General features: G+C 46.9%; 2 protein-coding genes across 9 annotated transcripts; both read left to right on the top strand.

Moving 5' to 3' along the window:
* The first annotated feature begins 1320 nt into the window (after positions 1–1320).
* On the top strand, positions 1321–98535 carry DYNC2I1 (dynein 2 intermediate chain 1). Of its 8 annotated transcripts, none has more exons than XM_054560102.2 (26): positions 1321–2273; positions 16629–16682; positions 17900–18320; positions 23408–23490; positions 25563–25871; positions 31109–31164; positions 33579–33633; positions 37826–37894; positions 38368–38568; positions 48300–48377; positions 48937–49156; positions 52544–52646; positions 59370–59499; positions 61508–61619; positions 62753–62841; positions 65750–65879; positions 69441–69613; positions 70632–70794; positions 73225–73338; positions 73440–73501; positions 74025–74076; positions 77572–77632; positions 81452–81551; positions 81742–81873; positions 94266–94489; positions 97927–98535. In XM_054560102.2, the coding sequence occupies exons 3-26, from the start codon at positions 17969–17971 to the stop codon at positions 98123–98125; spliced, it is 3267 nt and encodes a 1088-aa protein (XP_054416077.1). In that variant the 5' UTR covers positions 1321–2273; positions 16629–16682; positions 17900–17968; the 3' UTR covers positions 98126–98535. The 8 variants fall into 8 exon arrangements, with proteins under 8 accessions (XP_054416077.1, XP_024105986.2, XP_054416074.1 ...); XM_054560099.2 differs by lacking the exon at positions 1321–2273 and adding an exon at positions 2586–2773; XM_054560101.2 differs by lacking the exon at positions 1321–2273 and adding an exon at positions 10857–15243.
* A 27921-nt stretch (positions 98536–126456) lies between these two features.
* LOC134761807 (uncharacterized) lies at positions 126457–128010 on the top strand. The gene is made up of 2 exons (XM_063726254.1): positions 126457–126676; positions 126930–128010. The coding sequence occupies exon 2, from the start codon at positions 127085–127087 to the stop codon at positions 127886–127888; it is 804 nt and encodes a 267-aa protein (XP_063582324.1). The 5' UTR covers positions 126457–126676; positions 126930–127084; the 3' UTR covers positions 127889–128010.
* Positions 128011–143096: the final 15086 nt, after the last annotated feature.

Here is a 143096-nt window from a genome sequence, read left to right on the forward strand (position 1 = left end):
GTTTTATTATTGCTCAAATCAGTGTCCCCCAAAATTTGAGGATTGGAGTTTTAAGGATAATTTAGTGGGTAGGGGGTGTTGAGAAGTGGGGAGTGCTGATTGGTAGGATTGGAGATGAAATCAGGGAATCCAAGCTGTCTTCTTGCGCTGAGTCAGTTCCTGAGTGGGGGGCCACAAGACCAGATGAGCCAGTTTATCCATCTGGGTTGCACCAGCCGACCCATTGAGTGAAGGGACTGAAAAATGTCTCAAGCACCAATCTTAGGTTTTACAATAGTGATGTTATCCCTAGGAGTAATTGAGGAGGTTTAGAATCTTGTGGCCTTTAGCTGCATGACTCCTAAACCATAATTTCTAATCTCATGGCTAATTTGTTAGTCCTCCAAAGGCCATCTAGTCCCCAGCAAGAAGAGGGTTTGCATCATTCTCAGCAAACTATCACAAGAACAGAAAACCAAACACCGCATGTTCACACTCATAAGTGGGAGTTGAACAATGAGAACACATGGACACAGGGAGGGGAACATCACACATGGGGGTCTCTCGAGGGGGGCTGGCGGGGATAGCATTAGGAGAAATACCTAATGTAGATGATGGGTGCTGCAAACCACCGTGGCATGTGTATACATATGTAACAAACCTGCACGTTCTGCACATATACCCCAGAACTTAAAGTATAATAATAATAAAAAAAGAGAAGGGGGTTTGTTTTGGGAAAGGGCTGTTATCTTTCTTTCAAAGTTAAACTATTCTACGACCAGGAATGGACAAGGACAGCTCGGAGGTTAGAAGCAAGATGGAGTCAGTTAGGTTAGATCTCTTTCACTGTCATAATTTTCTCAGTTCTAATTCTTGCAGAGGTGGTTTCAGACTAAAGTTGCAGATCTGAAGTTACAATTGGTGTGTCTTTGTTTAAGTGAGGACACACATCTTGAAAGGTCTCCAGGCTGGCAAAACATTTACACCTGGGAGACTGGTGGGGGCCGAGGTGCACGGCCCTGCCTTCACGGGGGCCTAGCTGGCAGGAGTCTTGCAGCCTGCAAAGCAACAGCTGTGCATTTGGAAGAGGGTGTTGGGCGACTCGGCTTGTAACCACCCAAGGGGTTCACCTTGCCCGCTGCCTAGACAGAGCCGATCAAGATAGGGGAATTGCAATAGAGAAAGAGTAATTTACACAGAGCTGGCTTTGCAGGAGACTAGAGTTTTATTATTACTCAAATCCGTCTCCTCGAGCATTGAAGCATTCAGGGATCAGAGTTTTCAAGGATAACTTGGGTGGGGGGAAGCCAGTGAGCCAGGAGTGCTGATTGGTCAGAGATGAAATCATAGGGAGTCAAAGCGGTCTTCTTGCCCTTATCAGTTCCTGGGTGAGGGGCCACAAGATCAGATGAGCCAGTTGATTGATCTGGGTGGTGCCAGCTGATCCAGCAAGTGCAGGTTCTGCAAAATATCTCAAGCACTGATCTTAGGAGCAGTTTAGGGAGGGTCAGAATATTGTAGCCTCTAGCTGCATGACTCCTAAAACATAATTTCTAATCTTGTGGCTAATATCCGTCCTACAAAGGCAATCAAGTCCCCAGGCAAGAAGAAGGCCTGCTTTGGGAAAGGGCTGTTACCGTCTGTGTTTAAACTATAAACTAAGTTTCTCCCAAAGTTAGTTCAGCCTACTGCCAGGAAGGAACAAGGACGGCTTGGAGGTCAGAAGCAAGATGCTGTGGGTTAAGTTACACCTCTTTTACTGCCTCAGTCATAATTTTGAAAAGGCGGTTTCAGGCTTTCAGCCCTAACTTTCCCTTTGGCTGAAGGAGTTCGGAGGTCCTGAGAGTTTTTGATTTTCCCTTACGTGTTGTGTAAAAACAGTCTCTCAACGTTGATTCCTGCCTACCTTACTGCTTATTTTTATCAAAAGACGACATATGGGAATATAATTTGTTAAGTGCAAAGCCTTATTCAAATGTAAAGCTCTTTTCTTTTTTTTTTTTTGAGACAAGAGACTCGCTCTGTCGCCCAGGCTGGAGTGCAGTGGCGCGATCTCCGCTCACTGCAAGCTCCGCCTCCCGGGTTCACGCCATTCTTCTGCCTCAGCCTCCGGAGTAGCTGGGACTACAGGCGCCTGCCACCGCGCCCAGCTAATTTTTTTTGTATTTTTAGTAGAGACGGGGTTTTACCGTGTTAGCCAGGATGGTCTCGATCTCCTGACCTCCTGATCCACCTGCCTCCGCCTCCCAAAGTGCTGGTATTACAGGCGTGAGCCACCGCGCTCGGCCTCAAACGTAAAGTCTTTTCAATATCTGCTCTCCCTTTCTATCTTCCCCGACTGTCGGTCCGGTCCCGCGGGAACCCGGGGCGGGTTGGGGCGAGTCAAGAGCCCCTGCACCCCAAGTCAGGGTAGTGCACCTACCCCTTGGGGAGACCAACGACCGCTCGGTCCTCTGCTGCTCCTGCCTGGCGGTTGCTAGGAGCCGGGGAAGCGCAGGCGCATTGGGAGGGACCGCGGGCACACCGAGCAGCGACCACTCGGCCTTCCCCTGCTCCTGCCTGCCAGGTGCTAAAAAAATGCCGAGGATGCGCAGGCGCACTGGGAGAGGCCGCAGGGCACGCTGGGTAGTGCCTCTCGGCTCTCTGCTGTTTCTGCCTGTCGGTTGCTAGGCGCTGGGACGCGCCTCCCGAAGGGTGCGGGGCACAGGTGGCCTCTTCGGGGTGGGCCGCGCCTGGCCGGGGCCGAGGACACCGCGGCCGCCCGGGCCTGCGGGAAGCGATGGAGCCCGGGAAGGTCGGTGCGGCGCTGGGTCTTGGCGAGGGGTGGTCGAGCTTCGCGGACTCCTCCGGGCGCCGCTAGCAGCGCCGCCGCCGCCCTCCCTTTGCGCAGCGGTTCTCTCGGCCGGGCCGGGGCTTCCCGGAGGAGCCGCGGTGCCTCCGAGGCAGGAAGGGAAACGGAGGCGCGGCTGGCCGTCGGCGCGAGGGATGGCAGGACGCCGGGCTCCCGGCGGTCGGGAGAGGCGGTCTGTGCAGCCTCAGGCCTGGGGTCGCCGCCGCGGCCTGTCTCCTCGCGCCCGGCCTGGAGGCGGCCTCAGCCCCTGCTGCGGGGCCGGGGTGGCTGAGGAGCCATGTTTAAAATTTTATTAAATTTTAGCTGATTTAAGTTTAAATATGACTTGTCAACAGTTTAAGAGGTTGAGAGAGTGCAGCCTGGGTGCTTGAGTTTGAATTCGGGCTTTTGTATTTACTTGTATGACCTTGGCAAACTCACTTAACATGTCTTGTTTCCTAATTCATTCAATGGGCACAATAATAATAGCAACATTATAGGGTGTTTAAGAAGATTAAGTGAGATATTATGTGTAAAAGTGCATAGACCAGTGCCTGCTTTCATTAACACTCAATAAATGTTAGATATTACTGTATTATTCTTGTTGTCTATTGATTCCCCAGTAAAAGATGAGGAATTTAATTTGCATACATTTTCTTCTACCTTCACTCCTATTATTTTTTCCCCGTCACTTACCTTTATGTGTTGAATAATACTCCTTAATTTGTATTTTATGTTATATCAATTTTAGGTTTTTTTTTTTTTTTTTTTTTTTTGAGATGGAGTCTCACTCTGTCACCAGGCTGGAGTGCAATGGCATGAACTTGGCTTACTGCAACTTCCAACTCCAGGGTTCAAGAGATTCTCCTGCCTCAGTCTCCCGAGTAGGTGGGATTACAGACGTGCGCCACCATGCCCAGCTGATTTTTGTATTTTTAATAGAGATGAGGTTTCACCGTGTTGGCCAGGATGGTCTTGATATCCTGACTTCGTGAGCCACTGCACCCGGCCTTTTTTTTTTTTTTAAAGATAATTCCCCTTGTCGCCCAGGCTGGAGTACAGTGGCACGATCTCTGCTCATCGCAACCTCCAACTCCCGGGTTCCAGCGATTCTCCTGCCTCAGCCTCCCGAGTAGCTGGGATTACAGGCATGCGCCACTATGCCCGGCTAATTTTTGTATTTTTAGTAGGGATGGGGTTTCTCCATGTTGGTCAGGCTGGTCTCGAACTCCCGACCTCAGGTGATCCGCCTGCCTTGGCCTCCCAAAGTGCTGGGATTACAGGCGTAAGCCACCGTGCTAGGCCAACCTTAGATAGTATTTTTTAACTTTCCCCTAGTTAAGATTAGGAAACTACTGCCCTGCACTCCCCGTTTCTCCCTAAACCCACTAATTTCCTGACCCTGTCATCTTCTATGCTATTCTCTTTACATTTAAGTTACTCTGTAACTTAACATTGTCCGTGATTTGTTCATAGGTTGATTTTAAAAATGAAAACCAATAAACACTGTAACATCATGGTTATATAAGTTTTCATTGCAGAACCAAATAGTCAGATTGGACCAATAGATAAAATGGAGTCCTGTATTCTAAGCTCACTCTGCTCAGAGAACAATGTTTCTGGTGTCAGGGTCAAAGGGGTCATCTTTTCTTACATTCAGTTAATGTACCACAATGTAGTTTGCTTCATATTTGGATTATGTCTTTCATAAATGGCACTATTTGGCCTTTTTTTTTCGTTTTGGCAAAAAAGAACATATGCTGTTTTAAATTTTTAAACCTTATGATGTCTTCTAGCTTATTAGTGTCATATTACTTGTTTAATGAAATTCTCTTAAAAATTCTTCCCAGAGCTCACTGACTTTATGTTCTCATCAGGACAAATTGTTTTCTAGACGTGCACAGAGCTATGATCTGGGAATTCTTTCTCATTGTGCTTCTGGGTTAGGCCTACTGTTTCTTGGATCAAGTGTCTCCCTCTTTTTTGAAATCTCCCTGCTTTTTCCAGTGGAGTATCCCCTCCCCTCCCCGTTCCTCTCCCCTCCTCTCCCCTCCCCTCCCCTCCCCGTTCCTCTCCCCTCCCCTCCCCCCTCTCCTCCCCTCCCCTCCCCCTCCCCTCCCCCCTCCCCTCACCCTCCCCTCCCCCCTCCCCTCCCCTCCCCTCCCCCCTCCCCTCCCCTCCCCCCTCCCCTCCCCTCTCCCCTCCCCTCCCTTCCCCCCTCCCCTCCCCCCTCCCTTCCCTTCCCCTTTCCCCTTCCCTCCCCTTTCTCCTCCCTTCTCCTCCTCTCCCCTCCCCTTTCCTTTCCTCACCTCCCCTCCCCTTTCCTTTCCTCCCCCCACTCCCGTTTCCTTTCCTCTTCTTTCCTTTCTTCAGAGTCTTGCTCTTTCACCCAGGCTGGAGTGCAGTGACATGCTCACAGCTCACTGGAGCCTCAACCTCCCAGGCTCAAGCAACGTTCTTGCCTTGGCTTCCCAAAGTGCTGGGACTACAGGTGCGAGCTACCATGCCTGGCCTATCGCATACCTTTTTAGACAAGAGTATATGTGGGAAGAAAACTGTATGCTCTAAGAATATCCTTATTATACTGATAGATTGTTTAAGAGTTTGGCTTAGCATAGAATTCTAGGAGCAAAATAATTTCCCAGAACTTTGAAGATGGTTTACTTTTGTCTTCTAGCAGTGTGTTTGGCTGATGAGATATCTTTGTGAGTAACATTTTCTTTCTCTCCAGAAGATTTAGGATCTTTATCTGTGATGTTCTGAATATGGATGTAGTTTGTTATAGATCTTTTTTCATTTGTTATTTTTGACATTTGACTGTCCTTGGGGTTTTATTCTGATACATATATAATAAATAAAATTCATTTTTTTTGAGACAGAGTCTCGCTCTGTCGTCCAGGCTGGAGTGCAATGGCGTGATCTCAGCTCACTGCAACCTCCACCTCCCAGGTTGAAGCGGTCCTCCTGTCTCAGCCTCCTGAGTAGCTGGGATTACAGATGTGTGTCATCACGCCCAGCTAATTTTTGTATTTTTAGCAGAGACGGGATTTCATCATGTTGTCCAGGCTGGTCTTGATCCGCCCACCTTGGCCTCCCAAAGTGCTGGGATTATAGGCATGAGCCACTGTGCCAGGCCGGTAAATAAGCATTTTTAAAGTAGCAAAAGCAACAGACCTCAGAGCTGGATATTTCCTGGCAACTAATGAATTCCTGTAATAGGTTCTCAATTGCAAGTCGGTCTTTAACTTTTTAGGAAGTTAACCCATGGGTTATTAGAATCTAATTATGTAACTATTATGCTGTGATATAGAATTAATTAGTATAGTCTATTTCATAAGGTAAGGGGAAGGATAAAGTTTTCATGAGATTATTGGAATAAAATTGTATTGGATTATTTTGGTATTAGAGTTTTGTTTTTTTTTTTTTTTGAGACGAAGTCTCACTCTTGTCCCCTAGGCTGCAGTGCAGTGGTGTGATCTCAGCTCACTCCATTCTCTGCCTCCCGGGTTCAAGCAGTTCTCCTGCCTCAGCCTCGCAAGTAGCTGAGATTAGAGGCATGCGCCACTATGCTGGGCTAATTTTTTTTGTATTTTTAGTAGAGACAGGGTTTCACCATGTTGGCCAGGCTGGTCTGGAACTCCTGACCTCAGGTGATTCACCCACCTCAGTCTCCCAAAGTGCTGGGATTACAGGCGTGAGCCATCTCACCCTGCTGGTATTATAGCTTTTAGTATACACCAAGCGTTTCTTTCAGTTTGTTTCATTGTACTTAGTTGCTCACATAATTAATATCACGAATATAAATAGTTTTATGTTATTTATTTGTACTGAGATCATACCAAGTTTCAGTATGTCGTAGCTATTGGAAAAAACTTAATGGTACCTTTGCAGGCTTTACACCTGCCTGCATGATGACAATTTTCTTTAATATTAGCTCTTTCAAAACTCTTTATCTTGTTTACAATGTGTATGACTATTAATTTTTATGGTCAATGAAAATTTTAGAAATATCTAAGTTTTTTTGTTACATATCAAACAATTGATAGGTAATGTGTGAGTTTACTGTTATGAAATTTATTAATCATAGCTTGAAAAATGTAAACATATATGTTTTTTAGGTTATTCTTAGTTTAAAATAAATTTCTACCCTTTTTATTTTCATGTGAGATATGTACTAGTGATGTGAACTGTTTAGGTACAGTGCAATGCCGTTCCTTCTGTTTTTAGAAAGGCTGAATGTTTTAGAGTAGATACAGTGGGGTCTCCAAGGTTGGTCCTCACTAATCCGCTTGTGGGGTTCCTCCAGAGAACTGCAGAAACTCTGGCATGAACTCGCCATTCAAAGCCCTGTGCTGATTCTTGATGAAAGTTTAACACTGCTCCTCGCAGCCTAAGGCCACCTCTGGGACAACCCAGCTCAGGGTTGTCTGAAACAGCTCAGGGCTGTCAGAATAATTTACTGTTTGTTTTAGCCAACACCTGAGGATAGGTCCCTGACATCCTTTCTGAAGAGAGTTTAAAAGGGCTTAAATTATGAATCCTTCTCTGTCCTTTTGAGATGTCTCTAAATCTGCAATTCAGGAGTGTCTTTGAAAAGATATCAGAAAGGACAGGACGGCCTCTGTTCTGGTCTCTCTGGGAAGGTAGAATCCTAACTACTGTAATTATCAGCTAGCAGACACAGTGAGCTTAATCTCAGTTACACTGACCAGCCTTTGTAATTTTTCACTTGAGCTCACCTAGCCCGGGTTCTCCCATAAAACACTCCCTCACCTCAGTGCAAACAGGAATGGAGCTCAGCTGTTTCCCGTCCTGCCTGCAGTTACTGAATGAAATCTGTTTCACCACTTGAACGTCTGGCATCCCCCTCCCCACACTTCTCATCTGTCAGCCAAGTCTAGAAAGGAATCAGCCTGAGGTCAGCTCTGTCTACAAAATAGACTCAGCGCAGTCAGCATTTTAGGCATCTGCCGCTTTGACATAGCAGCTCACAGATAGCACTCTCATCTGCAAATACATGCATACCGAAAACACGGGTGCTCCCTGCAGCCACGTTTGTCACACCGCGTACAGAGTGTTAGAAACAGCCTGTGTGGTCACCAGCCAGGGCCTAGGTGAGTGAATTATGGTGACTGTAGGGAATAACCTTGGATTCAGTGATGGAAACTGATCATCCTAGTTTTCTTAGTTACCGTTTTCTTCGGAGCACTTTTTTTTTTTACCAGGGAGTGTCAGTTACACAGTCAAGTAATAGAATGAAGACCTGGATAGGCTGCATTTCATAATTTGGCCCTAAATAATTTGATAACTTAAAAATTCTAGTGTAAGGAATTTTGAAAAAAAAATGAGGACAGCAAAAGGTAAATTATGTCCCAGTCCTAAAGGCGGGAGCCAGCCTTGCACTCTGGGTCTTTTAGCGTGCGCCCTAATTGGGTGTGTTGCCATACAGGGTTAGTGAAGCACACTGCTCTGGCCGTTAGTGGCCCTGCTCATTCCACTCTGTAATTCTGAGAATTCATGTTGGTGTCGTCAACCTAAAGAAAATCCAGGCAAAATTAATTATAGAGACTATCAGGGCCACAGCCTGGGAAACACTGGGAGGTGCTCCAGAGAACAAAGGAGAGGCTTGAGTGTTTAAAGAGAAAAGGACGAATCAGGAGAGGGGATGATTACAGAATACTTTGTCAAGTACTGGTTTACAGAAATAACATTGATTATTTATTGGTTATACATCACTGAACTGCAGCTTATGAATTCTGGTGTCCAGTGTATGACACTGGTAGGTTAATTTATGGCTATTGGCCAGGTGTGGTGGCTCATGCTTGTAATCCTGGCACTTTGGGAGGCTGAGGTGGGAGGATTGTTTGAGGATGGGAGTTCGAGGCCAGCCTGGGCAACATAGCAAGACCCTATCTCTTAAAAAACAAAAAAAGCCTGGGCATGGTGGTGCATTTCTGTAGCCCCAGCTACTCAGGAGGCTGAGGTGGGAGGATTTCTTGAGCACAGGAGGTCAAGGCTGTAGTGAGCTATGATAGCACTGTGTCTGGAGTTGGTTCCTTCTGGTGGGTTCTTGGTCTCGCTGACTTCAAGAATGAAGCCACAGACCTTCACAGTGAGTGTTACAGCTCTTAAAGGTGGTACATCCGGAGTTGTTTGTTCCTCCCGGTGGGTTCGTGGTCTCGCTGACTTCAGGAGTGAAGCCCCAGACCTTTGCAGTGAGTGTTACAGCTCATAAAGGTAGTGTGGACCCAAAGAGTGAGCAGCAGCAAGATTTATTGTGAAGAACAAAGCACAAAGCTTCCACACTGTGGAAGGAGACCCAAGCAGGTTGCCACTGCTGGCTGGGGGCCGGCAGGGGTGGGGGGGTGGCAGCTTTTATTCCCTTATTTGGCCCTGCCCACATCCTGGTGCATTTACAAACCTTTAGCTAGACACAGAGTGCTGATTGGTGCGTTTTTACAGAGTACCGATTGGTGCGTTTACAAACCTTTAGCTAGACACAGAGCGCTTATTGGTGCGTTTTTATAGAGTGCTGATTGGTGTGTTTACAAACCTTTAGCTAGACAGAGTCCTGAGTGGTGTGTTTGCAGTCCTTTAGCTAGACAGAAAAGTTCTCCAAGTCCCCACCCACCCAGAAGCCAAGGAGGCTTCACTTCTCAGCAGCACTGAACTCCAGCCTGGGTGACAGAATGAGACTCTTTAAATAATAATAATATGGCTGTTGGTGGTGATGCTGAGTCAAGAGGTCTTAAAGCAGGCCGCTTACTTAGCTCTGCGTGTGGGGGGAGCTGGACTTCCTTAGCTCCAGGTGTGTGTGCGGGGAGCGGGATGGCCTTAGCTGGGGGGGGTGGGGGGAGAGCGGGACATCCTTAGCTCCTGGTGTGTGTGTGTGGTGAGCGGGACGTCCTTAGCTCCGCGTGTGTGTAGGGGGGAGCGGGAAGTCCTTAGCTCCGGGTGTGGGGCAGAGAGCGAGACGTCCTTAGCTCTGGGTGGAGGGGGAGCGGGATGTCCTTAGCTCCGGGTGTGTGTAGGGGGGAGCGGGAAGTCTTTAGCTCCGGGTGTGGGGCAGAGAGCGAGACGTCCTTAGCTCTGGGTGGAGGGGGAGCGGGATGTCCTTAGCTCCGGGTGTGGGTGGGAGAGCCGGAAGTCCTTAGCTCCGGGTGTTGGAGGGGGAGCGGGACGTCCTTAGCTCCGGGTGTTGGAGGGGGAGCGGGACGTCCTTAGCTCCGGGTGTTGGAGGGGGAGCGGGACGTCCTTAGCTCCGGGTGTGGGTGGGAGAGCCGGACGTCCTTAGCTCCGGGTGTTGGAGGGGGAGCGGGACGTCCTTAGCTCCGGGTGTTGGAGGGGGAGCGGGACGTCCTTAGCTCCGGGTGTTGGAGGGGGAGCGGGACGTCCTTAGCTCCGGGTGTGGGTGGGAGAGCGGGACGTCCTTAGCTCCGGGTGTTGGAGGGGGAGCGGGACGTCCTTAGCTCCGGGTGTTGGAGGGGGAGCGGGACGTCCTTAGCTCCGGCTGTGGGTGGGAGAGCCGGAAGTCCTTAGCTCCGGGTGTGGGTGGGAGAGCCGGAAGTCCTTAGCTCCGGGTGTGGGTGGGAGAGCCGGACGTCCTTAGCTCCGGGTGTTGGAGGGGGAGCGGGACGTCCTTAGCTCCGGGTGTTGGAGGGGGAGCGGGACGTCCTTAGCTCCGGGTGTTGGAGGGGGAGCGGGACGTCCTTAGCTCCGGGTGTTGGAGGGGGAGCGGGACGTCCTTAGCTCCGGGTGTTGGAGGGGGAGCGGGATGTCCTTAGCTCCTGGTGTGGGGGGGAGCGGGACGTTCTTAGCTCCGGGTCGGAGGGAGCAGAACATCCTTAGCTCCGGGTGTGGCGTGGGGAGCAGATGTCCTTAGCTCTGGGTGTGGCAGGAGGGAACGGGAAGTCCTCAGCTCCGGGTGTGTTGGGCGGGAGCGGAAAGTCCTTAGCTCCCGGTGTGTTGGGGGGGAGCGGGACGTCCTTAGCTCCTGGTGTGGGGTGGGGGGAGCAGATGTTCTTAGCTCTGGGTGTGGCGGGGAGTGAGACGTGACCACTGTCACATTTCAGTGGCTCTGGGCCTAAACATTTAAAGGAGCTCACATTCCTCAGATTAGTTTCTTTTCTTTCTCAGTGTCATGCAGGGAACAGGATGACGATGTGGACGTCAGCGCTATACCACTGGGTCCATGTAGATGAATGTCACAGGGTTGGGCCGCGGTGTCTCTGTCGTGTGGGGACTCAGGCTGGAGGGTGCCTTTGCTGCTTTGCACAGAGCTAGTGGTCATCCTGAAGGTCCAGAATGGATTTATGGCAGTGTCCCTGGAAGGAAGAGTGGATTTAGAAACATGTTAGAAGCAGAAATAGTAGTATCTGGTGACGCTTTCATCTGTTTATTTTTTAATAGAGATGGGGTCTCGCTGTGTCGCCTGGGCTGGAGTGCAGTGGCAGTTATCACAGCTCACTGCAGCCTTGACCTCCTGGGCTTAGTCTCCCATCTTAGTCTCCTGAGTAGCTGGGACTGTGGTTGAACCACCATGCTTGGCTGATTTTTTTTTGGTGGAGATGGGGTCTTGCTGTGTTGCCCTGGCTGATCTTGAACTCCTGAGCTCAAGTAATCTTCCTACCTCAGCCTAGCAAAGTGTTAGGATTACAGGTGTGAGCCACCATGCCTGGCTCAAAATAACTTATTTTAAACATTTCTTAATGTTCAGTTAACTAGTTCAAATCAGTATTTAACTTTAATCTCTGATGAGTGTTTTCTAAAAGAGGAGGCTGGGTTGGAAAGCAAGGGGAGAAGCCCACTACCCGCAGGTGGCTGCAGGTGCCAGTGGCACCTTCTCGCTGGAGTCCGCCCAGCTGTCGGAGGTTATGTGGCAGGAAGAATGAGCGTCAGGTCCAGGGGTTTCTGCTGTTTGGCTTACAGAGCGCGGAAGCCCTCACACCCACTCGGAGTGTGGGTCTGACAAGATGACACAGGGGTGGGGTTTGCTTTCCATCTGGGCTGTGAGTGTCTGCCCTGAAGTGAGGTTTTGGCTTCACCACCTCTGATGGTACACCTTGGAGGTGATACCACCTTGGAGGTGATTTCAGCCCAGGTTTACTTCTCCTTGGATTTCAGGATGAGATGAGGGTGGGGAAAAGAACTCCCTTGAATCCCTGCATTGAGGGGAAGGGGAGTTAAATCAGTTTCATCTGTTTTATTTGGGAGGCAAATCAAAGGGATGTAAACATTGTTCAGGGTTCTTACTGTACAGTTCTCCATAGAATTTTGTTATGAAAAGCTTCTAGATGATTTAGTTGATGTAAATTGAGCGTAAATTGAGGGACAGAGGCCCTGGGGAGCTGGTGCTGGGCAGCCGCTCATCTCCTGTTTGCTTGCCATGTGCGTGAAGGATGCTGGCCCAGGACACGTGCTTGCAGATGCTGAAGACCACAGGCTCCAGTTTTCATCCACTAGTGCGTGGGCTGAACCATGCTGATGGTTTTGCTGCTTAGCTCTCCTGAATCTCCTCGCCCCAGTCCCCAGGTTGGGGTTTGTTCCGCTCATGGGAGTGCTGGGGAACTTTGCCCTTTGGTTCCATACTTGGAGAGTTGATTTTAAGCGTGGATTGCTGGGCTCCTCCATAGGGCAGAGTCTGAGGGCAGGTCAAGTTGGTCTTTAAAAGGCCTTGGCAGAAGCATGTGGTTTACATGTGGCAAGTGGGGACCGACAGCACCGGGGCAGGGAAGCCGTAAATCACTGTTGAACAGTTTGAAACTCTAGAGAGGGAGACAGCATGGATAGAAAACTTGAGGGTAAACAGTCCATATTAGCTGAGTTTTAAGTGCTCCAAAGTAGTCAGTATTGTGTGCATTTAAGAAAATGGCTGTTTTTTTTTCTTACTGAAAACTATAAAGAGGCCGAAGAAAAACCCTGTGATCTCTGTGAGAGGCCGCGTCTTCGGGGTTTTTAGCTTTGTCGGCAGCAGTAATGTTAACAACCATTAAGAAACCCCACTGGATGGGTTTTGTGACTTTTCACATTCTGAGCTAGTGGCCTTGTGCCTTCCCAGTGTCCCCTGAAAGTCCTCAGCGTCCCCTGTGTGCAGCGCCCACGTCTCCTGGTTGAACTGTCCCCTAATGTTCTAGGTGTCCCCTCTCTGTGGTGCCCATGTCTCCTGGTTGGACTGTCCCTGAGTGTCCTGGGCGTCCCCTCTCTGTGGTGCCCACGTCTCCTGGTTGGACTGTCCCTGAGTGTCCTGGGTGTCCCCTCTCTGTGGTGCCCACGTTTCCTGGTTGGACTGTCCCTGAGTGTCCTGGGTGTCCCCTCTCTGTGGTGCCCACGTTTCCTGGTTGGACTGCCCCTTGGTGTCCTGGGCGTCCCCTCTCTGTGGTACCCTGGTCTCCTGGGTCTCCTGGTTGGACTGTCCCCGAGTATCCTGGGCGTCCCCTCTCTGGTCACTCGTGTCCTGGGTTCCATTCAGCCGTTTTGTTTATAGCAGGTCCTATATTAAACCTCTCTGTAGAAGTTAACTTTAAACAAAGAGTTGGCCGGGCGTGGTGGCTCACAACTGCAATCCCAGCACTTTGGGAGGCCGAGGTAGGGGGCTCACCTGAGGTTGGGAGTTCGAGACCAACCTGACCAACATGGGGAAACCCTATCTCTACTAAAATTACGAAACTTAGCCGGGCGTGGTGGCGGGTGCTTGTAATCCCAGCTACTCAGGAGGCTGAGGCACGAGAATTGCTTGAACCTAGGTAGTGGAGGTTGCAGTGAGCTGAGATCGCGCCACTGCACTCCAGCCTGGGCGATAGAGCAAGACTCCGTCTCAAAAAAAAAAAATTATTATTTAATATATTTATGAGGTATTACAGCTTTTTTTGTTTGCCCTAATTTTCACATTCCAGGAAGAGTTTTAGTGGCTTGTCCATGAAAAGTTTCCATTTTTCATTTGGACAAAATCTGTTTTTTTTTTTTTGAAACAAACTCCCAAATGCTTCCTTTATTTATACCTTTAAGGAATTGTTTCTCAAAGGGAAAAATTGAATAGTTATGGTATATTCTCTGCAGGAAATCATCCTTGATTGATTTTGCTTAGCTGAAGTTAGGTTTATCATTAAGCTCTGTTGTACCAGGGTTGTGGGGTTGTGGGGTTGTACCCTGTGTTGTTGGAATGTGTTACTATGGCGTGGTGATATGCGGTTAGGTTTAGCATGAAGCTCTGTTGTACCAGGGTTGTAGGGTTGTACCCTGTGTTGTTGGAGTGTGTTACTATGGCGTGGTGATATGCGGTTAGGTTTAGCATGAAGCTCTGTTGTACCGGGGTTGTAGGGTTGTACCCTGTGTTGTTGGAATGTGTTACTGTGGCGTGGTGATAAGCACCTGCGTGTTCTGCACTGAGGTTCTGCTGAGGCCTCGGTGCAGCTGTGGAGCAGGAGCGGCACAGAAGAAGGAGCTGTGGCTGCACTGGCAAAGCTCATGCTCCCCTCGGGGAGACCATCGCGAGGGTTGCCAGGAGGCAGTGGTGCAGTGTGACAGGAGGCGCCCCAGGTGGCGGCGAGGGTGCAGAAGGGGAGTCCCAACCTTGCCTTAGAGCACAGTCAACCTTTACTGTCCTCATGGTTCCTGTGGGTTAGGGTTTGGGGGTGGCGTGGGGGGACGTTAGGGTGCAGTCCTCACGCTCCCTGAAGGTTGCGTTGGGCTGAGGGGCCCTTCTGAGGTGTGGGCTGGTGCCGGCCTGTGCCTGGGCCTCCCCGGGAGTGCTTGGGCATCCTTGTGCTGTGGCAGCTGCGTCTCCCAGAGTGCGCGGTGAGAGCAAGCGGGCGCCACAGCCAGGTGGAAGCTCTGGAAGGGACCCTGAGCAGGAAGGCGCACAGTGGGGCCTCCACCCCGTCCTCCTCATCATAAGTGTGGCAGGGCGGGCGGCTTGAGCTCAGGAGTTTGGGCAACATGGCGGAACTCCGTCTCTAGAAAATACAAATATTAGCCAGGTGTCATCCCAGCTACTCGGGAGGCTGAGGTGGGAGGATGACTTGAGCCGAGGTTGCGCCACTGCACTCCAGCCTGGGTGACAGAACCAGACCCTGTCAAAAAAACAAAAAGACGACGATGAAGAAGAGTGTGACATAGAATCTGGCCCACGTTCGAGGAAGGGGAATCGGCTTGACTTGTAAAGGAAGGGTTGTTGAAGAGTCGGTGGAAATGTTTTAAGACCACGGCACCTTGTTATTTTAATATTCCCCCTCAGATTCTTAGAACAGTTGGATACCTGGTGAGCCGGCTGTCCTGATGCCTCCTTTCCCGGCACGCACAGTGTGGATTCTCTAACGGCTGGTGGTCATGAGGCGCTGCGACATGCTAAGCAGTGCTGGGTGACACAGAGGACTAAGATAGGCCTTCCTTTCCGGAAGGTGGGGACTTAGCTGGAGAGATGTCATCACACTTGAAAGGTAGATTATCCAACGAGGAGCAAACACTTTCGCAGTAGAAACAACAAACATCAGAGGAGCTGGACGGTGTTTTTGGGCCTGGGGCCTTTCTTGGGTTTTATCTGCGCAGCCACAGCTCTGCAGCAGTGCTCGGTGTGTGCGAGGATCTTGGTGCGTATTTGCTGAACACAAGTACGGGGCCCTGGAGGGCCAGAGACACGGGTGAGCTTGTGGGTCCACCGGTTGACCAGTGTAGCAGACGGGTGTGATAGGGTGTCCTCAGGGACAGGCAGGCTTTCTCTGGCGACCCTTGAGCATTCAGTCCACAGGTGTCGGTTCCGTTCCTGATTTGTTCCTTGGCAGGACTCTAGAGCTGAAAGCTGCTGAACCTTGTGATGCCTCACTGTCCTCATGAGAAAAATTGAGCCGATAGCCTTCTTAGTAGGGTTATGAGATTTAAATATTGTGCTTGACTCAGGATAGCATCTGGTATGCACCAGATGCTAAACTCATTTCTGTCTGTCTGTCATACATCCCAGCTGCTGTTGCTGTGTAAAAGGCCGTGGTGTGAGACAACAGCAGCCTTCTAATTTTCTCACATATTCTGTGGATCAGGAGAGCTCACAGCAGCAGGCTTAGTTCTGTCGCTGATACCTGGGGCCTCGGCTGGGGAGACTTGAGGTTCAGGAGGTGGTGACTCATGAGGGGCCGCGGGAGCCGTGCCTCTCACGCACCTGCCCTGGTGCTGGCTGTGAGGGACCCCTCTGGGCCCGTGGCTGTGGCATCTGCTGTGAGGGACCCTCTGGGCCCGTGGCTGTGGCATCTGCTGTGAGGGACCCTCTGGGCTGTGGCATCTGCAGGGGCCTCTCCCCAGGGCTGCTTCTCTTCCTCACAGGGAAGTATCTGGAGCTGCAGCCCAGGAGGACCAGGCGGAAACCCATTGTCCTGGGAGGCCCACGATGCCTTCTGTCCTGGGTTGAGCCCAGCGGCCGCAGAAGGAGCACAGACTCCCTCTGTGTGCGCAGCATTTGGGACGTGAGTCTGTTGTGGCTGTTTTTGGAAAATACAGTCTGACACAAGATATTTTAAACCCACAGAATATTTGTCCTTCCTCTGTTGTTCAACTGCTGTTATAACTTATTTTCACTTTTATTTTATAATATTTAAATTTTGAAGTAGCCAAAGGAACACATTTTACAATAATGTGTCATTTTAGACTAGTGAATAATTTTTAAAAATCTGTATTTCTGTTACCTTTTATTCCAGGAGGTAGAGAAGTATTTTCTGGCATGTCAAGAATTAACTGCCATTGATTTAAATGGCCTAATGAAAAAGCAGCTCACTAGAACACAGAAAGTTAATTATTTTAAACTTTAAACATTCTAACTTTATACTTTTTTATTTAGAGAAGAACCAAAGATGATACCTGGAAAGCAGATGACCTCAGAAAACATCTCTGGGTAATTATTTTAAAGATTTGGATTGGGATCTGTGCAGGACTCGTGTGGTTTTCTTGGACCCGCTTTACCTGGTACACGACACTGTATAACTTTGGTTACGTGTGCCTCATTTCAGAAGTACTTTGAACTCAGAGGTGAAGGTGTGCAGCTAACAATCCCTCTAGAACGTTGGTTAAGCCAGCTGGACACTCCCACTGCTCGTGGGGCTCTGCCATGGCTCAGGGGCCTCCGCACTGCTTTGGGGCAGGGAGTGCTCACTTCAGGGGCCGCAGCGGTGGGTGGGGAGAGGGGCTTTGGGATCGAGAGAGAGTCCTGAGAGTTTTAGAACGAGGGTCCTTGTTTGTATGGGGCCCAGGCGGTTTGTGTCTTAGCGACTTTAAAACACAGCTTCGGTATCTCTCTTTTAACACATGTAGTATTTTATTTATTTATTTGTTTTTAGTTAATTAATTTTACTCTTTTTTTTAGAGACAGGGTCTCACCGTTTTGCCCAGGCTGGAGTGCAGTGGTGAAATCATAGCTCACTGCAGCCTTGACCTTCTGGGCCTGAGCTGTCCTCCCACCTCAGTCTCTTGAGTAGCTAGGACTACAGGCATGAACCACCAGGCTTGCTAATTTTTTAATTTTTTAATTTTTTGGGGTAGAGATGAGGATCTTGCTATGTTGCTTGGGCTAGTCTTGAACTCCTGGCCTCAGGCGATCCTCCTGCCTTAGCCTCCCAAAGTGCTGGGATAATAGGTGTGAGATACCATGCCTGGTCCTACTTATTTTTTTTGAATTTTACTTTATTTTTCATATTTAGGGGGTACAGGTGCAGGTTTCTTATATGCATATTTTGTAGAGTGGTGAAGTCTGGGCTGTTAGTGCTCCTGACACCCGAATAGTACCTGTCACCCGAATAGTGAACATTGTACCCAATGGGTAATTTTTCACCCTCTTATACACGTAGTATTTTAGATTTGATTTGCCGATCAGTGTGAATGTCCACGATATTAGGGGCACTGGTGGGCAGTTGCAGAAATCTAAGCTTGACTCCATGTCCTTTAGTGTTCTAAGAACATCCATGCAGGCCTTGGCCCGTCTGGGATTAGAAAGCAGCTGAATGCAAATATGTTTTAAGGTCCTTCAGCTGTGTGTGCTTCTCACATTCAGGTATTAAAAGTCTAATGGAAATCTGCCTTCCTGGTCATGGAGGACCCTTTATTCTCTTGTTTCAGGCCATACAGTCAGGTAGTTCCAAGGAAGAAAAAAAGCACAGAGAGAAGAAGCTGCGTAAGGAGTCTGAGATGGACCTTCCTGAACACAAGGAGCCGAGGTGCAGGGATCCCGACCAGGATGCCAGGAGCAGAGACAGGGCAGCCGAAGTCCACACCACTAAGGAGAGTCCTCGTGGGGAGAGGGACAGAGACAGACAGAGGGAGAGGAGAAGAGACGCAAAAGACCGGGAGAAAGAAAAGCTGAAGGAGAAACATCGAGAGGCAGAAAAGTCTCACAGCAGAGGAAAGGACAGGGAAAAAGAAAAAGACAGAAGGGCCCGGAAGGAAGAACTCCGGCAGACCGTGGCCCACCACAACCTGCTGGGCCAGGAGACGCGCGACCGGCAGCTCCTGGAGCGGGTGGAGAGGAAAGGCCGCTCAGGTGGGTCCCCGCTTGCCTTCCTGTGGTTCCACCCGAGGTGCCGCGTCACTGCTGGTGACAGGTTGATAGCTCGCTGCCTCCCCTCCCTCTCTGCCCCCGTCCCTCCTTCCCCTTTCCTTTTTTTTCTGGACAGGGTCTTGCTCTGCCCCCAGGCTAGAGAGCAGTGGTGCCATCACAGCTCACGGCAGCTTCAACTTCCTGGGCTCAAGCGATCCTCCCACTGCACCCTCCCAAAGCACTGGCATTACAGACATGCCACTGTGCCCAGCTGGCTGTATTTCTTTTAAAAGTTCTTGCTGTTTGGGACATTTTCCTCTTTTGAAATGTTTATTTGTTATTTTTGTTTTCTCTCATAGTTTTCACAAATGTTTTATCTTTGAAGTTAGAGGTTTCTGTTCTCTCTGTTGCGGGATGTGTGTGTGTGTGTGTGTGTGTGTGTGTACTTTTTATCATTGTTTTTCTTTTGGTATTTTAAAAACTTGTTCATGCCAGGTGTGGTGGGTCATACCTGTAATCCCAGCTCTTTGGGAGGCTGAGGTGGGAGGATCACTCCAGCCCAGGATTTTGAGACCAGCTTGGGAAACATAGGGAGACTCCATCACTACAAAAAATAAAAAAATTAGCTGTGTGTGGTGGCGCTTGCCTGTAGTTCTAGCTATTTGGTAGGCCAAGGTGGGAGGAGCCCTTGAGCCCAGGAGGTCGAGGCTGCAATAAGCTATGATTGTGCCACTGCACTGCAGCCTGGGCAACAGAGTGAGACCCTGTCTCAAAAGAAAAAACGAAAACTCTAAAAACCATTTAGCCAGCCGGGCGCAGTGGCTCATGCCTGTAATCCCAGCACTTTGGGAGGCCAAGGTGGGTGGATCACCTGAGGTCAGGAGTTCGAAACCAGTCTGGCCAACATGGTGAGACCCTGTCTCTACTAAGAATACAAAAAATTTAGCCAGGTGTGGTGGCATGTGCCTGTAATCCCAGCTACTCAGGAGGCTGAGGCAGGGGAAGTGCTTGAACCAGGGAGGTGGAGGTTATAGTGAGCTGAGATTGTGCCACTGTACTCCAGACAGAGCAAGACTCTGTCTCCAAAAGAAAGAAAAAAAAAAACCATTCAGCCAATGAAAGGAATAACAATTTTCTCATTATTAGCTAGAGTTTTACTATTAAAACATATTTTAGGGCCAGGCACAGTGCCTCATGCCTGTAATCCCAGCACTTTGGGAGGCCGAGGTGGGCAGATCACTTGAGGCCAGGAGTTCAAGACCAGTCTGGCCAACATGGCGAAACCCCATCTCTACTGAAAAAAAAAGAAAAGCAAAAATTAGCTGGATGTGGTGGCACAGCTGCTTGGGAGGCTGAGGCATGAGAATCACTTGAACCCGGGAGGAGGAGGTTGCAATGAGCTGAGATCATGCCACTGTACTCCAGCCTGGATGACAGAGCAAGACTGTCTAAAAAAAAAAAAAAAAAACCCAAAAAACAAAACCATATTTTAGGCTTATTATCTCAATAAGGCTTATTATCTCAGTAAATCTCAATCCTCGTCGTAAATAAACAAAAATAAACCTCTTTGATAAAAAATATTTTCTAAAAGTGTGTTTTATTTTATTTAGCTAAATTCCTAGGAGCCTGTAAGGTAAAGGTACATACTTTTTTTTCCTTCCCAAATGGAAATTTCTTCAGTATTTTTTGGTTATATAGGTAGTATATGCTTCTTATAAAAATGTAAACTAGCGCATATAAATGCAGAAGGAATCTATTAGAAGAATAGGTAGTTACTCTTAGAATCAGCAGAAGGGTTAGAAGGCCTGGCTGTGAAAAGGATGGAAACCAAGGGCCTTTACTCATTGCCGCCGTTTGACGTCTCGTATAGACACACCGTGATCTGTTTATCCACTTCACTGCTGGTGGCCATTTGAGTCGTTTGCAGATTTAGACTATTAGGAATAAGGCTGCTAAGAATGTTAACACGTATATTTTTTGGTGTTCGTATATGTGCGTTTCTGTTGGGGTAGAATATACATGAGGTGGAATGCATGGGTTAGTTGGGTTACCACTAATTTTGTTTTCTTTAAAAATATATTTTATTTGTTGATTTATTACTTAAAGAAATAAAGTAGAGTCAGGGTCTTGCTCTGTTGCCCAGGTTGTAGTGCAGTGGTGTGATCACAGCCCACCACAGCCTTGAACTGAGTAGCAGAGTCTACAGGCTCGCACCACTGCACCTGGGTAATTTATTATTCAGAGTGAGATAGAGTCTCACTCTGTTGCTCAGGCTGGAGTGAAGAGGCGCAATCTCGGCCCACTGCAGCCTCTGCCTCCCTGGTTCAAGTGATTCTCATGCCTCAGCCTCCCGAGTAGCTGGGACTACAAGCACACGCCACCACACCTGGCTAATTTTTTGTATTTTTAGTAGAGACGGGTTTCACCATGTTGGCCAGGCTAGTCTTGAACTCCTGAGCTCAGACAATCCACCCACCTCGACCTCCCAGAGAACTAGGATTATAGGCATCAGCCACAGCGCCCGGCCAGGACCTGGATAATTAAAAAAAATTATTTGTAGAGATGGGGCTCTCACATGTTGCCCAGGCTGGTCTTGAACTGGTCTCTAGCAGTTCATTTATCTTGACCTCCCAAAGTGCTAGGATTATAAGTAGGAGCTACTGCACTTCGCCTAATTAATTTTTTTTTTTTTTTTTTTTTTTGGAGATGGACTCTCACTCTGTTCCCCAGGCTGGAGTGCAGTGGTGTGATCTTGGCTCACTGCAACCTCCGCTTCCCAGGTTCAAGTAATCCTCGTGCCTCAGCCTCCTGAGTAGCTGGGGTTATAGGCACGTGTCACCATGCCCTGCTATTGGCCTAATTAATTTTAACAGTAGCTGTCCTACTATTTAATGCTCTTTTCAAAATTACTGTTTTTGATGTTTTTGGTATTTATTTGCAATCAAATCTTTTGTTCTCAGATCACCCTTTTTTGGCTACCTGTTCATTTTTTCAATGTGGTGTTGAATTGTACTGGAAAGACTTTTGAAAACTGATCGTAGACTAGACTCTCTCTAGTTCTTTCCTCTGTATATCTCTTCTCATCTCCTTTCTTTCCGCACTGCCCGTCTGTGCCGTGTGGCCTTTATCCAGGACTGGGTCCCCAGGCCTCCTCTCCAGCAACCCGTTGCCTTTGCTGGCTGGATCTAGTCTCATGATTTTAAATACTGTTTGTCTGTGTCCTTATTTCCAAGTTTTTACCCCCAGCTGGGCATCGTCCCTGTATTCCAGGCTTGTGTATCCCCTGTGCTTTGATGTCTAATGGGTAACACAAACGCAGTGTACCCCACATGGAGCTTCCAGTAGCCCCTCCACACCGGCTGTCCTGCAGGCTTGACCATCTCAGTTGATAGCACCTGCATCCTCGTGTCCTGAGGTCAGAAGACCTGGGACATATCCTGATGCCCTGCTTTCTCTTCCAGTCTCTCAGAGAGTCCTGGGGTTTCAGCCTTGAAAATCTACCTGTTCTGGGGCCCTTCCTCTGTAACCCAGACTCCTAGAAGAGTGTTCAGTGCTTGGTAAATGCCTTTTTTTTTTTTTTTTTTTTTTCTGAGAAGGAGTCTCACTCTGTTGCCCAGGCTGGAGTGCAGTGTTGCAGTCTTGGCTCACTGCATCCTCTTCTCTGTCTTCTGGGTTCAAGCAATTCTCTTCCTTAGCCTCCCGAGTCGTTGGGATTACAGGCACATGCCACCACGCCCAGCTAATTTTTGTATTTTTAGTAAAGATGGGGTTTCACCATGTTGGCCAGGCTGATCTTGAACTCCTGACCTCGTGATCCACCTGCCTCGGCCTCCCAAAGTGCTGGGATTACAAGTGTGAGCTACCGTGCCCAGCCTGGTAAATGCTTTTTGAATGAATGCACTTTGCCTCAGTGATCTTTGAAAGTTTAACTTTGCCCTGATCTTTTAAAGTGTCCACTCTCTGAATTTTACATCTGATGCCTTTTTTGTGTGCAGATTCAGAAGTGAAAGTCCAGCTTTCCTTGTTGGATGATGCTTTGGTGTCATCGGTACCTGCCTGGCTCTATTTGCCCCCACTCTCTCTTGCAGGTCATACTGGGCCTTGTTGCTTCAGCCTCCCCAGCCCAGGATGGATGCTGTAGTCTGGTGCCCTGGGGAGTCTGCTGCACCTGGCTTCCTTGTTTATTCAGGGGCCTCTGGCTTCCTTGGTCACCTCAGCAGTGGGGGTGCCAGGAGGTATGGGGGCTGCTCTGGGTCCTCAGTGCATCCAGGAGGGCAGGCATTTCCCTGGAGCTCACATTTGGCTAAAGTGTTTGGCTGACTGGGCTGGTTCTCCTGTTCAGACTAAGCTCTGCTTCTGCGTGATACGCAGAAACCCTGAAGGCTGTATGAGTTTGGTCTGGTGCCCTCTTGAATTTCCAAGGGTTACTCAGACATTGCCTGGTTGCTTCAGCAGCAAACTGAGTGAGGCAAGAAGTCTCTCTGTTCCTTAGTGTACGAGTCTGTCCACATACTGCTGTAAAGAAACACCTGAGGCTGGGGAATTTATAAAGAAAAGAGGTTTAATTGACTCACAGTTGTGCAGGCTGTACAGGAAGCATGGCTGGGGAGGCCTCAGGAGACTTACAGTCTTAGGGGAAGGTGAAGGGAAGCAGTCACGTCTTACAGGGCCAGAGCAGGAGGAAGGGAGAGAGTGGGGAGGTGCCATACACTTTGAAACAACCAGATCTTGTGAGAACTCACTCAGTATCACAAGAACAGCACCCGGGGGGATATTCACCCCCATGATCCAGTCACCTCCCACCAGGTCCCACCTTCAGCATTGGGGACTACATTTCAGCATGAGATTTGGGTGGGGACACAGATGCAAACCATATCACTTAGATTGCCATGTTCATCTCCTTCTTCATTTTAAATTTGATACTAGAACTCTTCATTCTTGAGTTGGAGGCATGTGTTTTAGTTGAAGAATATTTTAAAATACATATTAATGAACATAAAATGTGCAATACCATCCATAGCAAGATGTTAAAAGAGTTTTTTGATGTGCTAACATTTAGGAGTATTAAAAATATGTTTTACTTCTTGTAGTAAGTAAAGTAAGAAGTGAAGAGAAAGATGAAGACTCTGAAAGAGGAGATGAAGATAGAGAAAGAAGATACCGAGAAAGAAAGGTATATGAAGCAAGGCCTGGGGAAAGGTTTTCCAAATGTTGCCAAGTAAAGGATGTTTTAAGCATTACTGTTGGAAGCATTTTTAGAAAATGTCCTAAGCCAGGATTTCAGTCCTGGAAAAGGCCTCTAGCACTGTGTGTAGTCAGTTTCTTTCTCCTCATAGTCAAGTGTGTTTTTCTTATTCCAGAGGTAGTATGTGATTATTTTAGAAAATTTAGAAGATACAAATAAGTAATAAGTAAACAAAAACTGTCTAATCCTCACCCACAGGTAAGTATTGATAGCATTTAGGTATGTATTTTTCCAGGTTTATATATTTGTGTATGTATAACATTGTTTTCTTTAGATTTTTACTGTTTTATAAGTTGTTTAAACGGAACATATTTTGAGCCTTTTCCTGAGTGATCCTGTCTCTCCCTGTGTTTCAGTGAGCGTTTAACTTGGTGTTTCACGGTGTGGGTGTGTTGGTGCTCTCGAGGCACCTGCGGTTCTGGATTGGTGTTTCACGTAGCGGGTGTGTTGGTGCTCTAGAGGCACCTGCGGTTCTGGATTGGTGTTTCACATAGCGGGTGTGTTGGTGCTCTAGAGGCACCTGCGGTTCTGGATTGGTGTTTCACAGTGCGGGTGTGTTGGTGCTCTTGAGGCACCTGTGGTTCTGGACACTTAGGTTGTTTCTGTGTGTTTGTGTTTTTTCTTTAAATTATAAAGACATCCAGATGGTATGCTTTTTGGTTCGTTCATAATTATTTCCTTATGATTAATTTCTGAAAATGAACTTGCTGGATCAAAGTAAATGTAAACTTAACCCATTAGCTTTACATAAAAGTTGTAATGATTTATATCATCAGAGCATAATTCCTCATGTCCTAAGCAGGAGCTGGGCATCATCTTCGTTTAAAAGTTTTGCTCATTTGATTCAGAAGAAAGTGGCATTTCTGGGCATTTTTAAAAGCAGGTTTACTGTCTTTTGTTATTTACCACTTGTGTACTTTTGCTTATTTTTTTTCTCTCTTTTTTTTATTTTTTAGAGACAGGGTCTTGCTCTGTCACCCAGGTTGGAGTGTTTTAGTCACAGAGATGGTTGAACTCTGGTCCCATTTTCAAGACTCTCCATCTGCGTGGGACTAATTAGGAGAGAAAGAGTGATGTGACATGTCCATGTGAGAGATTGGCAGCCTTGTGCTGTCATACTCACCGGAGAAGGCATCTCTCAGAGAAGTCAGAGCTTGCTCAGGAGGGACCCCAGGGCTGGCGGAGCTTAGGCTGAGGGCCACCAGCATGAGGGATGAGGCTGTGGAGGCCAGTAGGGCCGACTGTGAGTGCCCGGTGCCATGTGGAGGGGCCAGGAGGGCCGATTGTGAGTGCCCGGTGCCATGTGGAGGGGCCAGGAGGGCCGACTGTGAGTGCCGGGTGCCATGTGGAGAGGCCAGAAGGGCCGACTGTGAGTGCCAGGTGCCATGTGGGGAGGCATTGCTTTCTCTGTGGGAGCGAGGTGGCTGGGCTGCAGTTACTGTGTGGCGTTGGGTTGACAGCAGTGTCTGACCGTGGACCATGACATGAATAGGGTTTTTCCTTACACAAGGGTAACAGATTAAGTTTTCAGGAATGTATCTGACAGTGGAATTGAGGAGTGAAGGGGGCAGTGGTAGTTCTGTAAGTTTTCCTCCTTTTATTGTAACATTTATAAAGACAGCACAGTCTTCCCTTGGTATCCATGGGAGAAGGGCTCCAGGACCCCCTCAGATACCAAAATCCATGAATACTCAAGTCCCCCATATAAAATGGTGTAGTGTCTGCATATAACCTACACCCTTCCACCTAGATGCTTTAAATTATCTCTAGATTACTTAAAATTCCTAATGCAATATAAATGGAGATGTAAATAGTTGTTATTGTTTAGGGTGTGATGACAAGGAAAAAGTCTGTACATGTTTAATATAGACACGATTTTCTTCGAATGTTTTTGATCCGTGGTTGGTTGGATCCATCATTGCAGAACCCACAGAGAGGGAGGGCTGGCTGCACTCCTATTTGATGTGCTCCTGTGTTTCTCAGCTTGTTGTGTTTTACAGCTGCAGTACGGAGACAGCAAGGACAACCCTCTCAAGTACTGGCTTTACAAAGAGGAAGGCGAGAGGAGACACAGGAAGCCCAGAGAGCCAGATCGAGACAAGAAACACCGAGAAAAAAGCAGCACAAGGGAAAAAAGAGAGAAATATTCCAAAGAGAAGAGTAATTCGTTCTCTGACAAAGAAGGGAAAGAAAGACATAAAGAAAAGCGACACAAAGAAGGCCTTTATTTTGATGATGAGAGGCACCGAAGCAACGTGGATAGAGAAGAGAGATCGGCAAAAGACGAGCACAGGAAAAGGGAATCCAAGGTACCCCTTCCGATGCTTCGTTGCCTTAGCAGCCGCCCTGAGGCCAGCGCTTTCAGAGGAGGCTTACCGGGTGGTGTCGCCAGACAAGGTTGGGATTTGTGGCCTAGTAGTAGTAATTTAGGACAAGCGCAACTCAAGTCTTGATTACGTGGTTAGTATAGACAGATTACTGATCTCTTAAGGAATGTGCTGTCACATATTTTGATTATATTGTGAATGTACTTTTAACAGATATTTGGAAATCCATCATAAAACTTTGAAATTTGGCCAGGCGCAGTGGCTCATGCCTGTCATCCCAGCACTTTGGGAGGCCGAGGTGGGTGGATCACCTGAGGTCAGGAGTTCGAGACCAGCCTGACCAACATGGTGAAACCCCGTCTGTATTAAAAATACGAAAATTAGTGGGGCATGGTGGTAGGTGCCTATAGTCCCAGCTACCTGGGAGGCTGAGGTAGGAGAATCGCTGGAATCTGGGAAGGAGAATTGCTGGAACCCAGGAGGCATAGGTTGCAGTGAGCTGAGATCGCACCACTGCGCTCCAACCTGGGTGACGGAGTGAGACTCTGTCTCTCAAAAAAAAAAAAAAAAAAGTTTTGAAATTTAACATTGAAAAGGAAGCTGGTACGTTTTAAAGTGGAAATTAAGTGAATAATTAGCAAACGTTTCAACCAGAATTGGTATAAGTTTGCAAAAAAAGCAAAACAAGACAGAACAAAAATGTAAAAGCATTGATTGCAGAGGGTCTAATTTCCCTCCCAGGTCTGTGGTTTCATCCCTGTACTTAGGATTTTCCTAGAGGTGTTTTAGCACCTTTTGTTCTCATGAGTGTGCTTTTGCTGCCCTGTTTTTACAGAATCCGAAGCTAATATGATTTTATTTACCTACTTCTTGGTGATGCTTCCTTTAAGATGGAAGCAAAATCTTTGCAAGGGTCAGGTGGTATCTGAGGCTAGGGGAGAGTCACACCTTCAGGGATGAGACTGGAGGCCTCAGCAGAAGCGCAGGACCCGGATCTCCCAATCTGAACTGATACAGCTGAGGAAATGGACGTAGAGCTCGTGGCCACTGCAGTGTTTACTGTAAAACGCGAAAGCCAGTGGGTTAGAACTGGGAGCACTTAGGCCGAGAAGCAGTTGTGTTAGGTGCAGAAGCTGCCTGGCTCCCGGCCACCTCAGCCGCTCTTGGCGCGTCCTGCATGGGGTCAGAGTCCTTTAACCTCCCTCGCCTTTGCCCTGGGGCCTTTCCTCACTGAGACCCCACTGTCTTCCACAGCCCACGCCCTCTGTATCAGGACGTTGGCCGTGTTTCTTAGCAGGTTTGAGGCAGTGCCGGTTCTGCTACCTGCGTCTACGGTGTTGAAAGCCTGGACTCCCCTCTAGTCAGCCACACGGAAGGTTAGTTGAGGCGGTCACTGAGAAGCAGCTCCTTGAGGACAGATACTCATTTTTTTTGTTTTTATTTATTTTTATTTATTTATTTATTTTGAGACAGAGTCTTGCTCTGTCGCCCAGGCTGGAGCACAGTGGTGCGATCTTGGCTCACTGCAACCTTGGCCTCCCAGGTTCACGTCATTCTCCTGCCTCAGCCTCCCGAGTAGCTGGGACTACAGGCATGTGCCACCACTCCCGGCTAATTTTTTGTATATTTAGTAGAGACGGGGTTTCACCGTGTTAGCCAGGGTGGCCTCAATCTCCTGACCTCGTGATCCGCCCGCCTCGGCCTCCCAAAGTGCTGGGATTAGAGGCATGAGCCACCGCGCCTGGCCATTTTTTTTGTTTTTAAATCTCTTTCCCTAGATCAAAACTTCATCATTTTCTCCCAACGTTGTGTTACGAACATTTTCAAACATACAGCAAAGTCAACATAATTTTCCAAAGAACACTCTTGTACCCATAACTTAGACTCCACTACTTGCCTTTTATTGAACTTGGCTATTCTCCATTCCCTAGATCACGTTTAATTACTGGAAGTGACTTAGGTTACATGTGCTTAGTTCTACCCAGAAATGCCTTTCTGGACATAGATTTGGCTTTTATTAAAGGTGAATGTGAAAAATGGTCCATGAAGAACATTATCCTGTATCTTTGTAAAACCACTGCCTTCAAATTAGTCCCAGAAGAAAGATTATTCAGACGACTGTCATTTTCTTTTTAAGACAAGTTGTTCCTATCTGAGTGGCTTATGTGCTGGGCACTGTTGTAGGTGCTGAGGATACAGCTGTGAACAAAACAAATTTACTGTTCTTATGGTGCTTATGTTGTGTTGGAGAAGCCATAGGATAAAGAACTACCAAAAAAAAAAAACTATATCTCAGATAGGTGTGGTGGCTTACACCTGGAGTCCTAGCTACTCAGGAGGCTGAGGTGGGAGGATCTGTTGAGCCCAGGAGTTCAAGACCAGCCTGAGAAATACAGTGAGACCCCCATCTCTACCAAAATAAAAAAAATTAGCCAGGCATGGTGGCACACACCTGTAGTCCCAGCTACTGCGGAAGCTGAGGTGGGAGGATCTCTTGAGCCGAGGAGGTCAAGGCTGCAGTGAGCTGTGATCATATCACTGCAGTCCAACCTGGGTGGTACAGTAAGACCTTGTCTTAAAAGAAAAAAGAGACTGGGCATGGTGGCTCACACCTATAATCCTAGCACTTTGGGAGGCTGAGATAGGTGGATAACTTGAGGTCAGGAGTTCGAGACCAGCCTGGCCAACATAGTGAAACCCTGTCTCTACTAAAAAAAATACAAAAATTACCCAGGTATGGTGGCACGTGCCTGTAATCCCAGCTACTTGGGAGGCTGAGGCAGGAGAATTGCTTGAACCTGGGAGGAAGAGGTTACAGTGAACTGAGATCACGCCACTGCACTCCAGACTGGAGGACAGAGTGAGCCTTTGTCTCAAAAAAAAAAAAAAAAAAAAAAGGAAAAGAAATGAACAGATACAAGATACAATGTCAGGAATGGGGATCGAGCATTGTATAATTAAAGTTTTTTTCCTTTGCATTGACTTTTAGAAATTCAAAACTTTTGAGTACTTTTGATCCTCAAAATTAGTATCAACTTTTAGATATTCTTCAACTGAGTACTCTGAACCTACTGCTTGATGTAATTATCCTGTGGTTACCGTAAAGTGCAAGGTGCACTGCTAATAATTACGCCAGGACAACAGATAGAAACTGGGACTGTTCCCGGGGATGGATGTTCTCTGTGATTCTCTCTCACTTTCTCTATATGATATTTTTTCTTCTTCTTCTTCTTTTTTTTTTTTTTTTGAGATTGAGTCTCATTGTATCGCCCAGGCCAGAGTGCAGTGGTGTGAACTTGGCTCACTGCAGCCTCCGCCTCCTGGGTTCAAGTGATTCTCCTGTCTCAGCCTCCCGAGTAGCTAGGATTACAGGTGTGCGTCTGGCTAATTTTTTTTTTTTTTTTTTGTATTTTTAGTAGAGTTTCGCCATGTTGGCCAGGCTGGCCTCGAGCTCCTGACCTCAGGTGATCCGCCTGCCTTGGCCTACCAAAGTGCTAGGATTACTGGTGTGAGTCATGGTGCCTGGCCTCTTTATGATTTTTGATCCATGGTTTTAATTAGAATGATATAACTTTTATTGTAAGCTTCCTCCAGTTATCAATTAGAGATAGAAAGAGTATGAGTAAGTACAATAAATATACAAATGTTCTAAGCTTCCTGACCAATGAATTCTTTAATAGAAGAATCCAGTGGCCTCATCTCATTGTTATCCTATCTGCCACACCTTTATCCTTTAAAAAAACAATTTTTTTTTTTGAGATGGAGTCTTGCTCTGTTGCCCAGGTTGGAGTGCAGTGGGGCAATCTCCGCTCACTGCAAGCTCCGCCTCCCAGGTTCACGCCATTCTCCTGCTTCAGCCTCCCGAGTAGCTGGGACTACAGACGCCCGCCACCACGCCAGGCTAATTTTTGTATTTTTAGTAGAGACGGGATTTCACCATGTTAGCCAGGATGGTCTCGATTTCCTGACCTTGTGATCCGCCCACCTCGGCCTCCCAAAGTGCTGGGATTACAGGTGTGAGCCACCACGCCTGGCAAAAAAAATTTTTTTTTAGAGATGGGTTCTTGCTGTGTTGCCTAGGCTGATCTTGAACTCCTGGCCTCAAGTGGTCCTCCTACCTCAGCCTACCAAACGGATAGGATTAGGATGTGACCCACCATGCCTGCCATACTTTTATCCTTTTGAAGATTGGATCATCTCCTTTCTGCTCCTGGAAGTAGTGGCTTCAAATGATCACTTGTAAATACGTGTTTCCAGCCCAGGACTCTCCTATCCAGAATGTTAGTCCTGAGGGACTGTGTGATGAGGCCACAGGAGTTTGACGACAACGTGCTGAGCTTTGTCTCAGCTCTGCCATTTGCAGGCCATCTGGGTGAGCAGCATTACCTGCCTCCCTGTGTGGTAGGTGCTGAGATAATCACAGGATGCTTCTCCTGGCCCCATGTGCAGTGTGACTGGCCGCCGTCGCCACAGCCAGGGCCCCCCAGTGCTGTGTACTGCTTGCCTCCCACCCGGGTCTAATTCTTAATCATTAACTTGATGACTTTTTTTCTTTTCCGTCTTTATATCTAGTTAGTCAGTAAATCATAATTTTTCCTACCCAGCACTAGTGATTTTAGTTTTTTCCCATTCCAGTTCATTTTATGGACCACAACACATTGTTCTGTTAAACATTGTACTTTGTTCTAATTAATTTTGTAAAGATTTCTTTTTTTTTTTTGAGATGGAGTCTCGCTCTGTTGCCCAGGCTGGGGTGCAGTAGCAGATCTCGGCTCACTGCAACCTCTGCCTCCTGGGTTCAAGTAATTCTCCTGCGTCAGCCTCCTGAGTAGCTGGGACTACAGGTGTGCACCACCACGCCCAGCTAATTTTGTATTTTTAGTAGAGACGGGGTTTCTCCATGTTGGTCAGGCTGGTCTGTAACTCCCGACCTCAGGTGATGCGCCCGCCTCGGCCTCCCAAAGTGCTGGGATCACAGGTGTGAGCTACCTTGCCCAGCATAATCACCCTTTTATATATACTTTTATCCATTTTCTTTACATTTAATTATCTAATTTACTAAAAATAGCTGGTAAAAATATTTATTTTAAAAGATACTTGTGGTGTAGATGCTGTTGTTAAATTTTGAATCCGTGCTTGTTTTATGGGGTTTACTAATTATGCTTACTTCATTCCGATATGCTAATAAATGGTTATGGGATTATATTTTTGTTTGATAGAACGGTGAACACAGAAATCGAGGTGCAAGCTCAAAAAGAGATGGGACCAGCAGCCAGTAAGGATTGCGTGCCCTGTGGTCAACCTTTACGTGTGCCGCTCTCGTGGAATGCTTCAGGGAATTTTCTTATTGGCTCCGGTGACGGCCAGTCCATGGCAATCAGTTATAGATATGCTTCATTTTCTCTAGATTTTACCCCTTAGCCCCTCCAAATGGGTTGGTATGTTTTTGGAATACTGGAGGAGCTTGGAAACTTAATATATTATTAGCTTTCTTTGGCCTTTTAAATTAATTATATTTTAATTTTTTCATTTTAATATTGTTTATATTTATTGCGTCAGGATCTATTTTTGTCCTTTTTAACATTTGCTCATGCAAAATTAGAAAATTGTTACTCACTTTGGGGAGAATAATTCACTTGGGAGTCTCTTAATGTGCAAGAGGGAGTCCTCCCTGCCTGAAGCTAAAGCAAATCCGCAGGTGGGCAGTTTTGCCCCTTTACGCGCCTGAGCAAACCATTCTGGTTCACAGCCACTAAAAACAGGACGTGCCGGCAAGTTCCCCTCTGCCCACTGTTTATCGCTTGTGAACACACAGGAGATAACGTTCCGCCCACAGGCCTTGGCAGAGACCCCCAGAGCTGGGGGTGGGGGTCAGCCTTGGTTGGAATTTCCTGTCTACCTCTTAGTTGCAGTGTTGGGTGGCTTTTCGCTAAAGCAATGATGATAATTCCTGTGTCATGTGGGTTTTGCAAAGATTATAGATAATTGGAGTTTATGTATAAACCCTTTTTTTTTTTTTTTTTGAGACAGTCTCACTTTGTCACCGAGCCTGGAGTGCAGTGGCGCAATCTTGGCTCACTGCAACCTCCGCCTCCCAGGTTCAAGCTATTCTTCTGCCTCAGCCTCCCAAGTAGCTGGAACTACAGGCACACACCACCACACCCAGCTAATTTTTGTATTTTTGGTAGAGATGGAGTTTCACCATGTTGGCCAGGCTGGTCTCGAACTCCTGGCCTCAAGTCATCTGCCTGCCTTGGCCTCCCAAAGTGCTGGGATTACAGGCGTGAGCCACTGCGCCTGGCCTAAACTCTCATATATAAGCCCTAGACTTTAATTTGTTCTGACAATCATATTTTGTAATCGTTTTTCAAAGATTAGAAAACCCAGGTTAAATGTCTTACCCAAATTTTTACAAGTTTGGGCAAAGCTAACACTTAAACCTAGGGTGTCAATTCCTGGGTTTTATACTGCATGTCCACTAGGAGGCACAATAAGACTTTTTTTGCTCAATTCTGTATTTTTGTTAAACCACATGGTATATTGATATGAATGAAAGTTTAAAAATTGAGAATCAGTTTGATATTTTGCAAATCTTTAAGTCCTAACTAACATGAAATGTGATTAAAATATAAAACATATTTCAAGATAAATCTTTCTTTTAGAAAGATTTTATATTTTTATTTTATATTATATATTATATAACATATATTTATATTATATTTTATATATATCTTTTATATTTAATATAAAATAGTATTTAAGATAGACCAATAAAATTATAGAAAATTTCTAGAACTCTTTTTATTTTTTGTTTTGAGATGGAGTCTTGCTTTGTCACCAGGCTGAAGTGCAGTGGCGTGATCTCGGCTCACTGCAACCTCCACCTCCCTGGTTCAAGCAAATTCCCCTGCCTCAGCCTCCTGAGTAGCTGGGATTACAGGCACACGCCACCATGCCTGGCTAATTTTTTTGTATTTTTAGTAGAGATGGGGTTTCTGCATGTTGGCCAGACTGGTCTCGAACTCCTGACCTCAGGCAGTCTGCCCACCTCGGCCTCCCAAAGTGCTGGGATTACAGGTGTGAGTCACTGTGCCCGGCCGAGAACTCGTAAAGGATGTAGATTTGCACTCACACACAAGTTTGTTAAAACACATAATTTCTTCTCTGGAAGATATTTTCTGTCTTGAATTATTGCTAAAATAGTAAGAATGCTAGGAAGGCTTTAACATTTATTGCTCTAATAAAACATGCTTTGCTAACCTGAAACGGTTTTTTTAAAAAAATTATTTTGAGAAGGGGTCTTTCTCTGTCGCCCAGGCTGGAGTGCAGTGGCACAATCATGGCTCACTGCAGCTTCAAACTCCTGGGCTCAAGCAAACCTCCTGCCTCAGCCTCCCAAGTAGCTGAGACTACATGCATGTGCCACCATGCCAGGCTAATTTTTTATTTTTGTAGAGATGGGGTCTACTCTGTTGCCCAGGCTGGTCCCGAACTCCTGGCCTCAGGTGATCCTCCTGCCTCAATCTCCCAAATAACTGGGATTACAGGTGCAAGTCATCGCTCCTGGTTGTAGTAGTTCTTAATCATATCAAAATATTGTTAAGAGCTTTCACTGATATGGAAAATGTTTTATTTTTTAAAAGCTCTCATTTAAAGTAAATTTTGATTTTGATTATGTTTGCTTTTCAGGCATGCTGAGAATTTAGTAAGGAATCACGGAAAAGATAAAGATTCAAGACGAAAGGTAAGGCAGTCTCCACGGAGGATACATTGATTTTATGGTACATTGAGATTAACCACAACCTTAGTTTGGGCTTCCCCTTGAAAGCAGAGGCTGAGACAGAGCTCATTTGCAGATGGTTTATTTGAGTGGTGATCCCAGAAGGCACACTGGAGACTCACCTTAGGTTAGAAGACGCAAATAGATTGAAAGTAAAAAGGTGGACAAAGAGAATCTATCAGACAGCAACTATGAGAGGGCTGGATTGGCTATACTAGTATCAGATAAAACAGATTTTGAGACAGAAAGTGTTACTAGAGAGAGACAATTCAGAATGAGCAAATAATTGGTTCAGCAAAAGGAGATATAATTGTAGATGGATATTTACCTAACAAGAGGGCCCCAAAACATAAGCAGCAAAAACTGACAGAATTGAAGGGGGAGAGAGAGAATTCACAATAATAGTAACTTTAGCACCCCGCTTTCAGTAACAGGTAGGACAATATTTTATGGTAACTAATTAGGTAATTTAGATGAAAGGACAAATTCCTAGAGACTATCAGTTACTAAAACTGCTGGAAGCAATAGCCTGAATAGACCTATAGTGAGTCAAGACATTGCGTTTGTGTTAAGGATCTCCCCACAAAGTAGCTCAGGCTCTGATGGCTTCTCTGGCAAATTCTACCAAGCACATGTTATTAATAGACACTTGTTACTAACACACAATCGTCATCTCTCTCCTTGCATAATTGTTTCCATGTGTTAAGCTACCTTGTGACATGCATTTATGCACAGGGAGAATTGTTCCCTGTGCTGAGCTTGTCACTTAGTACATCAGCATTTCTCCACAGTCTTCATTATCTTCACTGTCTCCATTAGTATCATAAGAGTAGGCTTCATAATGATTACTTAGTAACTCTAAAATAGCACACTGTGGAGTTAGGGTTATTATCAAACCATTGTCCTCTTTTTTTTTTTTTTTTTTGAGATAGGTCTCACTCTGTTGCCCAGGCTGGAGTGCAGTGGCACGATCTTGGCTCACTGCAACCTCCGCCTCCCGGGTTCAAGCGATTCTCCTGCCTCAGCCTCCTGAGTAGCTGGGACTATAGGCACGCACCACCACGCCCAGCTAATTTTTGTATTTATAGTAGAGATGGGGTTTCACCATATTGGACAGGCTGGTCTCGAACTCCTGACCACGTGATCTGCCCACCTCGGCCTCCCAAAGTGCTGGGATTACAGGCGTGAGCCACCGCACCCAGCCTTTTTGTTTTGTTATTACAGATAATGTTGCAAGCATATTTTGGATTCTATGAATTATTTCTGGAGAATAATTTTTTCTTTTTTCATCGTTATCTGAAACCCATGACCTTGAGATAATCATATTTAACAATTTTGTGCCATACATACATATATATATATATATATATATATATATATATATATATGTTGAGATGGAGTCTCACTCTGTTGCCCAGGCTGGAGTGCAGTGGTGCGATCTCAGCTCACCTCAACCTCTGCCTCCTGGGTTCAAGCGATTCGTGCCTCAGCCTCCTGAGTAGCTGGGATCACAGGCATGTGCCACCACACCCAGCTAATTTTTGTATTTTTAGTAGAGACAGGGTTTCACCATGTTGGCCTGGCTGATCTTGAACTCCTGACCTCAGGTAATCCACCTGCTTCAGCCTCCCAAAGTGCTGGGATTACAGGTGTGAGCCACCGTGCTCGGCCTTTGTGCTGTATTTTTATGAATTGCTTTATTCTATATCCGTACACAAACATAATTTTACATAAATTAGGTCATACAGCACCTGTTGTTTTGACGTGGATGTTTTATTTCTTTAATTTTGGTAGTGGTGGTTGGATTGCTTATTATCTGGCTATAGCCACACATTTACCACAGAAAAAAAGACCTACAAATATTTCTTTTCATATAATCTTTTATAATCATATATTGGTATGTATATTTAGGAGTTTGGAAGGCAGTTTTAAACATTTAAACACACACACACACACACACACACACACCCCCCCACACACCCCTCCTGTTTTTCTTTTTTTTTTTTGACTTGGGGTCTCGCTTTATCACCCAGGCTGGAGCGCAGTAGCGCGATCTTGGATCACTGCAAGCTCTGCCTCACGGGTTCATGCCATTCTCCTGCCTCAGCCTTCTGAGTAGCTGGGACTACAGGCACCTGTCACCACACCCGGCTAGTTTTTTGTATTTTTAGTAGAGACAGGGATTCACCATGTTAGCCAGGGTGGTCTCGATCTCCTGACCTCATGATCTGCCTGTCTCGGCTTCCCAAAGTGCTGGGATTACAGGTGTGAGCCACCACGTCTGGCCACCCCTCCTGTTTTTCCTAGTTCATTGTGGAAATCCCTCCAGTTTGGATGATATAGATTTACCGCACTTTTTTTGTGGATACATTTCTTGAAGTGGAATTGTGGAATTACTGGATGAAAACATATAGATTTCTTTTCCTATTTTCTTCATGTTTCCCAATTTTTTCTCTAAGCTCCAGGTTGGCATTGTTAACTAGAATTATAATGTGAGCCACATTTATAATTTTAAATTTTATTTTTTATTTTTATTAAAAAAAATACGCCAGATGTTCGAGACCAGCCTGGGCAACATAGGAAGTCCTCATCTATATAAAAACAACAACAACAAAAAAATTAACAAAAAGGCCAGGCATGGTAGCTCAGGCCTGTAACCCCAGCACTTTGGGAGGCTGAGGCAGGGGGATCATCTGAGGTCAGGAGTTTGAGATCAGCCTGACTAACATGGTGAAACTCCGTCTCTACTCAAAATACAAAAATTAGCCGGGTGTGGTGGTGGACTCCTGTAATCCCAAGCTACTTGGGAGGCTGAGGCAGGAAAATCGCTTGAACCTGGGAGGTGGAGGTTGCAGTGAGCCGAGATCGTGTCACTGCACTCCAGCCTGGGCCACGGAGTGAGACTCCTTCTCAAAAAAAAAATAGAGGTGGGGTCTTGCTGTGTTGCCCAGGCTGGTCTCGAATTTCTGGGCTCAAGTGATCCTCCTGCCTCAGCCTCCTAAAGTACTGGGATTACAGGTGCGAGCCACCACAGCTGGCCTATAATTTTAAGTTTTCTTATAGTCACATTAAAAACATACAAGAGAAACATGAAATTAATTTCATAACATCTTATGTAATCCAATAAATCTAAAATAGTATCCGTGCAACCTGTAATCAGTATAAAAATTATCAGTGAGATAACCAATGGGATATTTTACATTCTTTTTTTTTTCTTTTCCAGAGGAGTAAAATATATGATGTGTTTTTTCTAGAAAAATTTCAGTTGATTGTGAACATATCTAACAGCTTGTTTTGGCTCTGATTAGATCCTGCATTTTACAGCAGCAACACTGAATTTATCTTGGTTCAATTCTTCAGCATTTATGGAGTGCCTGCTATGTGCCAGAATAGTTTTCTGGACACATGGGAAGTTATTTTTCTATTTTCTTCATGAATAATACTTTATATTGTCACCAGTTTTAGACACTACCTAGTTTTGGGTAGTGACTTCTTTTTTTTTTCTTTGAGACTGAGTTTTGCTCTTGTCGCACAGGCTGGAGTGCAGCCTCTGCCTCCTGGGTTCAAGAGATTCTCCTGCCTCAGCCTCCCAAGTAGCTGGGATTATAGGCACCCGCCACCGTGCCTGGCTAATTTTTTTATTTTCAGTAGAGACGGGATTTCACCATGTAGGCTAGGCTGGTCTTGAATTCCTGACCTCAGGTGATCCGCCCGCCTCGGCCTCCCAGAGTGCTAGTACTACAGGCGTGAACCACCGTGCCCGGCCTGGGTAGTGACTTCTAAGTGCATAGATCTTCCTAGTGTCATTGACAAAGGTGACATTTGCAAGGCTTTTTCTTCATCAGATGCAGGGATCTGGACTTCATGTGTGTCCTTTTATCCACTCCTCTCACTGCTATTGTGAAGCAGGTGCCATAATTCTGATTTTTCAGAAGGGAAAGCCGAGGCACAGAGGGTTGAAGATACTTGCTCTAGGTCACACAGTTTTCAGCCACCAGGCTGGGACCTGTATCCCAGAGCATTAGCTTCGTAGTCTGTGCACCTGTCTGCTGAGGGCTGGCGGGCTCCATGGTGGTGGGGTGGGGGGGAGCTGTGTGGCGTGTCCCCTGGAGTCCCACCTGTGTCCTGGCTGATGGGGCTGTTCTCTCTCCATTAGCATGGCCACGAGGAAGGCTCTTCCGTGTGGTGGAAGCTGGACCAGAGGCCGGGAGGCGAGGAAACTGTGGTAAGGAAAGTACATCTTCTTATAGTTTACAATCCTATCCCAGCACAGACTTCCACTCACATTTGCTTGCTTTCCTGTCAGCATTTTGCTAGTGTAATTATTGTCCCTTTCAGACAGCAGAACATGAGCATGAAGGGACAGATGAGATTTTCATATGAAATTCATACTTGCCCTTGTTTGAAGTCCTCGGTCATGTTGAAAGCCGTCTGGGTTGTGGGGGTCAAGGAATGTAACTGGGTTGTGTGCACACCGTCAGGTACTTGAGCCTCTTTCTTCCTGGAAGAGGAGAGGATTTTGCAAAGAGATTGGAGGGAAGAGGTTTAGGGTGAATGAACAGACAGCCTTCCCATTGTTGCTCTGTGTGTAAGTTGAAGAAAGTGAGGAGATTTGAAGACACCTAATAGAGAAATCATAAAAGCCATGATCCAGGCCATGGTTGCTGAGAATTATACAAGGTTATAAATAATTTTCAGAATATATATGCAAAACCGGAGAGATCAAGGAAATGCACGTATCCTCATATGAAGGAAGAATTGCGGACGGGGCCTCTGAAGGAGGTAGCGCGGAGCTTGGTGGAGAGCACGGCCTCGTGTGAGGGAAGAATTGCCGACGGGGCCTCTGAAGGAGGTAGCGCGGAGCTTGGTGGAGAGCACTTGGGGCTCTCCTCGGGGCAGGTGAACTCCTGGTGATGGGGGTTTCTTGTTCCTTCTCAGGGGTGTGTCCCCCAGTGTGGTTCTAGCTCTGCACAGAAGTGACGGTGTCTGCTCCGTACTCCACTGTCTCCTCACCTGGCTGAGTGCCTGGCCCACACTAGGTGTGTTTGCAGAGTGAATGAACTGTAGTTTCAAAATCCTGGCCAGACGTAGGACATGACTAAAAGCCACTGGGTCTGCTGAGTTGTGCAAGAATAAGAAATGTGATGCTATTAGTTTTCATTTAAAATTCCTGTTTTTGTTCTTGTTGTCAGTCAGCAGGCATTGTATTTACTGATACAATAAATGTATATGTTATTTAATATAATGTACAATGACTTTATATGATAATGTGCAATGACCTTATATGATAATGTGCCAAGAGGACCTTATTTATTTTTTATAAGACTTTATTATTTTTTATTTTATATTTATTTTGAGACAGGGGCTCACTCTGTTGCCCAGGCTGGAGTGCAGTGGTACGATCATAGCTAAATGCAGCCTTAGACTCTTGGGGTCAAGCGATTCTCCTGCCTCAGCCTTTCGAGTAGTTGGGACCATAGGCATGAGACACTACTCCTGGCTAAGACTTTATTTTTTTTTTAGAGCAGTTTTAAGTTTCCATCAAAATTGAGAGGAAGGGGCCAGGTGTGATGGCTCACCCCTGTAATCCCAGCACTTTGGGAGGTGGAGGTGGGTGGATCACCCCAGGAGTTCGAGACCAGCCTGGCCAACATGGTGAAACCCCATCTCTACTAAAAATACAAAAATTAGCTGGGTGTGGTGGCGCGTGCCTGTAATCCTAGCTGCTCAGGAAGCTGAGGCAGGAAAATTGCTTGAACCCAGGAGGTGGAGGTTGCAGTGAGCTGAAATCGAGCCATTGTACTCTGGCCTGGGCAACAAGAGCAAAACTCCATCCCCCCCAAAAAAAAAATTGAGTGGAAGATACAAAGATTTCCCATATACCCCCTCGCCCCCACACATGAATAGCCTCCCCTATTATCAACATACCCTACCAGAGTGGTGCATTTGTTACTGTTGATGAGCCTACATTGATGTGTCATTATCATCCCAAGTCCAAGATTTATGTTAGGGTTCACTCTTGGTCTTAAACATTCTGTGGGTTTGGACAAATGGGTCATGACGTGGATCCACCACAGGGCATCATGCAGAGTGGTTTCACTGCCCTAAAACCCCTGTGCTCCGGCTGTTCATCCCTCCCTTCCCCCTTATTCGTGGTAATCACTGATCTTGTCTGTGTCTGTATAGCTTTGCCCTTTCCAGAGTGTCTTATACAGCTGCTCCTCAACTTGTGACAGGGTTACATCCCAGTAAACCCATAGTATATTGAAAGTATCGTGATTTGAAAATGCATTTAATGTGCCTAAACTACTGAAGCTTAGCCCAGCCTATCTTAAATGTGCTCCAAACAGTTACGTTATCCTACAGTTGGCAAAATCATTTGACACAAAACCTATTTTGTAATAAGGTGTTTAATATCTCATATAATTTATTGACTGCAGCACACTGTAGAGTATTGGTTGTTCAGCCTCTTGGTCACATGGCTGCCTGGGAGGTGTGGCTGCTGCCGTTGCCAGCATCATAACAGTATTGTACCACATATCGTACTGCATGTCACACCACATATCACACCATATATCATAGTGCATATCCTACTGCATATTGTACCACATATTGTAATGCATGTCACACCGCATATCATACTGTATATCATACCATATGTCATAGTGCATATCCTACCACATATTGTACCATGTATCATATCATAATGCATGTCACACCACATATCATACCGCATATTATACCATAGATCATAGTGCATATCCTACTGCATATTGTACTGCATATCGTAATGCATGTCACACCACATATACCGCATATCATACCGTATATCATAGTGCATATCCTACCACATATCGTACCACATATCATAATGCATGTCACACTGCATATCATACTACATATCATACCATATATCATAGTGCATATCCTACCACATATACCACATATCATAACACATGTCACACCACATATCATACTGCGTATTATACCGTATATCAAAGTGCATATCCTACTGCATATCCTACCGCATATCGTACATCGTAACGCATGTCACACCACGTATCATACTACATATCATACTGTATATCATAGTGCATATCCTACCACATATCGTACTGCATGTCACACCATATATCATGGGGCATATCCTACTGCATATCCTACTGCATATCATAGTGCATGTCACTAGTTCAGGAAAAAAACAAATCCAAAGTAGTTTCCACTCAGTGCGTTTTGCTTTTGCACCATTGTAAAGTAAAAAAAAATAATAATACATTGAATCATTGTAAGTTGCAGATTGTCTGTAGTTAGAATCATACTGTTTGTAGCCTTTTCCAGATTGGCTTCTTTCATTTAGTGATATGCATTTTCAGGTCCCCCTGTGTCTCTCTTCAAGGCTTAATAACTCATTTCTTCTAGTGCTGAATAATATCCATTGTAGGGAGGTACTGCAGTCTATCCACTCACTAACTGAAGGACATCTTGGTTGCTTCCAAGTTTTGGCAAGTATGAATAAATCTGCTATAAACATCTGTGTGCAGGTTTTTGTGTGAACAAGTTTCCAGCTCTACTGGGTAACTACCAAGGAGTGTGATTGCTGGATCATATGATAAGAGTATGTTTAGTTTTGTTAATAAATTGCCAAGCCATCTTCCACAGTGGCCATAGGATTTTGCTTTCCCCAGCAATGAATGTGAGTTCCTGTGGCTCCACATCCTCACCTGCATTTGGTGTTGTTGGTGTTCTGGATATAAAAGGATCACCGTCCTTTTAATTTGCATTTTCCTGCTGACATATGATGTGGAGCATCTTTTCGTATGTTTGTTTGCCATCTGTATATCTTGTTTAGTGGAGTGGGATGTCTCTTAAGATCTTTGGCCCATTTTTTTATTGTTGAGTTTTAAGAGTTCTGTGTATTTTGGATAACACTCCTTTATCAGTTGTCTTTTGCAAATATTTTCTCTCAGTCTGTGACTTGTCTTCTCTTCCTGTTGACATTGTCTCTTACAGAACAGAAGTTTTTAATTTTTATAAAGTCCAGCTTATCAATTTTTTCTTTCATGGATTATGCTTTTGGTGTTGTATCTAAAAAGTCATCTCCATACCTAAAGTCATCTAGATTTGTCTTATGCTATTTCCCAAGAGTTTATAGTTTCGCATTTTACACTTGGGTCTGTGATCCGTTTTGAGTGCGTTTTCTTGAAGGGTGTAAGGTCTGTCTAGATCATCGTGTGAATGTTTATTTGTTCCAGCACCATTTTTTGTAGAGACTATCATTCATTCATTGTACTGTATTGCCGTTGCTCCCTTTTCAAAGATCAGTTGATGTATTTATGTGGGTCTATTTCTGGGCTCTTTGTTCTTTTGCATTCATCTATTTGTCCACTCTTTTTGCCAGTATACACTGTCTTGATTGCTATAGCTTTGTAGTGGGTCTTGACATCAGGTCATGTCAGTTCTCCAACTTTGTTCTCTTTCAATGTTCTGTTGACTATTCTGGATCTTCTGCTTCTACATCTGACTTTACAGTTGGTTTGCCAGTATTCATACAATTCTGAAATTTCTATTGCGATTGCATGGAATCTATAGGTGAAGGTGGGAAAAACTGACATCTTGACAGATTTGAGTCTCATTTGTGAACATGGAATATCTGTCCATTTATTTAGTTCTTTGTTTTTGCTTAGCAGAGCTTTATAATTTTTCTCATAGAGATCTTGTACATATTTTGTTAGATTAATACCTATTTGATTTTTGAGGGTGCTCATATAAGTAATAATGTGTTTTTAATTTCAGAGTCTACTCGTTCCTTGCTGGTATATAGGAAAGTGATTGACTTTTGTATACTCACCCTGTGTTCTGTGACCTTGCTGTAATTGCTTATTATTTCCAGTCGGTTTTTTTTTTGTTCAATTCTTTCAGATTTTCTGCACAGGCCATCATATTATCTGCGAAGAAAGTTTAATTTCTTCCTTCCCAATCAGTATACTTTTTATTTCCTTTTCTTATTTCATTAGTTAGAACTTCCAGCATGATGCTGACACGGAGTGGTGAGATGATATATTCTTTGTTTTCAATCTTAGTGGGAAAACTGAGTTTCTCACTTAGGTATGATATTAGCTGTATGTTTTTTTGTAGATGTTCTTTATCAAGTGGAGGAAATTTCTCTCTATTCCTAGTTTACTAAGAGTTTTATCATTAATGGTTGTTGGATTTTGTCAAATGTTTTTTCTCCATTTACTGATATGATCTTATGATTTTTCTCTTTTAGCCTGTTGATTTGATGGATTACATTAATTGATCCTTGAATGTTGAATCAGGCTTGCATACCTGGGATAAATGCCAGTTGGTTGTGGTGTATGATTCTTTTTATTTTTTATCTTTTGTTTTTTTGAGGCAGGGTGTTACTCTGTCGCTCAGACTCGAGTGCAGTGGGGTGATCACGGCTCACTGTAGCCTCAACCTCTCATGCTCAAGCAATCTTACCACCGTAGCCTCCTGAGTAGCTGGGACTACAGGCATGTGCCACCATGCCCAGCTAGTTTTTAAATTTTTTGTAGAGACAGGGTCTTAAGATCTCACCTAGGCTGGTCTTGAACTCCTGGGCTCAAGTGATCTTACTGTCTTGGCCTCCCAAAGTGCTGGGATTACAGGTGTGAGCCACTGTGCCTGGCCCTATGTGATTCTTTGTATACATCGTTGGCTTTGATTTGGTACAATTGTGTTGCAGATTTTTGCATCTGTATTCATGAATGATATTGGTCTGTAGTTTTTTTTTTTTCTTGTAATATCTTTGTCTGGATCATGCTGGCCTCATAGAATGATTTAGGGAGTATTCTTTCTGCCTCTGTGCCCTGGAAGAGAGTGTAAAGAATTGTATAATTTCTTTCTTTTTTTTTTTTTGAGACAGAGTCTCTCTTTGTCTCCCAGGCTAAAGTGCAGTGGCGTGGTCTTGGTTCGCTGCAGCCTCCACCTCCCGGGTTCAAGCGATTCTCCTGCCTCAGCCTCCTGAGTAGCTGGGATTACAGGTGCTCACCGCCACGCCCAGCTAATTTTTGTATTTTTAGTCGAGATGGAGTTTCAGCATGTTGGCCAGGCTAGTCTCAAACTCCTGACCTCAGGTAATTCACCCATCTCAGATCTTACTGCCTTGGCCTCCCAAAGTGCTGGTATTACAGGTGTGAGCTACCGTGCCCAGGTAAGAATTATATAATTTCTTTATTAAATGTTTGGTAGAATTCACCAGTGCTAGTGCTTTCTAGCACTAGCTGGGCCTTGTGTTTTCTTTTTTAGAAGGTTATTACTTATTGACTTGATGTCTTTAATAGGTATAGGCCTATTCAAATTGTCTGTTTCTTCTAGTGTGAGTTTTAGCAACTGTGTCTTTCATGAAATTGGCCCATTTTACTCGGTTATCAAATTTATGGGCATAGAGCTGTTCATGGTATTACTTGATTATCCTTTTAATGTCATGGGATCTGCAGTGATGTCCTCTTTTACCTTTCTGATGCTAGTAATTTGGGTCCGCTCTCTTTTTTTTCCTTAGTTAGCTTGGCCTAGAAGTGTACTGATTTATTGGTATTTTCAAAAAAGCCAGCTTTTGATTTCATTGATTTTTCTCTGTTGATTTCCTATTTTTAATTTTATTGATTTCTGCTCTAATTATTATTTCTTTTTTCTGCTTACTTCAGATTTAATTTGCTCTTATTTTTCTAGTTAATCCAAGCTAGAAACTTAGATGATTCATTTTTAGATCTTTCTTCTTTTCTAATATATGCATTCAACATTATAAATTGCCCTCTAAGTACTGCTTTTGTTTGCATTCCACAAATTCCGATGTTTGTTTTCATTTTTATTTAGTTCAAAATGCTTTTACATTTCTCTTGAGATTTGTTTTTTAGCCTCTGTGTTATTTAGAAATATGTTGTTTAATCTTCATATATTGTGGGATTTTCCAGTTATTTTTCTGTTACTGATTTCTAGTGCGATTCCATTGTGACCTGAGAGCAGATGTATAATTTCCATTCTTTTATATTTGTTAAGGTGTGTTTTATGGCCCAGAATATGGGCTATCATGGTGAATTATATGCAAGTTTGATAAGAATGTGTATTCTGCTGTTGTTGGGTGAAGCAGTCTAACGCTGCCCATTATACCCAGTTCACTGATGGTGCCGTGGAGTTCAGCTATATCTTTACTCGTTTTCTGCCTGTTGGATTTGTCCATTTCTGATAGAGGGATGTTGAAGTCTCCAGCTATAATAGGGGATTCATCTATTTCTTCTTGCAGTTCTATTAGTTTTTGACTTAAATAATTTGACACTCACACATATTAAGGATTGTTATGTCTTTCATTAAAGACATAAAATTGGCATCTTTATCATTGTGTAATGCCCTTCTTTATTCATGTTGACTCTCTTTACTTTGAAGTCTGCTGTGTCAAAAATTAATATAATGACTTTTGCTTTCTTTTGTTTAGTGTGAGCATGGTATATTTTTCTTCATTTGGGTTTCCTGAAGACAATAAGTAGATGGATCTTGTTTTTTGATCCTCTCTGACAATCTCTGTCTTGTGATTGGTACATTTAGATTATTGATGTTCAAAGTGATTATTGATATATTGGATTAGTATCTACCATATTTGTTACTATTTTTTATTTGTTGCCCTTGTTATTTGTTCCTGTTTTTGTCTTTCATTCTTTTTTTGCTTTTTGTGGTTTTAATAGAATATCTTATGATTCTATTTTCTCTCCTTTCTTGGCATATCAGTTAAAGATTCTTTTTTTAACATTTTAAAGTGGTTTAAATACATTTACAACCAATTCAAGTCCACTTTTGAATAAGACTGTATCACTCCCATTCCTTGTATCCTTGCTCATTCATTTTACTTGTGTATAAGCAGACATAAGCATGTTATCCCTTGGTATTGGCACAGGATTGGTTCCTGGACCCCCTGTGGATACTAAAATCTGCAAACGCTCAAGTTCCTTAAATAAAATGGCATAGGATTTGCATATAACCTATGCATGTTCTCCCATGTACTTTAAGTCATCTCTAGATTGCTTATAAAACCTAATACAATGTAAATGCTATGTAAATAGTTGTTATACTGTATTTTAAAATTTGTATTATTTTTTATTTTTATTTTTCCAAATATTTTTGGACTGTGGTTGGTTGAATCCATGGATGTGGAACCCACAGATAAGGATGGCTAACTATACATATGTGTACACAAACAAACATACACACACACACACACGGGTAAACACCTAAGCATACATAATTGAATACATTTTTGCTACTATTATTCTGAAAAAACTGTTATCTGTTAGATCAATTAAGAAAAAGAAAAGGAAGAGTTATTTCCCGTTACTTATTTCTTCTTCCATCTTATCTTTTTTTTATGTAGACCCAAGTTTCTGACCTATATTATTTTCCTTCTGATATGGTTTGGCTGTCCCCACCCAAATCTCAATTGAGTTTATCTCCCAGAATTCCCACATGTTGTGGGAGGGACCCAGGGGGAGGTAATTGAATCATGGGACCCGGTCTTTCCCGTGCTATTCTCGTGATAGTGAATACGTCTCATGAGATCTGATGGGTTTATCAGGGGTTTCTGCTTTTGCCTCTTCCTGATTTTCTCTTCCTGCCACCACGTTCAAGAAGTGCCTTTTGCCTCCTGCCATGATTCTGAGGCCTCCCCAGCCATGTGGAACTGTAAGTCCAATTAAACCTCTTTTTCTTCCCAGTCTCAGTTATGTCTTTATCAGCAGCATGAAAACGGACTAATACACCTTCTTTCTGAAGAACTTCTTTTTATGTTGCTTGCAAGACAGATCTACTGGAAACAAATTCCGTCAATTTTGTTTGAAAGTCTTTATTTTTCCTTCACTTTGGAAGGATAATTTTATAGAGTATATGTGTAATTTTGAGCTGCCGAATATTTTTCTCTCAGTACTTTAAACATTTCTCTATGCTGTCTTCTTGCTTGCATGGTATTTGAGAAACTGAATGTAATTCTTTTTTTTTTTTTTTTTTTTTGAGGCAGAGTTTCGCTCTTGTTGCCCAGGCTGGAGTGCAATGGTGCGATCTCAGCTCACTGCAACCTCTGCCTCCAAGGTTCAAGTGATTCTCCTGCTTCAGCCTCCCAAGTAGCTGGGATTACAGGCAAGTGCCACCATGCCCAGCTAATTTTTATGTTTTTAGTAGAGATGGGGTTTCACCATGTTGGTCAGGCTGGTCTCGAACTCCTGACCTCAGATGATCCACCTGCCTTGGCCTCCCAAAGTGCTGGGATTATAGGTGTGAGCCACCGTGCCCAGCCTGTAATTCTTATCTATGTTCTTAAGTAGATAAAGTGTTTTTCCCCCATCTGGCTTCTTTCAGGATTTTGTCCTTATCTGTGATTTTCTGTAGTTTGAATATAAGATGCCTAGGTGTAGATTTTTTGATATTGATCTTGGTGTTCTATGAGCTTCCTGGATGTGTGGTTTGGTATCTGACATCAGTTTGGAGAAATTCTCAGTCATTATTGTATCAAGTATTCTGTTCCTCTCTCTCTTCTTCTACCATCCCCATTACACATGTGAATACCTTTTGCAGTTGTCCCACAGTTCTTGGATATTTTGTTCTTTTTTTTTTTTTTTCCTTCCCGCTTTTTGTTCTCTTTGCTTTTCGGTTTTGGGGGTTTCTATTGAGGTATCATCAAGCACAGAAACTTTTTTCTTCAGCTCTGTCCAGTTTACTAATGAGCCCATCAAAGTTGTTCTTCACTTCTGTTTCTGTTGTTTTGTTGTTTTTGACCTCGAACTTTCCTTTCTGGTTCTTTCTTAGACTTTCCATCTCTCTGCTTGCCTGCTATCAACTTTGTCTATTAGAGCTCTTAGGATATCCTCATAGTTGTTTTAAGTTCCTGTTCTGATAATTCCAACATCCCTGCCATGTCTGGGACTGGTGCTTGCTCTGTCTCTTCAAACTGTATTTTCTGCTCTCTAGTATGCCTTGTAATACCTTCTTGATCGTGCAGTGGTGCGATCTTGGCTCACTGCAACCTCTGCCTCCCAGGCTCAAGCAGTCCTCTCACCTCAGTCTCTGGAGTAGCTGGGACCACAGGTGCACACCACCATGCCCAGCTAATTTTTTGTATTTTTGGTAGAGATGAGGTTTCGCTATGTTGCCCACGCTGGTCTCCAACTCCTGAGTTCAAGTAATCTGTCTGCCTTGACCTCCCAAAGTGCTGGGATTAAAGGTGTGAGCCACAGTGCCTGGCCCGTTTATCTGTCTTTAATGGTGTAGATACGCTGAGCACCATTCAGTGGGGAATATATTCATGGATAAGAAATGGATTGCTGCACATTTGAAGTTTATATGTAAAACACTTAAAAAATTTTTAGCCACCAGAATTATAGAGGTTTCCCAAAAAGGATGTTTACTGTTTTCTCTTTTTGGTCCTACCTGTAAGTTAGCAAGGGTATTTCTTAAAGGAATTTAACATTATATTAGTTTTACAAATACCTAGAGTTTAAAATTAGCAACATCAAATGAATGTCAGAAAACATATGTGTTTTCCCAACCTATTTGCAATATTCAAGTTTATGATTGAATTTTTTGGTTTTATGTTTGATTTTTACCTCTAGGAAATTGAAAAGGAAGAAACTGATTTAGAAAATGCTAGAGCTGTTGCATATACAGCCAGTTGTGAAGATGATTTTGAAGTATGTATAAAAGTTAAAACTTTCCTTAGCTTAAAAATCATTTATTCTTAAAAATCAGCTGATATATAATAATTTCATGTCCTTTTTATTCTTTTTATTAATCCCAATACTCAGTATCTGTCTAGGTTGATTTAGGTCAAGCTGTTACCTGTAAAATGCTTGCTATACTTCTACCAATACTTACCAATATGATGTAATTAAATGATTTTATAATTTAACTCATATTTAGGTGCAGTGCATAAAAGGGTGTGTACATAGGTATCTATAAAAATACATACACTTTCACATTCTCAGCACAAGTGTTTGCACATGATGGTAGTTGATAGGTCTTCTGTATATGGTTCTGTATTGTGTGATTTACTTTTAGAGAAATAAAGGTAGCAGTTTATATAAATTTACCTTCAAAAACATTAAAATCAGGGAACTATAAATATCTTTCTTAGCTGTAATAAGGACATTGTCTGTTTTAAGTTATAAAGTGTCGTGTTTTGTTCAGTATGAGGGATAATGGAAAGTCAGTTTGTCTTAAAGGGTTCCAAAAGATTATTATTGTTTGCAGGACTATGAAGATGACTTTGAGGTTTGTGATGGCGATGATGATGAAAGCAGTAATGAAGCTGAGTCAAGAGAAAAACTGGAAGAACTTCCTCTAGCTCAAAAAAAGGAAATACAAGAAATTCAAAGAGCTATTAATGCAGAAAATGAAAGGATTGGCGAGTTATCTTTGAAACTGTTTCAGAAGCAAGGTAGAACAGAATTTGAAAAGGAGCCCAGGACAGGTAAACAAATCAATGCTACTAATGGTGTCCGTGCTCTTAGGGCTCTGTGTACTGAGCCCTCACAGATGCCGTCACACACAGGCCTACTCTAATAAGGTGGGCAGAGCAGTAACATCTTCCACATGCTGGTGGTGCCATGCCCTTGCAGCTACCACATAGGAGGCCCCCTGAAGACTTGAGCATGAGCACATCAAGAATTCTCTTACACAGAGAAGTTGCACATCACTTTCTGCTCAGCACCCAGGCCTTAGGTTAGCTGAGGACGCCGTGGCCCCACTCAGTGAGCACTGATGCTCCTGTTCTCCAGAGGGAGCTGAGGGTGCTGTGGTCCCTCTCAGTGGGAAGCCTGGCTCGTGTTTTCTTTGCAACCAGCATTTTATCCATCTGTGAGCACATGCTCTTATTTTTCCTGATGATGTGCTCGTTGAGTTTCCACAGAGGAATCATCATGGTTTTCCCTGGAGGTGTGGCAGTGTTCGCTGGTGAGTGCCTTCATGAGGCACGTGGGGACTGAGGGGTCGAGGTGCCTGTCAAGTCTTGGGACACAGCTGGACTGAGCCTGATACGAAGCATGCTCTTGATCCATTCTTTTTTCCTACAAGGACCTTTTTAAATTAAATTTAGAAATGTATTTTTTCTCCAAATTCTTGGCATCAGGATATAATGTCACTTGTGAGAGTAGGAATTAATGTTTCAAATTGCTTTAAAGGAAAACTGTGACATTCTGATAAAACATGGGCACTGAGGGTAAAATAGGATAATATTAAAATATTATTTGATGACGTACTACTTTAAATTATCTAGTAAAATATTCAGTAATTGATGCAGTTAATTATAGTTAGTAATTAATATGATGCACGAATACAAATGAAGGTTTTGCAGAATGATTCTTTGTCTCACATTTTGTGCCTGCTACAGAGGTGGCAGAACTCAGCTGGGCAGTGCTGATAGAGCGTTCTTTAAACTTACAGCTAAAGGGCATCTGTCCTGGTAGAGGTAAGGGTCTGCCCCTTCTTCAGCCCTATCGCCTGGCTGAGGCTCAGGGACTGTTGCCCTCAGCTCCCTGTGGAGTAGCGCTGCGCACAGGGAGGCTCTTTGTGCCACCAGCACAGAGGATTTCCTGACAGCATTAAAGCTTGTCTGCTCTGGAGTTGCTGAGAAGTGAGCAGGATTTTATTCTTAACGTTACTGGTTTTCTTAGCAGATCTTTGAATAACCTTTTTTTGTTACTCATTTTCTACATTTATGCTTAGTGTTATATCTTTATTAGCCTGATTTACAAGATTGAATTTACAACTCTCAATATGAGATTATTTTTGGCATATTTCTTATTTGAAGGAGTTATTCACTGTCATATACATTGCTACAGGTAAAGCTGGAGCTGCTTTCTTGGCCCTGTTTAATGTTAAGCTGGCACAGGTGGATGGTCGTAAAGGCTAGCACAGTGTTGACATCGCAGTCTGTGCTGAAGCAGGAATCATGGAGCCGTGCTGACTCCGGGGTTTCAGATAACTGACTAGCTGTGTGATCTTGGGCAGTTACTTAACCTCCCTGTGCCTCATTTTCCTTAACTGTGAAATGAGTGTCAGACTTTCTTTAGGGTTGTTGTGAAGATTAATTAAGCAAGCTAAACATGGAAGGTGCTTAAAGGAGTGCCAGGCACGTTCTGAGTGCTAAGCACCATCAAGCAGCTGGTTTGTTTTCTGTGTCCTCCTTGGCTATACTCTGCCACACCCTGTGGTGCTTGGACTACTTGGTTATAAACTGCACACCTTATCCTTTTTTAGGGCAGTAAGAAACCGTTTGGTAAATAACTTTTTCCCGTGCACTAAAGTTACACCATGCTGTTTGAAAGCCTTTGTACACTTCCAATGTCCACTTGCTCAGTGGTAAATGGTCCACTTGCTCAGTGAAGGAGTCTTTGCTGAGCGCCGATCACTTGCACAGAGGTGTGTGCTCTGCTCCAGGGACGTCTTTATTCAAGTCTTAATTCTGTAACTTTAAACGTTTTCTCATTTTTAAAAACAGTCGCATCTTATAATGTCTGTGTAGTGCTTTGTAATTGCTCATAAACGTAGCCTCCTATGGTCTGGTGCTTATCACAGTCCTGTACGGCAGATGTCCAACAATAAGGGAACTGAGATGCAGAGATGAAGTAACCTCCCATGGTCATGAAGCAAGTAGCAGGCAGTGCTGGGACTTGAGCTCAGGCCCCTGACCCAGACAGGCATCCTCTAGAGCCACACCCTCTGCGTTGCTGGCCTTAAAGCTTTGTTGTGAAGAACAGATGAGATAATGTGTGGGAAAGGGCTATGAGTTTCATAAAACTGTAAGACGGGAGGGCAAGTGCAAACCGATATCCAAAAGGAATGAAAAGACAATAAGATGCAGTAGAAATAAATATACAAACAAATAAATATGCAGGTAAGTATGTACAGGAAGCCGTCGAAATCCTTAGGGGGAAAGAGGTGGATTGAGGAATGACTTGTGTCCATTACAAAGGATTGTGGGTGGAGTTGTTTGTTCTTGTCTTTTTCTTTTTTCTTTTTTTTTTTTTTGAGACAGAGTCTCACTATGTCTCCCATGCTGGAGTACAGTGGCATGATCTCAGCTCACTGCAACCTCCATTTCCTGGATTCAAGAGATTCTTCTGCTTCAGCCTCCCGAGTAGCTGGGACTACAGGTGCCCGCCACCATGCCTGGCTAATTTTTGTGTTTTTAGTAGAGACGGGGTTTTGCCATGTTGGCCAGGCTGGTCTGGAACTCCAGCCCTCAAGTGATCCGCCTGCCTCAGCCTCCCAAAGGGCTGGGATTACAGGCATGAGCCATCGTACCTGGCCAAGTTGTTCATTCTTATATAATACGAACTTTTTCCATCAGCCTGACAATTTGATAATCTAATCACATCTTCAGAAATTTTAGAAATTCTTCTGAGGAAGCTCATGCCTTCATTCTTTTTTGTTTCATGCCCTTTGACAAGTAATTGATTCAATATTAATTTGCACTTGTTTCTGTTTTTTTAGCAATTTTGTATGTCCTTGTTCCACTTCCCTTACTAAAAGATAATCTTTGGTTTCTTTGCAGAATGGGTGGTGTGGGGGCCTAGAACTGCATCTTTTGTGCACTCTTAAGTATTTCTAAAACTCTTTAATAGTGTGAGTGGCACATACAATAGATGATCAGTAAATTTTGCTTTGTTGCCTGAAAGTTTTAGATGAAATAAGCAAGAGAGGTCTCTCAAATGCTTATGGAAGATGTTTGTCATTAGTTGAAGGCTTTATTGACTATAATTGTTACATATGCCTATAATTGTTTTACTCCAGATATTTTTTTGTTTGGAAGACATATTTCAGTGTTGCAAAAATCGTGTTTTTCTCCCTCATACAGATACAAACAGTTCCCCTTCCAGAGCCTCCGTTTGTGGAATTTTTGTGGATTTTGCATCTGCTTCACACCGTCAAAAGAGTCGGACTCAGGCCCTTAAGCAAAAGTACGTGTATTGGGAAAGCAGCCAAAGGTGTTCAGGGTTTTAGCTTACTTTTCTTTCACATACTTTTAAAAAATCGAGTTTTAAATTGCATTTTTACTACTGTTTTTTGGGGTATATGACTTAATTTGTACTACACTTTTGTGTTGAGATCTTATGTTAGTAGAGCAGGTGTGTGAGCCGCTACGTACCATGTGCTGATGTTGGATGTTTGTTCTTAGATTTGTGGCGGACAGTTGGAACTACCCTGGGAGTAAATTGAGAAATTTGTAAAATTTAGAAATCTATAAAAGATATATTTTCAAGTCAAGGGTCTATTATACTAAGCCCAAATATGACTGAGGAGTAAATGAAAAAAATAAATATTTTTATTTTTATTTTTTTTGAGACAGAGTTTTACTCTTGTTGCCCAGGCTGGAGTGCAATGGCATGATCTTGGCTCACTGCAACCTCTGCCTCCCAGGTTCAAGTGATTCTTCTGCCTCAGCCTCCTGAGTAGCTGGGATTACAGGTGGCTGCCACCACCTGTGGCACCACCACCTGGCTGATTTTGTATTTTTAGTAGAGACAGGATTTCTCCATGTTAGTAAGGCTGGTCTCGAACTCCTGACCTCGGGTGATCCACCTGCCTTGGCCTCCCAAAGTACTGGGATTACAGGAATGAGCCACCATGCCTGGCCAAAAAATAAAGATTTTTAAAAGTGGGTTTTTAAATCTCTTATCACCTAGCTCAGTACATGGCCTTCCTTAGTCAGTACTCAATAAATATTTACGAAATGAAAAAATCAATCATTAATAATAAAAGTGGCTGGGCATGGTGGTATATGCCTATAATCCCAGCACTTTGAGCACAGGAGTTCAAGGGCCTGAGCAAGGAGGAGTTCAAGGGCCTGAGCAGCATAGTGAGACGCACCTGTGGTCCCAGCTCCTGGGGGGTGCTTAGGTGGGAGATAGCTTGAGCCTGAGAGGTCGAGGCTGCACTGAGCCGTGACTGCACCATTGCACTCCAGCCTTGAGGCTGCACTGAGCCGTGGCTGCACCATTGCACTCCAGCCTGGGTGGCAGAGCGAGACCCTGTCTCAAAAAAGAAAAAAAAAAAATACTAATAAAGGTGACAGTTTTCACAGCAGTTTTGCTGCCCTTATATTTTGGTTCTCCTGTGGAGGTAGCAAAACTGGTTTCTGGCCCCGTGGCTGTTTTTTTTGTTTTTGTTTTTTTTTAAACCTGATTCAAGTTCTCAGAAGACTACATATGGTTTAATGCAATTTTTATAAACTCAGAAATAAAGCTACATAGTATGTTGTTTAGACTCATATAAATATGAGATAAAATTATATTTTGAAAAACAAGAAAATGATAACCACAAAATTCAGTCTAGCGATTGTTGTGGTCAGTGGGGGATCTTGGAATGTGTCAGGGAGGAGCCACTAAGTAGATGCAGGTCATTGGTTGCCTTCCCTCTCTTTCCCTTTCCCTTTCCCTTCCCTTTTCTTTCTTTTACGGCTTCTGCTTTTGAGACAGGATCTCACTCTGGCACCCAGGCTGGAATGTAGTGGCATGATCTTGGTTCACTGCAGCCTTAACCTTCTGGGCTCAGGTGACCCTCCACCTCAGCCTCCTGAGTAGCTGGGATTACAGGTGTGCACCACCACACCCAGCTAATTTTTATTTATTTTTTAATGTAGAGGCAGGGTCTTGCCATGTTGCCCAGGCTGGTTTTGAACTTCTGGGCTCAAGCAGTCTACCCACCTCAGCCTCCCAAAGTATTGGGATTACAGGTGTGAGCCACTGCGCCCGGCTGGTAATCTAGTAATTGGTAGTTTTCTAGTTAGGTCCTAGGATGTTAACTAGATTGATGTATAATGTACAAGTAGATTATATGGATTATTTTGGATCAAAAATTATATTAAATATTTTAAAAGAAAAATTTAAGAAATGAAAGGCTGAAACATAAAGGGATCGATGATAAATAAAAGTAAAGTTTTTGAGAAAAATGTAGGAGTCCACACTTCATACCAGTGTGGGTGAGTTCTGGCATTTGTGTGTTGTAAGGAAATACAGAGAAGAAAAATAGTATAGAGGCACTTCTACTGCTAGATATACATTTAGTAAATCAACTTGAAATTTGAGGGAAAATAGATACCTGCTTCACAGTATACCCAAGATAAATTCCAAATGGATTTAAAAAAAAATGAAAAAGAGAGCATAGATAGTGTAAATGGTTATTTCAGTGATAAGAAAGGACTTTCTAAGAATAAAAATAATAAAAATTAAAAAACAAAAATTACTGGAATGTACCTCAAAAATTAAATTTCTGTAAGGTACAATTGTCCATAAATTTGACAAAATTTAAAGGTAATTGACCAGTTGGGAAAATATATTTGTAAAATATATGATAGAGACTTATTATCCCTAATGCATAAAATGTTTTTATAATTTAATAAGCAAAGTTAAATAACCCTAGTTAAAAATGGGCATAGATCATATAAGACTCGAGATCCAGTCAGGAAAACAAAAACTAATTTAGGTATTACACAGAAGGATGTGACACAGGGAGTGAATTCCTTAGGTGTTGGAAGAGCTGAGCTTCAGCAGGGCCCAGGAGCAGCTCAGAGATTCGCCGCAGCAGGAGCCACCCCTTCCCCTGAACCGGAGAGCTGGGCAGTCAGGAGTTGGAGCCGTGGCCAGCCTGCTGGGGCCACAGGAAAAACCTGTCAGTGGCTCAAGGTAGAGAAGTAGAAAAGTAATGTGTTTGTTTATTTTCTCTTACGTTATTCCCCAGTCTCTCACCAGATGGCCCCAGGGTGGTAAAGGACACAGAGAGAATTCACAACAGAAAAAAATTAGGCTGTCAGTAAATGTATGAAAATATGTCCTGTCAGAGAAATGTATATTGAAACAATGGGATGAATTTTTCTTTATGGAATAGACAAGGTATTAAAAAATGATAATACTTAGGCCAGGCGTAGTGGCTCATGCCTGTAATCCCAGCACTTTGGAAGGCTGAGGCGGGCAGATCACCTGAGGTCAGGAGTTTGAGACCAGCCTGGCCAACATGGTGAAACCCCGTCTCTACCAAAAATACAAAAATTAGCCAGGCGTGGTGGCACATGCCTGTAATCCCAGCCACTCGGGAGGCTGAGGCAGGAGAATTGCTTGAACCTGGGAGGTGGAGGTTGCAGCGAGCTGAGATTGCACCACTGCACTACAGCCTGGGCGACAGAGCAAGACTCTGTCTCAAAGAAAAAAAAAAGATAATACTTCAGTACTGATGAGAATGTAGAGAAAAAGCTTGCTTGAAACAAATTGGTACAACGTCTGCATAGGCAGCGTTCTATCAGGTGTGAAATACAGCTATAAAAATGATGCATACTCTGAGGATATAATGTCATGAAAAACGCTCCAGTGATACGAGAAAAGCATCTTACAAAAGAATATGGACAGAGTCCTACTTTCTTGATGGAATGGCTTGTATCAGAGAAATCCTCCAGCTAAAACAACTGTAAAAGTTGGATTTAAAACAACAAAAACACTCCAGCTAATTGAATATACCGGAGCAACCAAGGCCGCTGGGCCCTGAAGAGCCGAGGTCCTGGAAAGAAGGGAAACATGGAGGCTATCCCTGTTTCCATTCAGGTTTGCATCTTGATTGCTCAAGACAATAGAGTGAAACAGAAAGACTGATGGCCTAGGGCGTGTGACGTTCGCACAGGGTCGAGAGGATGAAAATGGAAGTTGAGAGCCTTCCGGTGGGAGAATTTCTGATAAAACATCCTAGGCTTTGGTCGAGCCTCGTGCAGGCCTGTGCTCTAGGAAGCAGGGCAGACCTGGAGGAGTGTGAGGAGAAGGATGGGGGGAGGAGGAGGAGCAGAGAGCAGACCCGGTTGCCGAGGCACCTGGATGTTGGGCGGGTCGTTCACTCGGTCATTCACTGTGCATTCATTGAGCACCGGCTGTGTGGCGATAACGGTAAAGGAAAGAAACAAAAATCTCTGCCCTTGTGAGTTTATATCCCAGTGAGGAGTAACAAACAAGTATCTTAAGGATTTGACCCCGGGCACACTAATGTTAGGGTGAAATTTAGGAAAGGAAAACCAAGCACAGGCGATGGAAAAGGAACTGTTTGTGAAGCAAGAGGAAGCCACGTGGGTACGGCGTTTCGGGGCCTGTGGGCGGAGGGCGATGGGCTGTGTCAGGCCTGTGGGCCGAGGGCGATCGGCTGTGTCAGGCCTGTGGGAGCGTGATTGGCTGTGTCAGGCTTTAGGCGGAGGGCCATTGGCTGTGTCAGGCCTGTAGGCGGAGGGCCATTGGCTGTGTCAGGCCTGTGGGCCGAGGGTGATTGGAAGGCAATTGGCTGTGTCAGGCCTGTGGGAGCGTGATTGGCTGTGTCAGGCCTGTGGGCCGAGGGCGATTGGCTGTGTCAGGCCTTTGGGTCGAGCACGATGGGCTGTGTCATGCCTGTGGGTGGAGGGCCATTGGCTGTGTCAGGGCTGTGGGAGGAGGGCGATTGGAAGTCGATTGGCTGTGTCAGGCTTGTGGGCAGAGGACGATTGGAAGGCGATTGGCTGTGTCAGGCCTGTGGGCGGAGGGCCATTGGCTGTGTCGGGCCTGTGGGTGGAGGGCCATTGGCTGTGTCGGGCCTGTGACAGAGGGCCATTGGCTGTGTTGGGCCTGTGGGCTGAGGGCAATTGGCTGTGTGGGGCCTGTGGGCCCAGGGCCTTTGGCTGTGTCGGGTCTGTGGGCCGAGCGATTGGCTGTGTTGGGTCTGTGGGCCGAGCGTGATTGGCTGTGTTGGGCCTGTGGGCTGAGGGCGATTGGCCGTGTCAGGTCTGTGGGCACAAGGCCTTTGGCTGTGTGGGATCTGTGGGCCCAGGGCGATTGGCTGTGTCAGGCCTGTGGGCCGAGCGTGATTGGCTGTGTCTGGCCTGTGGGCGCAGGGCCATTGGCTGTGTCAGGGCTGTGTGCCGAGCGTGATTGGCTGTGTCGGGCCTGTGGGCGCAGGGCCATTGGCTGTGTCGGGCCTGTGGGCGGAGGGCCATTGGCTGTGTCAGGCCAGTAGGCCGAGGGCGATTGGAGGGCGATTGGCTGTGTCAGGCCTGTGGGTTGAGGGTCAGTGGCTGTGTCAGGCCTGTGGGCCAAGGGTGATTGGCTGTGTCTTGCCTGTGGGCGGAGGGCGATTAGCTGTGTCAGGCCTGTGGGCAGAGGGCGATTGGCTGTGTCTTGCCTGTGGGCGGAGGACGATTAGCTGTGTCAGGCCTGTGGGCAGAGGGCGATTGGAGGGCAATTGGGCTGTGTCAGACCTGTGGGTGGAGGGCGATTGGCCTGTCAGGCCTGTGGGGTGAGGGCCATTGGCTGTGTCAGGCCTGTGGGCAGAGGGTGATTGGCTGTGTCAGGCCTGTGGGCTGAGGGCCATTGGCTGTGTCAGGCCTGTGGGCAGAGGGCGATTGGCTGTGTCAGGCTTGTCCGCGGAGGGCGATTGACTGTGTCAGGCCTGTGGGTGGAAGGCTATGGGCTGTGTCAGGCCTGTGGGTGGAGGGCAATTGGAGGGCAATTGGCTGTGTCAGGCCCGTGGGCCGATCACCATTTGCTGTGTCAGACCTGTGGGTGGAGGGCGATTAGAGGGCGGTTGGCTGTGTCGGACCTGTGGGTGGAGGGCCATTGGCTGTGTCAGGCCTGTGTGCGCAGGGCGATTGACTATGTCAGCCTGTGGGCTGACGGCGATTGGCTGTGTCAGGCCTGTGGGTGGAGGGCGATTGGCTGCGTCAGGCCTGTGGGCGGAGGGCGATTGGCTGTGTCAGCGTGTGGGCTGATGGCGATTGGCTGTGTCAGGCCTGTGGGCCAAGGGTGATTGGCTGTGTCAGGCCTGTGGGCGGAGGGCGATTGTCTGTGTCAGGCCTGTGAGCGAGGGGCATTGGCTGTGTCAGGCCTGTGGGAGGAGCGCGATTGGCTGTGTCAGGCTTGTGGGCCAAGGGCGATTGGCTGTTTCAGGCCTGTGGGAGGAGCGCGAATGGCTGTTTCCGGCCTGTGGGCGGAGGGCGGTTGGCTGTGTCAGGCCTGTGAGCGAGGGGCATTGGCTGTTTCAGGCCTGTGGGAGGAGCGCGATTGGCTGTGTCAGGTTTGTGGGCCAAGGGCGATTGGCTGTTTCAGGCCTGTGGGAGGAGCGCGAATGGCTGTTTCAGGCCTGTGGGCGGAGGGCGATTGGCTGTGTCAGGCCTGTGGGCGGAGGGCGATTGGAGCGTGAAAGGCAGGTCAAGTCCTGGGGGAAGCACAGAGGTTGGCTGTGGCCTGGAGAAGAGCGTGGCCCAAAACACTCACTGGCTGCGTGGTCTGACCATGGTGCAGGTGATTGCACAGTCAGTATGTCAGCTCCTGAAGTCAAATGAATTAGTCCTTACGAACATCCCAGGCATATATGTTGTGTGACTTGATTTTGTGTTAGCTCAGGCATACGCATTAGAACGGTCACACATCAGGTTCGTGACACACACACGAGGCAGTCGGGGAGCAGGCTCACCAAATGCCAAGGTCACACACCAGGTTCCCACAACTGTCTACTACTCAGTTATTTTTAACAACTGTTAAATATCTCAGACTCACCCCAGCCTGAAGCTAGGTTTCGGACAATAACATGCATTTAACTCTAAGTGTACTTCTGTTCTACCTACACTTCCCCACGTATATTATTATTCAAGTTAATTTTTGTCTTATTTTCAATTTATTTCAAAGGATGCGAAGTACAAAACTGCTTCGGCTCATTGACTTAGATTTTTCATTTACTTTCTCTCTTTTGGATCTACCACCAGTAAATGAATATGACATGTATATCAGAAACTTTGGGAAAAAAAATACCAAGCAGGTAAGTATGAGATGTGTTAACTAAGTGATAAAATGCAAGTAAAGTCTAGTAGGATAACTTTGTGTCTTCTTGAATAATGTTCTGCAATATTAGAACTTGGGAATGGTCTGTGAAGGATACAAGGTTAAGGAAAATGGGGACCCATCTTCACATGGGGCCCATTCACCCGAGAGGCCTGGCACAGGCAAAGCTGGAGGTACTCCAGAGCCTTCAGGAGCTCTGGTGGGTGATCTGCTCAGAATGGGGACAGAATGGCTGCTGTCCTGACCTTGGAGTGAAGCTTTATGCTGTGCAAATGTTTTATTTATTTATTTAGAGACAGAGTCTCACTCTGTCGCTCAGGCTGGAGTGCAGTGGAGTGATCTTGGCTCACTGCAAACTCCACCTCCCGGGTTCAAGTGATTGTCGTGCCTCAGCCTCCCAAGTAGTTGGGATTACAGGTGTGAACCATCATGCCCGGGTAATTTTTATATTTTTAGTAGAGACGGGGTTTCACCATGTTGGCCAGGCTGGTCTCGAACCCTGGCCTCAAGTGATCTGCCTGTCTCGGCCTCCCAAAGTTCTGGAATTACAGGTGTGAGCCACTGCGCCCAATCTATATATTTATTTTTATTTTTATTTGTATAAATTGAGGTGGTACAAGTGCAGTTTTGTTACATGGATCTGTTGCATAGTGGTGAAGGCAAACGTTTTATTTAAAGTCCAACAAAGTATCAGGTTTGGATTTGTTTCTTGTGTTCCAGGTGAGTGTATAGCAGTCCTACTTGTCAGTTTAAAATTCTTGTAATTGAAGAATTTCAATGTACGCAATACTTCTCAAGGTTTTTATAATCTGGACTCACTTAAAAGTTTTTAAAATTTAATTTATTTATTAGAGACAAGGTACTAATTTATTTATTAGAGACACTCCCAGGCTGGAGTGTAGTGGATGTTCACAGGCATGATCGTAAGACACTGCAGCCTCAGCTTCCCCCATAGCTGGGACCGCAGGCCTGTGCCACCATGCCTGGCTTTGGACTCTCTCTAATTCAGATTATACCTGTTTGATTCTGGGACTCCCGTCTCTCATGGGTCCCTCAAGGGGCACTGGTGTATGGCATTCCTGCTCCCTGTCTGCCTTACCTGCCTGTCTGTTCCTCAGTGTCCAAGGCCTGTTTTCTGGGTGAACCCTTCCTAGTGACTTACACTGAATTCTTTCTCCTGTTCCAGAGTTCCTACAATTTACTATTTCGTGAAATTTTGTACTTCCCGGTAGTATTTCCAATCATTAATTCATTACGTGATGGTCTCACTTCACAACAAGGTTCTAAAGCTTTTGAAGTCAGACGTCATATCTAACATTTTTCTTACATTCCTGATACTGGTACCACCAATCTTAACATTGTCTAGTTGGTACACTCAGTAAAATCCTTTTAAAAGGAGGAAGGTCACGGGATGAAGCTGAAGAAGCTGACGGCTTTTACAATTTTTAAATTTTTAAATTTTTTTTAAGAGACAGGGTCTTGCTCTGCCACCCAGGCTGGATGGAGTGCAGTAGCAAGATCATATCTCACTGCAGCCTTGAACTCCTGGGACACTGACAATATTAATCCTGGTTTTGCAGCTGATTCACTCTGACCTTAAGTAGATTATTTATCTTTGGTGGTTTTCCTCATCCTAAAGCTATTAGTAACAAAACTGATTTCATTGAAGCATGTACCTTTTGAAATATATGTGTAGTTTTGCAAAACCAGTATGTCCTGAGAAAATAGGATGTGGGCAGGCGAGGTGGCAGTATTTTCAGACTAAAGGGAAATCGTTTGGTGAGACTTTTTGAACACACTTTTGAAAATTAGACCTGTATATATCTATATCGAATGTTTAAACACAGGTTGTCTTTGCATGATTGTTCTTTATGCTTTGATACTTACTTTTGACACAGTGACTCTCATTATTAACTTATTTCAGTAATGACAGATTGCTCCGAAATTGAAACCAATGTTAATTTTGGCATATTTTTGTTTTTAAGGCATATGTTCAGTGTAACGAAGATAATGTTGAAAGAGACATTCAAACGGAGGAAATAGAGACCAGAGAAGTGTGGACCCAGCACCCGGGAGAAAGTACTGTTGTATGTGGAGGTAACATCTTGCTCTTGAGTGTTGACTATTGACTCTCTTTACATTCTTTTTTGTTTTATTTTTACTTATTCCCTTTCTGGTTCACTCTCATTTTGTCTTTCTCTTCTGTATGGTTGTTAGCACGTGACAATAGCAGTACCCAATTTTCTTTTAAAGAAACACTAACCATCAGCCACAGAGCTGCTGAACTACAAGGGGGAGGAAACCTGCTCTCGAGGCCCAGTCTGCGCCATTGCCAGGATTTATGACAGATTTTATTCCTATGTAGAGGGAGAGATTCCACATTCCAAACAACCACTGTGTCGCTGGACCTTTGGAGCACACTGTGTTTTTAACGTAGGGGAAGCCTATTCTCATGAATATAGAATTTTTATGTTTTAAGTGCAGTTTGCAAAAATGTTCCATCAATTTATATCGAAGGTCCCTAGAATATGTGGTTTCTGCTAAGTACTCTGGAGCGATTTACATGTTGAATACTTTACTGGTTTTTCTCAAGGAATTGCCTCTGTATGGCAGGGATGTATATTACTCCCTTTTCTCAGGTAAGCCTCACCTTAAGAAAGTAATATACCTAAACTTAAGACTTACATGATAATTAAATTGATTCCTTTGAAAAATTTTTTTTTTTTGAGATGGAGTCTTGCTCTGTTACCCAGGCTGGAGTGCAGTGGCATGATCTCAGCTCACTCTAACCTCCGCCTCTCGGGTTCAAGTGATTCTCCTGCCTCAGCCTCTCGAGTAGCTGGGACTACAGGCGCCTGCTATCATGCCTGGCTAATTTTTGTATTTTTTAGTAGAGACAGGGTTTCGCCATGTTGGCCAGGCTGATCTTGAACTCGTGACCTCAGATGATCCACCTGCCTCGGCCACCCAAAGTGCTGGGATTACAGGCGTGAGCCACCATGCCTGGCCTGAATGTTTTTCTAAATGCATTTACGACTTCTATAAAACAATATGCAATTGTTTTTGGGAGTTAACAGTAGTAAATCTAGAGAGTATAGTGTGAAGTTTTCTGCCTTTTCCTTCTAGGACTCTTCATGTTGATTTGTTAGGCCTGTTTGAACTCTAAGATGTGTAATGCATGATTATTTTAGAGTCAACTTCGTTGATTTTATATAACCTGCTTTTTTTAGGCAGTGAACAAAGAGATACTTCTGATGCTGTAGTTATGCCAAAGATTGATACTCCAAGGTTATGTAGCTTTCTGCGGGCGGCTTGTCAGGTATGCTCAACCTATATATGTTGTGTTCTCTGTGTAAGTGCTTAAAGTTTCATTCTACATAGAAACATAGGAGCTTTTAAGATCTTAAAGTCTTTGTAGCTTGGATAAATCAGAATCAGTTACTCATTTTCAAGTATTATTTTCTTACAAATTATCAGTGGTACATTCATTAAGCCCTTGTGGGCAGAATAACACTGGGTAAATGTATATCACTGAAGTACTGTGTGTGTTTTTGGATCGTGAATTTTATTGTTAATTTCTTACATTTTAAAACAACTACAGACTAAATAGCAGACACGAAGTTGGCAAGGCAAGCATAAATCTAGGGTATTTGAAAATAATAAACTTCTGATTTTACAAGCTGATTTATAAACTGAAAAATTTAAAAAATCCATACAAAGAGACATGGAACAGTCCTGTGAAGCTACAGGTACTTTAGTGGTTATCACCTCATGGCCGTGGGTCTCGTCTGACCCCCTGCCCACTCCACCACCCACCCCATCAGTTATTTTGAAACAAATCCCAATCATCTAACTTTGCCTCCAAATAGAGTTCAGTATGAATCCCAAAAAGCAGAGAATATCTAAAAGAGTAATTAGTCATAACTTATAATGCAGTCAGATATGAAGTTGGCATTCACATTTCCCCAGCTGTCTCATCACTTTCTTGTATGTATGCTCAGCACTTGAGTCTACTGCAGCACTGAAGAGTGGAACGTTGTGAAACCTCAACACGCTAGTTGAGATTAAGGATGATTGTGAAACCTCGACACGCTGGTTGAGATTAAGGATGATTGTGAAACCTCGACACACTGGTTGACATTAAGGATGATTGTGAAATGTGGACACGCTGGTTGAAATTAAGGATGATTGTGAAAACTCAACACGCTGGTTGACATTAAGGATGATTGTGAAACCTTCACACACTGGTTGAAATTAAGGATGATTGTGAAACCTCGACACGCTGGTTGACATTAAGGATGATTGTGAAACCTCGACATGCTGGTTGACAGTAAGGATGATTGTGAAACCTCGACACGCTGGTTGACATTAAGGATGACTGTGAAACATCGACACACTGGTTGACATTAAGGATGATTGTGAAACCTCGACATGCTGGTTTTGATTAAGGATGATTGTGAAACGTCGACACGCTGGTTGAGATTAAGGATGATTGTGAAACCTGGACACGCTGGTTGACATTAAGGATGATTGTGAAACATCGACACGCTGGTTGACATTAAGGATGATTGTGAAATGTCAACACTCTGGTTGAGATTAAGGATGATTGTGAAATATCAACACTCTGGTTGAGATTAAGGATGATTGTGAAACCTCGACATGCTGGTTAACATTAAGGATGATTGTGAAACCTCGACATGCTGGTTGACATTAAGGATGATTGTGAAATGTCGACACGCTGGTTGAAATTAAGGATGATTGTGAAACCTCGACACGGTGGTTGAGATTAAGGATGATTGTGAAACGTCGACACACTGGTTAACATTAAGGATGATTGTGAAACCTCGACATGCTGGTTGACATTATGGATGATTCTCAGACAGTAATCTGAGCATGTGGTGGTCATGTAGTCTCTGTGTTGCAATTATGTAGGAATCTATGGTTTACGAAATATGATTTTACACAATTTATGATTTGTATCATATTTTGTTTTAGTGTAAGTTCTAAGTGTTCTAGTTCTAAGTTCTAGTGTAAGTTCTCATCTCTAAGATAAGAGAGTGCTTGGGTGCAAGGTGAGGTGGAGAGGGAAGGAGGGAGGACGGAGGGCCACCAGCCCGGGGCCATCCCTGAACTCACAGCTCTCCTGTCTCATCTGTGGCCTGGACACACTCCTGCAGGTCGTCAGTAAACACTTCCTGCCTTCTTCAGTCCTGTCCGGTGTTTCTGACAAGACACTTCCTGTCTCCTCACACAGATGCTATCAAGTCTCACTTAAACACTCCCTGCCTTACACACTCCACTTTCCACCTCTCACTAAACACCCGCTGCCCTCAACACTCCACCCTCCACCTCTCACTAAACACTCCTTTTCTTGCCCGTTCCCATCCTGTCATTTCTCAGTTCAAATCTCCTGTCTTCCACACTCTCTTCCTGTCAGTTCTCATTAACATTTTCTTCCTTCTTCACACCCATCCTGTCAGTCCTCACTACACGTTCCCTTTCTCACACGAATCCTATCAATTCTCACTCAACATTTCCTGCCTCCCGCCCTCCCAGATTCTGTCACTTCTCACTCAATATTCCCGGCTGTCCTGACCCTGAGTGTTCCCGGGTCACGTCAGTTCCCACTGAACACTTCCTGGCCTCAGTTCTCACTACGCAGCCCCCTCTTCCTCACACAAATCCTGTCGCTTTTCACTCAACACTGCCTTCCTCACTTTCCTTGTGTTAGTTCTCAGAAACATTTCCGGTTCTTTTTCCATCAATCCTGTTGTGTCTCCCAATCTTCTCTCTCTGCCCCGTCAAATCCTAAGGATGACCCTCCTGGAACAATGACAGTGTTTTACCACTCACTCTGGCTTTTTACCAAAACCCAGTGAGAGAGACTCGGTGGATTCATGACTGTTCTTTACGCTGCTTTGTTCATTTATGAATGCTGGATATCCAGCCCCCTTTCTCCCACTGTGATTTTTAGCAGTGTATGTGGTGTGAAAAACAACATTCAGGGCAAATGATGGTTCTCCTGTGGAGTTTATTTTAGTTAATCTTACCGTATTAGTTTTCAGTATTGAGCAGAAAGGACCGTATCATTTTTCTTGTAGTTATGATAGTGTCGTGGATCTAAGCAGTTATTTGCAGATATGGATAAGATGAAAAGGCAATTTTTTTTGGGAAAAGATAATCCATTGTGAAGTTTTTATTAAAGACTACTCACTTATGTCTGACAGGTGATGGCCGTTTTGCTGGAAGAGGATCGCTTGGCAGCTGAACCCAGCTGGAATCTTAGGGCTCAAGACAGGGCCCTGTATTTTAGTGACAGCTCATCTCAGCTGAACACCAGTCTGCCATTCCTTCAAAGTAAGAGGCTGTTCTCAAATATGGTTTTAAATCCAGTGACTAAACATTCATGTTGAAATAATACTCTGTAGTATTATATTTTATTTTAATGTGATGGGGTTTAATGTACATAAAACTGAGAAAGACTGAGTTTCTGCAGAATTCAAAAGTGAGTAGTCAGTTTTTCCCTCTTAAGTGTGTATGTTAAATTTGTGATTAAGGATTTTAATAAGATGAATAGAAGAGGGATCCACAGTAATTTAAACAAGTGAGATTGTTTAAATGAATGGGAACTGAGATTTTCTGTGTTGGAAATCTTATTTTCTTTTCTCTTCCAGTTATTCAGTTTCGTTTCTTTTCTTGAGATAGAGTAGTAGAAATAGTTGGACGAGCATGAGAGAGTGTTCAGATCAAAGTTATGTTGTTTAGATATAGTTACAAGTAAGACGCTTAACATTTAGTGTAGATAGACCTAGATTTTTAAGTCAATCCGTGGTTATGGAACATAAAACGGGAAGCAAAGCCCAGGATCTCATACAGAAAGTACAGTTGCATGTAACTGTTTAATCAGTTCAGACAAACGCATTTGCAAGACCAAACTGAAATTTCTTGAGCTAGTAACCTCTTTGTCTCTGAAAAAGTGGCTGTCGGGTACCGGAGGGCAGCCATGGTCCCGGTATTTGTGGAGAACTGGCAGAGGTGGTCCGTGTGGCCGTCTGCTTGGTAGCAGGTGCGGGTGTGCTGCAGGGTAAACGTGCTTCAGGGCACGTGTGAGGCCAGAGCAGTTGGTGCCATTGTTCCAGGCATTTCTTCCGTCCTGCCTGCTATTTAGAGATTTCAGTTTATTTACATTTCTCTGTCTTTTAACATTAACAAAAATGGCATTGTTAATTTAACAAGTCTTCACATTCTTTGAGAGGGTTTTGTCTTTTCCTGTTAGAAAAATAATAAATCTCTGTACCTGTATCATTCAACACATTGGCATCCACACTCCCACACCCAGCACACACCAAGAAGGGAACCGAGTGTGCACGGCCCCCAGGGAGCCGACACTGAGCAGTGATAGCAGATGCATGAGAGCAGCAGCGGTGCCATGGCCTCTGTCGGAGAACACGTGACGTGTGTGTGTGTACCACAGCACGCGGCCTGCATCAGAGAACATGTGATACGTGTATGCGTACCACAGCTCGTGGCCTCCATCGGGGAACGCGTGAAGTGTGTGTGTGTACTGCAGCACCGGGCCTCCATCAGGGAACACGTGAAGTGTGTGTGTGTACTGCAGCACCGGGCCTCCATCAGGGAACACGTGAAGTGTGTGTGTGTACTGCAGCGCCGGGCCTCCATCAGGGAACATGTGAAGTGTGCGTGTGTACTGCAGCGCCGGGCCTCCATCAGGGAACACGTGAAGTGTGTGTGTGTACTGCAGCACGCAGCCTCCATTGGGGAACACGTGAAGTGTGTGTGTACTGCAGCACCGGGCCTCCATCAGGGAACACGTGAAGTGTGCGTGTGTACTGCAGCGCCGGGCCTCCATCAGGGAACACGTGAAGTGTGCGTGTGTACTGCAGCGCCGGGCCTCCATCAGGGAACACGTGTGAAGTGTGTGTGTGCACTGCAGCACCGGGCCTCCGTCGGGGAACACGTGAAGTGTGTGTGTACTGCAGCACGTGGCCTCCATCAGGGAACACGTGAAGTGTGTGTGTGTACTGCAGCACCGGGCCTCCATCAGGGAACACGTGCAGTGTGTGTGTGTACTGCAGCACCGGGCCTCCGTCGGGGAACACATGAAGTGCCTGTGTGTACTGCAGTGTGTGGCCTCCGTTGGGGAACTCGTGAAGTGTCTGTGTGTGTTGCACTTCCCACATGTCCAAGGAGTGGAGGGTCTTGTTTGCTTATTTTTGTGTTCTGGTAAAATGAATATTGAGATAGCAGAAGGAACATGAGACTGCAAGAGAGGCATGAGACGGAGTGTGTGGGTTGTCTCACCCTGTGAATCCAGAATTTCACTCACGTTAGATTCTGATCTGTGATCAGATGTAGAGATACTTCAGCCTTCCTAGGGTCCACCCAGTACCCTCATCACTATTAAAACATGCAGCAGAATGACACAGCCAGCGGGTCGTCCTCATCGCTATTAAAACACGCGGCAGAATGACGCAGCCAGCAGGTCGTTCATCTGACAAATGTTCTATAGCGGGTGCTATGCCCTGGGCATATGCCCATAGCATGTCAGGGAGCTGCAGTTGAGCAGTGAGTAGGACGACAGCAACTCTGCCCTCCTGAACTTGTGTTTCGGTGAGTCAAGTAGACTGCACTGGCTAAACAGATCGACATACAGTCTGTCAGAGAGGGATAAGTTCTAAGGAGAAAAATAAAGACAGTTCTGATAGAGGAGGCCTCACTGTGAGTGAAAACTGGACGGAGATGAGAGACGCGCCACAAGGAGACGGGAGCTTCTGGAGGAGGCGCTGCACACAGTCCTGAGGGGGGGGCACACCTGTGTCTTGGGGAGAAGTGAGGAGACCACGGTGGCCAGTGAGAGGTGAGGTCAGGGCAGCGATGGGTCAGGCCTTGGTTGCCATATCATAGTTCCGCTGTAACAGGAGGTACACGTTCCTAAAAATCGCTACACTGTGGAAGACTGCCAATAAAAACCACAGGGCTTAGGAGAAAACGGGGTCAGGTCACAGCACTCGAGAACCTCATTCCCACTAAAAACAACTATTAAATATGGCACCTGGAAGAAGACCTGATGCTTGCTGGTGGAAGTGGCCCCAGAAGGCTGCAGCTATGAGCGATTGTGACGAGGCGGAAGGAGGGTTCCCTGGAATCGGAGGGGATGTTGTGACCCAAGCGTGGATGGTGTGGGTAGCAGGATGTGAACTGAGGGGCTGATAGGTGTTTGTGGTGTGTGTGTGGCTGGGGTTGGCCGGGTACTGCTTTCCACATTGACTGGGCGCCTGCCAGCAGTGTGGTCCAGTTCTTTGACTGAAGTTGTCGCCAGTCATGGACTTCCTATCCTTCTGTTTCTTGAGTTCCATCTCCATCTTCTGCTGATGTGTGAGAGCTGCTGGCACGGCCAGCAGTGGCAACAGTAACGCCTTGGAGTGCAGTCCCTCGCCAGGTGGAGCAGCGTCTGGAACGGCCCTCAGCCGCTCGCAGCCTTTGAGGAGAGCAGTGTGCCACGTGGTGTTCCAGTGCTGAAGCCCCTGCAGCTGGTGTATTAGCAATGTTCTGAAGCAGAGGGGCAGCCAGGCTCACTCCATTACCTCCCAGCTCTGAGATCCCGACTCCTGGCTTCTGGTGGGCAGCTGGTTTCTGTGGGAGTTGCTAGTGGAGCCACAGGTGTCTTGGGCTGCATGCTACCACATTTTAGCCAGACTGTGAGGTCAGCTTGGACAGTGTTGGGGCATAGGCTGTGGCCGTTCATCAAAACCTACGTTTCATGTATGTTGGTTTCGAAAGAACCATGTTTGTTTCTTCATGAAGCTGAATTTTTTTTTTGAGTATTCGCAAGTGTGTTAAATTTAACTTGGATTCTGGCAGGTCACTAAAATGTGAACATATTTTTCTTCTCCCTAGATCGAAAAGTATCCTCCTTGCACGCCTCCCAAGTTCAGAGGCAGATGGTGGTCTCCGTTCACGACTTACCTGAGAAGACCTTTGTGCCCCTGCTGGACAGCAAATACGTCCTCTGTGTGTGGGATATTTGGCAGCCTTCAGGGCCGCAGAAGGTTCTGATATGTGAGTCCCAGGTACAGCTCAGGAGGAGAGTCGCGCGTTTGATGGGAGGATGGACAGCGGACAGAGCGTGAAGGTGCAGGTGGGGAGAGGCATGGAGAGAGGTGCAGGGACAGGAGGTGGTTAGGGACTTATGGGCCATTCTCTATCTCTCACAGCTGGCCTCAGCTGTGCTGTGGGTGCGGCGAGACACATGGGTGTGCTTGTTTTGACTCTGGAAACTCGTAGTTCAAAATGAGCAAACGAGAATTTTCACAGAGCACCCCTTTAGGTTAGCTGAGAATTAGGAAATGGAGGTAGTTGTAGGCTGAATGAAAATGCTCACCATGCTGGGCATAGCTCTGGGGCCCTAGATGCCTGTTTTTTTGCCTTGCACTGTTTCGGTCCTGAGTGTTTTAGAGGTTTCTTAGACTGCCTGGAAGTTTCTTAGACTGCATTGAGGTTTCTTAGACGGTGTTGAAGTGTGCTGTCGCTCAGAGCCCTTCTGGAGGCCTCCCATTCACCGCCCAGGAGGCTGGCACCGAGGCTTGAGGACTGTGCGGTGAGGGGTCGGGGCTGCCTCTGTTATGTTTGGGAAAATGTGCATTTGTATTTTCCTAGTTATGTATTCCCTGGCCTCAAACCCATTGATTTCCACAAAAGCTGTAGAGAAGAATGACTTGAAATTGTAACTTTTGTAATACAAGATGTAAATAAAATGGCGCAGGATGAACTGCTGCTTTTGTGGTTCAGCTGATTGAGCTGAGTGGACAGGCTCCCGGCAGGCTTTGTGTGGCCAGATGAGTGTCAGCACCTTGCGTTTGTGGTCATAACAAGCCTACGGGGTGGGTTTCTCATCCCTATTCTCCATTTCAGGAACCTGACAAGCCACCGCTTATTTCTGTGCAGGAGTCTGCGTTCTGCTTGCTGTGCCCTGCATGTGACTCCCGTGCACAGTGAACATGGTCAGACACCCCACTCAGTAAATGCAGCTTCTGTGAGCATGCCTCTCATATTCTTCCGTCATCGGCTTTCTGTGCGTTTGTCTTTTAGGTCACGTGTTGCTGCTTGAGCCCTTTCAAAGCATTTTTACTGTTTGCTGGAACAGCGCACGGCTCAGTTGTCGTCTGGGATTTGAGAGAAGACTCAAGGCTGCATCACTCTGTGAAGCTGAGCGATGGCTTCTGGACGTTCCGGACCGCCACGTTTTCCACCGGTCAGTGTCATCTGCCTGCCAATTGTGTGTCTTCTAGAAAAGCCACACAGATTTGAGGAACAAACCTTTACATGGATTTGCATTTATTTATTCACATTATCCCAGAGGACGGGGTCTGACCCATGGGCAAAAGCAGCATTTGATAAATATAAAAAACAGAAATCAATTCCAATCATGATTATCCAGTGACCAAGAATGACTTGAATTTCCTTTCTTATTAAATTTGTGGATTCTAAAAAATCCTCAATGAAATTACCTTTAGTTTTAAAGTGGCTTGAGGCATCTTGGCATGTGTGTTCTTCAGGGCAAAAATAGCTCACACTCGCGTGAGCAAAGCCAGTCACCCTGAGGGCTGCCAGGAACCAGCACAATTGGGCCTCCCTGAGCCTCGGCTTGACTCGGGTGGACATTCATACCATACCGTGCCCAGCCACCACAGTAGGCACCTGGCATAAGTGTTTCCTGTGTTCTGGGACTCGCCCTAGTGCGTAGTGTACATTGTCTCATTTAATTCCCCTGATAGCCCTGTATCATAGCTCCACAGGAAGATGCAGCGTTTATGTAGGGTCACGCTGACAACATGGTGGGGCCTGCACTCGGACACCACGCCACGCCCTGCACCGCCCCTTCTCGTAGGGGCTGGGGTGCTGTGGACTGAAGGTGCAGGCCGAGGTCATCACTCACCCCTCTGTGTGGCTTTATTATCGTAGATATGTTGCGTGTCTGTCTGTGTTTGACATGTGTATCTGTACATTGTACATAAGAGAGCCACTTTTTAAATTCCCCAACCATGAATTGTGCCCCTCTGTGTGGGGCAATATTACTACTGTTAAGACTGTTTGAATTTATCGCAACTTATGGGCTGTGATGCTATTTTAAAAGATATCTTTTAAATAAATAATCTTTGCCTTTTCTAACTGCTGCTGCTATTACTAAAAAATTTTTGAATTCAGCACCATTTTCAAAAACAGTAAACCTCTAGACTGTACATACAAATAAATTATTCCATTAAAATACATCCTTCTTTTTTTTTTGAGATGGGGTCTGACTCTGTAGCCCAGGCTGGAGTACAGTGGCATGATCTTAGCTCACTGGAATTTCTGCCTCTTGGATTCAAGCGATTCTCCTGCTTCAGACTCCTGAGTATCTGGGATTACAGGTGCCCACCACCAATGCTTGGCTAATTTCTGTATTTTTAGTAGAGATGGGGTTTCTCCATGTTGGTCAGGCTGGTCTTGAACTCCTGACTTCAGGTGATCTGCCCGCCTTGGCCTCCCGAAGTGCTGGGATTACAGGCATAAGCCACCGCGCCCGGCCTTGTCTTTGAAATATTATCAATAAAACCTACAAAGTTTTAAATAAACTCCCAGTAGTGAGGAGCTGTGGAACTTCTGATTCAGACCATGAGTCAGAGGAACCAAATTCTCGCCTGGGAGACCAGCCCTTTCCTCAGTCGAGCCATCAGTGCTTCATCTGGGTCCTCTCACTTAGATACCCTGTAATTTATTCTTAATTTCTGAGATGGTTTTGTCTTTTTCTTCAGTTTTTTTCCTGAGTTCAATCCCAATTCTCATTTCATTTCTTGCTTTTCTGGGTCTAATTCTGTTCTTGATTTCTGATTCCCAGTGTTTTTTCTTGCTTGTTGTTTTGATATGTTTCCAGATGCCCTTTGAGGAGATGTGATTCCATTTGGAATGTTGAGTTTTGTGTCTTCTGCCTTGTGCTTGTTTTTAGGAGGGAGAATTTTCATCTGCTGAAATGCTTTGATTTACATTTTTTCTGTTTTCTTCTTATAGTAGCTTTCTATGGAGTTTGGCGTTTTTCTACTCGTAGACATTCTGTAGGTGGATATTTTAGGTCAGTGAGCTTTGCTTTATTGATTGGCGACAGGTATCTTTTCAGTGGGCATGGTGCCTCGAGGTGGTAGGTGGGGTGGGTTTGCCTTTCCTTTGGTTTTGCAAACGCCTGGATTTCGCTCTTGCTGGCAGTTGTGAGGTGTGTGCGGAGGTCACCTCCGTTTCCTGTTCACGTCCCCCTTCCCATCGGCCGTGCTGCTCTGACCTCCTCTGCTTCCCAGCTCCTTCCCCTGAGTTGCTTGAGTGGGCCCCAGGATCTGGCCTCGCAGAGACTTTGTCTGAGTTTTCTTTCAGACTGTGTGGCATGCTCTGTTTGGATGGTGGGCTTTAGCTTTCTTCCTGCCTTCCAGACTGGAGAGCAGGGGCTGGGGCCCGTGTGTCCTAGGAATCTGAAAGTCGTGGTCCTGTGTCAGTCGTGTGTGGTCCATGTTGGTCTTGGGGTGTTTTGGGAAGATGTGTGGAGAGAGTTGGATCTGTGAGACCCAGAAGCACCTCGTGTTTGTCCCGTGTGATGCGAACTGCATTTCTGCAACTTACTACTTACACGTGGGTGCTGTGGGCTTTTGAACTCCAGATGGAATCCTTACCTCAGTAAACCACCGAAGCCCTCTTCAAGCAGTAGAACCTATCTCAACGTCCGTCCACAAAAAGCAGAGCTTCGTGCTTTCACCCTTTTCTACTCAAGAAGGTACGTGATTCTTCACTTTCTTAAAATCCTTAATCAATAGTTGTGAAATATGGTTTCCTTATTTAAAGCCATTTCTTTCTTTTTGTTTCTGTTTTCATCAGAAATGTCAGGTTTGTCCTTCCACATCGCTTCCTTGGATGAGAGTGGGGTTCTCAATGTGTGGGTGAGTAGTGGCCCAGGCCGGGCACATGCAGGGCCTGAGTGAGGTGGTCTGGGTGGAGGTGGCGCCTGAACAGCGCAGGGGGCGGGACCCAGTTAGCTATGGTGGGAAACGGAGAGCAAGACTGGGCTTATTGGTCCTGAGCAGAAGGGATGCAGAAGGTCACGCATGGCAGGTTTGGGGCCCTTTCGTGACAGCGAAATAGGAATCTCACACAGGGCTTTGGGAACACAGAATGAAAGTGAGAAGGGAACAAAATGTTAGGGCCGAGGTGACGCTGGATTGGCTTGTCCTACGGGCCAAGACTGTTGATTAAGTCACCAAGTGAAGAGAACACGAGGAGATCAAAGCAGAGGAGTCAACTTGTAGAGCGTTAGTTCTGAGTTTAAAGATCAGTCTCTTTTTCTGGAGCAGTTATGTTTTAGTACCTGATATAGCACTCCATCTTAATTAGAGCTATGCTTTGCTTAGGTTGTTTCGTAATTATAAAATGTATCAATATTCATTTTCAATATTCTGTTTTTAGGTGGTGGTTGAATTACCAAAGGCAGACATCGCAGGTTCAATAAGTGATTTAGGTAACTATTAAGTAAAAAAATTAATTTTAGTGTTTTCTAAAATGAATCAAGATTAAAAGTACTGATAACTGCAGCCAGGTGCAGTGGCTCACGCCTGCTGGGAGCCTCAGCACGTTGGGAGGCTGAGGCAGGAGGATTGCTTGAGCCCAGGAGTTTGAGACCAGCCTGGGCAACATAGCAAGACCCCGTCTCTACAAAAAAATTCAAAAATTGGCTGGATGTGGTGGCACACACCTGTAGTCCCAGCTGTTTGGGAGGCTAAGGTGGGAGGATTGCTTGAGCCTAGGAGTTTGAGGCTGCAGTGAGCCATGATCATGCCACTACACTCCAGCCTGGGTGATGGAATGAGACCTTGTCTCTCTGTAAAAAAAAAAAAAAAAAGAGACCAATAACTGCTTTGAAAAATATAAATTACTACCTGAAAAATGAAAATTAAAGTTGTATGTCATATAACCTTATCAACTGTTGAACAGGCATCTCAATTAACTAGAATAATCAAATGATATTCTGAGTGAATTTTTTTTTTTTTTTTTTGAGACAGAGTCCCGCTCTGTTGCCCAGGCTGGTGCAGTGGTGTGATCTTGGCTCACTGCAACCTCTGCCTCCTGGGTTCAAGCAATTCTCCTGCCTCAACCTCCCAAGTAGCTGGGATTACAGGTGCTCGCCAACACGCCCAGCTAATTTTTGTATTTTAATTTTTGTATTTTTAGTAGTGACAGGGTTTCACCATGTTGGTCAGGGTGGTCTTGAACTCCTGTTGGTCAGGTGGTCAGGATGACTTCAGGTCATCCACCCACCTCGGCCTCCCAAAGTGCTGGGATTACAGGCATGAGCCACCGCATCCAGCCTCTGAGTGAATGTTTTGATCTTAGTAGGGTTTAATGAGTTCTGTTTACAGCTGAGTACCATTCAGTTCTGTCAGACAAGTCAAGGACAGCTGTGTTCTGTAGCTGTTTCCTATGTATTTCAGGTGTCCGAGTCTTTCAGTGCGCATTCATTTTGGGGCCTCTTCCTCTCAGTTTTGGATTTACAACCCCAGGGCATATCAGGAACACTGGATGCTGCCCCTGAGGGCCCTTAGACTGGATCCCAGGGTGGCAAAGGTCCCTGGGTCTGGGCAGAGCAGAAGTGACTTGAAGCAAAGCTAACAGCACCTCTCACAGTTGGCTGCTCTTGATGCTATGGAGTACGATTTTCAGTTCCAGAAAGGGCTCAGAAGTGACGGAGTAATTCAGTCCTGTTGTGTTCTGTGGTTGACATTAGCCCATGTTTTGATCTCAACTTCTTTCTCACCTCATTGGCCTCCCACAACCCAGTTTGTAATGACGAACCCCCCTTTCACCTTGCTTGTATCAGGGGTGTTTTCTCATGTAGATCTGGCAAAAAATAACATGAGTGAGACCAGCTTTGTTCCTAACCTCTTGAGATTAGGGAAGAGGCTGCTTTGGCCCTCGGAGCAAATGCTGTGTGCTCCATAGTCACACGTCTGTGGTGGCCCTTACAAGTTTACGGTTGATTCTGACTTCAGTAAAAATAAGACAGTCTTGGTGCTCATTTCACTGGTAAATGCTTTTGAGGTGGAGTCACCATGTTTCTCAATGTGTTCTTCATGCGTCACCCTCTCTGCTCATGGAGCCGTTCTGCTCTGTGTTGTCCACTCCAGGCTGCCCCTAGAATCCTGGAGTGTCAGAGCTAGGGAGCCTGGCAGGGGTCCTGGTGCCTCCTTCTCAACGTACACAGGTCACGGGGTGGGTTAGTGATGGGGCGAGACCCACACAGTTGGTCTCAGCACCAACCCCCCTTCACACCCAGGGTTCCGCCCCAAATGCCCAGAACTCTTGTGACCTTAAGAGTTCGCTTTGAGGCTGGTTGTGCTGTTAACTTGTTACATGATCAAGGTATTTGTCAAGCAATTATGGATGGTACTGAGATCATTTCTGTCCAAGTCAGGTGATAATCCGGCTATGGAGACAAAATCATTTTGCATAAAAAGTATTTGCATACAAATGTTTTGTAGTACATGATGGTCATATAAAGGATATCCTGGGGTGGTGAGTATTTCATTTTAAAATATTGGTGTATAAAAACACCCTTTCTTCACTGAACCACTTACCAAAATTGCAACCATGTTCCAGCCTTGCCTTTAAGAAGGGAGGACGTTCAGACCAGCCCATTGTTCAGGGTGGCTGCCAGCTCTTTGTGTAGGCATTGGATGAGTGGCTGTTGGAGAGCTGAAGTCAGCCACCATCTTTTTATGAAATGTTCTCTGCATAAGCGAGGTCCAGTCCTAGGTGCCAGGAGGCCTGGGCGAAGACCCCAGCCCGGGAGAGGGCGAGTGGTGGTGGACTTGCTGGAGCAGAGGCCCAGTGGGAAGGCCCGGCCAGAAAGGCTGCCCGTGGATGGTGGCGTGTAGGGGCCAGTGGAAGGGCCTAGCCAGAAAGACTGCCCGTGGATGGTGGTGTGTAGGGGCCCAGTCGGAAAGGGCCTGGCCAGAAAGGCTGCCTGTGGGCTGTGGCGTGTAGGGGCCAGTGGGAGGACCCGGCCAGAAAAGCTGCCCACAGGCGGTGGCGTGGGAGCCGAGATGCCAGGTGGGGGGCGTGCTGTGAAGCTTCACATTTGTGCATGGCGGCGTTGACCCTTCTTCACTGTGGTTATGACTGGCAGGAGATACGAAGCAGCTACAGGGACCCTGCCCAGCTGCAGGTTGGGCTTATTTCTATCTCCTTTTAATTCACCTGCCCCCAGAGTTTTAGGCAATGCCTTGCCGAGAATTTGGGTTTTAATATCCATAGATTTCTAGTTTTTCCCCTTGTAGTAGTTTTAGAGGGAAAGTGATATTGGGAGCAGACACAGGAGGCAAAACCAGTGGATGGCCGAGGAGCCAGTGCTGTAGCCATGAACGCTTTCAGGAAAGGAAAGGAAGAGCAGTCAGGCCTCAGAGCTGTGGCTCTGTGTTGTTTGAGAAGGAAGCTGGAGAAGCTGCTGGAACAGAGAGTGAGGCCGGATGCGCTCGGCTGAGGAGCCACTCTGCCTCCTGTGTGTTCTGCCTGGAGACCAGCAGATTTCTGAGTCTCTGGGATGGTGGAGAGAGAGGTCCTGCAAGTTTCCTGTAGGCGTTGGAGCCTTGGTGGCCATTCACAGGACAGTGTTTGCTGCTGTGATCTAAGGCTTATTTAGTGTATGTACACTCGTACACATGTATGGATTGCTTACCCTCCTTATTTTATCAGATCTAATGATATAAAGGCCCCCAGATCATGGTTCTACAATCTTTCTTCCCATAAGACTTGAACTGTGAATACTCGATTCTTCTCCTAAGGCAGGATACGTGAACCTCACCCAGAGGAAGGCAGGGATGCTGTGCATTGATTTGCATTTGATGTTATTTCCTAACACAGATATTTAAGCAATGAAAAATGATTCCAGGCAACTATAAGTAGATTTTGATTTAGCTTCTATTGAAAGGTGCATTGATTTTGGTTCATCTGTTTTTAGGTCTGATGCCTGGAGGGAGGGTCAAGCTGGTACATAGTGCTCTGATCCAGTTGGGTGACAGGTAAGATGTGAGGGAAAATGCTTCACTATCTCACAAAGACCTAGAAGGAAAATAACATTGGGGAATCGCATATACGGTAAATGGTGAGCTTTTGCGATGAAGAAGTCCATTTTCTCACATTGTTTTTTTACTGTTTTGTTAGTCTATTATTTTTATTTTTTTATTTTTTTGAGACGGAGTTTCGCTCTTGTTGCCCCGGCTGTAGTGCAGTGGTGCAATCTTGGCTCGCTGCAAACTCTGCCTCCCTGGTTCAAGCGATTCTCCTGTTCAGCCTCCTGAGTAGCTGGGATTACAGGCGCCTGCCACCGTGCCTGGCTAATTTTTGTATTTTTAGTAGAGATGGGGTTTCATCATATTGATCAGGCTGGTCTCGAACACCTGATCTCAGGTGATCCACCCACCTCAGCCTCCCAAAGTGCTGGGATGACAGGTGTGAGCCCCCACGCCTGGCCTTGTTAGTCTGTTATTAATGAGTGAATGTAATAAATACAGCTTCCAGGTGTAGAGCTAACATTTTGTCTTTAAGTAGAGGTTATTTTCTTTTAAGTTGGTCTTATTTAACTATTCTTCAGTTTTTATGCAACCCTGAGGTTAAACTTAAAGTTTCAGGAACCAGAAACATTGATAAAAAGTTTTATTAAGAGATTTAGATTTCTGCTTTTACTCATATAACTTAATATGACATAAAAATTCTTCACAAATGTACAAATATTGTTTGTGGTATTTATATGTTTTATGTTAATTTATTTCCTAAAGTATCTTTTCTTGTCATTTACTGCACTCAGGGGTCAAAATTTTGGGGCCTGGTTCTTCCTAGTCAGAAAACCTGTGGGTTGTGTTAATGAATTCATGCATGCTTGGAGACTTTAAATCAACTACAGTTGTAATTAGTAATTACAACTAATTATGAAAGAGAATCAATTATATTTTAAAAAGTCATTTACTGTATCGCAGAGCCAAACATACGTGGTTCCTGGGCAAGCCCCTGACCCCTCCAGCCTCTACAGTTCCCCAATGAGTTTCTTTACGACTTTTTATCTCTGCTAGGGCCCTTATTGCTTTATACTGTGCATTGTATTTATCTTTAACTATCAGCTTCTCCTGTACTTAACTGCACACACACAATCTTTGAAGGAAAGTGTCTAATGTGTCCACTGTTTGGGTTTTTTCTTACGCAAAAACTCCTAGCAGTGTCTTCCTGAGATCCATGCATAATAAATGTTCCCTCAGACTGCTTAACCAACCATGTTGAGCTTATTCTACGTGTCAGGCTTTGTAGCGCTATTGGGGAGCATCCTCTGTCAAGGTGCTCCGAGAAGGAGGCGGATGAGTAAATGTTACGTGATTGCAGGGGGGACTCCTTGCTTTCTCAGGAAGAAGGATCTGCAGTGGAGTTTAGGGTGAGGTGAGGATGTTCCTTAAGGAGTTCCTGGGGCGTTACTGCCTGGGAAAGGGCGGAGGGTGAGGTGAGGATGTTCCTTAAGGAGTTCCTGGGGCATTACTGCCTGGGAAAGGGCGGAGGGTGAGGTGAGGATCTTCCTTAAGGAGTTCCTGGGGCGTTACTGCCTGGGAAAGGGCGGAGGGTGAGGTGAGGATGTTCCTTAAGGAGTTCCTGGGGCTTTACTGCCTGGGAAAGGGCTGAGGGTGAGGTGAGGATGTGTCTTAAGGAGTTCCTGGGGCTTTACTGCCTGGGAAAGGGCGGAGGGAGAGGTGAGGGTGTTTCTTAAGGAGTTCCTGGGGCTTTACTGCCTGGGAAAGGGCGGGGAGGAGGCAGAATGGGGCTGAGAGGAGGAGCTGAGCTGTGAGGCAGGTCCCACGGCCGACTCCCCAGGGCCCGGGAGTTGTGAGCTGGAATGGCCTCCCAGAATCACGTGGCTGGGGCTTTGTGCCCCCCATCCCGTCAGTCACTGAGCATGAGTGTCCCCGGGAGGACGTTGCCTGCAGGGAAGCAGGTCCTGCAGCTCTGTCTTGCACTGCCCCTGCAGCTAGGCCCCATCCCTCAGGGTGCAGAGGACGAAGTGTGCTGTCAGGATGTGCACAGGGCTTGTGGGAGCTCAAAGGATGGGGGCAGCTTGGGGAATGGAGTGCAGTGGGGACATCTTGAGGAGGCAAAGACTGAGCCAGGCATTTGAGATGGAGTTAGATGGTCAGAGGGAGCAGAACCTGGGGGTGCCCAGAGGCACATTTGGAGCTGTCAGTGGGTCTGATGTTGAGGGAGGCAGGTGAGTCAGGCCCTAACGAGTCTGTCTGCCGTGCTAAAGGGTGTGGGCATTTGCATAAAGATGGTCATGAGCCATTGCAGGATGTTGAACCTAGGAGCAGCGCATCTTGTCTGTGATGTAGATGGGTCAGTGTGGCAGCGGCGTAAGTTGGGAACACAGGAAGGGAGGCTGGAGTCAGGGAGAGCAGTTAGGAGGCTTCTGGAGTGACTGACATGAACGACCAGGATCTGAACAAAGGCAGCAATCACAGGTACAGAGGGCTGGACACAGGCTAAAGGGGTAGAACTTAAAAAACCCAGCAGCTCATCAATTATAGGAGCAGTGGGAGGGAGGAGCCTAGGTTGGCCTCTGCCTCCACCATCATGTCTGGTTGGTGACTGGGCACCACTTGCCAGGCGAGGATAGGAGCGGGGAGGGTTGGGAGCAGCCCAGTGTGTTCCAGTGAGGACAGGCTGAGCTTGTGGTGCCCGTGGAGATGCCCAGGAGCTAGGGGCCTCCATAGCAGAAACCCCAGATGGAGGTAAGGATTTGGGAGTCATCAACCAAGAGCTGGCATTTGCAGTCCTGAATGTGGACGGAAAGAGAAAATTGGAAAGGAGGCTGATAGCTTGGCCACATGCTGACTTTGATGATGTGGGAGTGGCAGATGGAGCAACTGTGGGCATCTCTCTGTTACAAATACATAGGCCATATAAAGGAAAAAATAAAACTAAGTATAGTTTTTAAAAGGAAAGGAAAATCTCTAAATGCCATAAACAGGAGAGAGCTTAAAGTTAGTGTCATAAGCTTTTGAGCTGCTGTGTGATGGCTTGGAGGCTGGGTATGAAGCCCAGGCTGTCTCAGAACTTCTGAGCTGTCTCTGGGGCTTGAGCCCCATGCAGAACCAGGCGATGCATTGGGTTTGCCTGAGGCAAGGAGGTAGAACTGAGACCCCTGCACAGGACTCTGGAACTCACTGCTCCTGCAGTGATAGGGAAATTCAGAAAGCCTCACCACAGCCAAGGGAAGACAGAGGAGCTTGGAAGAGCTTGAAATCCTAGGCTGAGTGGGTATATGGGAACCTACAAGCTGAGATGTTAACATCACAGTTCTAGACCAGTGGCCTCAGTGAGTTCATAGTTAAAGTAGACGCAAAACCACCTGGTGGGTAAAGATATGTTTGCAAATTGGGGCTCACAGGATTCTTATGAGAAGCAGTCTGCTGCAGATGAGTTCACAACTACAAGCATGAAGAAACAGTCTACCTTGGTGCAAAAAGTAGGAGTCACACACTAAGAACCTGAGACAGTTGTACAATCTAAAAGACATTTCTAGAAATGAAACTGTTATCTCTGAAATTTACAACCAAGTGAATGGTTACATAGCAGATTAGATATAGCTGAAGAAAGAATTAGGGAACAGAAGGATAACTCTGAAAAAATTATCAAGAGTGTAGTAGCAGAAGAAAATGGAAACAAAGAGTGGTTAAACCCACAGAGGAATGTGACATGGCCTGTTACACATCGATGTATTGTAGTGCAAATCAGTGTTAATACCATCATTATTCTTAAGGTTGGAAACAGTCCATCTGTTCATCTTTGTTACTTTATTTTTTCAGTCTTTCCCATAAAGGTAATGAATTTTGGGGCACTACACAAACACTGAATGTTAAATTTCTGCCTTCAGATCCTAATCACTTTATTATTGGCACAGACATGGTGAGTAGTATTTTAAATTTAATCCTATTACTCATTTTCCTTGTTTTCCTGACTTACCTGATAAATATCTTGATTTAGGATTAACTTACTCTTTTCTTTTATAAAGTTTAAATTGTTTGAGGAACAGTAGCTGTATCCAATCTCGTGTCTAATGCACTCGTTCAGTCACTCTTGGGCTTCTTCTTCACAGGGTCTCATAAGCCATGGCACAAGACAAGATTTGAGAGTGGCTCCCAAACTATTCAAACCTCAGCAACATGGTATAAGACCAGTAAAAGTTAATGTCATTGATTTTTCACCATTTGGAGAACCAATATTTTTGGTAAGAAAGTTTGTTTTTTAAAGCACTAATTCTTCTTTTTTTCTTTTTTGAGACAGGGTCTTGCTCTGTCACCCAAGCTGGAGTGCAGTGATGTGGTCGTAGCTCACTGCAGCCTTGAACTCCTGGGCTCAAATGACCCTCCCACCTCAGCCTCCCGAGTAGCTGGGACCTTTACAGGTGCATGCCACTATGCCTGGCTAATTTAAAAAAATGTATTTTTTTGTAGAGACGAGGTCGCCCTGTGTTGCCTAGGCTTGCCAGTTCTTTTTAGTGATACTCTTTGCCTATTTGGGCAGCATAACACTTACAGTGATCCATTGGAAAATTTTAAAAGTTAATCATTTACTAGAGCACAAATTGATCATTTATGGGATGTCAGTGGTTTAAAAAGGAGAAATATGAAATTAATAACAAATTTTAAAAACAAAACCCATGTAGAAATTAAACTCTCAAGTAATACTTGGTTCAATTACAAACTAGTTAGAATTTAACAGAAGAATATGAAATACCAAAACCTATGATACAGCCAAAAATGTGAAGAAATTCTTAGTGTGAGGATTTTTGCCTGTGTTCTTTTACTGTTTAACACAATAGAAATTAATGTTCAGAGTCTTTAACCTGAAAGTCCAGGGATGGCCATCGGGCAGGCAGCAGTCCCCACGCTGCACTCATGCTGCAGGAAATGTGTGTGTGGGTGCGAGCTGCTTGCTCTCTTCCCTTCCAGGGCCTGGTGTCAGCCCAGCTCACCCTAGTCACAATTGTCCTGTAGACTCCAAGGTCAGTTTATGGGTTGGTTTGGGTAAGACAGGACAGAAGGCAAAATATTAAACAACTTTATACATGATTAAATGTGATAGTTAACAAGAATTATATGACAGTCAAGGCATTAAATTATAACTCAGATATCCCCTTCTCTCACTAGTGTTTACAAATTTCCCTATACTTGAGGTTGAGGGGAAAGATTGTTATTTATTCACACTACTCTTATAGTGCTTAAAACATAATAACTTATGTTTATATGTCAGTCACATAAACTAAGGTTGCTGACGGCAGAGATGGTATTTCATGTATCTTTGTATTTCCAAAGACTGCATTTGAGCTGCTGAGTAATGTCCTCCTGTGGCTGTTGAGGGCCTGGAATGTGGCCAGGCAAGGCTGGGATATGCTAGAGGTGTGAAATACACACCAAATTTTGAAGAATTAGTGTGAATAAAAGAATGTAAAATGTCTCATTAGGCTGGGTGCTGTGGCTCACGCCTGTAATCCCAGCACTTTGGGAGGCTGAGGCGGGCGGATCACCTGAGGTCGGGAGTTTGAAACCAGCCTGACCAACATGGAGAAGCCCCATCTCTACTAAAAATACAAAGTTATCTGGGCACAGTGGCCCAAATCCCAGCACTTTGGGCATCCCAGGCAGGTGGATCACCTGAGGTAGGGGTTCAAAACCATCCTGGCTGACATGGCAAAACCCCGTCTCTACTAAAAACATAAAATTAGCCTGGTATGGTGACACGTGCCTGTAATCCCAGCTACTTGGGAGGCTGAGGCAAGAGAATTGCGTTAACCCAGGAAGCAGAGGTTGTGGTAAACCGAGATAGTGCCATTGCACTCCAGCCTGGGCAACAAAAGCAAAACTCCGTCTCAAAACAAAAACGAAAACAAGTCTCATTAATAATTTTGTTGTTGGTGATTTCCAGTGTGGAGCTCTTGAGCTTTTTATGGCTTCTCTCCCCACAAAAAACCAAAACCAAATACATAGCACCAAGATCTTCACCAGTAAGAACTTAGAACTCAAGTGTGAAGATAAGACAGTTCCTGGGGCCACAGAGAGTAGAAAAGCTCCAAGCAGATGGGAGGAGAACTGGGCTTCCATATCCACAATGTCCCTTCCCCCTTATTTGGCCTGGCACCAAGTGCATGGAAAATCTCCCCTTAACTCACGGTTTGTGAAAGTAAAATTGAGGTGGACAACCAGTTTCTCTACTTTCTTGGGTGCCCTGTTCCTGCCTCAGCCCATGGGGAGCATCCCGAGTGCCTGAAGGAAGAAATACCCCTGAGGACACCCAGAAACAAAGCTGGGAGGCAGGACTACTGTCCGCAGCCCTGGAAACTCTGCACCTCAGCCAAAGGAGGCACTCAATCAGAGTGGCCGCTCACAGCACCATGCTCCAGGAGGTTTGTTCCACAGGTCTTCTGAACACGAACCCTGACACTGTCAGGACAAACCCTTTGAGACTTCCCTCATTTGGGACAGGCCTCCCTCAATCACTAAATACAGCCAAAGTGAACCTCGTCTTAAGGTGACACCTATAGCTGAAAAGGAGGCAGCAACCTAGCAGAGAAGATTTGCTAAGTAAATATATTCAATAAAAACCAAAACAAGCTGGACAGAGAAAACTGGAATAAATAACTAATCCTGCAATGCAAAGACACAGACATACACCCACAAGAAACAGCAGCAAACAGGGAGTCATGACCTCTCCAGAAGGACAAAGCAAAAATCCAGTGACTGACCTAATGAGGCAGTGATTTGTGAGCTCTCTAACCAAGAATTCAGAAGAGCAATTTTAAGGAAACTCTGTGGTCTCCAAGACAACACAGAAAAGCAATTCAGAAATTTATCAGAGAAATTTAACAAACAGATTGAAATAATTCAAAAAATCAAACAGAAATCTTGGAACTGAGAAACATATTTGCTGGACTGAAGAAATTCATTATAGGCTCTCAGCAGCAGAGTGGATCAAGTAGAGGAATGAATAGGTGAGATCAAAACAGGCTATTAGAAAATACACAATCAAGGCTGGGCGCGGTGGCTCACGCCTGTAATCCCAGCACTTTGGGAGGCCGAGGCAGGTGGATCACGAGGCCAGGAGATTGAGACCATCCTGGCTAACACGGTGAAACCCTGTCTCTACTAAAAATACAAAAAATTAGCCTGGCGTGGTGGCGGGCGCCTGTAGTCCCAGCTACTCGGGAGGCTAAGGCAGGGGAATGGTGTGAACCTGGGAGGCAGAACTTGCGGTGAGCTGAGATCATGGGCACTCCAGCCTGGGCGACAGGGTGAGACTGTCTCAAAAAAAAAAAGACACAAGGCTGGGTGCGGTGGCCCATGCCTGTAATCCCAGCATTTGGGAGGCCAAGGCAGGAGGATCTCTTGAGCCAGCTTGAGCAACATAGGGAGACCCTATCTCTACAAAAAAATTACAAAATTTGGCAAGAATGGTGGCATGTGGAGGCAAATGGAGGCTGAGGCAGTAGGATCACTTGAGTCTGGAAGGCCAAGGCTGCAATGAGCTCTGATTGTGCCATTGCCCTCCAGCCTGGGTGACAGAGTGAATACTGTTTCTAAAAAGAAAAAAGAAAGGGAATATATAATCAGAGGAGAAAAAAGAAAAAAGAACAAAAAGGAATAAAGACTACCTACAAGACAGAAAATAACCGCAAAAGACCAAATCTAAGAATTATTGGTATTCAAGAGGGAGCTAACAAGGGTTAGAAAATGTATTCAAAGAAATGATAACAGAAAACTTTCCAAAACTTCATAAGGAGATCAATATCCAGGTATAGGAAGGTCAGAGAACATCAAACAGATTCAACCCAAATAAGATTACCTCAAGGCATTTGATAATCAGACTCTCAAAGGTGAAGGAGAAAGAGAAGATCCTAAAAGCAGTGAGAGAGAAGAAGCAAATAACATATAAAGGAGTTCCAGTTCATCTGGCAATAGACATCTCAGTGGAAACCATACAGGCCAGGAGGGAGTAGAATGACATTTTCAAAGTGCTAAACGAAAAACATTGCCATCCAAGAATACCGTATCCAGCAAAACTGTCATTCAAATATGAGGGAGGGTTAAAGTCTTTCCCAGACATACAAAAGCTGAGAGAATTCACCATTCTCAGACCCATCTTGCAAGAAATGCTAAAGGGAGGCTGGGCATGGTGGCTCATGCCTGTAATCGCAGCCCTTTGAAGGTCGAAGCAGGTGGATCAGTTGAGGTCAGGAGTTCGAGACCAGCCTGGCCAACATGATGAAATATGTCTCTACTAAAAATATAAAAATTAGCCAGATGTGATGGTGGGCACCTGTAATCCCAGCTACTCAGGAAGCTAAGACAGGAGAATCGCTTTAGCATGGGAGGCAGAGGTTGCAGTGAGCTGAGATTGCCCCACTGCACTCCAGTCTGTGACAGAGTGAAACTCCATCTCAACAACAACAACAACAAAAAAAGAAACGCTAAAGGGAGTTCTTCAACCTGAAAGAAAAAAAAATACTAACATGCAAAAACAAACAAAAAACTTATCAAGGTACAAAACCCATTCATATAATTAAATAAATGGACAAACCCAGAATACTGTGTTACTGTATTTGTACAATATGCTCATAACTCTACTATGAAGCCCAAAAGACCTATTAAAAACAATAATAGCTATAGCAACTTCTTAAGATATAAATAATTTAAAAATATATAAATTGAGACAACTAAAAGTCAAAATGTGAGAGGGTTAAAGTGTAGAAATTTTTGTTTGGTGTTTCCTTTGTTTTTATTTCTTTATTTGTATTCTAAGGTAAGTTGTTATCTCTTTAAAATAACTTGTTTTAGGGCTGGGTGCTGGGGCTTATGCCTATAATCCCAGCACTTTGAGAGGCTGAGGTGGGAAGATTGCTTGAGTCTGGGAGTTTGAGACCAGCTTGGGCAACATAGTGAGACCTCATCTCTACAAAAAAAACCCAAACAAACAAAACCAATCAGCTGGGTACAGTGGTGCCCGTGCCCACCTGTAGTCCCAGCTAGCTACTTGGGAGGCTGATGAGGGAAGGTTGATTGAGCCTAGGAGGTCGAAGCTGCAATGAGCTGTGATCTTGCCACTGCGCTTCAGTCTAGGTCACAGAATGAGATCCCGTCTCAATAAATAAGTAAATAATCACAATACAAAAACCTATAATAGCTTCATTAAAAACAAAAAGCAACAAATTAGAACATACTAGCAGAGAGAAGGAAGACAGGCAGAAAGGAACAAAGGAAGAGAGGAGTCTTAAGCAGAAATCAAGCAACAAAATGGCAGTAGAATATTCTCACTTAGCCATAATATCACTGAATGTAAATGGTCTCAATTCTCCAATTAAAAGGCATAGAATGGCTGAATGGATAAAGAAACAAGACCCAGCTGTATGCTGCCTTCAAGAAATTCACTTCACTTATAAAGACACACTCATACTAAAAGTGAAAGGGTGGAAAAAGATATTCCATACAACTAGAAACCAAAGAAGAGCAAGAGTGGCTATACTCATGTCAGATAAATTAGACTACAAATCAAAGACTGTAAAAAATGACAAAGAGGGGTCTATATATAATGATAATGGGTCAATTTACTATATAATGATACAGGGGTCAATTCAGCAAGAGGATATAACAGTTACAAGTATCTATGTACCCAACACCAGAGCTCCCAAGTATAGAAAGCAAAGATTAATAAATCTAAAACAGAAATAGACTGTAATGCAATAATAGTAGGGCACTTCAGCACCCCACTCTCAGTAATAGACAGATTACTCAGACAGAAAATCAACAAAGAAACATCAGAGTTAAACTACACACTAGACCAGTAGTCCCCAACCTTTTTGGCACCAGGGACTGGTTTTTGTGGAAGACATTTTTTCCCCGAACGGGGGATTTGGGGGACAGTTTCAGGATGAAATTGTTCCACCTCAGATCATCAGGCATTAGATTCTCATAAGGAGACTACAGCCTAGATCCCTCGCATACACAGTTCACAATGGGGTTCATGCTCCTGTGAGAATCTAGTGCCGCTGCTGATCTGACAGGAGGTGGGGCTCAGGTGGTAATGCTCACTTGCCTGCTGCTCACCTCTTGCTGTGCGGCCCAGTTCGTAACAGGCCGTGGTCTGGTACTGGTCCACGGCCCAGAGGCTGGGGACCCCTGCCCTAGACCAAATAGGCCTAACATTTACAGAATATTTCTCTCAACTGCTGCAGAATACCCATTCTTTACACTAGCACATGAGACATCATCCAGAATACACCATATCTTAGGCCCCAAACAAGTCCGTACAAATTCAGAAGAATAGAAATCATATTGAGTATCTTATAATTACCATGGAATAAAACTAGAGATCAATAACAGGAGGAACCTTGGAAAATACACAAACACATGGAAATTAAATATCTTCCTGAATGTCCAGTGGGTCAATTAAGAAATTAAGAAGGACATTTAAAAATTTATTGAAACAAATGAAAATGGAAATGCAGCATATCAAAATCTACGGGATATGGCAAAAGCAATACTAAGAAGTTGATAGTAATAAATGCCTACATCCAAAAAAGTAGAAAGACTTCAATAAACAATGTAACAATGCACCTCAAGGAAGGAGAAAAGCAAGAACAAACCAAACTCAAAATTAGTGGAAGGAAAGAAATAGTAAAGTTCTGAGCAGAAATAAATAAATTGAGACAAAGAAATTACAGAAGATCAATGAAATGAAAAGTTGGATTTTGAAAGATAAGCAAAATCGACAAACTTAGCTAGAATAACTAAGAAAAAAGAAGACCCAAATAAAATAAAATCAGAAACCAAAGAGGAGATACAACAACTGAGCCCTCAGAAATACAAATAATCATTAGAGACTATTATGAACATCTATAAGCCAACAAATTGGAAAACCTAGAAGAAATGGATAAATTCTTGGACACATGCAACCTACCAACATTGAACTATGAAGAAATAGAAAACTTCAGTAAATCAATAATGAGTAATTAGATTGAGGCTGTAATAAAAAGTCTCCCATCCAGAAAAGCCCAGGACCTGATGGCCTCACTGCTGAATCCTACCAAACAATTAAAGAACTAATACCAATACTTCTCAAACTCTTCAAAAAAATGGAAAAGTTCTACAAGGCCAGCATTACCCTGATGCCAAAACCAGACAAAGACAGAACAGAAAATGAAAACTACAGGCCAGTATCCCTGATAAGCATGCAAAAATCCTCAACAAAATACTAGCAAACCAAATGCAGCAAGACGTTAAAAAGATCCATTCACCATGATCAAATGGGATTCATCCCAGGGATGCAAGGATGGTTCCAAATATGCAAATCAATAAATATGAGACATCACGCTAACAAAATCAAGAACAAAAAGCATATCATAATTTCAATAGATGCTGAAAAAGCATTTGATAATAGCATCCCTTTATGATAAAAGCCCTCATCAAAAGGGACATAGAAGGAACATACCTCAAAATATTAATAATAAAGGCTGTTTATGACAGACCTAGGCTAACATCATACTGAGTGGAAAAGCATTATAAGCCTTTCCTCTGAAGGCTGCAACAAGACAACGGTGCCCACTTTTACCACTCTCATTCAATAAAGTACTGGAAGTCCTGGCCAGAGCAGTTAGGCAAGAGAAGTTAATAAAAAGCATCCGAACTGGAAAGGAGGAAGTCAGATCAGCCTTGTTTGTAGACAGCATGACCTTTTCCTAGAAAAACCTACATTCCACCAAAAAAACTGTTAGAACTGACGCATGAATTCAGTAAAGTTGCAGGGTACAAACTCTATATACAAAGATAAGTAGTATGTATATATGCCAACAGCAAACAATCTGTAAAAGAAATCAAGAAAGCAGTCTCCTTTACAGTAGCTACAAAAATGTAAAATACTTAGGAATCAATCTAACCAAAGATGTGAAAGATCTATACAAGGAAAACTAAAACTCTGATGAAAGAAACAGAAGAGGACACAAAAAATGGGAAGACATTGCATGCTCATGGATTGGAAGAATCCATATTGTTAAAATGGCAGTGCTGCCCAAAGCAATGTACAGAGTCAATGCAATCCTTATCAAAATATCAATGAAATTCTTCACAAAAATAGAAAAAAAAAGCCCTAATATGTATATGAAATCAATAAAGATCCTGAACAGCCAAAGCAATCCTCAGCAAAAAGAACAAAGCTGGAGGCAAAAGTAGACAGTTGAGATTACATCATGCTAAAAGGCTTCTGAACAGCAAAGGAAACAAAAATATTTGCAAATTCTTTATCTGACAAGGGATTCATAACCAGAATATACAAGGAACTCAAATAACTCAATAGCAAAACAATAAATAATCCGATTTTAAGGTGGGCAAAAGATCTGAACAGACATTTCTCAAAAGAAGACATACACATGGTCAACAGGAATATGAATAAATGCTCCACATCACTAATCACAGGAATGCAAGTCAAAACCACAACGTGACATCACCTCACTGCAGTTAAACTGGCTCATATCAGAAAGACAGGGAGCCCTTGTCCACTGCTGCTGGGAATGTAAATTAGTACAGCCATTACGAAAAACAGTATGGAGGTTCCTCAAAAAACTAAGAATAGAACCACCATATGATCCGGGAATTCCGCCACTGGGTATATCCACAAGAATGAAAATAAATACATCAAAGAGATATCTGCACTCTTACGTTTACTGTGGCACTATTCACAATAGCCAAGATACGGAGTCAACCTAAGTGCCCATCGGTGGATGAATGGATAAGGAAAACATGGTATGTACACAATGGAATATTACTCAGGCATAAAAAAGAACGAAGCTCTGTCATTTGCAGCAATGCGGATGGAGCTAGAGGCCATTATGTGAAATTAAATAAGGCACAGAAAGATAAATACGATGTTTTCACTCATATACAGCAGCTGGAACAGTGGATCTCATGAAGACAGAGTGTGGCATGGTGGCTACCAGAAGCCGGGAAAGCAGGGAGCCAGCGTGGATGAAAAGAAAACTAAGTATATAAATGTATTTATTACCCCCGAACTGTGCACTTAAAATTATAAAGATGGTAAATTACTGATGTATATTTTTATCTCAATAAAAAACAATAATTTTGTTGTTGATTGCATTTTGAAGTGACATTTTATCTTTTTATTTTTTTTAATTTTTAGAGACAGGGTCTTGCTCTGTTGCCCAGGTTGGAAGTGCAGTGGCGTGATCATAGCTCACTACAGCCTCAATCTCCCAGGCTTAAGCAGTCCTCCCGCCCTCCTGCCTTAGCCTTCTGAGTAGCTGGGACTACAGGTGCATGCCACTATGCCCAGCTTTTTTTTTTTTTTTTTTACTTTTTAATGTGGCTACTGGATTTTTTTTTTTTTTTAACTTTTGAGACAGGGTCTTCCTCTGTCACCCACTCAGTGGCATGATCTCAGCTCACTGCAACCTCTGCCTCCCGGGTTCAAGTGATTCTCCTGCCTCAGCCTCTTGAGTAGCTGGGATTACAGGTGCGCCCCACCACACCTGGCTAATGAGAATTTTAAATTACATATGTGATTCCTATTCGTGGTTCCCATTATATTTCTATTGGATAGTAATCTGTGTGGTCCAGACCCTGCCTCTGTGACTAAAGCATACACATTATCAGTAAATCCTATGTTTTGTGAAGATGCATGAAAGAACGATGTTTCCAAAGGACTCGTGTATCCTGGTGTTCCTGAGTCCAGAGGTGTAGGAGGCCTCCAGTGGTGTCTGGGCCGGCCTCTGGAAGGTTCTGCCCTGGCCTGTTTCTACACCCTCCCAAGAGGACCTCCACCCACACACCAGAGGCACCGGGTCGCCCGCATGCACCTCAGCTTTCTGAAAAAAATAGAACCTCTGCTTTCTGAAAGTCTTATCTGCCCACATGGTACAGATCATTTCATGTGGTTATTGGATGGATCTTTTTTTTTATTGAGACGGAGTCTTGCTCTGTCGCCCAGGCTGGAGTGCAGTGGTGTGATCTCGACTCACTGCAACCTCCGACTCCCTGGTTCAAGCAATTCTTCTGCCTCAGCCTCCCAAGTAGCTGGGATTACAGGCGTGAGCCACCATGCCCAGCTAATTTTTGTATTTTCAGTAGAGACGGGGTTTCACCATGTTGGCCAGGCTGATCTTGAACTCCTGACATTGTGGTCCGCCTGCCTCGGCCTCCCAAAATGCTGGAATTACAGGTGTGACCCACCGCGCCCAGCCTGAATGGATCTTTTAAAAAAAACTCTTATTTTGACATAATTTCAGGCTTACAGAGAAGTTATACGAGCAGTTCAGAGGCTTCCTCTGCACCCTCTGTGGTACCACATGGGCTTCCTCCTCTCTGGGCGTTCACGTATTTTCACTGTCTGAGGGGAAGTTGCAGACAAGATACTCCATTCCTAAACAGTTCAGCGTGCGTTTCCTAAAAGCAAGAACATCCCCACATAGCTGTTGTAGTTACAGTCACCAGGGAGTTGACACTGGTAGAAAGCTGCTATCGAGTCTGTAGATGGAGGGAGATGGCATGGATTGTCGGATAATGTCCTTTGTAAGAAAAATCATGTCCCAGGACATGTGTCTCATTCAGTGGTTTGTCTCTTCAAACTCCCTTGATCTGGGTGTCAAAGACTGAGTTCCTCCGTCTTTCATGACCTTGACATTTTTGAAGGGCACAGGCCAGTTACTTTGTAGAATGTTCCTGAGCCTGAGCTTGTCTGAGGTTTTGGTCAGGCACAGTCAGACGCAGCTTTTTCATGCTTGGCTGGAATAGCTCAGGGTGATGCGTGTCCTTAGGAGACGAGACCCATGACGTCAGTTTGTACAGTCCCACATAACACTAATTCTGACCACGTGGAACTACCGTGGTCCCACTGATGAAGTGTCTCTTGGGGAGATACGCTGACACTTTGTAAATGTCTCAAAACTCCTTAGGTTTTCACCACCAGTTTCAGCATCCATGGATGAATCTTGCCTGAATTGATTATTAGGATGATTGGCAAGTAGTGATTTTCCAGCCCACCATTAATTCTGCATGTACTAGTTGTCTTTCTACTGTTAGGGTAGACTTTTCCTTTCTCTGTATATGGATGTATGCGTCTATTTATTACATGTTGTGGACACGTTGCTTTTTACTTTATTCAGTGGGTCATATCATTTACTACCAGTATTTATTTTGCTGCTCAAATTTTCTGGGTTAGGCTGGTGGCTGTCCTTCGAGCTGGCTCTTTATTCTTATGACGTCATCCTGCGAGCCCTGAACCAGCCACTTCTCCCTGGAGTTCTGGCTCTTATGAGTGGAGAAAAGTATCTAGAAACCAAGATCCGGGCAGTAAGAAGTGTTTGACACGCTTGTGGGCCCACTCAGAGACACAGCACATGGAACACCCGCTTTTATCCATAAACCACATACGCAGGCCTCACACACTGGGTTTGTACCCTTGTCTCCAACTCCAGGTTAACAAACGGTCCCTCCAGCCTCCCTCCTCCGTGGCTGTGCCTGCCTCTCAGACAGTGTGTTATTAGGATGATTGATCTGGAGGGATGCTTCCTGCACTTTATCCGTTCTCATGCTCACTCCTGGAATACACAGAGCTCTTCATGCCTGGAGAGATGAAGGCCACTGGGCAGCCAGTGTTCCGGGCTGTGCTTGGGTTCTGGATGTAAAGTGCATCATTTCCCGGAGTGTTCAGAAATTGTGTGGCCTGGTTCCTGCCCCTCCTTCCTGTGTGGTTATGTTATTTATTTGGAATATGGGTTTTTAAATTTGTTTCTGTTTATGTTTCATTTTAGAATTTTACTCCCATTCTTGATTTTTTTCTTTTTTTGAATATGGGAAAGATAAAATATGTTGAGTAAAAAGGAATTAATCTTCTCTTTAAAAGCTAAACATTTGGTCTTTTATTAAACCAGTTGTTTGATTTTATGAAAACTTCAATCCAAGAGAAGTATATAATCATATTATTGACACAAATGTATGTAGTTTTGTAAAAGGTGCCATATTTTCATGGAGCCAATCTTAATGGCCCATACTTGAATCACTGATATTCAACTTTGTTAAATATGTGTTTATATATTTGCTGAATCTGTTGATTATTGGCCATTTTGGAAGAGAAACACAGTGTATCAGAGTCAGGTGAGTGCTCACCTTTGTAATTTGTGAGGAGGGATTCAATGTTACAGTTTTGTGTTTGGAAAGCAGTACAAACTAAAGAAAGCTAATCCTCCGAAAAATTTCTCTGGTTGCTGAGATCAAGTTAAGAAAAAAGCAAAAAAGAGGCTGGGCATGATGGCTCACACCTACACTCCCAGCAGGCCAAGGTAGGAGGATCATTTGAGGCCAGGAGTTCGAGACCAGCTTGGGCAACATAGTGAGACCTCATCTCTATGAACGATGTAAAAGGCAGGTGTAGTGGTGCCTGCGTGTAGTCTCAGCTACTCAGGAGGCCGAGGCAGGAGGATTGATTGAGCCCGGGAGGTCAAGGCTGCCGTGAGCTGTGATTGCACCACTGCACTCCAGGCTGGGTGACAGAGTGAGACCCTGTCTCAAAAAAAGAAAGAAAAAGACCATGCTCAGCAGTGTTCTTCCTTCCTGGTCATAGGCCGGCTGTTCGGATGGAAGCATCAGGCTGCACCAGTTGAGCTCCGCGTTTCCGCTCCTGCAGTGGGACAGCAGCACGGACAGCCATGCAGTCACCGGCCTGCAGTGGTCCCCGACCAGGCCTGCCGTGTTCCTGGTGCAGGACGACACATCCAACATCTACATCTGGGACCTCCTCCAGAGCGATCTGGGTCCTGTCGCCAAACAGCAGGTCTCCCCCAACAGGCAAGTGGGGAAGCTCTGGACCAGCTGCTGGTGGCGGGGCGGGGGCTTCGGCCACAGGCGCCACTTATGGTCTTCCTTCTTTAATTTTTGCATGAGACTGCTACATTTTAAGATGTGGCCATATGTAAATTTAAATAATATATTTAGTCAAAAATTAAAAAATATTGTTTTTGAGAGTGGTGTTAGGTTCACAGAAAGTTGAGTGGAAGGCAGAGATTTCTAGCACCCTGTCTCACATCCTGGCCGGAGACACATGAGGTGCAACCACGGGCCTGTTTCCACACCACCACCACTGAGTCGACAGTTATCTGAGGGTTCACTCTTGGGTTGTGCATTTAAATGATATTTTTAAAATCACTTTAAAGTGTGATTATTTTATATTTAGCCCAAGCTAGTCTGTTAGATTAACAGATTCATCATGCAGTATTTCCCCATCATTAGTATTCTGTGAGTAAGAAATGATAGTTTGTGAGAGCTTCTTAGTTATGTTCCTTTGCCAGTCTTATGAGCTCTAAGTTTGTAATGTCTGAATGAGGTACTAGGTGTTCCCCTAGTGTCTAAAGGGGGAAAGGAGGATGGTGCGTGGAATTAATGGTCCACATGACGCCACACTAAAGCCATTCCGGCCCAGGCCCCTCGAGGGGCTCCCAGCTCACAGGCAGACCAGCGCGGCGGGGACGTGCACGTCAGTTCACGTGATGTCACTGATGGAATTAAGACGGATGCACTCCCATTGACACCACTGTTAGGTAGTTCTTTGTTGCTTTGTTTGTTTCACAGCCAGAAGTGTTCACGAAAGCTTTCATCATGAGGCGCTCTCCCTGGGCCCCGCTTATCTGTTCACTTGTGTTTTTTTTCTTGAGATTTTACATTTCTTTTTAATAAATTCCCCTACTGTGAGGGTTCGTGTTGACCTGGGGAGAGAAATCCCACAGCCCTTTTGTAAAGGAAAGATAAGCGTTTAATAGAATGTTGGGGGCATCCCAGTGAGATCTGAATGAAATTAAGAATTGCATTTATTTAGTTTGATTCCTAGGTTTACTTACATTATTCTGATTATTAAAAAAATACATTAAAATCCAGACTGATTTGCAGATAACCACACAACACACCTGCAGTTTATTATTCCAGAAAGCATGTCCGTGCCTGCGTTACAGGATAAACACATTTACCCAGCACCGACTGTGTGCCTGTCGGCTGGGGCTCCGCACCCTGAGATCTCTCCCTCCCTGGTGGGCAAGACAGACAATGAGCAGAGTGAATGAGGGGGTCCTGAAATGTGCTGGAAAACGTACTGTGGAGGCAGATGATGAGGAAGAGGTCACGAGTGCGGGTCAGGGCCGAGGGGGGCAGGAAGGATGGTCCTGTTGTGGGGATGTTTGGGCAGAGACCTAGGAGATGGGGTCTGGGTGGGGGCAGCAGGGCCTGGGCAGGGGCGGGTGGCACAACCCAAGGTGGGCCGTGCTGCTGTGGCAGGGACTGGAGGGTCTGAGCACAGGAGCCCCAGCTCTGTGTGTGATGGACTCCAAACGTGGCTCATAGTGGAGAGCATGTTTGTTGTCATTAGTAGGTTAGGGACCCTGAGGTTCTGGAGCCTTGTCTTAGGGGCATCATGGCTTTCCATGAAGGAGAACGTGCTAGGGACCCTGGCTTCAATCTCCAGCTGAGACCCCGATGACCGGCTGCCCTGGAGCTCCCCTAACCCCTCCGCAGTGCCGGACGCCCGGGTCAACCCTGTCCATCTCTCAGGAAGGAGGCGGCAACCCGGCCCACGTTCCTCTACTTCTCCTTCCCACACGGAAAAAGGCTCTGGAAGGAGGTGGCGCTCTCTCCTCCTGTTGAGCAGCCAGAGGGACCTGACAGAGAAAGTGCCCAGTTACTTTTCTCTGGTTAGACAGAGAAACAGAACAAGAAGAAACGGACGTTTGAAAGGAAAGAGTTTAGATACAAGCAAGGATTTAACACTTGTAGAGTTACGTTACAATCTCTGACAATGACTTACCCGTTGCATGTGGTTGAGAAGCAGGTTGGCTGTGGGGAACAGGCAGGGCCTTCGGGGCCAGCATGGGAGGTGGCAGGAGCCTTGTGGTGGCTCAGTGTTGGGCCCAACTTTCGCTTTTGTCCTCTGCTGTCTTTGCTTGGATTCTGTCTACCTTAACAAATCTGAAGGACGTGTAAAAGAACTGACGGGTGCTAGTACTGTGTTTACACATCTGTCGTAGGTGTGGTTTTAAAGCATCTAGACATAGTTTACCAAGGGACTGTTTTATTTGCCCAGTGTCAGGGAAGCCTTTGGTGTCCACCGTCTGTTACAGGTGTTTTCAAGTCTGCAGCTAAACATCGCCCATGCTTTACACAAGCAATTGAATAGCAGTATTAAAGTATACGCTGGTGAAAATCTGAGTGGCTTGTAGTTCCTCATGGTCTGCCCCTTTTGGGGTGTCACGAGGCTTCGTTCCCACACTCTGCCACCCCACGTCCTGTGGAGTGAGCAGGGAGGGGGTGCACTCAGGTAGCTGTCAGGTTGGATGTGATTTTCACCCCTGTAGTGACAAGGGCAGGGACCCTACCCCCATCATCGGGCACAGCCGGGATCCTGGCAGGTGATGGCACCAAGCTGGATCTCAAGGGACAAGTGGGAGTGAAGCAAAGACGGGCAGGGAGTCTGCGAGAGGCACGGGGAGACGGGATCCCCAGCCAGGCCTGGAGTTGCAGGTGCCAGGAGTGTGAGCCGGAGGCCCAGGGCCACAAGGAGAGACTGGGCGTGTTCCTACCAGCCACAGGAGGGGGTTTGAATGGGGGCCAGGTGGACAGCAGAGGTTTGTCTTTGGAGTCTCTGTCAGCCTCAGGAGGGGATTAGAGCTGGGGCCTGGTCAGGGAGCTTGTGGTCATCAGAGTGAGGGAAGGGGCCCCTGGGAGTGAGATCGGGGAGCCAGGGTGGCCACAGGTCTCGTGCTTGGGCACTGGGTGGATGATGGTGGTGCTGGTCTCATGGAGGCCAGGAGTGGAGGGGTCCGGGGCTCCAAGGTGAGTCCGGGCTGGAGAGCAGACTTGTGAGTCCTGACACTCAGCTGTGGGTGAGATCCAGGAGGCTGGAGACCAAGGATGAGGCTCTGATAGATGGGCCTGCCTGTGCTGCTGATGGCCCCCACCTTCTCCAGGGACCTGCCGGGGGGGCTACTGACTCCTGGCCTGAGGAGAGAGCAGCATGTCCTCATCACTTACCTCTGCGAAGTTCCATCCGGCAGGCCTCTGACATGCAGAAATGTGTTTTCACACATTTATTTCTGGTCTAGCTTTCATTTTGGCTATTGGTCTTTTTAGAATTTCTCATCCGTTTCACTCTTCCCATGGAAGATAGACATTTTGAAGACTTAGACAGAACCGAATGTCCCTTTGTGTGCACCGATCCTCTGCTTCTGCTCCTCTCCCTGCAGGCTGGTGGCCATGGCTGCGGTGGGTGAGCCCGAGAAGGCTGGTGGCAGCTTCCTGGCCCTGGTGCTGGCCAGGGCCTCTGGCTCCATCGACATCCAGCACCTGAAGAGGCGGTGGGCGGCCCCGGAGGTGGATGAGTGCAACAGGCTGCGTCTGCTTTTGCAGGAAGGCCTGTGGCAAGAGGGAAAACCGCACAAGTAGCGGGTGTTGCTGAGAAGACGGAGTTTCTGTAATGACCCAAATTTAAAAGACATAAGGTGGATAATTCTACATTTGTGTGCAAGTATATTTATGTATATAGACTATATATATTTTGTATATAATTTATTTTACATGAATATTTCTTTGGTATTCCCAGTAAATAAATGACTACTTTTGAATGGAAACAAAGAACATTCTAGCATTTACAAAACTTCCAGGGGAGCGTAGAGCCACATCCAGGGTGCTCTTTTCTGAGAGTATTTCGAGTTATTTTTAGAACAGTTTAAATATTGTCACATTACTACTAGATTTGAAACAGCCTACCATGAAAATGTATCTTAATGAACTATTGTCTTATGCATAAAGTATGTGAACACATGTCTAAATTAAAAGGAATTACTCCACTGAAATGACCTCTGCCAATAGTGTTTTCTTAAAATTCTTGAGCACCTTCTTTTGGGATTATTGGAATGTCATATTTGCAGAGCAAGTCAGACACGTTTTCCATTAGTACTAAAAGTTGTCCTTGTGTAGAAATCACACAAGTAAATAAACTCCCTTGAATTTTGTAGCTCTGGTAGACTAGGAATCATGCTGCTGTAACAAAATGCCCTAGGCTGGGTAATTTATCAGCAACAGAAATCTGCACCTCCTGTTTCTTTCAGGTGGAATTCAGCATCAAGGCACCCCGTGTTTCGTGTCTGATCAGCTGCCCTCTGCTTTCCGCAGTACCTCATGGCTGTGCCCTCACACAGTAGCGGAGGACAGAAAGGCTTTGGGGCCTTCAGCCTCTCTGCTGACAGCACCGATCCATTCACTAGGGCTCTGCCTCTCAAAGGGCCCCACCCCTTAACAGGATTACCCTTGTGCTTAAGTTCCAGGCTTTGGATGTTGGAGGGACACACACATTCAAATCATAGCACAAAGACAGGAGAGTTCTGGTCTGGGGTGAGGACAGGAAAATCCCAGAATGTGTCACAAACACCTGTCCCTCTGTCCCATCACCCTCCTAGAATGTTCCCAGCACCGTTGGCCATTGATGGGTCTGTGAGGCGAATGGATGGGCACAGTTAGGTCTTCTCACTGGGTCACAAGATCGTCTCTGCTTACTCGGCCAGAACTGGTGCATCTTAGACCTGGAAGGCGTCTGGGAGGGACCCACCAGACCGGCTGTGATGCTGCAGACACAGTCCCCTCCCCAACGGCAGGGCTGCACGTCTTGCGTGGGCCTCTCCAGCCACCCGAGCAACCGCCAGCCTTTCTTTGCTTTTTAATCGTTGATTTGAAACTGTTGGCCGGGCATGGTGGCTCATATCTGTAATCCCAGCACTTTGGGAGGCTGAGGTGGGCAGATCACGAGGTCAGGAGTTTCAGACCAGCCTGGCCAACATGGTGAAATCCCTCTTCTACTAAAAATACAAAAATGAGCTCGGCGAGGTGGCAGGTGCCTAGATGCGTCCTTCCTAGGCTTCTAACCGTTGGGTGTTTTCTGAGCCATATATAAATGTGAAGTTTATGAAGAAAAATCCAAAAAGGCCAGTGATCTGCCCCTCAGCCTCACCCCCAGGGAGGAGCCGGCCTGGTGTTTGTTGGCCCCTCCCGGGTGCAGCCTGCCCTGGCGCTAGTGATGCCTCCAAGATCTTCCAGAGGAAGGTGAGACAGGCAACAGGATGGAGTAATCGCAGCCTCTAAAAAACACATTTCACAGCAGATTAGGAAAACAGACGTGGCAAGAGGTGGGCCAACAGTGCGGGAGGCTGTTCCTTCCCACCGTGGGCTTCCCGTCTGACTTTACAGCAAGGCCGCTTCCACACGGGGGTCTCCAAGCCCACCCTGGTGCCTCGCTGCACGCAGGCTGAGCGCTTTCTTCCAAGGAAGACAGCCGTAACTTAATTTTCTCTTTCTCAGTCGTGTTTTTATTTAGAAAACACTTTCAACATTTGCCACATCAGTGGAAGTAAATTAAAACGTCCCTTTTCTCACGTGTGGTTATTTGTGTATTAACGATACCCCGCTTGCTGCGCTGGACTGAGTTCTTGAGGACGGAGGCACTTCTGTTTTCTCACAGTCATCGCCCCCGGGTGCTTCGGACACGGGAGGTGCTCAGTGAACGTGGCGCGGGGGATGGCTGAGTGGCAGTTGTGTCTGCAGGGCAGAGTCATATCGGAATGTACAAGCGTAACTGGATATGCAGACTTTTATTCCTGGAGGCTACAGTCTGGTCCGTCAATGACCCCACACCCCCCACAATTATTTACAAAATTCCATTTGACCTAAACTGGAGCCAAGAAGGGGGTCTAGTCGCAGCTGTGGTTTACCCAGTGACAAATAGATGTTCAAGGTCCCAGGTATGGTAAAAGCACAACTAGGAAATTTAAGTTTTGGGGCCTCACAATAAAATGGCAGATGGTTAACATCATCAGCTCTTCCAAATCTCACTAAAATGCTCAGGAAGACGCAAAAAGGAGACACAGCCCTCCTACTAAAGAAGGTTCCGCTAATCTCGGACTGACTCCTAACGGACAGATGGCTGGTCCTGGACTGGAGAACATGGCACAGAACCGGGCAGCCTCTGCGCCCTGAGGGCCACGTTTGCCTCCGAGAGAGCAGCTCCTCCAAGCAGTGGGTGCTGCCCTGGGCGACAGCACCGCCGTCCATCAGCACCTCTGGCCTCCCATCCTCTTGGAGACTCAACACCAGGAACACCCCGCAGGTGGTGAAATGCCAAAATGTAATTTCGCCAGAAATAATCTCTGAAGATACAGAGATCAGCATAGTCACACACAGTCCTGAATGCGGAAGTAGGCTTTTAAAAATAGTTTATTTAGAATATCTGAGAGACAGTGAAGCCTGGGAGAGAAGATGCTGCTTTAGCTGAGCTGATCTGTCCTGGAAAAGCATCTGCCTGGGCAGGACTGTAGACAGTCCCCACTCGCTCCAGGGTGTAGACAAGAGGAAGGGTGCACCCGGCCCTGTCGCCACTCTAGTGTGTAGACGAGAGCCAGGGTCCACCCCGCCCTGCATGTTGGCAACCTGTCTGGAGATGACCCCATGACAGCAGAGGCGGTGCCGCGGAACGAATCATCGCACAGCAGCAAAGGTAGGAGGGAGAGACCAGAGCCGCGCAGTTCAGCGGAGCAGGAGGCGCAGGCGGCGCGGCTTCAGGGAAAGGAGCAGGAAGCTAGAGGAGAGCACGGGAGGAGCATCAAAGGCCGGGAGAACAGAGCACAGCAAGACAAGTAAGGACGCTCAAGAATCAAGGAAATGCCTTTCATTTTTCCTTTTTTTTTTTTTTTTTTTTTGAGACGGAGTTTCGCTCCCTTGTCCAGGCTGGAGTGCAATGGCGCAGTCTCGCCTCACTGCAACTTCCGCCTCCCGAGTTCAAGCGATTCTTCTGCCTCAGCTTCCCGAGTAGCTGGGATTACAGGCATGCGCCACCATACCTGGCTAATTTTGTATTTTTAGTAGAGACGGGGTTTCTCCATGGTGGTCAGGCTGGTCTCGAACTCCCAACCTCAGGTGATCTGCCTGTCTCGGCCTCCCAAAGGGCTGGGATTACAGGCATGAGCCACCGCGCCTGGCCAAGTCGAGCGTTTTTAAAAATTTATTTATTTTTGAGACAGAGTCTCACTCTAGTGTGATCTTGGCTCACTGCAGCCTCTGCCTCCCGGGTTCAAGTGGTTCTTGTGTTCCAGCCTCCCAAGTACCTGGGATGACAGGTGTGCACCACCACACTCGGCTGATTTTTGTATTTTTAATAGAGATGGGGTTTTGCCATGTTGGCCAGGCTGGTTCTTGAACTCCTGACCTCAAGTGATCCGCCCATCTTGGCCTTCCGAAGTGCTGGGATTCCAGGTATGAGCCACTGTGCCTGGCCTCTCTAAGATTCCAGGTGTGAGCACCACACCCAGCCTCTATATGATTCCAGGTGTGATACACTGCACCAGGACCAGCCTCTATATGATTCCAGGTGTGAGCACCGTGCCTGGGCTTCTCCAGGATTCCAGGTGTGAGCACTGTGCCTGGCCTGTATATGATTCCAGTTGTGAGCTACTGCATCTGGCCCAGCCCATCTGATCTTGCATGTTGTCCATCACAGCCTTTAATGTGTCAGTCATAGTTATTTAAAATCCCCTTTCAAATAGTTCCAACATCTGAGTCATATCTGTGTCTTGTTCTGATGGTTGTTTTGTCTCTTGGGAGTGTGGTTTTATTCTTGCTTTTTTCTATGCTACTTAAGCATTTTGGTCAAATGCTGGACCTGTTTTATGGACAGTAGAGAGGGAGGTAAATCTTTGTCTTTTATTTTTTGGCCTGGATGTGGCTGTGCCTTTCCTTCTATTTGTTAGGGACCCTGCCCCCATCATCAGGCACAGCCGGGATCCTGGAAGGTCCCTGGGCAATGGCACCAAGCCAGGTCTCAAAGGACAAGCGGGAGTGAAGCAAAGACTGGCAGGGAGTCTGCGAGAGGCACAGGGAGAGGGGACGCCCAGCCAGGCCTGGAGCTGTAGGTGCTGGGAGCGTGACCTGGAGGCCCAGGTCCACAAGGAGAGAGTGGGCGTGTTCCTACCAGCCACAGGAGGGTGCTGGAGCCCCAGGGCGTGCTGGCCTCTGTCCTGGCACCTGCGTGGGAGGTGCACAGTTTGGGGAGCGCTTGGGTACTGAGAGGTGTCAAGTGAGAGGGCAGGGAGCAGAGAAGTGAACTGGTGGTTCTTCCCGGGCTCCTCTGAGTCCTCACCCCCCTAACTCCCCCTGGGGCTCACCAGGCATTGGGGCTCCCCGAGGCTGAGCTGGCACCGGTTCTGAGGAGCTGAAGGAGCGTGTTCTTCTCCAGTGTGTCCTTGGGAAGCTCCTCCTGCCTCCCTGCATCCAAGGCCTGGCCTTCACCCTGGGTGCTGTGCCTCGGGGGACGTGAGGGCTTCCAGGGAGTTTTAGAGGGATGTGTTCCAGAGCCTCCGTGTTCACACCCCCTGGGAATAGAATCACCGTGGATTGAGGCATCCTCCAGACCCGCCTTTCCTGCTGCAAAGCTCTCACCACCACCAAACCTCACGGGCGTGCACCACCCATGGTGGGTGTGAAACTCATGGGGCCCAAAGCCATGGTACGTGGCAAGGTTGCAGTGGAAATCCACGTGGGAAGAAGAGCAGAAGAACCCGCCAGCATAAGAGCCCAGAGGGGCTTCCGAGGAGGGCGCGGTAAACACGCACGCTGGCACCTGTGGGATGCGCTAGATTCACATGTTGTGGGGGATGGGAATCCTCCAAGTGGGCAGGTTCCTCCCACCTTCTGTCCAGAGCAGTTTCTGAGGAGGTTCCTCAGCGAGCACGGGAGGAGCAGCTCCCATCCCAGTGTGTCCCACACAAGCAAAGGGTTCCAGGGAAAAAGCGGACATCCCACCTACCTGAATTGGTATTTTTAGCTTTTCCTCTCCATGGCTAAGGGGGTGCAAGAAGCTTCCTAGGTCTGGGTTAGAGAAGGCCTCTTCTGTGGCTGAGATGGGGTCTCCAATGCCAGTTGGATTTTTTGCTCTTTAAGGAAGTGGTTTTGGTGGGCTCTTTACAGCCTATGACAGTAAAAGCAGAAAAGTAAACTAGATACTTAAAAAAAAATCCTAAGGGAATAAGAAGGAGTCTTGAACTGTGGACAGGGAGAAAAGGAGGGTGAACCCCCAGCCGCATCGTAAGACAGAATCTGCACCTTCATATTGCACAGCGTGGGCTCAGCCTGAGGGGACTCTCCTCAGCACCCTGCAGGACCCACCGCACCTTCCACCTCCCAGGCTGCCCCCCCTTGAAACTCTGTGAGCCTCAGCGCCTCCTGCTCACGGTGGCGAGTCCAGGGGCCACTGCCTCGGGCTCCTGCCCAGCCTCTGCCAGCATCACACTCCCCCATCCTTCCCTCCCACCTGTGCAATGCCAGCCCAGGTGGCATCCGCACCCATGGGCTAACAGGACAGGGCGCCCTGTGGCCAGACAGACCCTGGTGGGAATTCTCAGCACCTGCAGCTGCTCCTACCCTCCTCGCCCTCCTCTCCTGAATTGAGTGACACTGAGCTGACCCACATGTGGCTGCTCCTACCCTCCTCGCCCTCCTCTCCTGAATTGAGTGACAGTGAATTCTAAAGTCTAAAGTCACTTGGCTTATTTTACTTATGCAGGTTAGAATAAAGTAATTCTCTTAAATATGATGGTATTATTTAAAAACTATTAAGTGAGATCATAGTACAAGGTTCCTGCTCACATTGTATTTGGATACAAATATAACCTATCATAATCCCAGCACTTTGGGAGGCCAAGACGGGGTTGCTTGAGCCCAGAGTTTGAGACCAGTCTGGGCAACATGGCAAGACCCTATCTCTACAAAAAAATTTCGCTGGGGGCGGATGGTGGCACACACCTCTAGTCCCAGCTACTCAAGAGGGCTGAGGTAGGAGAATGGCTTGAGCGGAGAGGTCGAGGCTGCAGAAAAGTAGCTTACATATGTGTGTGTGTATATATGTTACATATGTGTGTGTGTATGTTACGTATATGTGTAATAAGTACCTGATGCATCATAGATTATATATATGTTATATATGTGCCTACAAATTAGCTTGGGGAAGGTGGTGAATGGCATATATATTATATATATATGTCTAAAAATTAGCTTGGGGAAGGTGGTGAATGGCATATATGTTATATATATGCCTAAAAATTAGCTTGGGGAAGGTGGTGAATGGCATGTACATACAAGCATACATGTATATTTGTATAAAACCTATTGCTGTGGATGGCTGTGTCCCCACCCAAATCTCATCTTGCAGCATATCTCCTGTAATCCCCACGTGTTTTCAGAGGGATCTGGTGGGAAGTAACTGAATCATGGGGGCAGGTTTCTCCTGTGCTGTTCTCGAGATAGTAAGTCTCATGTGATCTGGTGGTTTTATTAAGGGCGGTTCCCCTGCACACATGCTCCTGTCTGCACCTTGGAAGACGTGCCTTTGCTTCTCCTTTGCCTTTGGCCATGATTGTGAGGCCTCCCAGCCATGTGGAACTGTGAGTCCATTAAACCTCTTTCCTTTATGAATTACCCCGTCTCTAGTATGTCTTTATTAGCAGTGTGTGAACAGACTAATGCACCTATCATGCATCAGATACTTATTAAGACCAGGGCATTGTACATATATTCTTTTAAAAATTACATTTAGTCTGGGTGTAGTGGCTCACACCTGTAATCTCAGCACTTTGGGAGGCCAAGGCGGGCAGATCACTTGAGTCTAGGAGCTCAAGACCAGCCTTTTGGGAAACATAGAGAAACCCCATCTCTCCTAAAAATATAAAAATTAGATGAGTGTGGTGGTGTGTGCCTGTGGTCTCAGCTACTTGGGAGGCTGAAGTGGGAGAATTGCTTGAGCCCAGGAGGTGGAGCTTGCAATGAGCTGAGCTCGTGCCAGTGATCTCCAGCCTGGACGACAGAATGAGACTCTGTCTCTAAAAAAATTACACTTTTTCCTAAATTCTAAAAGTAATATTTATATATTGAAGATAACTGAAATTATATTAAAAATAAATAAGAAAAAAATTATAGTCTCACCATCCAGAGAGAATGCTCTGAATATTATAGCATTTCTAGAGTCTTTTTAAAGGTTTATACACATCAGGACATGCAGAGTAAATCTGTTTATGACATGAAAATTCAGCTCATTTCGTCCCTTCTGGTGGAAGGCGGTCCCTCCCCATACCCCCACCATGCTCCGTCCCCCATAGGCCTAGACAAGCCCCACCTACTGTTAGTGTCTTTAGACAACCTTCTCCTCCCTCCAGAGAAAGTGTCCATTCTAGTGGGACAGTAAGTTCTCCTTCACTGTTGGGTATTTTGGGGTGAGTCTGGAGAGTATGATTTCAAGATGTTTCTAAAGGCTCTGGTTTTTAATATAAATCACTGAGGATACCTGAAGAGGCACGTTGAAACATTGTTGCTTCCTTTGTTTTCTTAAGAAAGAGACCATCAAATAATGTTGGGGGAAGCGTCCCTGGACGTACCACTTTACTCTCTGTTCATGCTGTCTTTGCCCAGGCTGGTGCAGGAGAGCTGCCGCTGGCTCTGGGCCACGCCTGCCCTTTGGCTGTTTCTCCACGAGTGCTAAAGGATCTGCACGGATCACAGCTCTGACCCTGCCGCACCTCTGCCGTCCGCTGGCCCTGAACCGAGGCTTCAGTCTGCGTGGGGGCCAGAGCCTCCAACAGCTGAATTAATCGGCCCCAGATTTGGAAAAAAAGGTCCCTTAGGTACTCACAGAACATGTCTACTATTTCACAGTCTTGGGGTAATAGCCTATAATTCACCTCTGTTCAGTTCAACAAACACTTCCTAAGCATCCACTTACGAGCAGATTTTGTGCTAAGAGCTAGGCGGTGGTTCTGGCCCTGCCCTGTGGGTAGGGGGAGAAGCCCAGCGCTAACATAAATCAGAGGTCCTGCCTGCAGGCATAGTGTTTGACCCTCGTGATGTTCTACCAACGTTTGAACTTGAATATTTTCCATGGGACAGGGCCCGTGAGTTCCCCACAGCTCTCCCCACATGCTGCTTTTTAATGTCCTGCCCAGTTCCTGTAAGCTCCAGAGCTTGTGACCTCCAAAATGGGCAGTAATCACAGAATAAACACAGCCCTGTGGGGAGCCACAAAGCTGGAGAAGCAGGAGGGATGGGAAGGTCAAAGGCACAGAGACGAGAGGTAGAAATGTGTGTCCTCAGCCTGGTGTTGCCCCGAGGGTTGGGCGCTCTGGCAGGTATGGCGGAGCCTCGCCTCTAAACTGTCTTGCAGATTTTCTGTAATATTGGAATAGGCCTTACTCATAGTTGTGCTTGCCCAATTTGGCCTGTCATTGGATTTGTGAAGTGGCCTTGAGGCAATGGCTTAAATAATTTTTTGAATCTGTTTTTCTCTCTGGTGAAAGTCTAGACCTGGAGGCGGCCAGAAGTGGCCAGCAGCTGCAGAGAGAGTTTTCCTGGGACACAGCCATGTGCCCTTGTCTCCATCTTGTCTGTGGCTACGGCTGTAGGATCCACGAGGCTAAAATCCTCATAATCTGGCCCCGTGCAGAACACGTGTCCAGCACGATCCTGAATCAGGGACTGGCCGGGACCGTGTTGTGTGGGGACCCAGGCCTCCTCTCTTCGTCTGGGAGCAGCTGTCCTCCCTGCACAGAGCTGATGCCACCGTTCCTGGAGGGGCCACCTCTGGAAGGCCGCTGGTCACCACGTCCACAGTTAAAGCAGCAGCGGAGACAGCGTGGTGCTGAGGCTGCCGGGGAGGCTGGGAAGTGGCTCTGTAAGCGCCAGGGCCTGCACCGTAGGAGGAGTGGACCTGTGTCGAGAACCTTCCAGCAAGCCAGGATGAGAGTACTCCCATCCTGAGCGAACTACTTTCTCCTTTTTGCTTAGACTATGATGCCACAAAGCAAATGAAGAGGCGAGAAGGCGACAGGGCTTGGAGCCGAAACCTCAGCTTGATGCCCAGATTTGTGGAGCAGCCCTGTCCCCAGGCAAGTCGCTGACTGCTTCAGATCCCAGTGCCCAGGACTATGTGTGCCCTGCTTACCTCCCAGCCTATGGCGTAAGTGAGACGGTGCGAATGGAAAAGGCAACACAGATGTGAAGTTTCAGGAAAATGTTAGGCCTGATCCCTGGGGCTGTGGGCAGCTGCCCAGGCTCTTCCTCTGTGCAGCTGTGGGCTGAGCTGTCCCTCTCTGTGGTTCGAGCAAGTGTGGCTGGACCAGGATGGACATGGGCAGGGCTCCTGTGAGCTGCCGTCTACACTCTCCTGGCATCGGGCTCCTTGGCGATAGCCAAGTTCTTTGTCAATCTCTGTCCTCTCCAGCCCTGAACTGGGTCCTGAACACCCTGTTGTCTGTTGATCTGTTTCGCTGCTGCTGCTGCTGGCCTGGGTCCCACCTTGCTCTCCACGACTTTAATCACACTCAGTGGAGGGTTTTGCCATCTTCTCTAAATCTAAGAAATCAATGCTGTTGTAAATAGGCATCCAAAATGCATGTTCTTCTTCTTTTCCTCAAGTCATCCAGACTCACTGCACGTCATTTTGGAGGGCGCCTTCCTTTCTAGATTCCATCCTCTGTGGCGCTGGCCTCAGGCTCCAGGTCCCGGCTGCTGGGGCTGCTCCTGTGGGGCCGGTGCTCGCAGGACTGAGCCCACTGCTGCCCAGCCCTTGGGAAGTGTGTTGTGGATAGACTACTTCTTTGTTTGTTTTATTCCTATACATTAGAAATATAGACTTATATTCATTGAGAATTAACCAAAAAACCTACCAGGTAGCTCCTGAACAGAATATGAAAGTGGGTAGCAGCTGGAGGGGCGTGTTTGTGGTCCCCAGCGCGAGGTCCAGGCCGGGGGCATATCCCTCCCACGTGCCACGGGCTATGAGGAACCGGCCCCTCTTCCTCCCTAATCTTAGCGATTCCAGCTGGCCTGCAGCCGCATGGAGCTCACCGGAGGTCACCGGGCGACCCTCTGTGATTATCTGCTGCAGATGCTGAGGCCTGGAGTCCCCGAGCATCGAGCCTCCCCGGGGGGCAAATGCACTCGGCACTCATGAGGTCCACCGCTAACTCCATAACAGCGCTCCTAGGGAAAGAGCAGCGCCGGGCCTGTCACTTTTTACACAAGGGCTGTTTAGCCATGTGCTGTATCTGACACAGGGGACCCCTCCCTTCCTGGGGGCTTTAAATGCCATGCGCTGAGGCCAGCCCTTCCTGGCGAGTGAGCCATGGCCCCCCAGTGTCGGTGGGACCCTGAGGGCCCCTCGGCCTTCTGCTCCGGGGAGCACCTGAAGTGCCTCAATTTACTCACTATCTGGTGAGCCATGAGACTCAGCCCTCAAATCGACAGTGTCTGGCATTTAGTGATTCCAGTGATACTTTGGGGACAGGCCCATGGCCCTCACCGGCCTCCTGCCGTCTGCCCCCACTTCGCTCCGGTCTTCTCAGAAGCAAAGGCCTCCCTCCACCCAAAAGCCTTGCCCCAGCAGGCCTCCGCAGCACAGGCCTCGGTATCCTTCTATTAACAGACAGAGCTGGCCCCCTCCCTGAAGGGATCTTGAGCCCTTCTTCTCTGGGATCATTTCTCTTCCAAGTCACAACCAAAGCTCCTGTCTAAGCCGCCTCCACATCCCGAGTCTCTGGAAACTTCCTTAGTCTCTTCTCCAAAAGTCATTCCTGAAAACTTTGTTGTCCTTGGCACCCTCAGGACGGGGCGTAACGGGGAGGAACACCGGCCACCACCAGGCACCGTTGCATTTCTGTTTCTCTTGCAGTTCCGTGTATTTTGTAAGAACTCCCGGGAATTGCCCGGGAGTTAACAGCTCTTGTCAAAGTCAGCGGCAAGCTCTGGCAGCTGCTCGCGGTTGAAATGTGGACTTTGCTTTCCATGAACCTGTCACACAGGCTCTTCCATTCTGAGAATTTTGTGACGTATTTTCAGAGATGTGGAAATTTTTACCCTCTTTATTTTTATTGTCTGGCACAAGGCAGGCAGGCAGGCAATTGCACACCCAAAAACGTACTTTAATGCATCAGACTGAGGACGTTCTGAAGCCAGTTAGTCATAACTGAGGATGGAGGTGGTAGTTACGGTTACACTGTGTGTGGAGCCAGAAGTGCCAAGAATTCCAGCAGCCAGACAAGGGGGCGGGCGGTCGCGGAGAGGGTGTGGTCCGCACCTGCCTGTCAGCCACAGCCACGCCCCAGGCCGCGGAGAGGGTGTGGTCTGCACCTGCCCGTCAGCCACAGCCACGCCCCAGGTCGTGGAGAGGGTGTGGTCTGCACCTGCCCGTCAGCCACAGACACGCCCTAGGTCGCGGAGAGGGTGTGGCCTGCACCTGCCCGTCAGCCACAGACACGCCCCAGGTCGCGGAGAGGTGTGGCCTGCACCTGCCCGTCAGCCACAGCCGCGTCCCTACGTGATTTTCGTTGGTGTTGCTTATGAGGTGCACCTTGATTCCAGAAATGTCAAAGCAGCAAAGCCGTGGTTGAAAAGCAGGCAGAAGCCTGGGCCGCGTGGGAGGCTCTGCAGCGCCTGCCCGACACCTGGTGTTCCAGCCACCTACCGACCAGAGATCTGAAACGTGCGCGTTCTCTCTTCCTCACCGTGGCCAACGTCCTGTTCCTTGCGCGGATCAGCTGCTGGTGTCTGCGGGAACACGGGCCCCTGGACCACTGCGGAGCAGAACTGATGCCCGTCCTGGCATCTCCCCGTTTTTGTCTCTTGCCGACTTGTTCGGTATCTTGGCTTCACACACTAGAAAGCTCACAATAGTTCAGGGGTGGGGTTTAAATACATCTAAATCCCACCTCTCTGCAAACTACACATTAGTTAAATAGAATGAGTTTCTAGTTTTCAGCCAGAAAGGCTACCTTTGCCTCTTGAATAAACGTTTACAGACAAAACTCCTCCTATAACACTTGCTCGGAATCTAATTTTGCCACAACAGGAAAATTCAATCCTGCCGTCTGGGCACGTCCTCCCACGTGCCTGCCGAATCGTGCGGGGAGGTGCAGCCGTGACACTGCAGCCTCCTTGCCCTCCAGGAGAGCAACCCCCTAGACGAAGTGAGGCAGGGACACGCCCGGGGAGCACAGGCTGCTGAGCCAGAGAGCCTGAGCACAGTCGGAGCCGAGAGCATCAGGCGGGCTTAAGGTTTCTTCTGACTCAAAGCCTGTAATTTACAACTGCCCACACCAGTTCTCTTCTGGTCAACCCAGGAGAAGCCAATGCAATGCTGGCGTGTATGGTACTCCCCAGCATGTGTGGGAGACGTAGTGAGGATGAATTAAGCCCTTTCCTCTGTGGCTGACTCCACCAGGCTCCTCCACAGGAGACAATGCCTTGTGCTGCAGCACAATCCATTCCAGGGGGAGGGACCCAAAGCTCCATGCCCACAGGGCCCAACATCAGCCCAAGCAGAAGTTTGCTGGGAGAGCCCCTCCTGCTCCTGCAATAGCCATGCTGCTGCCTTGTGCTGTTTTTGTTTGTTTTGAGGCAAGGTCTTGCTCTATTGCCCAGGCTGGAGTGCAGTGGTATGATCAAGTTTCACTGTAGCATCAACCTCCTGGGCTCAAGCCATCCTCCTGCCCCAGCCTCCAGAGTAGCTGGGACTACAGATGCCAGCCACCATGTTTGCTAATTTTTACTTTTTTTTTTTGTAGAGACAGGGTCTTGCTATGTTGCCCAGGCTGGTCTAGACCTTCTGGCCTCAAGCAATCCTCTGGCCTCAGCCTCCCAAGGCACAGCCACCTTGTTCTCTTAGGAGCCTTGAGGGCCTGGGTCTTGACATTGGTCCTCAGAGGTGGCTGTTATCTTCCCTGCTTTACAAAGAAGGGATGCAGCTGATCAGGAGCCACATAACTATGCAAGATCAGCCAGTGTGGCTCTTTCAAAAAGCCCAGCCTGCCTCTCTGATGTAAATAAGTACAAAAATGACGGTGCAATTTATGCAAATGCTGTTTGCAGAAGGGTTCCGTTGGAGCCCTGTGTTTGCAGAAGGGTTCCGTTCGAGCCCTGTGTTTGCAGAAGGGTTCCGTTCGAGCACTGTGTTTGCAGAAGGGTTCCGTTGGAGCGCTGTGTTTGCAGAAGGGTTCCGTTCGAGTGCTGTGTTTGCAGAAGGGTTCTGTTTGAGTGCTGGGAGCACAGTGCTTTCTTCCAGGGCCACCCTGCGCCAGGGGCCCTGGGCTCGTCACCTCCCTGGGATGCTCCTTCAGCAACAAGAGCACTGGCTGGGTCCCTCTGAACGCTCCTGTGAGGACATTCCTTGGGGAATCACTTGGAAGTGCTTTCACCTCAGCCTCCATAGCCCTACAGACCTCAGTGAAGCACAGGCGTTAAGTGGTGAGTTGCCAACTGCAGACCTGACGTTTGGGGGCAATTTACAAACACCTTGGAAAAGCGCCCTAGGGGAAAAGTAAAACTCAGATAAAGAAGGGGGAAAATAAAAATAAAGGGCCGAAATCTGACAAGTAGCTGTGTTTAAAAACCTCATTCACCATCACAGCAGGCAGAGTCATTTGTATTTACTTTGCTTTCAATTTATAGGCCAAGTAGCTAGCATTGAATTGATTGTAGTTTCATTTCAGTGGATTCTCTATTAAGGCCTCTTGATGATGTTGATCCTTAAGGCTTAACACTATTGAAGTGTGGGAAGTAGGTGGCGAGGACTGAAAGACCTGTCATTTTCCACCATTTTTGTAGCCACAATGGAGTCGAATGGTTGGTTTCTCTATTTACTGAATAACCTTTTCTAGTTAACCAACGCCCCTTTTCAACTATTTTGCAATAAATTATCCACAGAATGGATTTTCCCCCTGCAGAATTTACAGAGCCCCTGGTCTATGATTTGTGGGTTCCCACAGGGCTAGAAGGGGAATTCCCAAAGCTCTGAGGAAAGATTCTTGCTCAAAAGGTGCTCAGGGAGGAGGAATCTCTAAGAGCACTTGGGTCTATTAATAATTATTTATAAAAACCGATTTTCCTCATTATCCTTCTTAGGATTTTGAATCTGTCTTTGTCAGTAACATGCTCACTCTCAACGAGAAGCTGGACTCATTTTTTGTGTGTGGTGTCTTAAAAAGTTCTTTTATTTTGTCAGCCCAATGCCAAATAATTGGATGACTGAAGTTTTCACTTTTTAGATTTTTTTTTTCAATGTATCATGTTTTCTTAACCTTTTTATTTTGTAATCAGCTTTCTCAGGTTGAAAAGTTTTTCTGTGAGTTCTAAGTCAAGATTTCTGTTCCAAACCACGCAGGCAAAGCCTAAATTATATCCTTAACAGTATCCAACTCAGATGCTCTCCCTAGTCATGACCAATGATTGTGTTTCATGTCATGGTATGGGTGATTCTCATCAGTTCATGTTAATTTATTTTGCAGTTTCAGCTAAAAAAGAAAACCAAACAGCATGCTTACCCCCCACGTAAGGTACATGCGTAGCTGATGGCCCTTGAGATAATGGCCAGTCAGCATTGTCCTTGCAAACCAAGCAGCTCCTCCAGGAAAGGATCCCTTATGACTGGGAGATATGGGCTGGAGTTCATGGGGATGAGAATGAGGCCAAGACAGGCTGAGCACCTGCTTAAACCAGGCCATTGCAGTGAGCCTGGCCAAATCAGGCCTTTCAGGTCCTTACATGACAAAATGTGGTGATGATTAATTTTATGTGTCAGCTTGCCTGGGCTTAGAGGTGCCCAGATAGCTGGCAAACGTGACTCTGGGGTGTGTCTGAGGGCATACGGATGAGATGGGCATCTGAATTGGACTGAATAGCGTCTCACACTCTGGAACGGGAATGGGTGCCATCCAACCCGCTGAGGGCTGGAACAGGACACGGAGGTGGAGAAAGGGAGACTGCTCTTGCCTCTTGAGCTGGGACATCATCTTCTCTTGCCCTTGAACATCTGAGTTCCGGGTTCTTGGGCCTTTGGGTTTGGACTGGAACGACACCACTGGCTCTCCCATGTCTCCAGCCTGCTGACAGCAGATCATGGGACTTCTTCATCATTGTGTGAGCCAATATCCAGTAAAAATCTCCCTCTAAATCTCTGTATTCATCCTATTGGTTCAGTTTCTCTGAAGATCCCTGACAAACACAATTGCTGTCATGTGTCATGAGCACTTTGGGTTCCAAAAAAGACCCAAGTAATGCCCAGAACAGCACCCTGTGAACTGAACAAAGGAAAAGCCGAGCAACTTGCTTTGCCATCACTAAATGCACAGAATGTCTGAAGAATTAGGCCCCCTCACAGCACCAGTCAGCTGTGTGTGGTGCTGTGGTGCTACCAGCTCACTCCTGGGGCCTCTGAGAAACTTTGCTCAGTCATGCATTTGAAGGTGTCACGGTGGCATGAGGGACCTGTGGCCAGTCTAGAGCCTCATTCCCAATGTTCTGTCAATAATTCTGTCCCTAGGTGCTAAGTGGCCAAGGTTATTTTGAGAAATATCTTGTGCATCAAGAGAGAAGTTGGTGCATGTGTGTGTGTGTGTATGTGTATGTGTATGTGTGCATGTATATTATGTGCATGTGTGTATGCATGTGTGTATATGTACACATGCACACATGTGTATTATGTACATGCATTTATGCATGTGTTTATATGTACACATGCACATATGTGTATTATGTACATGCATTTATGCATGTGTAAATGTGTATATGTGCATGTATATTATGTGTGTGCATGAGTGTATGTGTATATGTGCACACATGTTATGTGTGTGCATTTATGCACTTGTGTGCATGTATATTATGTGCATGCATGCATGCACCTGTGTGTATGTGTACATCTGCATGTATGTGTATTGTGTGTATGCACACGTGTGCATGTATGTGTATTATATACGTGCATGTATGCATGTATGTATGCATATGTATGCATGTATATTATGTGTGCATGTATGCATGTTTTCATGTGTGTGTATTATGTGTGTGTATGCCTGTGTATGTGTGTGCATACACATGTGACTCTTTCATTTTTTCTGAAGCCTGTTGTCCCCTAGGGGCAGAGTTGGACTCTTAATGGGCTCAGACTTGCTGACCACTAAATTCCTGTTAGTTTTTATGAACAAGATACTGTCTTACATATTCTGGCCCTTTTAGCAGATTTTCCTTCCAGACAGTGTGGGTGGGAGGTGACCTCCTAGGACAGGACTCAACTACCTTTCTCATGTGTGAACTCTCACAGCGTTTCCTGTGTGTGAATTTGCACCTGCAGACATTTATGTGCAGGTGTACTTGTCTTATTCAAGACTGGCTGCTGGAAATGTCCAGAGTTTTAAGTTCATTATGATGCATCTGACAAGTTTTCCTCCTTGAAGGGTGGAGGGGCATGTCATACAGCCCCAGGACTTTTACAAGCCACCCCAACCCCCACCATTTTTCTTTCTTTCTGATATTTATGGACAGATAAACTTCTCTTCTTGTTACCCTTCCTGAAAACATGACATCCATTCATTTCTATTGGAATTCTACAGGGAAAGTGGCACTTGAGGAATTTGTGAATACCTGTCTTGCTCCAACTCTCCATTGCTCTAAAAATGATGGCATTAAAGGGCATTTAGACAGAATGCTGGTTAAGAGCATAGGGTCTGGAGCTAGACAAGGGGGTTCAAGTCTCAGCTACCCTAGTCTGGCCGTGTAACCTGGGTGAGGTGTTAATGTCTCCGTGCCCCCGTGCCTGGGGCTCCTTCAGGAACTGGGACAACACACCTCCTTCATAGAGCTGCTATGTAGGGTAAATGAAATAATCTACACAAAATGTTTCGCACAATTCCTGGCTCGGGGTAGGAATGAAATAAACGCACGCCTTCATCTATGTCAGTTCTGAAGAACAGTTAAGTACATGGTTAAATTATGGATGAATATGGTTGTTTAACTTGAAAAAAATCAAAGACCAAATCCATTAGCATGTTTTGGCTGATGGTCATGGCTAAGAAATCCATTTATTAGTAAAAAAGAATCCAGGGTTTTGGTGTTTCCATAGCAACAGAACAACAAACACTGACTCAGAAACAGGAGAAAAGTCTAAAATAAAATTGTCCTTTTAAGGCATCTTTGATTGCCTTCTCCAGGCGTGGGCAGAGCCATCGCCTCCTCCCAGTAGCCTGCCCTGGCTACCTGGCCCATCTTCCACCTGCCTGGTGCCTGCCCTCCATGGCACTGTCGCCTTCTGCGTGCTGAAGATTCGCTTGCTGGTGGATTTTGGTTTGTTTATGGTTCACCTTCTGCTGCTCTTCCTGCCTAGAACAGGGTCTGGCCCATGGGGGATGCTTGATAAATAAACTAATGAACAGAGGTCAGTGGCCTTGGCCATGGCCTTGACAGGCGCCAGCTGGTGTGCACAGACCTTGTGGACACAGCATCATCAGATGTCAGAACAAGGAGCTATTCGAGAAAAATCAGAAATGAAGGAAAGTTCTGTGTTTCCAGGGTGACCGTTTGTAATTAATCACCTCTTGACCTTGTGGAAGCGTCTTAGTTATTTAGCGTAAGAATTAATAGTTTGTAAGGAATCCAGATGTTCTACTAAATTAAAATAACATACCCTACTTTTGGGTTAAATAGTAGCTATTTTTCCTCAGAGGAAAGGTTGAATTTTAGATAGTTTCTGTGTAGGATTTCTAAAGGAACTACTTTGTAAAAATTGGGATTTACCACTTACTTTTTGGTACATTTGTGTAGTCTCTGGAATGTAGTACAAGGGCTCAAGAGAAGCCTGTATCTCACACTGGTGGCTGTCAATACAACTAAAAACGACTGTGTCCTTGGCATGTACTTGGCATGTGCTTGGTGTGTGCCTGGCATGTACTTGGTGCGTACTTGGCACGCACCTGGCAGTGCTTGATGTGTACTTGGCATGTACTTGGTGTGTGGTTGGTGTGTACTTGGCATGTACTTGGTATGTACTCAGCATGTCCTTGGTGTGTGCTTGGCATGTACTTGGCATGTTGTTGCTGTCCTAGGTGCCTCTGCATCTGGTGTCCTGGGGCTTAGAGCTGGTCTTCTCATAATCATCTTGTGTACAAGGACATCAAGGCTCAGGGAACGTGGGGGACCTGCCCAAGCTACATGGGCAGAGGAGCTGTGGCTGCTCCTTCAGCTCCTGGGTCACCCTGGGACACCTGAAGGGGGTCCTGCTGGGAGATCCCAGGGAGCCCATCTGAAAAGCAGCCTGGTTCACTGAGGGGCCTGACTTTAACCAGGCTGATATGGTTTGGATTTTGTCCCTACCTAAATCTCATGTCCAACTGTGATCCTCAGTGTTGGAAGTGAGGCCTGGTGGGTGGTGATTGGATCATGGGGCGGATTTCCCCCTTGCTGTTCTTGAGATAGTGAGTGTATTAGTCCATCTCACACTGCTATAAGGAGCTTTCCTGAGACTGGGTAGTTTATAAAGGAAAGAGGTTGAATTGAATCATAGTTCCACATGGCTGGGGAGGCCTCAGGAAACTTACAATAATGGTAGAAGGGGAAGTAGGCACATCTTACATGGTGGCAGGTGAGAGACAGCGTGTGAAGGAGGAACTGTCAAACACTTATGAAACCATCAGCTCTCATGAGAACTCCCTCACTGTCATGAAAACAGCATGGGGGAAACCACCCCCGTGATCCAGTCACCTCCCACCAGGTCCTCGACACGTGGGGATTACAATTCGGAATGAGAGCTGGGTGGGGACACAGAGCCAAACCATATCAGTGAGTGAGTTCTCAGGAGATCTGGTTGTTTGAAAGTGTGTGGCACCTCCTTTTCTCTCTTCTTCTTCCTGCTCTGGCCATGGAAGACATGCCTCCTTCCTCTTTGCCCTCTGCCATGATCAAAAGTTTCCTGAGGCCTCCCCAGCCATGCTTCCCATACAGCCTGAGGAACTGTAAGCCAATTAAACCTCTTTTTTTTATACAATACCCAGTCTCAGGTATTTCTTTATAGCAATGTGAGAACAGACTAATACACAGGCTGATGGCTTCAGCTGAGGAAGTGAGTGAGGGCAACAGTGTGATATCAGTGCCTCCAATAGTGGCTCATCTTACTTGAGATTGGCAGCTGTACCTGAGGGGATTGGTGTGGATAACCGGTCTTGGGGCTTGTGAACATATACAACTCCTAAGTTGTGAGTAAAAATGGTCACAGCACCCGAGTTGTGGTGCTGTTCATTCCTCTGGGATTTTTCATACAGGACTCATAAGAGTGCTGTGTGACAACAACCAGGAATGCTGCAAAAACACTCGTGGGTTTTCTTTCTCCCCGCCCCCCCACCATCTTATGTTTTGCTTTTATTTCCTCACAACACTTTGTGAGCATTTGTTATTGAAAATAGAGTGTTCTCCAAGATGCAGATGGTCAGCTGTGGACACTGGCGGGGGTGACACACCCCATATATTTTCAATATAACGTTGAGAGTCTGAGCTTCAGACTGTCTCGTAAGATCTCCTGTGGACTGATGTTTTTTTCAAAACTGAAGTATCATCACATTTGTTTGCAGTTTTAAGATAAAAAGGTCATTGCCAAAAGATGTTTTTCACTAATATTATCTGGAATGAACATTGTGACCTGGCAGGGTAGGTAGGGCAGCCACATTGCATCCCTAGCTGCCTTGGGCTCACCTGTGCTATGGGAGTGTGAAGGACATGGAGCTCCCATGAGCACTGGGGCTCGCCCTGCACCTTTCCTTCCTGTGGATGCCTTTCCCTTCTTCTGGGGATGTACTCTCCTGGTTTGTATAATGGTTTGCATGTGTAAGTGACCTTACTATATTTAATATGGGGACAGGGTAGGGTGGAAACTAATATCTACAATTATCTTTATGTTGCCTTCATTTTGGGGAGATATTTCCTTTAGACGTTAAATTCTAGATTGGCGTTTTTCCTTTCAACTCTGCAGAGGTGCCTTCTGTGGTCTTCAGTGTCCATTGTTTCTGGTAAGAGGTTTTGTAGAAAGTAAAAAGTTTCCTCTTCAAAGTTTCCCTTGTTAAAGAATAAATCATAAGTGTTAGAAGTAACAGTTTCTTTTAAAGACTAACTTCCTTCAAGCCTCCTTGCTTTGTGCTAATTACTCTTCGTTAAGCCCTATCCTACGTAGCTGTTGGACATGCTCACAGGCATGTTCCAGCTCACAGCCTATGCCCCTTCCTTATTTGGAAATGTTATTGCTTCTTTAAATCTTTTGTAAGCAACTTCCTCTTTTCCTTTGTTCTTCCTTGCATTTACCTATTTAAGAAAGTTTTAGGTTGTTAGCAAATCAGGTATCAGTTTAGACTGTGAGGTCTGGCTCCAGCCAATGGATGCAGGACACAGCAGTAAGGACGACCCAAATGCGTAAGGGATACTTATGTCTGCTTTTCCTTTGTTTGGTGTACTCTTGTGGCAAAACTGCTGGCGAAAGTACCCTTTCTGCAGAAAGTAAAAATTGCCTTGCTCAGATAATTTATATTCAAGTGCTATTTCTTTGTGGCACTGGGGAACAGGCATTGCTAACAGGTTTCCTGTTTGTCATTATTATTGTTTCCCTCCACAAAATGCATCTTTTTTTCTGGTTAATTGTAAGCTTTTGCTTTCTTTTTTTTAATTTTCAGTGGTTTGACCATGATGTAATTAGATGTTTTATTTTTTGTTGATTTGTGCTTGCTTGGGATTTTCTGAGCTTCTTAAATCTGTTGTAAACCAAAGAGCATCTGAGACAGGTCTCAATCCAATTAGAAGCTTATTTTGCCAAGGTTATAGGTCATGACCCATGACAAAGCCTCAGGAGGTCCTGAGAACATGTGCCCAAGGTGTTCAGGGTGCAGCTTGGTTTTATACATTTTGGGGAGACATGAGACATCAATCAATACATGTGAGGCACATGTTGGTTTGGACTGCAAAGGCAGGACAACTCCAAGGGAAGGGACTTCCATGTCATAGATGGATTCAAAGGTTTTCTGATTGACAGTTGGTCAAAAGAGTTATTATCTAAGGACCTGGATTCAATAGAAAGGAGTGTCTGGGTCAAGATAAGGGGTTGTGAGGACTCAGGTTCTTATTATGTAGATGTCTCGTAGGTGGCCACCCAAGAGGCAACAGATGGCAAATGGCTCCTATTCAGACCTTAAAAGGTGCTAGACTCTCAGTCAATCATTTCAGGTTTGGAAAAAGATCTTGAAAGGGAAAGGGATTCTGTACAGAATGTAAAATTTCCCCACCAGAGACAGCTTTGCAGGGCCATTTCAAAATATTTCAAAGGGGCTAGGCATGGTGGCTCATGCCTGTAATCCCAGCACTTTAGGAGGCTGAGGTGGGTGGATCACCTCAGGTCAGGAGTTGGAGACCAGCCTGGTCAACATGGTGAAACCCCATCTCTCCAAAAATACAAAAATTAGTTGGATATGGTGACATGCACCTGTAATCCCAGCTACTTGGGAAGCTGAGGCTTGAGAATCATTTGGATCCAGGAGGTAGAGGCTGCAGTGAGCTGAGATTGTGCCAGTGCACTCCAGCCTGGGAGACAGAGCAAGACTCTGTCTCAAAAACAAACAAACAAAAACAAAAACAACAACAACAAAAGCAAAATATGTAAAAGAAATATATTTTGGAGTAAAATACTTTGATTTCCTTCAGTACTTGCCCTCTGTCATGTGATGCTATACTTGAGTTGGTTGGGAATTTGGTATCTAATTGCTACAAAGCGTCTGTTCTGTCAGTCTTAGGATCTCTGTTTTAACGTGAACGCTGATCAGTTGTGCCTGAACTTCAAAGGTTCAGAAAGTGCGTAAGAAGAGAGGGGTGCCAGCTGAGAACACTGTTCTGGCTGCAGTACTGGTTACTGCTGAGGTTATACTTGGATGACTGAGGGATAAAGGCAGATGAAAATTAGCCACACTGACAGAGGAGAAACAAACCCACTCAGGCCGGGCAAACTGTCCAAGGAGCAAACTGTACAAGGCAAACTGTCCAGAAGTAACAGCTCCTCGCTTGAGCCCAGGAGTTCAGGACCAGCCTGGGCAACATGGTGAGACCCCCCTTTACAAAAAAATCTAAAATGAGCCAGGTGTGGTGGTGCACGTCTGTGGTCCCAGCTACTCGGGGCTGGGGTGGGAGGACTGCCTGAGCCTGGGAGGTTGAGGCTGCAGTGAGCTGTAATTGCACCACTGCACTCTAGCCAGGGTGCAGTGCTCCAGACAGAGCAAAACCCTGTCTCAAAAAAATAAATATATAAAAAAAGAAATAACAGAAGTAACAGTCCCCCCTGGACATTAAGGATGTGACTTCCTTCCCGTTCATCCCTTCTGACTGGCTTGGTAACTGGATCTAACAAGGAAGTGATATTGCTTTTTTTTTTTAAACCCTCTTGCTCTATCACCCAGACTAATGTGCAGTGGTGCGATCTTGGCTCACTGCTACCTTTGCCTCCCAGGTTCAAGCAATTCTTGTGCCTCAGCCTCCCAAATAGCTGGGATTACAGGTGTGAACCACCACTCCAGGCTAATTTTTGTATTTTTAGTAGAGACGGAGTTTCGCTATGTTGGCCAGGCAGGTCTTGAACTCCTGGCTTCAAGTGATCTGCTCGCCTTGGCCTCCCAAATTGTTGGGATTACAGGGGTGAGCCACTGTGCCCAGCCGATATGGCTGTTTTCAAGGTTGGCAGGCCAGAGGCCTGGGCTAAGGCACTCAGACAAGCCCCTCCCCTGCCCGCCTGGTCACCACCATTCATAGTGATCATTCATCTGTGGTGAGAGGTGGGCAGCAGATGAATCTGAAATGGAAATACTCAATGCATAACTTTTTGGAGGTTTTTACAAAAGCAGACACTGTGGCCAGTTCATTCAATAAATTTTTTTATTTCAGATACTGTATTTTTCATTTCTAGAATATCCTTTTTAAAGAAAAGTTTCAAATATCTTCTAAAATTTCTTAGCATTATATCTATCTTTTCCTGTAGAATCTTCAACATATTTATCATTTTTATTTCAAAGCTCTTTTCTACTAATTAGAACATCATGGTCATTGGTGGGTCTCCTTCTACTGACTGATTTTTCTCTTATGTATAAGTCACATTTTTCTGTTTGTTCAGGAATTTACAAATTATATACTGTATATAGTGCTTAGGATATAGAGACTAGATTTAACTTCTTTTAACTTCATGTCTTGTTTTTTAGGTTTTAATCTGTTTCTGGCATCAAAAATATTCTATCAGAATGTCAAGTTCCTACTAAAGACAGCTTTTTCTTGATTTTAAGCATCATCAGCCTAACTCAAACAGAAATGAATTTATACTGAGGACCTGGGTAGCCTGCAACATCATGGGAGAGCTGCAGAGCAAGAGTGGTGCAAAGAGGCAGGAGCCAAGGGGGCTGGAAGGCAGGAAAACTTGATCAGTGCATTGCAACTCACTTCACATTTACAGACGTCTCTTACTACCTCTGGACACTGACCACTGCCAGTGCCCCTGGATTCTGGACACCAGTGGTATATAAGTGGAAACTTGCCACCCCTCCCCTACCTTTGAGCAATTTCCTAACTGTCCCCACAGAAGCATTCAATTGACAGCCCAAGTCACATGACAATGCCCTGGGTGCCAGAGGGCAGGGAGCTGGATGGCCTGGTTTCCACCTAACTAGCCTTGCAACATGGGGAGGGCTTTCACGCACAATCCCCTTGCTCTGCCTTATCCTGAGTCTGCATGTTTTTGGTGGGTGTGTCAAGGATTCAAGGCTCTGATGATCTTTACTTGGGCCATTTTTTGGGGGTAGTGTTTGCAGGGAACAACCCTGAGGATAGGGATAATATCTCCCTCTGGACAAAGAACAGGCCCACTTACTGCTCCCTGTAAGGGCAGTAGATTCCCCAAGCCCACTGCCCCTCAGCTGCAATGCTGACCTGTGTGTGTACAGCATCCCTGGGGGCCCTTCATGCCATGCCTGTGGACTAGGGGGCCTAGGAAACTGGTCAACACAGTGCTCATGCTGCCGGCTGTGCCGTAGGTCATAATGAAGTCCTTTGTCTCTGATCCAGGAGTCTTGTGTCTTCTGCCAGTCTCTGTGGAACAGTGACAAGTGGACTGTGAGCTTGTGAGAAGGCAAAATGGAAGGCCCTGACATCTCTTTGTCCGATTATCTCAGGTGTCAACAGCATCTCTAAATACATACCTGTCTCATCTATTTCTCAGTACTGAAGATTCAGTTGTTATCCAGGAGATTTTTCTAAACTATAATGTATGAAATGTTAAGAGATGTCTCAGAAAATTCTTTTTTAAAAGTTTGTGTGTGGAAAGATGACAGCAATAATCCCCTCCCATCTGTCAGCTTGCCTCTGTGCAGTGCAACTCTGCCACTCTTCCCATCGAGTTTATTTTTTCACCTCTTGAATCTGATGTGTCCTGCAATTTGCCTTAGCTAATGTGACATTAGCAAATTTAACCCAAGAAAAGCAGAGGCTGGAAAAAGGCCAGCACATTGAGGCTGTCTTCCTTTTGCTGTGTGTGGGGCCCTGAGACCATGATGTGAGCAGATATGATCTCCTCTGCTGCAGAGGCCTGGAGAGCTGTGGCTCCCCTGCCAGCACCTGCAAGTCTCACTCACCAGACCATTCCTGACCAGCCATCCCCAGCTGGGTACATCTGCAGCTGTGAGAATGTCCCAGCTAGAAAGCATATGAACCACATGGCTGAGCCCAACCCAAATTGCCGACCCACAGCCTTGTGAGCAAATAAAGTGGCTGTTTTATGCCCCTTCCTTTTGGTATCATGTGTTTTGCAGCAATGGGTAACATATTTCAATGGATTCTAAGATGCTCATTTGAACATCTTAATGCTTTTAAAGTTGTGATGTGTCTTATAATTCCATGGCATGCCATAATTTTATTAGCAGTGATTATTGTTCTTTCAAAAGTACACGTCTTTCAATCAATAGCTTCTTAAACTCAATAAGATACAGTTTTGGAAATACTGTGCTAAAAATAAAGAATTTCATATATTGCAGAACTTTTCAGAGACTTTAGTAGGTTAACATGGAGTGTGACTCTCCAAAAGAAAGTAGAGTAATACAGTAATAAATAATATATAACTTATATGAACATATGACATGTATACTGAAGTAAATAAAAATTCCCCAAACCACAGGACCACGCCCCATCAATTTTTTGCTTGTAGTTCCTACTGATATTTCAGAGGAGCCCAATTCAGGAATTTGGGATCAAACATCCCTTCTCTCCAGTCAAAGTAATTCATATACTGGTTTCTTGACTTAGATGGCCTAAAATGTGAGAGAACATACTCTGAAAACATAGTGCAGGAAAAAAGAAAAGGAATAAAGGAAAAATTGAAACAGGAATGCCTTGCCTAGAACAAAGACAACAATGTGCAAATCTAAAAGAGAAAATCAAAGGTTAGTGATTTTGTTGTTAATGTTTTAAGATATGTTCCCTTTGACTAACAATAATTGAAACCTCTACATTAAAAATGACACCAACACTCTTACATTGGCTCTACTTCGTCAGAATTGTGAGATGAAGCTTTTCCTGTTAGTTGGTAATAAATAAAAACTCTCTCCATAAGACAAATACGCATTTTCACAGCGGGAGAAAATTAAAATTCACTCCTGGAAGAGCAATTTCAAATTGGAGGCATTTATATCCCATTAGCAAAAAGTTAACATATCTGGAAAAATGATGTCTGAAATATTTTTTTATGACCCAGAAATGGTATTTCCTTTTTTTTTTTTTTTTTTTTTGAGACAGAGTCTCGCTCTTTTGCCCAGGCCAGAGTGCAGTGGTGCAATCTCGGCTCACTGCAAGCGCCACCCCCTGGGTTCACACCATTCTCCTGCCTCAGCCTCCCGAGTAGCTGGGACTACAGGCACCCGCCACCATGCCCAGCTAATTTTTTGTATTTTTTTTAGTAGAGACGGGGTTTCACCGTGTTAACCAGGAGGGTCTCGATCTCCTGACCTCGTGATCCGCCCATCTTGGTCTCCCAAAGTGCTGGGATTACAGGCGTGAGCCACCACGCCCGGCCCAGAAATGGTATTTCTACTTTACACAGTAGGAGTGAGTCTTGCTCTGTTGCCCAGGCTTGAGTGCAGTGGTGAGACCATGGCGCACTGCAGCCGCAAACTACTGGGCTCAAGTGATCCTCCCAGCTCAGCTTCCCAGACCACAAACACTGCCACCATGCCCGGCTAATGTTTTAATGAAATGGTGGGTTTTTGTAGAGATGGGATCTGTTATGTTGTCCAGGCTGGTCTCAACCTCCTGGCCTCGGGCCTCCCACCTCGGCCTCCCAAAGCCACGGGATTACAGGGGTGAGCCACTGTGCACAGGTACCTAGTATTGTTTCTAAAGCATGGTAATATAAAATATATTAAAATCTCAGAATATTAGTATTGGAAGGCGCCTGGTAGTCAGCTGGTTAATCTCATCTGCTAAAGCCCTAGTGGACCTTCCCTGGCCCCCGCCATGATGAGAGCCCCGCATTTCATGACATAACACGCCCTCTTTAGCGGATGCTTTCTTTATAAGTGCAACTTATGTTAGAAAAGGTTTACCGTTTTTCCATTTCAAAAGTAATCCATGGTCATCAGGGGTAGCAGGAGGAGGAGGAGAGAGGCCTCCGGAGCCGGCTCCCCGAGGGCGCGGCGCGTCCCTGGCCCAGGTGTCCTCGCGAGGCTGCACGCCAGGTAACCGCGCTCCCATCGCGGACGTCTTGCCATGGACGTCTGACGGGGCTTCCCGGTTACCGCCAGCTCGCGCCACCCTTGCTCTTCAGCGGCCGCCGAAGGAGCCTAGAAGCCTGTGAGCTCAGCGCCCAGGAAGGTCTCCCTTCCTCAGGCCGCGGATCCTCGCTCTGCACAGCAGGGGGCGGGCTGTTCCTTTCAGGCCTGAGGAGGCCCCTGGCTTCCCGCGCCGACGTTTGACGTGTGGCAGGGACCCGCTTAGCGTTTCTTCATCTCAGATGGAGATGTGTGCTGCGCAGAGACCGTGGCTGGGGCGCCACGAGGTTGCCCGACTGCAGGCCCGGGCGGAACCCTCGCTCATGTCCGGCTCAGTCTCAGGGCAGGCGCGGTCCCTCGCCCAGACTCCCACCCGCCTCTCCCCGCCCCCCCCCGCCCGCCTCTCCCCGCCCCCCCCCGCCCGCCTCTCCCCGCCCCCCCCCGCCCGCCTCTCCCCGCCCCCCCCCGCCCGCCTCTCCCCGCCCCCCCCCGCCCGCCTCTCCCCGCCCCCCCCGCCCGCCTCTCCCCGCCCCCCCCCGCCCGCCTCTCCCCGCCCCCCCCCGCCCGCCTCTCCCCGCCCGCCTCTCCCCGCCCCCCCCCGCCCGCCTCTCCCCGCCCCCCCCCGCCCGCCTCTCCCCGCCCCCCCCCGCCCGCCTCTCCCCGCCCCCCCCCGCCCGCCTCTCCCCGCCCCCCCCCGCCCGCCTCTCCCCGCCCCCCCCGCCCGCCTCTCCCCGCCCGCCCCCCCCGCCCCCCCGCCCGCCTCTCCCCGCCCCCCCCGCCCGCCTCTCCCCGCCCCCCCCCGCCCGCCTCTCCCCGCCCCCCCCACCCGCCCCCCCCACCCGCCTCTCCCCGCCCCCCACCCGCCCCCCACCCGCCTCTCCCCGCCCCCCACCCGCGCTCCCTGCGCTGTCCCCGGCGGCCCGGCCTGGCCTCTGGAGCTCCGGGAGCGCCTGTCCTCCCAGGGCCGATGCCAGCGCCCTCCCTCCGAGTTCCCGGCGTTGACAGAATGTCCAGGCGCGCAGGGCCCGTGGGTGGGGCCTGGGGACCCGGTCCTGCCCTCGAGCACCCTCCAGACCAGCCACTTCTTAGATAGAGAGCGGCCGCCTCCCCGCCCTCCTTTCAACCACTCGCTCCGCGCAGTCAGCTCTGCTGACTCTTCCGGAGGATTCTGGAAGATTCCAGAGGGTGTGCGGCGGAGGCCCTGCGAGAGGGCGTTTCCTGGGGAGAACATTCCAGAGCAAGGTAACATCCATAAACGGAGGCTGAAACGACCTGAGACGTCCCGGGAGTAACGAAGACCCCAAGGCGGCCCCAACTTGAGGGGGGCGAGGTAGCCAGGAATGGGGGGGGTGGTGGTGGGAGGGACGGGTAGGCAAACGCGCTGCCCGCTGGGGACGGACGCGCCTTGGGGCAGCCGGGGAGGCCCCGAACGCAGAGATGGGGGAGGCCAGGCGGGTGGGGAGGAGCCTGCGGGGCCGTCAAGGGGGTTCCAGGCAGGGAAGGCCGCGCGGCCTCCGGGCTCTGCGGCACCCAGCTTTCTTTTTCTTTAATTTTTTTTGATGGAATCTTGCTCTGTCGCCCAGGCTGGAGTGCAATGGTGCGATCTTGGCTCACTGCAACCTCCACCTCCCGGGTTCAAGAGATTCTCCTGCCTCAGTCTCCTGAGTAGCTGGAATTACAGGTGTGCGCTACCACGCCTGGCTAATTTTTGTATTTTTAGTAGACAAGGGGTTTCACCATGTTGGCCAGGCTGGCCTCCAACTCCCGACATGAGGTGACCCACCCCCCCGCCCCCAGCCTCCCAAAGTGCTGGGATTCCAGGCGTGAGCCCCCGTGGCCGGCCGGCACCCCGGTTCTGACGTTGCCTGGCTGCAAACCCTGTGAGTGGCCCCTTTGGAGACTGGACTCCGCAGGTCGTCGGGGTGGAGGAGGCGACTCCAGATGCTCCGCTTGGCTGTGGGCACAGGTGGCGGGGGCGTCCGGTTCTCCCGGCCGCGTTCAGCTTCTCTCGCGTTTCCTGTGCCTGCACCGTGTCCCTCCGAGCCCGGCGAGTCCCAGGACAGCACGGCCCACGCACGAGCAGCTGCGGGGAAGGGCGGGGACGCGATGGAGGCGGCCGTGGGTGCGGAGTGCAGGGAAGCGGGGCGCACTCCCTGCGCTGTCGGAGGGGGCCGGGCAGGGGCGACCTCTGGGCCGCGAACCTGCGGCCGCTGCTGTTCCCCAACGCCTCGATTTGGGGCCTGCTCAGCTGCAGACGAGCTGGGACTCCGTTGGCGGCCGTGCCGCGCCCCTGGGAGCTGCCGCGAAGAGCCCACACGCCATCGCCGAACCCCGACTCCAGCTCAGAAGATCCGGCACAGCCGCGGGGGCGGCGGGCACAGTCTCCCCAGGAGGCCAAGGAGCTCGCAGGAAAGGACGCGGCGCACACGGGGTTGGGGCGGGGACCCCTCCGACCTCCACGGGGCCAAGGGTGGGGAAGGTGGGAAGCCGCGCTGATCGGGACGAGCAGGGACTCGCCTGTTTAATTTCAAACACGCCTTGAAAAGACCCCTGGCTTCCGGGAGGTCTCCCGCTGCGCCTGCTTTTGGGGTGCAGACCCGGGGCCCCTTCTCCAAGAACCCGCAGTTCTGCCCCGCGACCCGCTGTCGGGGCCTCTTCCTCGTCTTCCTCTGCGCTCCTCTGCAGGCCTGGGGGGGGTCCCTGGTAGTTGCGGCCACCGGTTATGCAGAACAGTCTCCTGTGCGGTCCGCGGATGATTTCTGGTTCGCTGTCGGCTACAGTTGAGGCGACAGAGGAGTCGGGTCATGGACAAGCTCGCCTCACCACAGCGCATAGTTTCTCAGCTGTCTGTTTCCACCCCGTTTTCAGTCCTGTCCCTTTCCTCTGCCTCAGGGAGAATTTGGAATCTTTGCTCAGACAGAGCCACGTGGCCACTGGACAATTACCACCGCAGCCTCTGGCTTCCTTATCAGCGGCCTCCATCCATGGTGACGTCAGGGGCAGGGCTGCAGGGAGAGGGGCGGCCCCTGTGACCCCCGCCGCCAGGCCGCCGGCCCTTGCCTGTCCTTCCAGGGCAAGCGTTTAAAGTCTCCGTGCTTTATCTCAGAAACTAAGGGTGAGAGGATCCCTGATTCATGGGATTGTGGCGAGGATTAAAGGGGTTAATGTAGACGGATTCCTGGCCCTTCCTGGCGAGTACCGAGGAAAGGGGCTCCAGGCAGCTCTTCACCGGGCTCCACGCTCAGTAGGGACCATTTACAAACGTTTGTCTTACTTGCTTGTCGTAACTGTGCGGAAACCTGTCATCCCCCAAGTCACCATAGGCTGGGGTAGGCGCAGTTGCCACTCTATTCACCAATGAGGAAACTGAGTCTAGGACCTTCCGCCTAGCTCTGCCTGGCAGCCTGGTCCTCACACACCCGCCTCACAACCTGGGCCCCAGTGCCCAGCCACACACGCGGTAAAAGTTAGTCCAGTGAGAAGTGGGCTCTGTTGGTTTGATCAGGGAGTGAGCCAGCGTCAGCAAAGCCAGGGCAGGGGCTGGGCTGCGCTTACGGAGACAGGGAGACGCCTTTTCCCCAGTGGGGGCTCCCTCCTGCTCTGGGCTTTTCCAGCCCCTCCCAACCTCTGGCCCACCTGGGGTCTTTCTGCTGTATGAGAGCCAGGGTCTCCCGGAACTCACGGGGTCACCTGCCCAGGGAGCATCCCGGTTCTGAACGCTTCCCTCTCTATGTCACCCGAATTACTTTGGGGCCCCTCTGACCATGCTGATCTGAGAACTTGAATCATCACGAAGGGACAAGTAACTTAATGAATTGATGTTTTAAACTTCAAATTCGATTTTGTTCCTCCCTTGCCCAGTCTAGCTTCCTGCTGTCTTTAGAAAAAACCCATTCCTTACTCACACAGACCCTTTTCCCACTCCTTGGGCATTCATACAGGGCTTTCCCACATGTCCTGTTCCCTCTGCTTGATGGCCCCTCAGCATGCACACACATGCACACATGGACACACAGGCACCCCCAGACACACATGGACACATGCACTCACATGCATGGACCAAGCTCCGAGAGTCTGGATTTTTGTTGTTGACCCAGTACCTAGAAGTGCCTGGCACACGGGACATTCTCAATAACTATCTCCTGGCATGCAGCCAGTGCACAGTTAAACCCACTACATCGAAGACCACGGCCAGGTAGGTAGGTGCATGCTGTGTTTTCACAGTGAGTCCTGGAAGCAGTGAAAACATGGTTCAGTTTCAGGGACCATCATCTGCAGAATGAGACCACGGCCTTGATGCAGCGGCCAGGACAAGCTGAAGTCCTGGCCCCTGCTCTGTTGAGAGCGGATGGTACTGACTCTTCACGGGCACTTGGGGCCAGCTATCCCCTTTTCAGAGGCATCTGTTCTTCGTATTATAAATATCTTTTCACGTGTGCATCCTTTAAACTCTAGATTAGTTGTAAAGGTAAAACTTGGCTGTGTGCAAGTCTAAAGAGCCCTAGAGAACCCTAGAGGATGGAGATTTAGATTTAATGAGAGTCAGAGTTTCACGAGGTTTCCGTGATGTGATGCACGTTCTCTGGGGCAGATGAGAGAGAAGCAACTGGGGACTTCTGGGCTTGGCCAGTCCTCCAGCACCCACAGACAGCACAGCCTCTTGCTCATTTTGGTGATTAGGAGTCTCTTGCATGCTTTATTCTTTGAGAGGAAACAAAGAAGTTTATTTGGGGAATAAAACTGTTTTTTTTCCTGGCTTCTGGTGTCTTCTGCTACACACATTATTGCTGCAGCAATGAATCATTCGTGGTTTAAGTCATGCTTATTTAACCCAAATGCCCCAGGCCTCCCCAGCCTTGAAATACGGCCCAACTTCCTTCTAGCCAGGCCTGGCTGCCCACCAGAGCAGCACAGGTGAGCTGGGGCTGGGCGAGGGATGGAGCCGCCTTCCCACTCCCCACAGGCCGTGGGACCTCCCAGAGCAGTGCCTCTTGTGTCTGTAGCCTCTGTCTCTCTGGAACAGTTCCAGCGACTTCTGTCCACACGAGGCCACCCCACCTCCACTCTCCTACGAAATTGTCGGCAGCATCTATGCTGCTCACTGGTCATTTTACATAAACGGTCACTGTGTAGAAATCGGAAAAGAGCCAAGCCCCGTGGTAGGATAGGGATGGGAGGGAAGCTGGCATCCATGCGAGACACAGCAGTGCACTCATTTTGTTTCTCTCATCTCCTCCTCATTTTATTCCCTGACTGGCAACTTAGGGTGACCGACACTGGCGCCTCTGATGGTCCAAGCTGAACCCATGTGGAGGAGAGAGGACAGTCGCCCACCACTCCGAGACGCGCCTGTGGGTCACCAAGTGCACCGGTGCCCCTCACCTTGGTCTTCATGACAGTTCAGGTGACTGTCCGGAAGTGTGTTGGTCATGTGTTTGGAGGGATTAATTGGAAATGGCGTTTTCTCTAAATTTTTCTCTCTCAAACCTTTTGTTAATGTGTGTGATTCCATTGGGAGGATCCCATGGGGGAGGGATGTTTGGTCTCCAGGATGGGAAAATGCCTGCTTCTCTAAAAGAAAAGTCCATGCTTGGCTCATCAGGCTGCCCAGTAAGTGAAGCAGAGGCCTCTCCCTCCCCTAGAGAGGGGAGAATGGCCTGGCCCTGCCTTGGGCCCTCTCCTGCGGCTGAGACAGGACCCTCCTCCTTGAAGGACGACTGTCTTTTCTCCGTATTTCACAATAAAGCCCTGGAGGGAAGGGATTGGGTCTTACCCCGTGGTGCCCTCAGAGATATCTGGAGCTACAGATGGACTTTCCCTAAGGACTAAAGAGTGGCTGGACTTGACATGTGAACCAGAAGGTGAAGTTGGGAATGCAGGGCACGGAGAGATGGTGGCAGGCGCTTGGCCCTAGCTGGAGGGAGACAAGCTCCTGGGAACACTCAGCATCAGGGAGCTCTCAGCCCCCGCAGGAGGGTCCATCCGTGGTCTGACCGAAGACAGGTGGAAAGAACCCCATGCAGTGGTGTGTGGAGTCACAGGCAGTCTGGGGTGAGAGGGAGCTGGGGAACTCTGGCTGGAGGCACCTGCCGATTTCCACGGTGTAAACACTCTCACCACCAGCGTTCTGCTGCGGACTGCTTAATTGGGAAGAGATGTGCGCAATTGACTTTCAATGATCAGAATCTGGAAATCAACATTGATTCAATGTCTTTATTTATCTACATGCCTTGCATTTAGTTTACCATCTTTTTTGCCCTTTTCAACCTGGAACAGTTTCTCAGTCATGTATTTATTCTTTCAGATGAACTTTGAATTTATTTATTTATTTATTTATTTATTATTTTTTTGAGACAGAGTCTCGCTCTGTCGCCCAGGCTGGAGTGCAGTGGCGCGATCTCGGCTCACTGCAAGCTCCGCCTCCCGGGTTCATGCCATTCTCCTGCCTCAGCCCCCCGTGAATTTATTTTTAAGTTTCCTGGGGGGTGGGATGAGGACCTCTTTGGCCTTTTGTTTGGAATCATGTTAACTTAGTAGACTTCTTAGCTCTGTTGGACATTTTTAAAACAGAAGAGGCTGCCCAGCTGTGAATATCTCATTTCTTATGATGCTCATCCATTGTCAGAAGAACCAAGGCAGAAATTGAGGATGCTTGTTGTAAAGTTGGGCTAAGAATACACCCCAGAGCCATGATAGACATAGACCCTGAAAGAAAGGCAGATCTGGAACTAATAAGCAATTATAGCAAGGTCACAGGAAACAAGGCTAATATGTAAAAGTCAGTCGCTTTCCTATGTACTACAAATGAGTGAGTGTAATTTGAAAATAAAAACATAATACCATTTACTGAAAATGAAATACTGAGGTGTAAATCTAACAAAGTATGTACAAGAGCTATATGAGGAAAACTACAAAACTCTGATGAAATAAGTCAAAGAAAGACTAAATGAAAGGAGAGATATTCCATATTCATGGTCAGGAAGACTCTCTATCATCAGAGGTCAGTTTCTCACAAATTCATCCGTAGATTTAATGCAACACCAACAACAATTCCAACAAGTTGTTCCCGAACACCAGGGGTTCTGTCCAGGTCATGCTGCCCACTGCACAAAAAGCCCCCAGTCTCTGAGACAAAGAGAGTTGTCGGGGAAGAAGGCTTTATTCTATTACAGGCGGTGTCAGCTGGAGAGACAGGAGCCAAAACTCAAATCCGACCAGCCTTCCCGGCTAAAGTCAGGGGTTTACATAGCTGGGAAGGAAGACGGGAGGTGCAAAGAGGGGAGGTGCATGGGTGGAGCACAGAGGGGAGGTGCATGGGTGGAGCATGGAGGGGAGGTGCATGGGTGGAGCGCAGGGTATTTTTGGGACGGTGGAACAACTCTATGATACTATAATGGAGGATGTGTGTCATTACACATGTAGCCAAACCTACATTGGCAGCAGTGGCTGCTGCCATCATCCGGCTGCAGCAGGGAAGCGTGGCTGGGGCCACACACTCCATGGAGCCCGTGGGTGCCCCGCCCCTTCTGAGTTGGGAAGGGAGCTGTCCGTGCTACCCCTGCTGCTGCAGCTGCCCAAACCACAGCTGCAGACCCAGGCCTCCTGCTCTATGGAGCTGCCCAAACTGCAGCTGTGGATATGAGCCTCCCTGTGCACTTGAGGGAGCTGGGAACAGGTAAGATCTGCCTTCCCGGGTAAGCTGCAGCTGTGGCACCCACGGCTGCAAACCTGGGCCTCCTGTTCCAAAAAGCAGGCAGGAGCTAGGGACAAGTAGGAGGCCTGCCCCTTCAGAGTTGGTGGGAGCTCCCAGGTGCAGCTGTGGCCGACCTCCCAGTCACAGGACCCGGATGTTTCTGCAGCCTACACCCTCAGGGGCCCCAGGAAGGACCCCCCCTACCACATCCCTGCAGGCTCGGGAGTTTCTTCTGCTGCCTGGCCTCTCTCCACTCCTAGCGCCTGCTCCGATCTCAGAGCTGGGGCTGGGGCCAAGCCCAGGGGCCATGAATGGCAGTGGGAGGCAGAATGATTACTGGGTGGAAGGGGCAGGTCTCCAGGAAGGCCCCACCTTCCGGCCAGGGAGGGCTTGAAGGCTGGGGGCTGGGCTGCCAGTCCTGCAGACAGGAGTGGGGACTCTTGGTGCCTCTTCTGGGCCCACCCACGACCACTTATGGACCAATCGGCATGCACTTCCTCCCCTTAGAGGTCCATACAAGCCGTGGGCTCAGCCAGAGTAGGGCAGGGAAGGGTTACAGGATGAAGAGGACAGAGGGCAGAGAGACGACCAGATGGGATGACCAGCTGCAGAGAGGAGTACCCTCTCCACTGAGAACGGCAGAAGGCAAGACAACCTGTCCACAGGTAGAGAGCTACCCTCTCTGCTGAGAGCTTCAGAGACCTGCAGAGACATCTGAATGACCTGCCTGCAGAGAGCAGCCTCCCTCTCTGGGGCCTCCTCTCTGCTGAAAGCTGAACACTCAAGAGATGACCTGCCTACGAGAGGAACCACCCACTCCTCTGAGCTGTTCTGACACTAAATACAACTTTTCTTCTTCACCCTTCACTTGTCTGCGTACCTCATTCTTCCTAGATGCAGGACAAGAACTCTGGCAAAGGGGCTGCAGCCACAGAGGTTTCCAGCCAGAAAAATCAGCACCCCAGAGATACCATGAGAACGTCACATACAGCACTGAGATGGAGCCCTAATGAAAACTGAGACGGAGCCCTAATGAAAACTGTGGCTCTGGGTGATAATGACGTGTTACTGTGGGTTCATCAACTGTAGCAAATTCACCCTCTGCTGGGGGTTGTTGGAAATGCAGAGGCTCTGGGGGGGGTCAGGTATGTGGGAGCTCTCTGTACCTTTCTTGTAATTTGATGTGAACTTAAAGCTGCTCCGAAAAGATAAAATCTTTAAGAAAAGCGAAAAAAAAAAAAAAAAGGAAGAGAGGAAAAAATGATAGGCAGAAGGTCACACCTGGCCCCTCAGGGCACGTCCTCAGGCCTCTGCTCCCAGCTGGGGCTGGCAGGTGGTTGGTGGGGGGCACCCAGCTCCTCCACTCCCCACGCCCACCACAGCTTTCAAAGTTAGGAACGCAGGCAGGGTGGAGGTGAAGTCCGAACAGAAAGACGAGACTTAAGAGAGGGCGAGCCCTGACTTTGTTTCATTTTTCCGAGGCGACATTCGGCGCAGCTTTCTGGGTCCCCAAGGCTGACCCTGCTGCACCATGAACCACACGTCCACACCCTCACTGTCTCCCACTCATGACACCAGCTCACCTGACACTGTCACCAAAGGCTGTTTAACATAAAATGAGTCATTGTAACTATTTTTAAGTACACAGTTCTGTGGCATTAAGTTCATTCACTATGATGTGTAGCCATCACCATCATCCACCCTAGAACTTCATTTTCCCAAACAAATTCTGTCCCTTTAATCAAGTGCTCCCCATCCCCCACCCCCTTCTACCTTCTGTCTCTGTGAATCTGACGACCGTCAGTCTCTGAGCACAATCATACCATCGTGGGCCTTTTGTGTCTGGCTTACTTCACTGAGCATAACGTCCTCAGGGTTTATCCGCATTGTGGCATGTGCCAGAATTCCCTTCCTTTTTTAAAGGCTGAATAATGCTTTACTGTATGGATAGACCACATTTTGTTTATGCGTTCATCCGTTAATGGACGCTTGGGTTGGACCATGTTTAGTGGGTGTGAATAAGGCTGCCCTAAACACGGGCGCACAGCCATCTGCCCAAGTCCCCACTCTCAGTTCTTTTTGAGAGATACCCAGAAGTGAAATTGCTGGGTCATATGGCAGTTCTGTTTTTAAGGTTTTGAGGAGCCACCAAACTGTCTTCCCCAGCGGCTGCCCTGTTTTACATCCCCTCAAGCAATGTAAAGGGTCCCGGTGTCCCCACATACTCCAGTTTCGCCGCATCCCAAGCACGTGCTGTTTTCTATTTTTGATACTTGTTACCCTAATGGCTGTGAGGTGGCACGTCATTGCGGTTTTGATTTGAATTTCCCTAATGACCTGTGATGTTGAGCATCTTTTCATGGGTTTATTGGCCATTTGTATATCTTCTCTGAAGAAATTGTCTATTCAAGTCCTTTGACCATTTTTGAATCGAGCTGTTTGTTTTTTTGTTGTTGAGTTGTGGGGGTTCTTTATACATTACTGAAGGCTTATTTTTATGGTCCAATAATTCTTTACAGCACTGGGTGCTCGCTAGCCAGATGCCGCGATTGTTTATGGCCTGGGGCTGCGGGTACACATGTCTCCATTTGGAGGCTCAGCCAACGTTTCTAGGTCTGTTAACTTGAATTCATCTTTTAAAATGAAAAAAGATTTATTTTCCTTCTTATGACAGTCATATCTCTGCCTTTCGTGTTTCCAGGGCCAAGTACTATCTGGGGGTAAAATGTTAAAGCTCAGTGAGAAATCCCTGGATACACGGAGGTTACATTTCAAAGGCCAGACCACTGGTGAGGGCAGAATAATAGTGTCATAAATGGCGATGTTGTATTGTGCGGTGGATAAATTGAGTAAATATTTGCTAAAAGCCAGGAAACCCCCACAGCAATAAGGACAAATGATGTTCATCAAAATGGCAGCTGTTTACTCAAGAATTAGGCAGCACCCGTGGCGGGATGGACACTTGGACGTGCTCTCGGGACGGGCTGGCCGGGAAAGCTGGAGCTGCAGATGGAGCTGGGAACCTCTCCCTGCCCTGAAACCCAAGGGAAAATCAGACTCTGAGGCACCGGTCGCCCTAAACCACCGCAGACGGGGTTTCCACCTTCTGAGGAATAAGAGTGGAATATGCACCTGGGGGTGCAGCTTTGCCTTCCGCACAACAAGGTTCAGCGCCGACGTTTCCCTGAGATTCTCAGCGAGAGACCCAGGGCGCTGCCACCAGCGGTCTCCTGCCTCCCTGGAGCTCTTACCTCCCGCTCCCTCTCTCCTTCCAGGTGCTTACATCTGGGAACTAATCACTCAGTTTGTCTGATTTTTTACTTTTAAATCGCTTTCAAACCGTTGGTGCCTTTACAGCTTCTTGTAGCCACCGTCAGAGCCAGGCAGCAGGGGAGAGGGAGGCTTGGACTGTGGTGCAGAAAACTCCGTCCAGCCTCACTTGCCTTGGGAAGGCTTTGAAAGGATCGTTTATACACTGGAGGATTTTATGAAGACTTTTTTTTGGCCACCCTGAATGGTTCAAGGTTCACCCTGTCTGTGAGGCTCGGCCTTGCCTTCTTTCATCAAAAGAAAAACAGAAGCCAAGGCTGAGGCCTTGCTGACCAGTCCCTCCCGAGTCCCTTCCTGACTGGAAACGATGATTGAGTCCAGAATCTGCCTGCTCAGTCCCTGCTGTGAACTTCGTGGCTCTCTTTAAGTGCTGCTAGATGCCAAGCCATGGAGACAGCCTGTATGATCAGTGCAGTCGTCCTGGGGTGACACCAGGGAGCATTATGTAAATTCTCATAAAACCCATAGGCAAGTTTTGCTGAGGCCTGGCCTCCAGAGTCCTCCTGGTTGTAAGGGAAAGCACGAACTTGAGCGTGAAGACTCCAAAGCAGAAAAAAAGCAGAGCACAGGGGGAAGCCCGTAGGGAAGGCCAAACCCTCCTGTGTGTGGAGCGGAAGTCAGGCTGGGGCGGGTGGCCAAAGCTCCCCACCCCAGCCAAACCCCAGCCCGCAGATCTGACAGATGCAGGCCCCACTGCACCTGACCGCGCCGTGCACGAATTGCCCACTCAGCAATGACATATTGGTGACCTGCTGGCACCAGGCACTGTGGACAATGCGTGGGGAGCACTGAGCAGGGCTACCTGCAGATGGCCTGGAAGCTCACCTTGGGCCGACTGGCAACAGGTCACGTGGCCTCTCTTAATTAATCTAATTTCCCACAAGGCAGCCAGGGGTTATCCGAGGCGACACCTGAATTCTTGCGTGGAACCTCAGGTGCCAACACCTGCACATGTAAGTGGTGTCCAGGCTGCACCCCTGGAGCCCAACCCTGGACCCCTTTGGGATGGCGAGACCCTGGTCCTCACCCTTCTCACCTCTGAGTGAGGCTTCTCCCCTGAGCCTGTTCCTTGTACCCTACCCGGATGTTTTGGTATTTTTCTGTACCCACATCTCCACACACATAGTGGCGCTTCTCACCAAGGACTTGTAATCACAGAAAGTGATGGACAGAGGCAGACGCAGCAAGGATGATGGGAGCTGGCAGAGAAGATGGTCCAGGCTGCAGGGGCACCGCAGAGGTGGTGAAATCACCTCAGAGTCCAAGACGTGCTTCCTAGGGGCCCCCTGGCGGTCTCCAGGATGAGGGGTGGGCAGTGTGGGAGACCCCCAGGCAAAGGGGCCACGAGAAAGGAGTGGCAGACATTGACAGTGGAAGGTCTGCAGGGATGTGGGGGAGGTGGGCTGGGTGGGGAGGGGCCGCAGGCAAGGCCACAGTGTCCGGATGGTCCTGTGGAGGAAGGGAGCCCCCAAACACATTCACATAGGGTAGTGCTGTGGGCAGATGCGAATTTTCAGAGCGTTCGCTGGAGATGGAGGGGGCCGGACCACCCCCAAGTCTCAGGAGAAGTCACAGGAGAAGAACACAGACTCCGGGACTCTGGGTTCAGGTAAGTACTTTGGGTTTGGCGTTGATGCTCCTTTTGGGCAATCTGTAGACTGAGTGACGCCTGTCTCCCTGTCCACTCCCCTCCCACCCTTGTGATTATCCATCAGTATTTATGGGCCTGGCTGGTCAGACCAAGCAAGACCACAGCACAGCATGGAGCTCTAGGCCTCTGTGCGTCTCTGGTGTTTGGATCCTAGGACCTGAAGGTCCACAGGAGAAGTCGTCTGCAGGGTTGCGAGGCTCAGGGAAGAGGCTGCTTCCTGCTGTGGACTTGATTAGCAGCCCTACGGACAGTCACTGGACTGTTAGTGAGGCAGAAGTCCAGAGGAGCCAGGGTGACACCATTTTAAAATCAGCACCATCTTAAACTAGCAAGGCACACTCCTTGCCACACACAAGCCATGGTCCTAAGATGTTTACAGCTAAGGAAGCAGCTTGGTGATGCCTGCAAAGCAAACTCCAAGAACAGAAAGTCCAGACGTCCAATACCCATAATTAGGTCTATGCTTTCAAGATAGTAAGAGTCATGCTATGATGACTGGCACGCTAAAATGTCAAAGATGGTTTTCTTTAAACCAATAGAATGATAAACTTTGTCATGCTGTCTGCTCAGCTGCACGTATGCACAGCTTCACTTCGCTTTGCAGACAAGACTCCTGTGTAAGAAAAATGGAAAAAGAAGTTGGTGTGTCCTCTGCTTGCTTTCTGCTCCATAACAGAGTCGTTTCTAATAAACCTGCCTCTTTCACTGTGCTCTGTGACTGGCCTTGAATTCCCTCTTGTGCGAGATCCAAGAAGCCTCTCTTGGGGTAGAGACCCCCTCTTCCGGGAACAGGACCACCTCTCACTTCCCCTAGACCCAAAGGGTGACCAAGAGACTGGCTCCAGGACTTGCGTGGGAAAGTCTTCTGTTTGAGTGAGCCTGTGAGTAAACACTCCTGCTTGAGTGGGAAGGTCTTCTGTTCGAGTGAGCCTGGGAGTAAACACTCCTGCTTGAGTGGCTCGCTCATGGGTTTCTGCAAGGAACGTCTTAGACATATTTGGCAGATCTAAGGCTGAATACAGACCATTCACCAAAACGCTTTCCAAAACCATCTACTCCAGATTTTGTGAATAAATTTAAAATGGTGTCGCAGAGTCCTGACCACAGAATATTGTTTTAGAAGCGAGTTTTGAGCTTTGCTCTGATGTGCTGATTTTTCCAGTAAGGACACGGAAGCCACATTTGCGATGAACTCTGAGCCATGTCCACCCCGCTGGGGCCAGGCCAGGCTGAAGCCATCTCACTGGCTCTCCAGCTGCCAGAAATGGAGGCTAGCTTCTGATTCCACAGTTCCACACCAGTATAGCAGCAGCAGCCCTGCTTACACTAGTGAAAAATTAGACAGGATCTAAGTGTCCCACACTGAGGAAAGAGGTGAACTCCAGCCCGAGTATATTATTCTGTTTTCATGCTGCCAGTAAAGACATACCTGAGACTGGGTATTTTGATATTTTTTCTTGTTATAAAGAAAAAGAGGTTTAATGGACTCACAGTTCCATGTGGCTGGGGAGGCCTCACAATCATGGTGGAAGGTGAAAGGCACATCTTACATGGCAGCAGACAAGAGAAAAAATGAGGGAACCAAGTGAAAGGGGTTTCCCTTTATAAAACTATCAGATCTTGTGAGACTTATTCACTACCACGAGAACAATATGGGGGAAACCATCCCTGTGATTCTGTTATCTCCCACTGGGTCCCTCCCACAACGCATGGGAATTACGGGAGCTACAATTCAAGCTGAGATTTTGGTGGAGACAGAGCTGAACCATATAATTCCACCCCTGGCTCCTCCCAAGTCTCATGTCTTCACATTTTAAAGCAAATCATGCCTTCCCAACAGTCCCCAAAGTCTTAATTCAGCATTAACTCCAAAGTCTCATTTGAGACAAGGCAAGTCCCTTCTGCCTATGAGCCTATAAAATCAAAAGTAAGTTAGCTACTTTCTAGATACAATGGGGGTACAGGCATTGGGTAAATATATCCATTCCAAATGGGAGAAATTGGCCAAAACAAAGGAGTTACAGGCCCCATGTAAGTCTGGAATCCAGTGGGGCAATCAAATCTTAAAGCTTCAAAGTGATCTTTGACTCCATGTCTCACATCCAGATCACACTGATGCAAGAGGTGGGTTCCCATGGTCTTAGGCAGCTCTGCCCCTGTAGCTTTGCATGGTACAGTCTCCCTCCTGGGCTTTCACAGGCTGGTGTTGAGTGTCTGCAGCTTTTCCAGGTGCACAGAGCAAGTTGTTGGTGGATCTACCATCCTGGGGTCTGGAGGATGGTGACCTTCTTCTCACAGCTCCACTAGGTGGCACCTCAGTGGTGACTCTGTGTGTGGGGGTGCCCACCCCACAATTCCCTTCTGCACTGCCCTAGCAGAGGTTCCCCATGAGGGCCCTGACCCTGCAGCAAACTTCTGCCTGGACATCCAGGCATTTCCATACATCCTCTGACATCTAGGCGGAGGTTCCCAAACCTCAATTCTTGACTTCTCTGCACCTGCAGGCTCAGCACCACATGGAAGCTGCTAGGGCTTGGGGTTTGCATCCTCTGAAGCCATGACCTGAGCTGTAGCTTGGCCCCTTTTTGTCATGGCTGGAGTGGCTGGGACACAGGGCACCAAGTCCCTAGACTGCACACAGCACAGGGACCCTGGGCCTCGCCCATGAAACCATTTTTTCATCCCAGGCCTCTGGGCCTGTGATTGGAAGGGCTGCCATGAAGGCCTCTGAGATGTCCCAGAGACATTTTCCCCAGTGTCTTGGCAATTAACATTCAGCTCCTTGTTACTTATGCAAATTTGTGCATCTGGCTTGAATTTCTCCTCAGAAAATGGGACTTTCCTTTCTATTGCATTGTCAGGTTGCAAATTTTCTGAACTTTTGTGCTCTGCTTCCCTTATAAAACTGAATGCCTTTAACAGCACCTAAGTTACCTCTTGAATGCTTTGCCACTTAGAAATTTCTTCCACCAGATATCCTAAATAATCTCTCTCAAATTCAAAGTTCCACAAGTTTCTAGGGCAGGGGCAAAATGCTGGCAGTCTCTTTGCTGAAACATTACAAGAGTGACCTTTGCTCCAGTTCCCAACAAATTCCTCATTTCCATCTGAGACTACCTCAGTCTGGATTTTATTGTCCATATCATTATCAGCATGTTGGTCAAAGCCATTCAACAAGTCTCTAGGAAGTTCCAAACTGTCTCACATTTTCCTGTCTTCTTCTGAGCTCTCCAAACTGTTCCAACCTCTGCCTGTTACCCAGTTCCAAAGTTGCTTCCACATTTTTGGGTATCTTTACAGCAGCACCCCACTGTACTGGTACCAATTTACTGTATGAGTCCGTTTTCATGCTGCTAATAAAGCCATATCCGAGACTGGGTAGCTTATAAAGAAAAAAAGGTTTAATGGTCTCACAATTCCACGTGTCTGAGGAGGCCTCACAATCATGGTGGAAGGTGAAAGGCAGGTCTTACCTGGCAGCAGACAAGAGAGAAAATGAAGGAACCAAGTAAAAGGGGTTTCCCCTTATAAACCCATCAGATCTCATAAGACTTATTCACTACCACAAGAACAGTATGGGGGGAACTGCCCCCGTGATTCTGTTATCTCCCACTGGGTCCCTCCCACAACACATGGGAATTATGGGAGCTACAATTCAAGATGAGGTTGGGGTGGGGATACAGCCAAACCATATTGATGAGTCTCTGTGGGGTGGGCATGCTTGGAGGTCAACATGGGCCCTTTAGGATGAAGGTCCTTTTTGTGTTTTGCTTGTTCACAGATATACCCTAAGTGCCTGATGCAGAGCCTGGCACATAAGAGCTGCTCAGTAAATTTTTATTTCGGATAACATGGGGAGAAATACTCTGGGTGGTGAATCTTTCCAGAACCCAAAGTGTGAAGCGGCAAAAAACAAAGAGTGGACATGGTGTGGGTCCAAGCACCTTTTGTCTCCCTCTTTTCCTCTGTCTCATCCACCTTGGCTGCATGGCCTCATTCCTGAACCTTCTCTGAGGCTCTCCCAGAATAGGTCGAGAGAGGACAGATAAGGCACAGGGAGTGAGCTCGTAGCTGACACATGGGAATGGGTTTTAGTCTCCAGGGAAAGCTGGGCTCCTCAGTGCTTGTCCCTAAGTGCTTGTGATGCTCCCAGGCCATATGAATGGTCCATGCCCTCTTCAGAGCAGATTGTGATTCCAGCCCTTAGCTTGGGGGCCAGCCAGCTGCAGGGTCAGATCTTCCCAGGAAGAAGGTGCTAACTCCACTGGGTGGCACTGAAACACACATGGCACCTTCGGCAATAGTGGACATTTTTGCTCCTCCCACTGGGACAGCCTGGGGCTCATTTGTCAAGGGTGGCCAACAGCAGTTCCCTGTCCACATCAGCTTCAGACTGCCACTGGTGATCTTTGCTGACATTTTCCTCTGCAAGGTAGCTCTTGAGGGCAATTTTAACTTGATGTAATAGAAAGGATGATATTGGCAAAAAAAGGTGTGATTTGCCTTGGGCCTCAAAAACTACTGTGGTCAGTACCAAGTAGAGGATGAGTTTGTTCAGGAGTCTGTGAGGGGTGGCGACCCCACTGGGAGCTGCTCCCAAGGTCTACAAGCCAGAACACATCTCTTGCAGACACAAAAATGTGTTGGCTCTCCTGTAAGACAGTGTCACTCTCAGGACTTTCCTTTCCCATTTTTTCCATCAAGGCAGGTCACAGATTGCACTATGTCCTCTGAAATGAAGGCTGTGTTTTAATTACTCAGGGATTATGTCCACATGAATGCCCAGACACCAAAACTTTAATGGGCTCCTCTAATTGAAAATCAATGTTACCAGTTTAATTATGTGTTCATAATGAACATGCAGTTAGAAAAGCTCTGCAGGCTTTGGGGAGCATCTGCTTGAATTGCATGCTGTGTGCACTCACATTTTCTCCAAGAGATACAAAGCAGGTAGTTCAGAGTTCAGGGTCATACTCAACATCTTATCTTCCTGTATGCTGGTCAACTGCTCCAGTGTTTTCAGAAATGACATATTGCTATTTATTTAACAAATATTTATTGAATTTAGTGGCATCA

Source organism: Pongo abelii, chromosome 6 (assembly GCF_028885655.2).
Source record: "Pongo abelii isolate AG06213 chromosome 6, NHGRI_mPonAbe1-v2.0_pri, whole genome shotgun sequence".
In the NCBI taxonomy this organism is placed as follows: Eukaryota; Metazoa; Chordata; class Mammalia; order Primates; family Hominidae; genus Pongo; species Pongo abelii.

Coding starts and splice junctions, on each gene's coding strand:
- DYNC2I1 (XM_054560099.2), top strand. Junction 25,872..31,108: donor ACAGGAAAAGGGAATCCAAG/GTACCCCTTCCG, acceptor TTTGTTTGATAG/AACGGTGAACACAGAAATCG. Junction 70,795..73,224: donor GACCGCCACGTTTTCCACCG/GTCAGTGTCATC, acceptor TTTGAACTCCAG/ATGGAATCCTTACCTCAGTA.
- LOC134761807 (XM_063726254.1), top strand. CDS start 127,085: ATGTTGGCCAGGCTGGCCTCCAACTCCCGACATGAGGTGACCCACCCC.